The following is a 144,179-nucleotide window of genomic DNA, read 5'->3' as shown; positions in this document are numbered from 1 at the left end:
ATTTTTAAATGATCAGAAAATTATATTATAAGTGAAGTATAAATATTAAATCTGTGTTCATTGTATATGACACTTACTTCACTATACATGATAATGTAACCATGTAACAATCATATTTAGTAGTAAGTGAAAATGTTTTGTAATTACAATTATAATCTACATTATTGAATTTTGATAGTATTCGCTAATTTGAATTTCTCTCTAATTATAAATAAATTAAATATAATAAAAAATATATTATTATTTCACATTTTTTTATCAATATAATGTTTTTAAATATATGTATCATACAATTTTGTTTTTAATGATAAGTTATTTCGTATTTAGGATTTTAAATATGTAGGTGAAAATTATTTAAATAAAAATTTAATGAATAATCAAAGCTAATTATTTAATTAAGTTAATTATTTATTTGCTCAAAAACTTTTATGGATTAGTCAATATCTTGACTAATTGAAATATGCAATAGTGTTACGGATTGCAGCAATATTATGCGGTAAACAAAGTGGGAGAGGTAAAGTCGCCTATGTTTAGTTAGAAAAACTTGCGCCGAGTCATAAACAATTCTGCGAACTCGAAAGGTCTTACTACGCAGAATGGTCGAATGTACGACCATAATTCTGAGAAGTATTAACACGTGAACCCTACAAAGCTATGCCCTATTGACGTCACGAAAAATAGCGGCATAGTAACTGCTACCGATGCGCTGTCGGCGCATCAAGTTGGTCTGAGAATATTTAAAAAGCCACGCTTGACGCTCTCGCCTTCTTACTAGTTCAATCAAGCATTCATCAAGATCGGATCGCCGTCCTACAGATCGAACCCAGCCCAACGGAAGCCAAACTCACTAGGCCCACCAACGCTGCAAAGATCGACTACAGTTAACGGAAGCCAAGCTCACGGCCTACCAACGCTACTACACGAATCGACCTCAACACACGTAAGCCACGCTATTACACACGTTCTTACGTATCATCGATGCAACTGAGATCGATTCCACACACGTAAGCTACGCTATTACACACATTCTTACGGATCACTAATACACAGCTCCTATCAACCAAGTAAGCAGCAATACTAGTAAGTGGTATACGGTACGAAGAATACTCCCACACGTCAAGCAGTGACGTGACACTGATATCCTCCCTCCCACTAGACCGCTACAGCGTGCATCTCGCTAGCGGCAACGGCATCATTACTGCCCCTCATCAGTGACGTCACACAGACGCCCCCCATTCAGGCCGTTCTTCTCGACAGTTCTTCTCGGCAACGGCAAAGGCGGCACCATCGCTGCCCCTTATCAGCGCGAGTCTCCTACTATCACTACTAGTTCATAACTATGAGTAGGAGAATCAAGCACCAAGCTACCAAGAATACACTTACAGGATTCTTGTCGCTCATATTAATTGAAGAAACTCTCATCTATTCATTGTATCATACATTCAATTCGACATCGATAGACCACTGACTATTCATTATATTTATTATATTCAATAAAGGGAAAGACACTACATCCAAAGGCAGTGTTGAATTATTGCATTGTCCCCTCCACTTGCCAGCAAGGCTCCATTCACTATCTCAGGGAGGCTTTTAGTCTGATCCCAGACAAATAGTATTTGCTATATATTATAAATATCGTTATATATTATAAATTCTTAATCAATTTACATCTACATTTTTTATTAAGTGCATTTATATTAAATATAATTAAATATAAATATAGGTAATTTTATCCAATATATAAAGTTATATTTTTAGATAAATTTTTTCTATTATATTTTTTATCTTATCATTTATTTATTGAAAAAACTTTTTAATTAAAAAAAATTACTAAATTTTTTTAATGAAGTATAATATTAATTTTAATGATATCTCGTGTATATTATTTTTTAATCATAGAGGCTAATTATTAAAAAATTTATTATTATTGTTTATTTATTCTAGGTATGTTCGATAGAAACCATAAATAATTAATTATATAATGTTATTTTATTTTTTAATACAAATACATAAGAAAAAATTCATATAATATGCAAAACTTATTATTAATAATGTTATAAATCTTTAGTAATTTTTGCATTACCTACACGATGAATATCATTTATATAATTTTATTCTTATTTTAATATGCAATAATATATTATTTAAATTTTAAACTTTTACTACATTATATCAATCGATTTATAGTATTATTTATATTTTATTATTATTTATATTTAAAAGTACTTATGGATATAATATAATATTATATCATATTATTTTGTAATGTTTTTACAAATTTATAACTAAAATTTTATTAAAATTTGTTTACCTTATGTATTACAAATCAAGTTATGATATAATTTATTATAATTCTCAAAATAGTATTCAACAATTGTAAAAACAAAAATATCTATAGAAACTAAATGTTAAATTTTTAACCAGAATATGTATTTAATTAAAAAAGATATACTGCCACAGTCGTTAGAACAATGTAAAATATATAGTTTTTTTCTCATTCATAATTTATTTTACTTATCATTTACGCTGAAAGTGTACAACAGCTATATTCATTATGTAAAAATATTTTAGTATATTTTAAAAAATTGTACACAATTTGAAACTTGAATATTTGAAAACATCTTAAGTTTGATTTTTTTTAACAGCAGAATGCTGTAAAAACATTCAAAATGTTTTTACTAATTACTTTTATAATTCGTTTATAATTAAAGTTTTAGTCATTTAAAACAATAATTAAAATGATTACAATAAAAGGTATAGAATAATTTATATTTGCAAGCAATGAGAGAAGAAAGGAAACATGCTATTTGATGTAGATCTAATTTTTTGTTAAATTCATAATTTTTAAGAGATAATTATTACTTCTGCTTCAATTGTTTTATTTCAATAAAGATGTTAGGTAAATATATCCAATAATATAAAATTAAACTAATGATTAATTGTAAAAATTTTAAGAAATTAGATATTCATATTAATTTCTGTATCAATAATTCATTGGCAATTTTTAGATTTATTGTATTATTTAATGTGAATTGAAATATTATTTATCGAATAAAGAATTTAATTACAAATAAAAAATAAAATTAAAAATAAAGTATATTTTAATATTATGTCCGCTGATCCGACTCGAAGGATCTAATGTTCGAAACTGTTTGATTTATTGGCTCGAACTGCCAATGTTTCGATAGCTTTAATTTACCGCCCGCCCTAGCTGGTGCTTGGGAAGGAGTTAAGTGGAAGGACTGTAGAAATACAAGTATGCGCTTCTTCGATAAATATGGTTTATTTACATTTACACTATTGTTAGGTTGGATTTATATGTTACTTATTCCTGATTATTTACGCATCGTAATCCATAATTATAAAAAACAATCATTGCATACTTATGTACTTTAACCTACATACCTGTTTGTAGAGAGGAATGATTCTTCCAATCGGAACAAAGCTGATTAAAATATAAGAGATACGATTTTATGAACAATAATATAGAGTATTCGTTTCCATTTATATTAAATAAAAATGGATGAGTTATTTGAAAAAAACTTGAATATATGTAATTAAAAAATATAAAAGAAACAACGTATTCATACGCAATCCTGAATTCAACGTTTTACTATGCCTTTATATAATAATAATAACAATAATATTATGAATATTATTAATATTGATATTCGTAATAATATTAATATTTGTAATAATAGTAAAGCATTAAAATTTTAGTTTCTGACCATATGAAACAATGTAGTGATTGCTTGAATGAATAATCACCGAATATTTTTAATCGATACCAAAGTATTTTAAATATTTTAATTACTTTATATCTTGCCACGTACTAGCTCTTTGTGCTAATAATTCCATAAATGAAAGAAATCAAAATTGTAAATACAAACCTTAATTTGGAAACTCAATTAATATAAACGGCAATGAAAAACAAAGCTACTTAATGAATAGCTTTTTATGGTAGGTAAACGAATAAACGACTTGCTTTATTGAACGTCTTCGCATTATGAAGGCATGTTCAGTAGTTATTATTAAACTGTAATATCCGTAGGACGTAGTAGTTCGAATATTTTTTGTTATTATGAATCTTAACAAATTTATGTATCACTGTACTTTTATATTCCTTCTATTATTTATCTGAAATCCTGGCAAATATGGCCATAATAACCAATGTAGCTTTACTTTATATTGCACAAATTTAATCAAAGGAAAAAGTAAAGTTATCATTACTTTTTATATCTTTTCGTTCATATAATTTTATTCAATACTATGTGGATGGTAATTACACATTTACAATATATTATTTCTCTATTAGGAAATTATACTGCCAAATCAATTATTAAAAATATGTACCTTTTCTCTTTTGAGATAATATATCTCGTTAATAAATATATTTTATTAAATATATACCTGCTATCTTGCATCTAAAAAATGTTAGTCTAATTTATATATCTATTATATAAATATAAATTTATATTATTTTTAATTAATATTATATTCTAATTAGTAACATATTCTTCACTATAATTAATTAGTACTTCAGATGTGCAATGAAATAAAAAGTATTAATAATGAATATTAACATATTAATCACCAATATTTATTTTCTGTTTTCCTTCTACAATCATGCTTTGCAAAACGATGGTATTAAATTCCAAATTCCAATTTATAGAGTGGCACAGTAAATCAAAAGGTAAAGAAGAAGATCCAAATAGAAAACAAAGCTCTAATAGATCACGTTGTATCTATGATGAAAAGAGATACAAATCCAATATTGCTTCATTTAAAGCACAACATTTTCGTTCCTGAAGTAACTTAACTTCAGCGATTAGAAAGAAACTTAACCTCTTCAACGATAACTTTTTTCAAAACGACTGATTGATCTGTTCCTTCACTTGTTGGTGCGAGCCGAATCACGCATGTTTGACAATATTTATCATCGAGGAATGAAGCAAATATATAATAAAATAATATATTTATCGAATTAATATGACTTTTATATAATTCTAAACCATACAATGTATAAATACTATAATTATTTTGAATATTTAATAATTGTTGAATCATAATTCAATTTCTTATTGGAAAAAAATAAGTAAATGTTACTATAATTATTTAGAAAAAAAACAAAAATATTATATCTTAAAAATTTTGTTAAACGTAAAATTCTATATATAAAGTTTTTTGTAGAATTATATAAATCAATTTTAACTTTGTATTATATTGGGCTTGAAAGTTTTTATTAAATGTTGATTAAATTGTTAATTAAAAAAATCACTATTTACTACTAATTGCAAAAGTGAATTTTTACTTGATTGCCGTTACATAATGTGAATGTATTTAAAATAATAATAAAAATATAAAAACAAACACCACAATTAAAATAATGAAATGTTTTATCCGATTCAATAATCAACAATAATAACGGAGACTCATGATAGTAAATTCAAATAAAGTATGCCATGAAATTGAATGGCCTTTTTAATTGATACAGCAAATGATAGATAATTTAATAATAGACTTGAAGCTTAGATTATTAATTATATAATAAAATTATTTTAAGCAGACAATTTGTATTATGCATAGTATACATAAAAATAAAATCAAGTGTACAGAATCATTCAAATTTTCGACAATTTTTTTTCCAATTCAGAAATTATAAATAAATAAAAATAATTAAGACATTTTAAAAATTAATTATTTTGTTGAATAATTATTTAAATTTATAAACGCGATAATTATGAATAATAAAGAGAAATATATAATAATAAATTAACTGCTGTTTTAATATTCTTTAATATTTAACATCGTACAAATATTCCAAATAAAATAAAAACTTTATTGTAAGATAATTATCATACATATACAATTTTAATAGAAAATATAAGAACTATATTGTTAAGAAAACTTAGAATACTTACAAAACAATATCATTACTTGAAACGTATAGATACAAACATTTTATAAATTCATAATGAAAAGCGGCTACACATTTATTTATAAAAAATACAAACAAAACTAACAAGGTTGTACTGTACTGTAAAAAGAGTTCTAATGTTACATGTACATAATTTAATATTAAAAAAAAATTTACATTTATATTTTTCGAAAGGCTAAGATTTAAATATAATTTATTCAATTTTATAAAAATTATTTTTTTGACATTATTCATTGTATCATAAACATACACACATACATTATATAAATTGGAACAGTAATAATATGTAAAAAATTGAATTAAAGAAATCATTGATTATAATTATGATGTATATTATGAAAGTACATTTATTAATAAATATAATATAAAAATAAATAGGATTTACCATGGAGAAAAAATTTAATGTTATCTATTTTTATAGTACAAAAAATATTCGAAATTTTATATTCGAAATTAAATCATATTAACATATTAAATCCGATTTAGAAAAATCATTATTTTTTTATTTATCATTTTAAATACATTTTATAAGTTCCATTAGATTTATATATTCTTGAGTTATTTTTAATTTAAAAAGTACAAATATTTATGAATCGATATTGCAATTGTCTAAATTGTATTATATAAGAAATTGATTAAATCTTGAATTAAATCTAATAATTTCAATTTTAGAACTTTTATTTAGCCTTGAATTTTGATTATATGAAAATTAAATATGAATTATTTATAATTATGAAAAATATATAAGATATTTAGTATAAAATATCTTAGGATATTATAAAAAATTAAGAAAAAATATATACATAAAAAAATTTATAATTGATATAAAATCAACTGCATTTCTAGAAATTCGAAAATCTATTTAAAATACATATATCTTTCATTAAATTATAGTACATGAAATATTTATAGTTTTGAAAAATAAATGAAGTACATAATTTTTTAAACAACAAATGAATTCATCTGTCAATATGAAAAAATTACTACATTTATTAGTCTATAATGTAAATACAAATTTGTGAACCTTAATTTAGTACTGAGTGGTGTATACACTCATACACGATGAGACGAATGATATTTCTAGTGGCGATAGTGGAGCTTCCTGAGGCACAGTCTCCCGAATTGCCTAATAAAGATAATCAATGTTACGATACAAGCATAGGCGAATTCAATTCAAAGCTATGGTGATCATCGTTTAAATTACACCCCTCCCCTCTCGCGCAATGGTAAAATCCGTGTCATGTCGTCGCTATCGGCTAAAATGCTTATTCGTCGACATCCCAACGTTAAGTATGTAAATCTAAATCGGTGTTATATTGACAAATTTGGATTGTTTACCAACGCGTTGCATAATTTATAGTGCATTTATTTGAAAGAAAAGTATATTGATTACAACTTTTAATGAATAAAATTTATTGAATTCTCTTATCTGTCAATGTTTCAGTCTGTACTAAAAAGAAATATTTTTAAGTATTTACATTCCTAACGGATACTGAAAATTTAGTGAATTACATTATGACTAAACCATAGGAAGCTCTTTCCATAGAAATTTGTGTTATAATAGAAAGATAAACTTTTCTAATGACACAATAAATTTACATCCATAAATGTTACAAATTTTAATTAGGTTCATACACATTGTATCATTAAGTTGTTTAATTTTGCGTATGTTTGTCACTATGTAAAAGACTAATAAATTATTAATCAACATTTAGTCACTAAAAATAGATAATAAATATTAAATACATAATATATAATAGATAATTGTTCGGGATTGGAGTAATTTCTAAGAATTTAAAAATGGGAAAAGTATAAGCTTTCTGAAACCTATGTTTGTAAACATTGATTCTGCGAATTCTCGTATATACTACGCATTAATTTTCGAGTGTCCTATTAACATTTCCGCATAGCAATGTCGATTGAAAATTCTCGAACCGTCCAAAGCTTTGTCTTTCTGGAATCCTCGAATTTTCTAGAGCTCTGACGTCACCAAATTTTTAGATCTTAAGATATTTATAAATTACCTTCTTGATGGTATTTGAATATTATAAACATATATAATGTATTTGATGATTTAAAAAATTTACACCTGTATAAATACATTATGAATATTAGATTTCTGATATTTGAATTTAGATTAGATTTCTATTTGAAATTGATTGAATAAAATATTTAATTTAATGATACATATATTTAACTTGAAAGTAAATTCGTATTTTCTCAGATCATTAGTTATTATATTTTTTTGGAACCTTTTCATTATATTTATTTAGATACGTTCAATTATGTAGGTAATAATTCTTTACTTTTAACATAAAAATATTATATAAATAATACTTCATATATAAAATTCAATATAGATAAAATATAAATGGATTTTAAATTTAACATTTTAATTTGTTTAAACATGTTTTACACTTACTTAAAAATGTTCATACTATTTTTATTTATGAAAATTTTATTTTTAAAGATAAATAATATTTTGTATTTTGTATTTAATACATGCAGAATAGCAGTACTTATTTTTATAAAACTGAGAACTAGGAGATTTATTTATAATTTATTTAAAATAGAATAGTAAGTCTGTAAATTCTTTTCTTCTATATGAACCAAAGAAAATTCTTAAACTTTTAAAACACGATTGAAATTAACAACATATGCATACTTCTCGGAGTTTCTAGTGTGCATTATAAAGATGTCTTCGCATAAGAAAAGAAATTCCTTTTACACAGAGTGAAAAATACCGCTACAAACTGATGACAATTGTTTTATTCATAAGAAGAAAATTACTTTAGTAAGCTAACAATCGGTATTCAAAATCTATGAACAACCATAGCAACCAACTCTAGGCTACTCACCGATTGTTGGTATTACTAAGTCGAGGAAGGAAAGGTATATATAAGAAAAAGCCATTCTGTAAACAAGTAATGAAGACAGAGAAAGAAGGATGCATGTAGGGCACTTTTTTTATCTTATATTTTATTTACATTTATGCAGTCGAGAAATATAAGAACGTCCCATGCGTATTCCAATTACTTGCCAGTAAAATCAAGTTTCTCTTTTTCTCTCTTTCTCTCTTCCCTCTCTCTCTCTCTCTCTCTCTCTCTTTGTTATCTAAGTTTTTATGCATTTAAACATTCTTTTTTTTACTAGCTATATTTATATGTGCTACTAACAAGTAATAACAACAGTAATGAACATATATCTTTTCATTGATAATATATCAAAATAGTTATGTAAATGAAAAATAAATCATTTTACATACATATAGCTATTAATAGAATCTATTAGTATAAAATATAATTTATAAAATTTACATCATTTTTACTATCAAAAATGTCAATATTATTTCAAATATATATCTTTTTATATATATATATATATATATATATATATAAATATAAAACAAATTTACTGTTAATACAATATTTATTTGTTTATTATTAATTTAATTAATTATTAATACGTTATAGTTTAACTTTATTTATTTATATTATTTCACAAATGATTATTATACCGTAATCCGTATCAAAAAATGAAAAATTCATTTTTATATCTATAAGATATTCATAAACAGTTATAAAAACATAAAAAATGTTACTGTAGTAATATTATTGATAATAATTTACATACTGTAATTATTTTAGAATAAAATTAATAACAAAAATTGTTAAATTTTTTAATAAAAATTCATTTATATATGTATATATAAATTATATACTATATGTTCAGGATTGAACCACCAAAAAAAAAAAAGAATATATTGTTTGTTAAAATACGATTCCGATACATTGTATTTAGATTAAAGTGCAATATGTGAATTATACGTTACAAAAATTCATTGGAAATTTAGCCGCGCACTTTGTCCGCATAGCAACGAAACAAGCTTCTCGAATTTATCAAAGCTTTCTTCCAGAGAATTCACTAAAGCCTTCAAGAATTTATAACACCAAATGTACGCAATCGTATTTAAGAAGCAACGAACGGAGAAGAAAATCAGTCTTGTTGAATTACTTAAGTGAAACTAGTGCCAGTCATATCAGTGAAAGTTGAACTCGTCTAAGGGAATCCGTGCAAGGTATATTCATTATTTACATTGATTATTCTATTATTATTATTATTGTTGGCCAGCTATCGGTGCGTCCTCCGCAACGTGACGCTAGTCAGACCGCATTAAGGACGACGAGTGGTTCTGATCCAACCACATAAAAGGGCGTCGACAATTCGTAATTCGTAATAGTCCCCATTACCTTCACGAGCCGAATCTTGCTCAGTAAAATCTATCGCCTATTCAAACGCCTAAGCAGTTGCGAGCCGGACAACGCTCAGTACAATTCTATCGCCGATTTAAGCGACTAGGCATTCATGAGCCAAACAACGCGCCACTAATTTGATCGCCGATTCAATTAACTAGGCAATCGCGAGCCGAACAATGCGCCGTAAAATTGATTGCCATCAAGGAAGTTGCAAGCCCAACAGGGCTCTCCGAAAAGCCATGGTCGAATCTAATATTTAATGATTTTCGAACTGGAGAGACTCCTTTAATTTAGGGATTAAAGCATATGCCCAGTACTCTCAAGTTACCTTCTTAGACTTGCACTCCCAGGCGACGTTCCAACTTAATGGGTAACTGCCTAGTTACTGCAAACTCAACAATTCTCACTACAATCAGTAACACCAACATCACTGTAATAACTACTTAAATAAAGATCACTAAAACCAATTGTGTTGACTCTGAGTTAATGTATTAACCTCTCACTCATCCCCCATCCCATCACCATTAAACCGGTGGTACGGTCTAATCCATCCACCGTGATCTGCGATCATACTGGTGGCTGGAATTCCCAACACTATATAATGATATTGCAATAAAAAACGGTATAATTTTTATTTAAACTTTAGACTTAGTTCTAACTTTATTTAGCGATATATCACCCAAATAAATTACTCTCATATTTTCATTTTTAGTCTGAAATTGATTCATTTTTTGTATTTGTTTTCCAATTTATCGTGTATGTATAAATATATATAAATAAGTGAAAATATAAAATTTTATTAAATCAAATAAAATTCATGATTATTTTATGCAAAATTTGAAGTAACTAAAAAAATATATTCAGTTATTCGTAATAACATATATGAAATAATTAAAAAAATTATTAAAAAAAATTAAAAATATATAATTTCACATTACTATTTACATAAAAAAATGAATTATTTGTAAATTTCCATATATTTATTATATGTTTTCCAATATATGAATATTAAGTATTCTATTATATAATATTTCTTGGTTGTTGAAATATCACCGCTTCAGAAATTACGGAAAAAGCAAGTCATTTTCGTCAATAATGAGGACAGAAATCTATTAATTTTTGAGAACGCTATACATCCATCCAATATTCAATGTCTTGCGAATCTAATACAATTGTTGTACCACGGCCATATACCCATTTTTAAATCATTAAAATCTATTTTATGTTGAGACACTATATCAAAAATAGAACAGCAGTTTAGTAGCTAAAAATTAAAACTAGAATATAGAGAGAATAGAAAGAGATAGAGAAATATTTTTTAACTTCCTCAATATTAAGCTAAACGTTAAATTTATATAAAATTTATTTAAAAGTTTACCCTGCGGAAGTGTTTAATGTTTCTGTCAGAATGTCGCGTTTCTGCCTAACCAATACTTTGAACTTTGATTTACAATGTATATATATTTAGAGATTATATATATTGAATGCAATTGACTTCCACAAATACCTTTAAATTCAAGATATTAATGATCTATTATTTAAATATAATTTAAGAATTCCTATCTAAAGCGAATAATAAATTATTGATTCTTATTTTCAACCTACTCCTAACAATATTATATATTTTTATTTATCGAGTATTCCAAAATAAGTGTTTAAAAGTAGAATAAATAATAAAAAGTTGAAAATATAATAATTATTCGTAATTTTAAATAATCCATTAATGAAAATGTATTTTTCATAAAATAAATAAATTTTTTTAACTTTTATATGCAACTTCAAAAATTATTATTATAATGTATGTGAGTAAACTTTGATTAAGAGTATTTAAATACAAATTAAAAAATATCAGTTTAAAATAAAAAATGTAAATAACAAAAATAGGATCAAAGAAAAAACTAATATAAATAAATAATACACATCAAAGTAATTAGTTACTCGTTATTTCAATTCTTAATTAATAATATTTAACTTAAACATTCAATAATAATGTTGAAAGAACGAGTTTTAATATTATTTTTTGATATAACGATATTCAAATGTAATACTGTATATTTTATTAAAAACTTTTTATATTAAAGCATTTAAATCTAATTTTCTTATTGTAATACCAATCTCTGCTATAAGCCTTCTTCATATTAATTCATCCACCTTGAAATCGCATTACATATCCTAATACTGGATTATATCACACTTTTATATTACTATTATACTGCTCACCAATATCTAATGTCAGACTATTTTTTATATTGCTGTCGATCTATTCCTCGACGTAACAATCTAGGCGATTACAGTTAGAAAGCAACATCGACGGGTCTTATAATCAATTTAACATAATCTTCATTCGTCGCGAAATATTCACTTTACTGTAACTAAATGTTCACAAATTCACGCCATTTTATTTGTTATTACCATCTTATAAATTGCCTCTCCATGTAGCTTGTGATCAATAATTAATTATATTTACCAATGAAAGAAGCAATATCACGTAATTGTACAAAAATTTAATTATATTTTATAAAAACCATTTCATATTTCACAAATTCAATTATTCTAATGAATTCAAATAAATCTTTATTTTTATAATGACACGCATTAAGAATCTAAATTTCTACAAAAATTATACCTATGACATTATTTTTTATTTACTTTTAATATTATATCTGAATCATATTTCATGTTTATGTATATTTATAAAATCAATTTTTATATTTTAATTATCATTGACAACAACATTCTGAAATACACATGCTTATAATTTTAAAAAGAATTCTGCATCTTTCAAAACTACCAATGTGAAATATAATAAGAATTGCGAAAATTTAAAAAATGTTGGATAAATTATAATACGGATACTTCACTTATGTCGTACTTCCTGTTGACATCATATTATTAATAATTTAACAAATTCATACTTCACTGAATGGATATAAAAATAAATTATGTAAACTAACTTCCTCATATTTTCGTAGGACTGACAACTGGGTCAGTAATCCAATCCAAATAATCAAATGCCCACTTCATCCCGCTCTCTAGTAACCCTTGTTTGTCATAAAATTGTCGAATATTCATTCGCTTAATCTTAACTATGCTTCTTATCATTACATTCTCAGTATTGTTTTTTTGTGTATCCTAAATGATGTCGTCTATTCATGAGATTGGAATTTAATTCATGTTTACTATACTACATGCATCACATCCTCATATTTGTTTAACGTGATAGCAATGTCTCATCAACATGTGTGAAGTATCATTGAAAACATAATTTTATATGCCAATAGTTTGAAAATTAAAATAAAATATTAATTACTATTTATATGAATTAAATTATTATCATTCTCCTTGATTACTAAAAGCAATGCATGATAAAAAATACAATTATAGAAAAAATTGATATATATCAATTTTTTAAGTGAAAATTTAACAATGATTTAGAAAGTATAGAAATATTACACATGACAATCCATACAATACTATTATCTATTATTAACAAGGAAATATTATTTTCAATAATAAAAATTTAAACTGTTGTACCAATGAATTTTGTATGTATTATTATATACTTTTTCTTAATATGACCACTAATATAATTATAGATAATTACAATGATCTATTAAAATTATTAGAAACTAATTTGTTTGTATATTGCAAAAAAATGTTATACTCAATTATAAATTGATATTAAATAAATTTTATTATAATTATTCCTGTGACTATTTCATTTCATCTGTTGTTAAAGTATCCATTATAAAAAATTTACTATAATTTTTAATAATCCTGTATTGAATATGAAAGTCAGTAACATAATTTAAATTATAAATATTATCTAGAAATAGAACTACAAAATAATTATTATTTCAATTATAAAAAAATTATTTTAATATAAAATTAGTTTTTCAAAAACTTTCATAGGAAGATTGTTATGTTACCCATTTGTCATTAATAATGGCAAACAACAATTTTCAAACTAGACAAAGTGATATTAAAATGTATATATATATATATATATATAAATCATTGTACAATATATATCAAATCTTATTTTTTAAATGTTATAAATTTTTAACAAACATTTTATTACTCTTATCTTAAAATCAATGAAAGCGTATATTTTAAATCAAAATTAAAATATTGAATGAAGTATTATAAATCAATTCTAGGCAAACTAATGTAAACAATAAATATTTCTTAATATCAAATCGAATATTGAAACAAATGAATAAGTGAACATAAATAAATCTATAAATTACTTATAAGTATTTTGATTTAAGACGAAACATAACCATTTACTGTTTTCAGAATATGATGCTTTAGATCATACAAAATTTAATATTTAATGCTGTGAAATATTGTCTTTAAATAAGTTATATTATCAAATTTTGAATAGAATTAGTGCTAGTAACCATTCAGTAATTTATGTAAAAAATTATTACAAAATTCCTACATAGTTCTGATTGACACTTGTTCTATACGACATCAAAATAATAAACTCATTCAAATCAGTAGAATTCAAATTCACTATGTGTAATATACATAATAAATGGCTAAGAACGACACTAAATACAAGTAAAAACTTTTGCATTTCAATTTCTTAATTAAATTAAAGACTAAGATTCATGCACTTGCTATATAATATTACACAGAGTGGATATTCATATATATCCATACACGCGCAATTACTATAACCTTATAGACTAGAAATAAAAAAATCTGTTCAATCTAATAAGTAATAGGAAGACAGTTTACTAATTCGTTTTGCCTTGCATTTATATTTAAGAGGATTTTAGGGAGCTGATTCGATTCATATTTGCCAACACATCGTTCTGTATGCAAAAATCGAATGATAATAATTCGAGACATTAACAAATCTAGCTGCATCAAACTTTATGAGTGTATTAAATACACAGTTTTTCTTAACAAGTTCAGCCGAGAAAAAGCTTGTCGTTATAGTAAAAAAAGTAAAAGTTAGATTTTAAAATAAACAAAACATATAAGAGAAAGTAGAAAGAGAAATAAGACAGAAGAAACTAACACGGGCAATAAATATGAAGCGGTGAAAAAAAAAATTTTAAATACCTTTCAAAAGCAAAACTAAGTTTCTTTCAAAGCTGTACTCTCTACTGATTTTTATAACACTTAGATGTCTCTTTTTGAGAATTAAAAACATTCAGTGATTCAATAACAATTGATAAATAATTGATCTCTGATACTTTCGCCAATTCGATATAAGCTTGAGTATTTCAAAAGTATTTGTGAAACTTTAAATAATTTACCAGTCTGTATTTATGGCAATGATTTTTTTTTATAAAAATATATACTCTCTACATCTGCCTCTTATAAAATCACAAACATCATTGTAAACATTCTTCAAATTGATTTTTGATTCTTCTTATTTAGTTATGATGCTCGGAATCTGCGTTTTGACAAGACGAAAGTTTCGGGCGTCGTATACTCAGAGAGCAGCCGACCGACATCTCGCGATACGATACCGGTGTATCTAGTTATCCAAAATGTTAAGGAAAGCGATGGTGGTGAATACAGATGTCGAGTGGACTTTCGCAACTCCCCTACGCAGAATCTTAAAATCAACTTTACCATTGTAGGTGAGTAGTGGATATTTTCTAATATAGATAATAAAGGTAATATTTTCAATGAAAATATGGTTGAAGATTAAATAATTATCGTCTCTTAACAAAATAATAATTAATTACATTTTTTTCATTTCTGGTAATCAATATATAATAACTTTATAGTAAAATACAAAAAGTATGTATTAATCAAAATAAAAAATGCTTTAAATATCAAATAAGTTAGTATATTTTAACTATTTAAAATGAATAATATGATTTTTTCTAAATTTATTTAAAAGATAGAAAAATTGTAATGAGACTATGGTATAAAATAGAGCTTCATTTGTGAAATAAAAATTTGCACTATGATTACAAGTTCCACTGCTTAGATTCTTTATTACAGATTCGCAAGCTATCAATTTAATTTCAAATTAACTTTTGAAAAGTTATAATTGAAAAAAGAAAAGATGTAAAATATCGGATATTTTATAATATTCGATAGGTTTAAATATTCATTACATAGTCTTAAATAAAAACTAATTATGCTAAATATAGTATAGTATATATATAGTATAGTATATATAGTATAATTAATATATTATTAATATACAGTATAATTAGTATTGTATATATAATATACTGTGTATACTATTTATTTTAATAACGTACTCTATATACTATTTATATATCTATTTATATGTATATTATCTATATTTAATTAATATAAATTTTAAACTTATTTTGACTAAGATCAATACCATCAAAACATTGGATAAGACATAAATACATTTTTTACTAAATAATATAAAATAGATAGTAATATATATATATATATATACTGATTAAAAATTTAAATAGATCAAAAATTTAAAGCGTAAAACTCTTTTTTAATGTTTTGTCCCTTCAATTCACCAAAGATGACCTAAATATTTCAACATTCGAAGCGTTTCATATTCATCGTGAACCATAACTATGAACGACGTTAAAAGTCACATAAAAGAATCATACATTCTTCCCTAAAATCTTCTCTTTTACAGACTTGATGCTTTCCTGCTTTATTCGTTTCTTATGCATGAAAGACAAAGTAAAGTTAGCAAAATTATTGTAAAATCTCCAAACCAGAATGAAAATAGTGCCTTTTCATCTTTCTTTCTTACTCTCTCTCTTTTTCTCTTTTTCCAAGCGATTATTCTTCAGTCACCGCGAATTGAATGCTCCTTGAGTCGCTAGGACAAATCTCATAGTTGAACCCTTTTGCAATAGCAATCTATTCCAGAATCGATAGTTCTATTTAAAAGTAATTTATTGTCCATCAAAAGGACAAAAGGATTTTCTCTGTTTTTTTTACTTGAAATCGATCTCAGTAGTGCCACAGTTTGCTATACGTCTCCAGGGTAACGTAAGAGCTTTCTTCCTCCTCCTAATACTTCTCTCTCTCTCTCTCTCTCTCTCTCTCTCTCTCTCTATAAGTATATATATATATATATCTTTCTCTCTTTCTCTTTATCTCTTTTGCACATACACATGCAGCCGCGCATGTTTACATACACTGTCTATCTAGAACTGCCATTACCAAAGTCCGTTCGGCATTTGCATCACTAACATAGTTTGTCTTCCAACCGTCCATTAAACTGAATTAGTAGCAAGTTCCTTCTTATGAAATTTACAGTTAATTCAAATATTGATATTCTAATAAAAAATGCTATGCTAATTAACTTAACATTACATTAAGCGTTTTGTACATTTAAAAAAGCCTTTTCGCTTATCTTTGCTATAACGCCCCGTCCCTGTTCCAACTTATACAATTTGAATCCAAAGTCCACCAAATCCTTTGCTTATATTACATGGGAGCCCATGTATACATAACACGAATATTAAAACATATACGAAATTGGAAGAAAAATTACAATTGAATTAGTAATATAAGAGTAAATAAGATAAATATCTATATTATCGATTTATTTTGAAATGCTTCATTGTACAAGATGAATTTGAAAATGCAAACAAATCAAATATCTATTAAGAAAAATAAAATGATTGGCTAAATATTTTGTATTTCGTGTTTTAAAAACAATCTATCTCTAACTGATATGTATACATTATAGCTAAAATTTATTAAATTTATATTTGATTACGTTGATCAAATGAATCATGAATTTTCATCAAAATATTATGTTAAATGAAATATTTACAATTGCTTTGTTATCTTACATATTTAGATATAAATACAAGCATTTTTTATTGAGCATAGCTGATTCAATAGCTTTTAAATGAAAAAATTCCAATAATTTGTTTTATGAGAATACGCAATAATTTTTAATTATTAAAAACCTAAAATACGTAATTATATACCTCATCATAAAAGTCTGTTATTATTACGAATATTTTTATTTTTTATTATCGGTGTGTAAGTAAATATAAATTTTTATTTTTAACTATATATTATACAAGATAATAGTATATATTAAATATAGTATATATTAAAAATGCAATTTATTAAGTGCAAATGTAAATTTATTTTGTATACTAATTCTCTCTGCGAAAGTAAAAGATACCACACACACATATACAGAGAGGCACATACATAAATGTATTATATTAGTGTAAACAAAATACATGATAAACACTGAATTTTGGGGTTAATAGAAATATATAAAAAATGTACAGGGCTTAGAAAATACTTTCCTAATAACAATGGCTTCATACTTTATAAATAACTTTGAATTCAATAAATTAAATAAACATATAATAAGTGAAATAAAATTTTTTTACAGATTTTATTTCTAATAGTTATAATATGTAATATTTAAATTAATGTGTATAAATTTTAAATCTAATTTAGATTTTATGTACAAGATTTTAAAGATTTAAGTTTGTTAACCATACGACTTATTGTAGTTGTATAATAAACTTTAAGTAGTAAAAAGCTGAAATACCTTAGATGAAGCTGAGTGATATTTGAATAGTTCGAATCAAGAATTAATGTCAAGAGTAAAGTGTTAAAAATATTTCTTAAAAATTTTTGAAACAAAAATATATGCAATGAACGATAAGATTAAGAATAAAGAAATAAAGGGTGGAGAAACACAGTTTTGATAAGTCGGTCAATAGAAGAAGCTGTAGCTTTGAGCTCAGGGTCAACAATCATTGCTGGCTCATAGCCAACTATTTTTTCTATCAGTGATTGTTACACTACCTAAAATGCGGTCAATCTCGCTAAATATCAATGCTCGAACATTATCGAATTAATTAAAATATTCGAGAAGCCGTTCGACAACCTCTTCAGATTGACAATGCACTTAAAAAGAAACTTAGCTTTTAATGAAGTAAATATTCTGAGTATTCTTTTTCTCCTCATTCACACACTTTCTTCATTGATAAGTCGTCCCATTTCATTGAGGGACGATCCTAAGAAACATTTACTAAGCAGATTTTGTTCATACGACAGGTTAATGATGCGGGAGCTACGTATTTAAAGGATTTTATAAAGTACCAGAAGCTGTCGAAGCTGCGCAAGAGTACAATGAACGTAGCAAGCAAAGGACGAAGGTTGCTTGTATAGTCGTAATAGAAACCAATGAAGATCGAACTTGTGGCGTAATCCTTTCCGGTGCAAATTATTTAAAAACGACTAACCGAATCTTAACCTGTCTAATTAAGGGCAACCGAGTGTATGTTATGACCTCGCACTCAACCGAATTCATAGTGATGCGGTGATTAATAGAAAATGGCCTCACGTCTAAGGAAGTGAATATAATGGAAGGAAATGTAACTTATTCAGAGTCTATGACCTTACCATCAAAAGTTGAAAAGATGCTAAGCTGAGAAAAATACAAAAACGTAATGAAAAAAGTGAAATCTGTCGATATCTCATAAATTTATTCAATTCGATCAAAAATATGGGACTCAGGATTTTTCCTTAAATGTTTGAACTGACATCAATTTAACATTAAAATCTTTTTATCAACCCTTTGTAGTTTTTCTTTGGTAAATCTGCAAAAACGTATAAGCATTTAACATAAAAATAATAAAAATTAATAAATAAATTAATATATTTAAAGGAAAATCTTGATTTTTTAATAATACTATAAAATGGTTAATTAACAGATTTCTAACAACAAATATTTATATTTATAATAACTATAATACTAATATACAAACATGTATATTTAAAGTATTATATTATATGTATATTCTTATAATTTTTTATGTATGTTAAATTATATTATTACTACAAATGATAATATTCGCAGTTTATGATATACCATTGTATGACAACGATATATGATATACATCTATAACTTATTTACTTCAAAAGAAAAAACCAAACATTTAAACATTCTGATTTGAACTAAATAAAGTAAACATTTTAAAAAGTACAATTTTCATCTTAACAGTTTTTTTTCTTTGTCTATTTTATATAGTTTAAAATTCCATTTATTTAAGAGGGAAATATATGATTCTTATTTTTCTTATTTTAATTATCAGTAACTATCAAAAAATAATTAAAGATAGGATAATTTTTAAATTTATTTTATTATTAAATAATATAAATTTAATAAGATAAATATTATTGATATTACTTTAAATATGATTTTTAATATAACATTAAAATTCTTCAATAGACCAATGATATTAGTTAATTTTAATTAATTTTATTTAATAAATAAATTTAGTGTATTAAATAATTATAATAAGATACAAAGATCAATTACAATATTGCTTGAATATTATATTAAACTAGTTTCTTTCTTCTACAAATACAATTATAAAAAAAAAACTAAAAAAAATGACGACTAAGCATAATATTTTATTTTCCTGAAATAGATTCAATATTTAACATCAATAATAAGTAAAAATATTGAATTACTTTTTTTCCAAATAATACGAATTTAACAAAAAAATATGAATATACAAATTCTTTAACCAATATTTATTTCATAAATTAATAATCTATTCGTAAATTAAATATAAATGAAAATAATGAATTAATTTCAATAAAATATAATAATTAAAAATCATAGGTAATCTGTAATCATTTCAAATAAATAATATTTAACTATATTAGCAACTATTTCGGTATAAACATATAAAAATAAATATTTACTGAACATAAACTATTAAAAAAAAAAAAAAAAATTAAAATAGTTTTTAATTTGACGGCAAATCTCGCATCATCAGAATCTATAATTTAATAATATTATCCGAACAAAAAAAAATTTAATAATTTAATTAATTATCTATTTTCCGAACATTCATTTTACCTATCAAAAATAGAATTTATTAAATAAATATTCATTTATTACTAAAAATATCTATGATTAAAATAATTATTAAAAATTTTTAAAATTTTTAAATAATATCAATTTTCATGAAAATACAAATATATAAAATAAGTTAATTTTGAATAAAAACAATATTGATTTAGAATTGCATTATAAATTATGTAACAAAATATTTTAATAAATATTTTTTTGAATATAACATTATTATTTCCAATTGAAAAAAATCAAGTAATAATAGCAAAACCATACGAATCGATAACCAGCAATTATTTTGAAAATAGCGTTATAATCTTCGAAGCCATCCTGAACTCTGATAGTTATGATTTATCAGAGCAGAAGAAAGCTGTAACTGAAAATAACAAATAGAAAGCAACAGATGTTAGAAAGAAGCAAACCTTTTACGAAAATTAATACTGCAAAGAAAAATAAAAGGTTGGAGTCAATTGAGAATATTGCAAAAATTCCCTAGAGAAAATTTCAAGTTCTACATTGGATACTTCAATTTAGTTATCTTTTAGGTATCTCGTGCATAATTACTTCAGTTTTATATACTTTAAAATTCATAAAAGTTTTAATGTCATACCAGTATTGCTTAAAATATATAGTTTATTATAATTTATATTTACAATTTTAGAAGTACAGGTTTGTTAAAAAATAATTACTATATCCGTACAAAGATTTTCAATGCTTCATTTTATGTATTTTAAATAATATCCAAAAGATTAAATTGAAAATTTTAACAAATATATATATTTTAAAATGAACAACATATTGTGATAGAACTTAAAATCTAGATAATTAAAAGAAATATTGAATACGTTAAAAAGGTATATTAAATGATATAATGTTATTCTTAATAATGTTTTTAACTATTACTTATTATTATGAAATAATATGATATATTTTTATAAAATTTTATTTAATAAAATTATTTTAATATTATATTATTTTTTTATACTACTTTTAAAGTATTTATAACAGTTTAATAAGATAATTGGCAGAAAGTTAAATATACGATTTAAAACGTTTATAACTGTTATATTTATATATAGTTTTATAACTGTTAATAAAATAATAAATAATAAATTATAACTGTTATATGTTATGCTTCGTGAAAATTCATTTTCTATAACATTAGAAAAATAATGTTGGTTACATTAAATTCTTCAATAATTAAACGAAGGCTTAATATCATAAATATTGATCGGATCTGTTATTATCACTGCCTGTCCTTTTTCTTTTTCCTCTTTCTGAGTTTGTTCCTATTCTCTCTCTCTCTCTCTCTCTCTCTCTCTCTCTCTCTCTCTCTCTCTCTCTCTGTCTCTGAGATATATATATAGTATATATATATATATATATATATATATATATATATATATATATCTCCGTCTATCTCTATCTCTCTATTAATATATTTACCCTATCTATCCATTTAAGTCCCTCCATTTTTCTTTCTAAAATATAGAAGAAAAACTGTTGTTTTATTATTTTTTTATTACTGATAATTTGTACAATTAACATGCATTTATAAACATAACGCGAAGAATCGTCAAATTTTTAAAATTTCAATTTTCAATGTAATTTTCTGCTCAATTCTTTCTGTAAAGAATAACAATTTTTTAACATTAGTATAGAATATAATATATCATAATTTATAATGAATAAATAATAATAAAAAATTATAAATAAATAAAAATAAATAAACAAATAAGAAACATAAAATATAATACAAAATGAATTCGGCTACTTATATAAAAATTACATATATAATAAATAATAAAAATTTAAACTACCGTCTATCGTGCTTATTTTATATTTTTCTCTGATCTTCATTTTCTCTAATATATATGTTCATTACATAATCTATAAGATAATATATTGCAACAATAATATTATATTTTTCTTATAATAAATATAATTATTAGAATATGATGCGTATCTATGATACTATCATCATATAATACATATGGAAAAAGGAATAAATAAAAATAAATATTCAGTCGCAAAAAAACTGGCAACAAGGGGACTTACAAGAAAAATACTATTTCGTTTGTTTTCTTAATGTTCATACTACAAAATGAAAGAAACAAAAATTATTCCATGCACATGCTTGAAACCTATTATTATTACCACTATTTCTTGCTCTATCATTTTTATTAGGCAATTAATATAGGATTTCTTAAAAAGAAGGCACTACCACGAACATTTATTTTATATAAACTTTTATTTCTACTCACGTATATTGAAGAAAACTACATTTGTTTTTTATTAGAACGTTATGATTTTATGAAACTTTCGGACGTTTATTGTACGCCTATAAAAATATCTAGAAAAGTTTATGTCAGTTTCCGTTAGGTTAAATTTTATTATCAAAATTGAAACTTTCTTAAGTTCATAATACTGAAAATATTTAAATTCAAAAAATTATTTTCAACATTTATAATTTACCTACTTTTATCTGTATTATTAAATTATATTTTAATAAAAGTATAGATTTGAAAACGTAAAATATATTAAAATGAAGATTTCAAAAATAACATTAGTAAATAGGTATTTTTATTTTTAACTATTTTATATATTGTAAATATTTTCGAAAGCTAAAGATTTATGTTTTATATTTAAAAAATCTTTTGAAGGATAAAAATATTTAAAAATGATAACAATTTTAATATAAATAACGTACTAATTACAAAATTATGTGTTAAAACAATAGTAAAACAAATTATATTGTATGTTAAATAATATAATATTAAGAATCAATTCTATTTCAAATATTTGAATATTTCAGATGATAATGCTTGATATAAAATCAGTCAATATGTCTGAGTATATTAATTTCACTACGAATTGCTTTAAGTAAATTTTAATTTTATCCTTAAAAATAAATATTGATTTGGATAATTAGACTGTATTATGTACAATTATTTTGAAACAGACAAAAATTATCAAGTAAACAGGATATTAATAGAATATAGTTATATAACGATGATATAAGAAAAACATTTTCTAGCAAAACGAAGATATACAAATAGTTGATTATTTAAAAATGACCTTACCCAGATTTTTTTATTAAATTTTAAGAAAATAGTTTTTATGTATGATCGTGGTGATATTATAATATTTTATATCATTAAACATATAAATCTATTTTTTTTTTAACTTTATAAATATTTATGATATAATGATTAAATTATATGATAATTAAGCATCTTCTAAATTTAACGAAATATAAATAATTATAATATATACTTTACTCAAAGATAAATCTTGATTTTTATTAAGATTATCAAAATTAAATGCACGAGTTTTACACTTTTGCACACACACACATATAATGCAATGTTGTAACAATTTTTATATATAATATTTTATTCGGGACGTAATGAATCATTCTAATTACTATTTAGATTAGCATTCAATGAAGTTTCATATAACATGTTAGATTATTATATATTATGTATTTTATATTATATATTCTATATTAATATTTTGAATTTATTTGAATAATTTAATTACAATATATGTAGTTTATATATTAGAAAGAACACTTCATAAAAAACTTCGTACTATAGTTTTTTCTAATTAAAATAGTTGGTCTAAGATAAACTTGTCATATTATGAATTTAATCGAAAGATAAAAATACAAGAATTATATTCTTATGCGACTTAATTAGTAATACAAGTCAAAGTTGAAACGAAGTTTCCTTTGCCGAGCAACTAATTATAAATGGAGATGATTGTATTTATTATTTTATTTTAAACTATACTGAAAACTATTACTGATAAGAATAAAATTCATGAATTGTAAAAAAAATATATGTAAAGAAAAAGATAGTAAAAATAAAATGGTATGACTGCATAAAATCTTGTAACACTAGAAAAAGGAGATCCAACATTGTAAGACAATAAATTTAATCAAATCTCTGTTATTTTATTCTTGAAAGTAGAATAACATAATATCAATAATAAATCAAAAACTATACGGGATAGATGGAAACAAATATTAATATATTAGAGAAAATAAAGACGGTCGAATTCAATTGTTTCTTAAGTAGGGTTGGTGTGTGTCGGTATAATATCGCATTATACTTGATTACCAAATTGCATTGCTAATACATAAGATTTGTAAATTTGTAAAATCTTAAATTAATTATTTTACATAAAAATTTAAAAAAGAGCATATTAATAATTTGTGACTACATAATCATGACAATAATAAAGAATAGTATATAAGTTAGTTTTCATTTTAAATTCTTATTTTTAAAATATTTTAAAGAGTAATTTGAAGATAAAATTAATTAATATTGATATATATTGTTACAAGCAAATAAGAATAACTAAAAAAGAACTTCAAGAAATTTAGTTCCGAAATTTCAATGAATTTTTCATTTTCTTATTAAATCTTTTCTCAATTGAATTTACTAACGTTTATAGATTTTTTTCAAGTGATTAAAATAATTAAAATCCTACGAATTTGTGTAAAAAACATTTTTTTTATTTCAAAACATCTATATTCATAATTTGTGTATTATTTGTTGAAAACATAATTCGAATTTTATATTATACAAAATGAATATTCCTTAATTAGAGCGATAAATAAAAAAATTTACAAAAAATTGGAATTAACATTTCCGTAAACGTTTATCATAAAATAAAATTTTTATTAAAAAAGTTTTCAGATATAAAAACTATGAATTCTGTTTTAGAAATATCAGAAGACTAATAGTTTACTCTAAAATGAAAAGTATACGCTCAATTATTGAAAATTTGTTTATATTAGCCCTTCTTTTATAAATCGTATTATCAATGAAATAATAACATTGTGGGAAAAAATTTCCTTATTTTTCATAATGTTCGGGATTGATGTAGGCCCATGAATTTCAAACAAAAGAAAGGTCATACGCGCTGTCCGGCGTACCGCATGTAAGCCTAGACTGGCCCGCACGTACGGACCGAGTCGCGCACTCGAGCGAATGTTTACAAACAAAACTCGGCAAGTCCTAGCAAGTTTACGACCCGAAATATAATATACTATAAGATCACCCAAGGGTATTACTCCTACTTTTCTCTCGTCGAACATTCTCGAAGGTTCTGGATTTTTCCTTCGACGCCTCGTGTAAGAATTAGTGCAACAACGACGATGCCTTGTTGCTAGCTAAGTGCGCCGCCGCGTGCCTATATAAGGGACGCACGAGGCGCGTCTCGACCTCTCTTGCTGAAGATACCTGTTGCTGAAAATCACTCTCGCTGAGAATCATCTCTTGCCGAACCACCCTCGCTCAACTGCGCTTACCGCCAACATCTTGCCGTGATCCAACCACAGTGACCGACCATAGTGAACCGATTCAACCATCTACCAGTAGAAGCCATGGCACACGGGTCTCGATCTGCCCTCAGCAGGCCCGCCATGGAACGGTCGGTATTTTCAGCAGAGCCGTCAAGGAACGATCAAGCCTTCGGTTCGTGCATGTATTCAAAGGACTCATTTGTAATTTCACTTCGCGCTCACTCAAGCATAACTGCTGCTCAGTGTTTTTATATACTGTGAAGACGACGCGTGGCCATGTATTCGGCAGCATAGTTAAGAATACACGCGTGCATAAGAACAAGAAATCGGCAGTTTAGATTATAGTGATTACAGTGAAGCCAATGGAATAGTGATCAAAGGGGACATCAATTACGCAGCAGTAATACACTTTGCCTGTATTCTACAAGGTACATATTTTTATATTAATAAATTAGTTAGTCACATCTCGCACACAACAAGTCGGGCAAACTTATGCTATTTCAAAGAACACTTCGGACCATTCAGGTTCGCTAGCAGAGAGAGGGCACGCCAGAGAGAGGACAAACGTACACTTTTTCGAAGAACACTTCGGAACCATTCAGGACCTCTGGCAGACATAGGGCACACTTACGCTCTCTCGAACTAACACTTCGACATCGTACAGGCCATCAACAGCTGACACAAGAGTCGCTATGCCTTAAGCACATTGTCACAAAGGACAACAACAAATCAACTAATAGACTATAAATACAGATTATTACATCCTTCAAGAGGTAGACATCTTACCATTAATCACTCTTACGTGTGACTAGCTCTTCTACAGCTCCCTTTAAATAATAAAGATACAATTGATTACTAAATAAATTCCATTAAACATCATACACCATATCAAGTATAGTTATTCATACACCAAGCGTACTTGATTCAAACGCCATCTTCTCATGCTGCCTCACAAGCATGATTGACTGACTACATCAGCTGATATTTACATCATCGGCTTAACCTCAATTACAAGACAGCAATATCCATAAAATCTTCAATAATCAAGAATACAAGAAAACACCCTCATTACTTCAATAGAATTATCTCTCTCTACATCAAAGTGCAATATTATTATCATCTTTTATAATAATAAACATTGTAATAAACGTAATAACAAACATAATAATAAACATTAATAAACATTTACTAAATACATAATATTTTCCAGCCTTATCACTTATTATTTTCCTTTGAAGTTATCCTGTCGAGAGACTAATCCACTGAACTATTGAATTGGTAGTTCGAGCCATAAACTAACCCTTTAAAATCGAACACATAAAAATTATATAAAAGATGTAACTAACAAAAATATTTGTTAGATATTTATAATCTTTTTCAATTCATGTTCTATAAAATTTGGATTTACGTAATTACATAAAAGGTTAAAAATATAATTTTCAAATGAAAATAATGAAATATAATTGACGAAATAATTTTTACAATATACTTAACGTTTAAAATTCTTACAATAATTCTACACCTCTTAGATATATATCTGCATAGTTTATTATTCAATACATGTTCTTAGTTTTAAATTTTATTTGCTTCTGTCAGCAAACATAACAGATTCATCAAAAGATATTACAATAAACCCTACATAATTCACTAAATGGGATTGGCATTTGCAGGATTCAAGGGTAAAATTTCTGTATCGTAGTTTAATACAGTTGTATTACTACTACACTATTTATGTACCCTATCGCCTTAATTATCGTGATATCGCAAGGCACTATACTGTACCTGCCTGAAAATATAATACTACATGCAAGTAAAATAATGGCTGCATGTATTGTTTGTATAACTTCTCAACCATGCCCTAATAATGCATTGGATTCTCCTAAAATAAGATCTCTATGTTTAATATACTTTAGTCTTTTAATTAATGTTATATTCGTTCACTATATCTGTAACAAACAGTTTTCATTTTTATTCATATAATGTATAAATATTTGAATTTAATAATGAACTTTTGTATATTAACGACAACTATATTAAATAACTGCTAATTGTACTTTGAAGCTTTAATTCATTGCTATTATTACTTCAGTATGACCCAACTTAAAATAATAAATTTGACATATTTATTAAATGTGTAATTTCACTTCATATTTATATTTTTAATATAAACAGCATCTAAGCTCCATACAGAGTTCAATGAAAATTCAATTATATCGCTTGGATTATAAATATTTGTGTTTTAAAATATTTTAATGCAGATAGTTCTATAGTACATGAATATTGAAAATTTTGTAGTGTCAATATGCATAAAGTAGAAGTCTTGCAATATCTACAGGTATCTAAAGTAAAAACAACAAATAGAACTACAATAGAATCAATATTAACTTGTATAAAATAATAACTACAATAATAACTTATTTACATGTGAATTTTTATTCTTATAGACATTAAAATAATACATATACTTTATATCTCATACCCTTAGGCCATAATATATGAAGAAAATAAACCAGAGAAAGTTTAAAAAAAAGAGAGGAGATGGAAAATGAATGAGAAACAGAGAGGAAAGGAAATTTATTTAAAAAGATACACAAGAAGAATACCGTTATTTTTTGTTTTCATTTCACGTAAACAAAACGAAATCTCGACAAGTCACGTAGACGGTGGTCGATATCGTGCACGGCAATATGGTTGTGTACGAGACCAGCATAAATGTTACGGAAGCCACTGAAACAACTTCCGCCTCACCTGCCATTCGCTAACTTATGTTTTTCATTTTTCTCCTTAGGTTTTCTACCTGCTACGTATAACGGTTACATATTTATACCATAATCACCTGCAATATTGTCCCTGAAAACTTTCGCTCTCTCTCCTTCTTCCTCACTTTCTCTCTCCTTCTTCCTCACTCTCTCTCTCTCTCTCTCTCTTTCTTACCCTTATTTATTATTATTTATCGAGTCTCTTTTCATACAACTTTCCAACTTTCCTTAGATATTATTAAACAGCTTATCTACTACTATACAATCTAATATAGAATCTAATATAGAATCAACAATAATATTATTCGTATGATACAATTTACAATCATCCTGAATCGGAAAAATATTTGAAACATTATTTATACAATATATTTAATAAAAAATATAGTTAACATTTTTACATATAATAATAGTAATTTTATTTGTATTGATTAAAATTAAATATACATTATTTTTTAATTATACTATACTTTCCTGTTTAAAAATTAGGCTAAAAATTTAGATTAATTTTGATAAAATATGTGACTTCATATACAATTACATTTTTCTTATATTAATTAATCTGATATGTATAATAGTTTTACTTTATTTATGGTAATACTTTCGTATAAATAAATTATTTCGATTATTAATAATAATCATATAAAAGTATATATAATTTGTATATAAATAAAAAGCAAATGAAATATTAATTAATTAATTTGAACAAATTTTAGAAATATGACTGTTCTAAATTTGGACAAATTATATCATTCTGTTATCCTTATTTTTTATGTTATTTATTCAGATAAATATTTTTCCATTAATATGCTAATGATCAATACTCGAATTATCCAAAAATAGTTTTATACTTTATTTTTATATACATCTATTAATCTAAACTTAGCCTCATCATCTAAAAATTACATTCAATATATATTAAGTTTAAATTAAATTCTTTTTGTATTGGTAATTAATTTTTCATTTATGTATACGTTTATTCCTACTTAAATAGAAAAAGAACTGATTTATTGAGAATTAATATGATAATAACAAAAATATATGTATTTATTTAAACGCCAGGAACTTCATAGTATATATTAGAAAGTCAATATAATAAAAACTAGATGAATAATAATGGTAATAAGTTATAAAATAATATATATCAGAAGGCAAATATATATATTATGTTAAAATTAAAAGAAAAATTTATTTTTACTTTTATTTAGATCTAGTCAAATGACATAGTGTATTACATCTACATTGCATGTTTATAAAGTTTTTCTCATGAATATTTAAATTAGTAATAGAAGAAATAAACTAGAGTTTATAAATTGGTGAATGGATCGTCAATTTCCTCCCTCAAGTAAGAAAAATAATTCTCGGTAGGGTATGAAGTGATGCTTTCCTTTTGTATTATTTTCCACCCTAAAAATACAAACGCTCTTTCTCAGTATTTTTTCCATTTATCATTTTTGTTCTCTGATATTTCATTGAACAGGCATAAATTTGAAACATTATAATTTATTATTTTACTTATCTGAACTTATCTGAAAAATTATTGTATATATGTATATATATATATATATTCACATCAGTACCGTTGTCTAATAGGAGAAAAAATTCTTAAACCAGATAAAAAATAAAGAAAAATGCAGAATTTGATTATATTTATATACTATTTAACATTTATATATATATTGATATCAATTATAAATTAAAGACAATTTTAAATTTTACTAAAAATTTATTACATTTATTTTGATTGAAAATTAGGATTACCAGTATATAGTGAAGAATTTATTGTGTATACATATTTGTATACCTTCGTAATTCTGTAATAATCCTAATAATTTATAAAGCTGAATATTTACTCCTCAATTTTGTATTTTATTATTCGTATTATATATATATATATATATATATATATATATATATCGTATATATTATTTATTTAAAAATCTTTTTAATTGTTATTGTAATAATTAATAGTTCTGTTTTTATTTAATATTGTTAATATTTAAAGAAATATTTTAAAATGTTTTAAAGCGTAATAGAGGTGCATGACACTGCCATGACCTTTAAAAGCTTATTTCAAATAAATATTTATCATTGAAATTTTTATTAAATATGTATGAATGGAATGCCTGTTTTTTAAAAGTATAGTGCAGAACACAAATACGCAAGCTTTCAAATGTCAATTCTAATATTTAACTTTCATCATCATATATTAATTTATTCAACTAAGCTCTTAATTATGATTAAAAGTTACATTACTTAAAAGCTACATACATGCTGATAAATTATTTAATGATCGAAATTCCATTTGTTCTAGATAAGTGACAGCAACTTAGAGATATTATTAAGGATTTCGTTAGTATGTAAAAAATAAATTCAGTACTTAGTTGAAGAATTATCTATATACAGAATATAGTATAGGAATATTATTAGACAATAGTAATTATAGATTAGACTTAAGGGCAATAACGAAATAAAATATGATTATTGAGATGTAATACAGCTTTCCTAAATAGATTAGGTTTCAAAAAATATATACATTTTATTAAATATATATTAACCAATATATTGCAATAACAAATGTCCACTACAATTTTTAATGTATACATTTAATGATTTAATAATTTTTTTAATTTTTAAAACATACTAATAACTGAAAACATACTATTAATTTTATTGAATAATAAAAATATATACTGATTGTTTCTTCTATTACGTGATTAAAAAAGTTTCCATATCATTTTTTAATTTTCAATTAGTATCACTAAGATATATTTTTAAAATGTTAAATATTCTTAAAAAAATATATAAATTTATTATATAAAAAAGTTTATAATTGTCTAAAAAATACCAATAATATTTATAATATAATAAATGATAAATGATATTCCCAAATAATTTTAAAATAATTGTATAGAATATGAAGACTATATTTTCAAATACATTAATTTTTTATGTAATTTATATTTTTAGGACGTATAAATATAATTATAATTTATATATATATATATATATAATGATAGAAAATTTTCAAATTTCAATATTTCTAATAAAACAATCTTATAATCTCCATAATTATTTGACCCTGCATTAGCAACTGTAACGTGAAAAGAAATATATAATCTTTAATGGATAAAATAGACGATCTCTCAATTTCATAAATCGTAATATAACTGAGCTTATACTTAACACTATTATAAATTATGCAAAACATTTTCCAATCATTTTCTTTTTTTTTTTAGTACATTCTTTTATCTTTATTCCAGTTCCACCTTCAAAGCCAATAATTTATGATATAAAGAGACGCGACATGAGCAAGCATTTAGAGGCTTATTCAGAAGGCACCGATTTAGATTTTATTTGCGAAGTTCACGGAGGTAAGTAAAACTCTACAAATGTATAATATACCATTCATAGGAAGTACTCGCGTAATTTTTACCCTACAACTATTATTATTATCAGTGATTAAATGAAATAAATGCTGCAACCATTATTCAACTGAAGCTAAAAATTTAATCATAGTATAACGAAATATAGGAAAAGATATGTCTTAATAAGTTCGTAACAAATATATATAGAAAATCCTTATATTATAATTTTATAAGAACCTTTATAAGAAATATATTTGCATCACAGATTCTTCCCTTTATGTTCATTGAAGAATTCGCGATGTGCAAAGCTTTGAGGTACTTTTCTTCTTTTGCCTTTTGACACCATAGCTTTATCATTTCTTCGTGAATACATGTACTGTAAGAAAGTTCGCTCTTCGCCTCATCTCGTAGCACCTACTGGCGTGAATCCAGGAACTCAGGCATCCACTGTTCAGGCGTTTTAGGCGCGGGCTAAAAAGTTAAATATGCCTGTCGTAACCTTCCTCAACATGGAGCGAAGAGCTTTTAAATGGAATTGGCGATGCGCCAGTAGATCCCCATGGTTAAAGAAAATAAGATTTTTCATACAAAACGTAAAAGAATGAGACATGAGTAAGTAGTGAAGCGAAAGATAAAAGAGAAAGATGAAATATTTTTAGGTTGACTCAGCTTCACAACTTCGTTACATAGATGACTGAAAACCATATTTTTCCGTCGCATTTTTCGTAGTTTCCAAGGAAAACTATATCGTAGTAAGTTAGCAAGATGATGCTAATTTTTAAACGTTCATCACGCAATGTAAAATATTTGAATTCATAACAAGAATAATTTGCATACTTCCAAGCATTTAGAAAGTATAGGAAGAAGGAAAGAAGAAAGATCTTTACATAAAAAACAATAATATTTTAAATATTTATTTACATCATTGATTTATGAAGTATAGATTTTAGTTAAATACTTTTAAAAAATATTTTAAAATTATATGTAAAAATGTTCTACAATTATAAATACAATTCTACATTACTCAAAAATTGTTACTACAACAAATAGCGTGCTACGTAAATATTACTGGTCCGATTTTAGAGATTATCATTTTATAATTAATCTACTAACATTTTTTTATTATCAAACAATTCTTTTAAGTAGAGTTTTTTAATCAAATAACGTAGGACAGCCATTATTTTATAATTTATATATTTGAAGAAATTTACTTCTAAAATTAAAATACTATTATTATTAAAGGATTTATTATCTTTTTACTAAATTTTTTCATAATTATAGTGATTTCATACATATGTATTAATGTTATGTGTATACAAGTACAAAATAATATACAAGATTGTTCGCATAAATATATTATACTATATATATATATATATAAATATATATAAATATATAAATATATTTATTTTATATTTTAATATCAAATAAATGTCTCACTCATTATAAATTATAAATATAATAAATGTTTAAGTAATTTAAATCTTTTATTTAAAAATACGCTGCAAGTTCATTATAATGAATCTGTTACGACTCTCACTCTCCCTCTCTTTGTCTCTCTCTCTCTCTCTCTCTCTCTTTCTCTCTCTTTCTCTCTCTTTCTCTCTCTCTTCCTTTTTCACTCTAGGTTTATGGATAGATATAATTTTATTTAAAATAAATGATATATGTTTTTAGTTTTCAAAAATTATAATATAATAAATATAATGTACATCTAAATTAAGCCGGCCATGCATGCATTCACAACATTTTCAAATGTAACAAAGTTGTAATAACTTTTATCTCAATTTTTATGAATTAACGTTATGAATTTGTATATAACTTATTAGTAAAACAAAAGTATTTATAATTTATACTTATTAAAAGTGGTGAAAGAGTATTTGGCAGTATTTTGCAGATTCTAACATTATTTTGGTTGACAATGAAGAATTTATTGCAAATTTTGAAAATCAAAATTTTTTGAAAAATATCGATATTTTATTATAACCTATTTTAAAATGAAAACGATTAAGTATATATCCTTAAATTGTGCATACAAATTGTATATACTATTAACAAATTAAAACCACATACATCTTTATAATAAAAATTTCAAAATTATTTTTTCATGTTATTTTTACAGGTTGTAATAATAATAATTTTTCTAAATGAGCAGTATTTTGAATAGTAGTTTTTCATGAAAAAATTTGTATTCCCGTCAATTTCTACTATTTGTAATTCTATTATACAAGATAGTCACATCAAAGCACTCCAAAAAAATCTATCAACAATATTACTAGCAAAGCCAAACATGAATTTATAGACTTTAAAAAATAAATTTCGTTTTAAGGAAAAAGTATGCAAAAACATACAGTACAAACAAATAAAAATAATGTAAAATATATTTTAATCTTAATATTTACTAAAATATTTTTCATAAAAATTATGAACAGTTTTAAAAATACCCGTTAAATATGTATTTCAATAATATTAACTCTATATATTAATATTTTAATTAAAGTTTATTAAAAAAAACATATTTTTGTAAATTAAAATGAAATTTTATATTACAATATTACAAAATATTAAGATCAGCATGCGCAAAGTAATTTGCAAGATTGACCTATGCTCGTTAACCTGTTTATAATGTCAAGAAATTCTTCATAGGAAGAGAATTTGTGTGATAAAAGCGCACAGTAATAATTACAAGAAAATTAAAGCTTATTGGCCGTTAAAAGACAGAGGAACTTGTAAACTAACCAAATTTTTCATCGCATATATACTTTCATATTAAGTTTTCTACGGGATTTATATGATATTAATAAAAAACAAAAATTTTAACTGTACTCTTGATCTATCTGTAATTTTTACTGAATTATACAAGGAAAAAATCTAAGTGATTATATAAATATGCTTGGAAAATATTAATAATTATTATTAAATATATGAAAATATTAATATAAATTCTTGTTTTATCAAAGATTATTATTTTATGACAAAATTCTCATAATTTTTGTATTATTAAGGTTCGATTCATGCATCCAATGTTTATATTAAACATTGTATTAAAATGTAATATTTAAATTAAACTTATTTATTAAACTATTTATTTTTAAGAATTATTTGAAGTTTATTTCTACATAAAATAAAGTACCTGAAATTTACATTAACTGTAAAATAAAGATTTTCTATAACTGAAATAATGAAAATTAATAAATTTAATATTTTATTTAAAATACCGAAAAATAAGTTTTGCAAATAATTTTTATAGTGTATATAGATTGAAAGTTTTGCATACATTGCATATATATTAAAATTTATTTTATATTGTTTGACTATAGAATCGTCTGGTTTAATTGTTTTCGGTTTCTGATTAATATAATTATTTCAAATTATAATTGTTGATATTTGTTATTTATATATTGAGAATTATTCTGATCAGATAATTATTGCTTAACAATTTATCTTCAGCATATAGTTACTACAAATAAGATAAATTTATCTGCTTCGAAACAATATAAATGATTCATACATTAGGATTTGAATTTTATTTATTAATTAAAATATTTTTTAATATGTATATTTATTATGGAAATTAATAATCTGCATACTGAAGAATCATATTAGATTATTTAATTATATTGTATAATATTTATTGCATTATTTAGTAAATAAAACTAATTTTTTTTCGGAAATAATGGAATAGAATTTTTTTAATATTTTATGTTTTCACATTACTGCTGTTTTGCACCTAAATATATATATAAGTTTATAATATTCTATGTAGGAAGTAAAGCATCGAATAAATTCATTTACATCTTCTATAAAACGGAATAATCAAACAGTTGTCCGACCAGTGAATACTAATAAAAATTAATTTTTAAAAATTATAGCTGTTCTATTTCTTTTTATTTGGCTTCTATATATCACATGAAAATAATCTGATGAAAATAAAAACAGACATACTTTGTATTTTTTATAGTTTTTTCATGATCTAACTGCGACTATATACATAATTCAGTAGCGAACAAGCAACAAGTTGTATATCTTACATCCGCAAGTAAATTATTTCAGACGGCATAAAAATTTATGCAAACGTCAGTTGATATGCAAAAAGACAGGTAGATCTCTTTCTATCCATCCCTCTCTCTTCCTTTCTCTCTCTTTCCTATATGTCTTCCATTCAGTTCCTTTTTATAATTCTCTATAGCTATTCTATTCTCTCTGCATATCTCATCGGAAACTTCTATTATTTCTAATGTATGTTTGCATGTATTCAAGTACGGTTGTAAGCCACATGTTACTCTGTAATAATTTAAGAATTAAAAAATGAAATCATAAAATCTTAAAAATAATAAGACTGTAATTATGTATTTTTGGCATTATTATTAATGTATTTTTTTTATTTATTTTAAAATTTCAAATGAATAAACATATTTTTACATAAATTGATTTAACATTTCAATTCAGAATTAGGTATAGTTTATTAATTGAAGATAATCTAATCTATATCGAATGGTTCATACAAGTATATATTATATAAATTTAAACAGCTCTATACCAGATAAGTTTAATGATTTAACAAAAAAAATTGATAATTATGTCGATCTAAAACTTTTTATTATTAAAGAATCGATAATGATGAGAAAAATTCATTAGCATTTTCATTATTCTAATTAAGCAGAAATATGATACTATACTTGTTAACTTGAATATAAAAAAATAACTCTAATTTATTAAAATTGTATTCATAATATTTAAATAAGATAATCATTAAAAACTTGTAAATATTAAAAAAAACAACACACGTGTTGTAATTTCAACATATTAAATGTGATCCCTCTATAAATAGGCTCTTATAATACATTCTTTTACGCATGTTTATATGTCAATAAAATAAAGTAATATTTTTTTATTTGAAAAAAATATATTATTAGTTGAATTAAACTTTAAAAACAATGTGCAAAATTATCCCTGGTAAAAAGAAAATTCATGTACATAAAAATTATTTGATGCATTTTCAATTGGATCAGTATATCATATTTATTAATCGATACCACGATACGATTATATTATATAATTTAAGTTTCTTAAAATGTGTTTGTATTTGGATTTTATAAAAATCTATTTATTAATAAATTTTTCATTATATTAATGAAATATATTTATGTATACAGGTAAACCAAAGCCTCGAGTATCTTGGTATTTAGAATCAGAGTTGATTAACTCTACATTTGAAACAAAAAGTGTCCAAAATATAGAAAGTAATTTCTATTCATCAAGTAATGCAGATATAGGAGATTTATATACAGTTATTAATAGCAAAGTATCCATAAAGAATCTCAAAAGGAATCATCATCATACTAAACTGTCTTGTAGAGCTGACAATACACGATTGGCTGCACCACAAATAACAACAATTTTAATTAAATTAAATAGTAAGATACGAGATAATTTGACTTTTCAAAATCATATTATATTAATTATGAAATATTCAAAACTTATAAAATTTTTAATAATATTATTATAAATATAGTAAATTTCTGTTAAACGGAAGGAATTATTGTATATATAAATATACACAGTAAATTGATAGTAAAAATATGTATGTATAAATAACTTTTTTAACTTTCTTAAATGTAATATTACTATCAATAAATTAATCAAATTAATCTAATAATTAATCGAAGAAAAACAATACTTTCATTCATAAAAGAATATATTATTTAAATATTTAATTACACGTAATGTAATTACACGTTAAGTATAATGCATTTACAATTAATATATTTCAATATTTAATTTACTCTTCGCATAAAATACAAGTTTATTTAAATATTAAATTATAATTATATTGATATCATGAGAATAAAATTTATTATTAATATAAATATAGCCACAAATATGAAAAGTTTAATTCAAAATTAATTGTACACCAAAAAAATAGCATCTTTTTAAAAAAAAATGTTTATATCACACTAATTTAATTTAACTAATAGAAATTCATCAATAAGATAAATACACTTTTTACATAAAATAATCTCTTTTTTGTTTATCCTACGGTGCCATAATTGCAATAATTTAAAATAAATTAAAATAATAATAAACAATTCGTCGATCTTATATATTTTATATATATTATATAACATACCGTCCTATATCTAAAATTTAATTAAACAAGTATAGTTATGAGTATCTCTTAAACTAAATTGATTAAACTTGAAAAATATATTACTAGAAGGAACGAAGTATGTATTGAAGTTATTAGAAATGGGCATTTCATACATAATATTTAGATTATAAATCAGATGGAATTGAAAATTTTTCTACACTTAAATCTAAAATAAGTGTGGAACATGACTGAGAACTATGTTGTATCAGCTGGAATATGCTAACAAATGCATCGAAGGACAATCAACCAACTGCTCGTTAATCATAGATTCTCTCAGACACCAAAACTGTTTGGATTGAAACTAGTTGGCAACCGGTGGATGATTATCGATTGTAAGAGAACACAATTCGATACGCGAACAACCGGAATATTATTAAATTAAATTTTATATGACCACCATATCGTAGTCGCGCACATAATACGCCATACCGTTTACGTCTCCCACAACGTTTATTGTTCTGATTTGTGACTTTCGAACTACAAACTGCGAGTACACTGAGCATCTAGAAATATCTTTCATAATCCATAAGAGAATAAAAAATACGCATAGAGAACTGCGTAATATAAGCTGTGGAATAGTGATTGGTTTTAATCAAAAACAGATCTATGGACGATTTATTATTCTATAATTCTATTGATCATCAGTTATATGATTAATCAGAATCATTTCGATATTCAAGGGGAACTGAAGACTATTAAATGTTAGCTTGAAATTATTAAAAATAATTTTTTCGTAACAGATATTTTTATATCAACTCAATCATAAAATTTTAATTTCTTTTGAATTCTATTCTTGATTATAAAAATAATAATGATAATATAGAAAAATTTTACGTAAATTATATTTTATAAGTCTAATATTGATCTTTGAATAATTAATTATTAATAAATAAACAATAATTATAATTACTTTTTAAATTATATTTCAGCTTACTGACTTTCATTTACTAAAAAACTTGTTAATGAAATAATCACATATTTGACAAAATAATATTGAAAAAAAAAGAAAACATTTTTAATGAGAATTAACCTTAACGTTCGCTAGTACATGCTCAATAATATCAACTTGGCTTTACCATACTTGTGCAATATAGTCAGAATTCATTTATAAGAGTTTAACGGGTAAGTTTAAATTAAATGATGTCGCCCTGAGTATCAAGGCAGACGCACATTGACAGACTTGAAAATTGCAAGGCTAATGCGTTGATGTTGCTGCTGCCTGAGAAATGGTAGATTACGAAGTATGAGAACGGAGGAAAAGGGTTGTCACACTACTTCTACTTGTCCTACTGCTATAGCAGCTTGAAGCTTACACTGTTCTAACCGGTTGCAATTTTTACATAAGATAGAATTTAGAAAAAATGAAGAGTGTGTGGATAAAAGAACTGATAACGTAGCAATTTTTGTAAATCAATTTAATATATAACAATATTTGACTACAAGATTATTGTGCAATATTTCAATTCATACGATTAATATTATTTTTTACAAGAAGCTTTCATGTTATACATATGTTTACAACTTTTTATAATCTATATCTTAAAGTTGATTTTGCATAAAACATAATTTTGTAAATTCTTTTGTACAATTTATAATTACTTTATAATTAAAATAATACATTAGGTAGCTTAATACGTATTATTTTAACTAAATTCTTGCATATAATCTAGAATATTCGATTATAAACTTATAAATATTTTGAATAAATTTTGTATTAAATTTTTATATTGATATTTAATGTAATTCAATAATTAATATTCGATTTAATTTAATAATTATTATTTATATTAATATAAATTTGTGACATAATTATAATAAACTATTAAACAAAAATTATATTAAACAATAAATGAAATTTGTTCATCCACTATCCTGCTGCTAAATTTACATATCACAATCTTTAGACTAACCAAAAATATACCTCCGATATTTCTTATAATGAGTAAGGAACAAATTTTCTTTTAAGTATAGATTTTAATACATCATTCAAAATATATTTTTTATGATTAAAAAAAAGTAGCAATATGAATAAAAATATTTTTAAATATCAAAAATAAAATCTAAAATTGCATTGAAAGATTGTAATAAAAATCATAGTTTTAATTAAAAATACACTTGTTTTATGGACATAAAAATTCGTATTTTTACCCAAGCAAAGTATTAAAATAAGTATTTATTTTTGTATTGTTTTTTTTTTGTATTGTCTTATTCTATAAAATAATATATTTATTTTTCTGATCAAAACAAATATATATTTATAAACTTTATAATATATTTATAAATAATTATTTTTATAAATAATAAAGTACATTAAATTTATTAATTATATTTATATTAGTGTCTAATCCATATATTAAGTTTGCTTCACATTTTTCACAGAAGAATTTAAAATTTTTTGTTTAGTGAAACCATTGAAAATTGAAATATTAGAAAAAGAGGAACACGTATCAGCTAATAAAAAATATAAAATTAAATGCCGCAGTACAGGATCTAGACCAGCAGCTATATTAACTTGGTATAAAGGGTCGAAACAATTAAAAAATTTATCTCGAGATGTGAGTAATATTTATTCACTACTATTTATAGACATTTATCACCTAATATTTTAATTAAATTATTAAAAAATCTTTATAGTTCATGTTATAATAAATAAATAAACATTTCTAGAATAACTTTGTTATACATTTAGTATACTGTATTTAAAGAATAACTTCATTAAAACATCTACAATTTTGTCATAATACTCTGTTCCTTTTTTTCGTTTCATATACGTACATGCATATACACCTACAAATATACACGTGCATAAATAATAGGAACAATAACAATTTAATAACTGAATAAAAACTGCAATTAATCTAAATGATAGTGATTTATTGGTGAGTATTTTAGATGAAACATAGAATAATATACATATTGAGAAAAGTTACTGGCATTTATTCCTTAGGAAACTTTTATTATTCGGTTTATTACAATGTATTACTATTTGCATATAAATGAATATAATTATTTGAATAAATTATTTCTAATCGATGACTCAATTATTTAAAATCTTATATTATAATTTTGAATATTTACAGTTCAATGGTTTATATTTTTTCATTTAAAAATTTTAATCTATAAAGTTATTAATATTTTATTAATATACGTGTATGAAAAATATTTATGATTAAACTAAATTTAGTCATTAATTTATTTATTGTTCTTAAGATGTATTATATTGTACAAAATAAATATTGTTCCTTTTAATAAAAAAATCTAAGATACCTTCACATAAGGAATAGTAATACCTAATTATAAAGAAATAATTAATAACGATTAATTTTAATTGTGTATAGTCGTTCAATTAAGTAAAAATTTTAATTATAATTTACTGTCATTATGAATATACAATTAATAGTAAAAATAAATAATAAAAATGCAATTTATGAAAATTTATAAATTTTTTAATAGAAAATGCCTCTGTGAATTTTCATTCTTATCTTTTTATTAATGTTTATATTAATTTATTAGATGAAATCCATATATACTGTTCAGTTACAAAAATTAATCAATTCTAATAAATCTTCTGTCAAATTTAATGAAAAATTATTCAATATTATATGATTCTTAAAAAAAAATAAATAATCTTTTATATTATTAAATTGGAATTTTGTCTTCTAACTTAATAATTATTGTCAAATTGAGCGATTCATAATTTATGTAATTCTAATGGTAATTGACATCTCAATTTATGCTCTCATAAATTAATTTCTTCGTGTACATTGTTCATTGGTTATATTATCAGTACCCTTTCCTAATTTGTAATCTCCAGGACGTGGAGAAATTAAATAAACTAAAACATAATTTATTGTAAATGCATATAAGTTAATAATTTTATAAATTGCTGATATATACTCATATCGATACATATATACTATATACATATTTACTATACTACAAATATTTTTTCATTCATTTTAATAAATACAAAAATAATCATTATCACTCATAAAGTTTTTATAACTTGTGTTAAAGTAAAATTTAACGTAGTAAAGTAAAAATGTAAGAATCTTTATTAGTTTCAGAAAGATGAAACGAGCATAAGTATTCTCGAATGGATACCAAATGCTGAAGATGAAGGAAAATATCTAACCTGTCGGGCAGAGAACCGATATTTACCAGAAGCAGTCATTGAGGATAAATGGAAGTTGAAAGTTCTCTGTAAGTACAAGTTATCTGTAGTAAGAAACTGAACCACTTAATAATGAGAACAAAAATGAAAAAAACAATCATTTGATCAGCTATTTTATATATCCTTTTAGTATCACTATATTTATTTTAATTTAATATTATCCCATATTTTCAAATGAAAATTAAAACATTTGAAATTGAGTACTAAATCTTGCAACTGTATTTTATTTTCGATCATATAATTGAATAAGCATTATAAAGGATAATTATGTATCAACATAGTTTTGGAGCTGTTTCCAAGTTTTCCAGCTATTCAAGTTGGATCATAAGAATAAATCCACTTTATACGAAAACTAATATTTTCTACCACATTTTCATAACTTTTCTATTGAAAATATATTAGATCATTTTATATTTTTTAAAGCTGATAATGAATTGACAATGAATGATCTGATTATAATGAAAAACATATTTTTCAAAACAAAATAGATTTAAATAGTATGCTATTTTAAAAATTGAATTTTTTTTAAACAAAATTATTAGTTATATTGTACGTTAATTAAAATCCGTAGACTCTGTATAATTATAAAAATTTTAATGGGCATATTTTAATATATTCTATAGACCAGTAATTTATATGAAGTATAATACTGATAGTAAATATACAAATTAAGTACTATCAAATTTTAACACAAATTAAATTTTTACATTTTAAAATTTATTTATTAAATAATTTTTAATTATAATAAAATATAAATACGCACCTTTAAATATTTACTATATATTTTACATTTTACTATATTTACTATTTTAAATAATTTACATACAGAGAAAATGTTCATTTTTATGAACTAGTCACGCATTACATTTTTTAAATAACTTAAACCATTATTAAATGCTAAATAAAGAAATTTCAAATGATTTTTGCATAATTTTTATTAAACTGCATTAGTATAAACATTCAATACTTCATATAATTAAAATGTTTATCTTGTTAAATTAAATGAATACTAATTATAATAGAAAATGAGTTTAATAAATCATCTACAGGCAACATTACAGGATGTTAATGATCTATTTCAAGTGTAATTTTCAACTTAATTTTTATCTTTTACTGAAATTTATTATGACTTTAATTAACGATTAAAATATAATCAAAGAATAATAATAAAATATTAAAAATGGTATAAATAAAAATAAATCCCGATGTAAATAAAAAAGAATACAAATTTTTCTGTACCTTATATTATACTGTATATATCTCATACTGCAATAAACGAGAAATTTAATATTTGATATAAAATTAGCCTTAATGGTTTTTGATAACACTCAATAGCTAAGTCGTATCTAACTTATCAAACTAACGCCTTACACATTTTTAATAGCACAAAGAAAAAGCCAGAAACAAGTTAAATCAGACTTAATTTAAAGTTTACTACTTATTCCACATGCGCTAGGATGTGGATATACTCACGCATAAATATACTCTTGCACACGTACTAACTAGTCGAAAACTGACCTACTGAAGCAGTCATTTACTTTGTTCGGCTACCTATACGTTAACGTTCTTTCAGAATTTTCTTCCTCCATACAAAGTCATCTTTTTTACTTTATTTCTATTACTATAAGCATGGCAAAAAATAAGCTTGATCAGCTAGAAAAACTGGACGCAACCAGTCACGTAAAATGTTTTAGCTCGAACATCCCGTTTTCCAACAACGTAGAACAAGTATCCATCACGAACCAAGCATAAATAAAAGATAATCAAACCAACTACAAAACAAGAAATCTACCCATACACACGATATTATACAATATACATTGTGACATATATTTCACAATATTGTATCCAAAACTATATAAACATAATAGAAATTACAAATTAAATTACTAATCACGGAAAGTAAAGCAAATGTTAGACATCCTTTGGCTTTTGTATAAATAAGGTATAGATAGTGAAACAACAAACACAAGATCATTATTACGTATATGTCTTGCTGGATCAATATTTAGATTTTTCTAAAAAAAATTATATAAAAAATATGCCTTCTCCATTTTTTAACAATAATATGTTTCATTACTTATTCAAACTCTTAATATTAATAATGAAATAATAATAAAAGAATCAAAGCCTTAAAATAATTTAGCTACATAAATGTTTTATCAAATCAAATTTATATTTTTTATAAAATATAAGAAGCTTTATGTCAAAACTACATAAAGAATAATTTATCTGTAAATAATAATAATATATGTGTGTGTGGGTTTTTGTGTATGTGTATGTATGTATACATATATAATCATGGGACATATAAATAAATTATGAAACATCATTGATAGTAGAGTAGTTACAAATCTCATTTCAAAGTCTTTTAATATAATCTAAAAATTTTAAATAAAATAAAATTTAAAATTGATATAATCAATTTAAAAAATCAATTTAATTTACATAAACAATTTTATCTAAATTATTTATATTATTTAAACAAAAAAATTTAAGCTGATCATATAATAATATTTAATATATATCAAATATTAAAATTTTCATAATAAATTCAGTTACAATACTAAATTGAATTAAAGATAAAATATTATTAATAATCAATAAATAGAATTTTAATTATTGAATAAATTTAAATATTATATAAATAGATTACATAAAAATATTTTAAAACAGTATTTTAACATAATCAAAGATTTTCAAATAAGTTCGTTTTTCAATAAACAAACGTCAGTTTTTTTTTTAATCATTTTTACAACTTTAAATTATAAATTTTAAAACATAATGTCAAGTTTAGAATGCGCATGTTTCATTTTTAATTTAATAATTTTAATTATTTTTATATCGTCTGATCTATGTCCTTGATATATATCGTAGAATATACATGTAGTCAATTGTATAAATACAATATTGAATAAATACTTGTGTACACATGTACATATGTATCGATCCTTGTTTATAATTGTACATGCATATTTAAATTAAATAATTGGGTTGAAGTAATATATGCATGTATACGTACATACACTTTCGTAATCTCTATAAATAAAGATATACAAAGATAACGCAGATTAAATTAATACAATTAGGTTAATACAAATAAAATACTTTTACACAATAAATTAATATGTATACATAAATTCAACATGTGTATATGTGTGTTATTCCATTCTTTTTAATACTTCATTATTCATGTAACTGAGCATACTAATAATTTCAAATTCTTAAAAATCTCAAATATATCGCAATACATTCTCGCTTTTCGATTTCAGTCTCTCCTATGATGCTGTTACGGCTGGGTTCATCCGCCAATTTGAAAGATATTAAGGAAGGTGATAATGTTTCCTTTGAATGTAATGTCAGATCCAATCCCACAAACTTCACACTAAGATGGTATTACGGGGTAAATATGCGATCTATAAAATCAATTAAATATGTTCGTTAATACATTTTTAAGTTATATTATTATATTACGTATAACAATTATTATAATATAATATAATAAATATGATAAATGCATATAAACAAATATTTTGCCCAATTATCAAATCCGACTCAATTGCGTCCCAAGAAAGTCTTAAACATGTATATCTATAATATTCTTATTGTACTTTCTTAATATAAGCAAAATAAAGAAAAAAATTGAAAAATTTACAAACGATATAGAACGGAATTCGAAAAATTTCATTAAATTAAAATATTCTATGACAATTATATGTTCTTTCTCTCTAATAAAACAATGTACATCATTAGAAGATCGCAGGCTTTTTTATTGAATTCTGATTTTAAAAGATTGGAGTAAGAATTATATATTTAATGTTTTTAGTTGAAAAGTACTACAAACTCTGAAAAAAAGGCTCTGTAATTTAAATAAAAATATTGTATATGTACACATACTTATATTATTCTTAAAAACAACATATTTATTATTTTATAAATTAAAATTTTTTTAATTTGTAAACAATTGTAGCCGAAACGTTAATGTTTCTAATACTTAAACTTCCATTGTTCAGTTCTGGTTTTTAATAATTATTATTAAAAGATATTTGATGCTACTATATACATATATATATATTTATATTTGTTTGTTTGTTTGTTTGTTTGTTAGTTAGTTTGTTTGTTTGTGTGTGTGTTCATCAAATTTTTATAATTAATTTTATAATAATTTATATAATATCATTTATAATTAATTTTTATAATTTGTAATACTGGCGATAATTTTATTTTGCACACATTGATAAAAATGATTATACTATTAACTATCTATAAATTTTCATAATTTCACATAAATAATCAAATTAAATACCCTATAATAACTGAAAAATTTCCCTCTTTGATTGCCGTCTCTCAATTTAAAACTACTAATACCGCTTAGATCTATTGTACTTAAATTTCGTAACCTTTCATGCTAACGTGATGCACGATTCCGTAAAAGCACACCGTGTATTCTAACAAATGATAATGTATATGAGGGTAAATAATCTCTACGTAAAGATTCGTGGGAAAAATAGCTTATAGAAGTACTGATGCGAAAATAGGAAGGCAAAAAGCTTTTCAGTGCTGAGACGTTGAGAACTGGGAGTTGGATAGTTAAGCTGCTCAAGGAGGATCATGACGCCTGTTTATACGCAGGTCGCGCTCTCCAAACAATCGAATTTCTTTGGTAGAAAGGAGACGAAAAAAAAAGTTGAGCTAGAATCGAGATCTTATGTTTTAAGAATCGTTTAAATTCTAATTTTAAACTAATTATATTTATAACATTAGCTGGCCAGATTCGATTTACAAGAACTTCAAAAATGTGCATATTTCACATTATGAATTTACTTTTGACCAAAAATATCATAGAACGTTAATTCTAATTTTATTATCCTTACGTTTTCAACATATTATCTCATCAAGTATTGATCTGAAACGAAATAAATATATTTTTTTTTAAATATTGATTATATTTATAAACTTCAATAATATTATACCATAAATACACTATATTCTAATAAATAGTAGGTAAAATAATATTTTATATATTTGAAAATTTATAAAAGAAATATCTATATTATAAACAATAGAAAATTACTAATATTAATTTTAATAATATTAATTATATATCTATATTTATTTGAATGCGTTAATAAATTTAAATAGATAAATATTCCAATAAAATGATATTTAAATTAAATATATTTTTAAAAAGAAAAACTTAGAAGTAAAATATTTTTAATGAATAGTAAAAATTGACTCGTATGATTTTAATGAAAAAATTAAGGAATAAAATATGTTATAAAGTATATTCTAAATAAAAATAAAATTTTTTTTATTTTATTCATAAAGAATATTTGAAATAAAATAAACATAAAGAACAAAAATGTATTTCAATTGCTTTTTTAATAAGCAATAATTCAATGTATATTATTATACATTGTACAATTGAATACTCCGCCATAGTGATTCATGTGTATAATTAAGATATTTATATAACAGTAATTATTAAATACTGTAATATATATTGTAACAAATAAGAATCCTAATTTTTTTTAATTCTTTAACGTGCACTAGAGACATAAGAATATATAAATCACTATTTTTGTTCTGTTTTTGTATATAAAGTTTTCTTAATAAATATGAATATAATAATATTACTTAAATATGTTCAAAATAATTAAAAAATAAAATCTTTCAAGCAAAGTCGAAATTACTTAATAAATATTCTAAAAACTGAGACATTCAGAGAAACAGTTTATACCTATACAGAACCATTTTGTCGGAATTATTCCGAATTTATGATCACCGGTTGTCGTTTCCCGCTTATTCAAAATTTTAGATTGTCTAACAACCGAGACCGATAAATTTCCGGCAAATGACTGAATTGTATTCGTATAAAAATCTACTAGAAAACTAGTTGCCAACTAACCTTTCAACTATGAAAATTTACAGTTTTTCATATAAACAATTTTACAAACATGAAAAGCATATATCTCATTATTTAGTTAAAAAAATATATTATTATAAATTTCATTCTATAAAAAATATAAATGTTTATACTCTTACCAGTTAGTCTAACTAATTTTATTTTAATTCTGATAATATGAATTTGATATAAATTTATTATAAATCTTGTTATAATAACTCGTAATTATTTTTCTTATTAAACGATAATAGTTTAATATATAATATAAATGTTACAAATGAAAGCATTGATTATGGTAATAAAATTAAAATTTTTTTTAGAACAAAGAACTTCATCACAACGTCAGTGGTGGTGTGGTTCTATCCGATCAATCTCTCAATCTCCAGGGAATAACCCGAGAAGCTTCTGGAAACTATAGCTGTATTGCGGCTAACTCGCAAGGCCATAATAGATCCAACATTATTGACCTTCATGTTATGTGTGAGTTTTTTTTATTTACAAATTTATAGAAAAATCTTAAATGTTCATAATTTAAAATATTAATATTATTAATTCATTAACTTGATTCATTAAATTGATATAAAATAAATTCATATAATTTTAAAGTAGTGACAAATATTTGTTTCGATATTTTTATTCAAATATGAATGATAATTATCTGTTGCAGAAGAATAACTTTAGTAATATATATTAACTATTATTATATTTCAATTAATATTTAAACATTAAATAGATAATAGTCAAGTCATTTTTTAAATAATATTTTGAAACAATTGATTTCTAATATTTTCAAATTAGGACACGTTTATTGCACGTATAATAATAATAATAATAACAATAAAAATAATCTTTCTAATCATTAATCATCAGAATAATCTTTTAAAAATAATAAAGTTGTCGAACCTTATTTTTTGAAAATTATCACGCAATTACAGTTCAGGTTTCAGACATTGAGCGACTAGATTCATATCCATTCATATTCATCAAACTATATAGTGCAAACAACGGCTCATAATTATTTTTACAACTCAATGTTGCAATCTGCTCGTATGTTATTATAGTTGCTCCAATCTGCAAGTATCTTGGACTAACAAATCTTAACGAAGACATAAACACTCCTTCTCCCAACCATGTACCTATCAGTCAAGAACGTCCGTTCAATGTATCGAATCATGAGATAATGAATCTGGTCTGTGAGGTTGAAGCCAGCCCAACTACTCTTATGTTTCATTGGACATTTAACAACACCAAGGAACTCAATAACGTACCTGACTCCCAATACACGAATGACGGTACAATTAGTAAGCTGAGCCATGTACTACGGACGGATGCTGATTATGGAATCTTTAGTTGTTGGGCTAGCAATTTTATCGGTCGCTCAAAGCAACCTTGTAATTATCTCATTATCCCACCAGGTAGGAATTTTTTAATCTATGCGTTGTGTTATTATTCTACTAAAGGTATAAATATTAATAAATGCAATTTTATTTTCGATACATTCAATGATCCTAAATAATATAATCTGAAATATTAATTACATAATTAAAAATTTACCGCAAATTAATCAATATATATTTGTATATAATAGTTGCGAATATTAAAAAATTTATAAAATTATAAATCATTTGGAATACAACATAAAACATTGAATGTATCATGTATAATATTTTATCTTTTTGAATTTTTATATTATAGATATTGTTATTTTCATGTCAATTCAATATTTAAGTTAGTTAAATATTCTATTAATCTTGAATCTTCAACAAACTACTCTATATGGATAATTTATATAATTTAACGCATTTTATCCTATTTTTCTTATTAATTGTACATAAGCATTTCCACCTATGAGATAAAATTATAATATTCATCAATTTCATTTTAAGAGATTAAAATATAACTTAAAATATTTATAAAATATTGTTTATAAAATAATATGGGTTATTCATGCAAATATAAGAAATTAAACCACAACATTTTAAACTTATACGTTATTCCAATTTTTATTACATTATCTCCAGTAGTTAAAAAAATATACTACATATTCCTCAAATGTACCAAAATAATTATTTATAAATTATTAATAAAATACAATATTATTCTTTTTCCCTTTCAGTACCTTATTTATCATCTATTTTTTCATCATTAAAATTCTTAATAATATATTTGTAAAGAGTTTATCTTTAAATACTAATCATGTAGGCTTCATACCGATTTTTAATATATTTTATATACATCCTTGGATATTAAATTTAATGATTAACAAATGAAGAAATTATTATATTTATATTATTATTAATTCTTATTATATTTTATTAATTTCGTACATTTTTACAATTATAAATATAATTAATTTTACATCCTGTAAAAATTATTTAAATGAATCAATAAGATTTTATTAATTATTTATGTTTAAATATATGGTTTGCAAATATATAAATTATATAAAATTATTATATAAAATATAATAAATTGAATGTTTAAGACAATATATTACATATAAATTTAGTTTGAACATGTAAAGTAAATAATTATTAATATTGAACTATAGGAACTCGAAACTTATGTTTTATCAAAGAAAATGTTTTATTACAAATTTTAATATTTCATATAAATTTAATTACTTTGTGTATTGTTAACTATTGCTGCATACCAATGTTTCAATACTGGCCCTGGATACAGATATAATAATTAAATACTTATGTCATTTCCAATATTCAGTAATAACTCCTACTGTTACGGACTACAGCATTTTTAAGCGGAATACAAAGTGAGAGAGGTATGAGCACGCGAAATATTGTTTAGTAAACATTGGCCAACGGACTCAATTAATGCTTTTAACCGAAAAACTCGAACATACGACTATAATTCCGAGAAATATTAACAAATGAACCCCGAAAAAGCTATGCGCTATTGCTGTCACGACAAATAGCGGCATAGTAACAGCCACCGATGCGCTATCGGCGCATCCAGTTCGTACGAGAATGTGAAAGGAGGTGCACGTGTAGCGAATGCCCTGCTAGTACCAATCATGCACTCTTCATAGCGGGATCTCTATCCAACCTTGCCATCGCCATTGGGAGGCCATGGCAAGCATCAAGCAACCTAAGGAAATAATAGCGATGACACAACTATACTGGCACCCACGCCTCCGTAAGCAACGCGGACGCTCGTTCCTTACTACTTCTACTAGTTAACAAGCACCCATCACGACAGAACCGCCACTACTCACGCTCGCAGGTACGCTCGCATTGAGCACACGAACGTGCACCAAATCACCACTACCTTTGAGCTCACCGACACAAGCTGTGACGTCACACGGACGTTCTCCCACCACTTCGTACACTACAGCTCACCCCTTCGCCGGCTGCCAAGACGGCACTAACTTGCTGCCCCTACCACCACGAGTTCCCCACTACACTACTCACCCCAAAGGAAGAAGGGGAATCACGCTCCAGGTTTTCAAGAACACACGTACAGACTTATCGCCACCACCTTACTGAAGAAACACCAAAAAATTCATTCTATCACATACTCATTCCAATATTCATAGATTATTAACTATTCATTATTTATTATATTTAATAAAAGGAAAGACTATTAACATTAAAGGCAGTATTGAATAATTGCATTGCCCCTTCCATTTGCCAGCAAGCCTCCACCCACCATCATAAGGAGGTTTTTAGTCTGATCCCAGACACCTACAAACTATAATAATCTATGTAAAAATATTTCACGTTAAATAATTTTGTTCGGAAAATAATCCCACAATTTGACTAGTCAGCCAAACGTGCAATAATTAACGTAGAACAATAAAACCCACTAGATGTTATGTGGGGTTGCCGGGCAAGTAAAGGGTGAATGCACTGATTAATAATTAACACATGTCTTTATTATTTCTATTTATTTGAATTGATTTACAAAAGGGTGAATTACAGACGAACTTTATATTTCTTGATAATCTTGTGGTGTTGAAATATATTTACTATGAATGAAGCAGGTTATAATCTATTGAATATTATCGCTAAGAGGTTATCATGATTGTAGTGCTCTGATCGAACACTGGAATGCTATTGTGTTTATCTTAATACGTGTGTAGTTGCCTTTAAATATCGGTCGTAAGAGAGCCGAGATGGAGGTTATGCGAAGCTGTGCGCCATCTGTGGCGGGAACAACTTGCAGTTGGAGGGATTGAGAAGCCAATGTGGCATTTATAGCTGGTCTTGTTCAAGAGTATGTCCGGGAAGCTTCCGTAGTTGGACTTTATCCGTCCGTCTTCTACATAAGCCGAGAAATCAAGAATGAGTACTAGCTGTAAGGACTTACTTGCAGTGTATCGTGATTTTCCAGTCTCTCTTCGATGGCTTGTTATTACGTTCCCTTGCAATGTTGCAACCCTTCAGTTCTTCCTTGTCTCCAAGTGAGACCACAAGTGGTCAGGTCCCACGCAATCCAGTCTTGATGAGATCAATTCAACTGTACACTAATTCACAATAGTGGAAAGAACTTATTATTAAAACTCAGCTAGCTAAACGACTCATCTCTCCGGTCCTCCTCCGTGAGAGTTGGTCGTGACTTATCCTTCACTGTAAGAAGTATTTGGAAAGAGTAAGTGAGGGTACATTACGTAGTCCCTTCTTAAAATGATTCACTGATCCCGCTCCACTTGGGATCCCTTCTTCCTTTATTAATTAACCAATCAGTGGTTGATCTTGGGTCGCACAATAGATTATGCACGCCTTCATTTCCACTTCCTTCCGGGCTCAGTTCCGAATTTGCTAATTGGGAAAGTGTCGGAAGGTGGCGAGCCTTTTCCATTGGTCACCTCTCTTTGGTTGCCTCATCCCTCTCTGGGACTTGGCTAGAAGAAGGGTCCGCTTGGGCGTGGTCAATTTTCCAATACGATCGACCAGATGTGGCATAGCCAAGAACAATGCAAGCATTGTCTTAAAGGCCGAGTGCGCACGTATGGTCATTGCATGTGTAGTACGTACGGGTTTTCGGTTGCAGTAAATATTTGTACTCAATGCTTCACGCATATCTGATATTCGTTCTGAATTTACTTTGGGGTTCTCGCGGCAGTAAACCCATTAGGTTCTACTGCACTGGGAGTATGAGCACGTTCCGCTAGGGTTTTCCAGATGTTTTATGACACTAGTACAAATAATTATGAGCAGGAAAGTTTTGAAGTCTTAAATACAATTTTCATGACATTACTTGTCAGATATTTTATTGCCTTACTAAACGGAGTCTCTTATTCTCAAACAAATTTATATAATACAATTATTTTATTTTAATTAGAAATTAAAATCTCTCTAGTGATTTAACTAACATCAATATATTATAATATTTTTAAAGTTAAAACACTATGTAGCGAATCCATGCAAATGAAGTGCTTTTAATTACCTATTATCGAATTACTGGTCATTGTAAAATGAATCAATACCTATCTACAATGTTAATCAGTAACTGTATTACTAGTATTAACAATGGAAACTCGAAATACTAGCTCAATTCCTTTCATCTATTATGCAACAGCATTGTCAAAGATATCATTCTATAACTTAACAAAAACGATCGGTGTATATGTAATTCATTACATAAGCTTACATACCGTTAAATATTTTTATTTAATCTGTAAGAAAGTAATCCGAAAATAGATAGAAAATTAAGTTATCTTCAACATAATCTGATTTTTAAAAATAGGTTTTAATAGCATTCTTGTATACAAAGTGTACGACTTAGTTGGAAATATAATTGCAATATTAAAATTCTATTTCAACATTATTGTATTTTGATTATTGTAGTTAAATTTCCCCTTTTAATTATTTCTTACATATTTATTCATAGGGTTTAAAAATAAACAAAATATATTATATATGTGAGCTTATACATTCCTTTTTAAAATGTTAATTTACTTAACAGTTTAAAAATGTTTACAATATATATATTACTAATGATATGTTACTAATAATATGTTACTAATGATAAGTACATATATATGTGATATATGATTAATAAAGCTTAAAGCAGTTTTTGTAAAAATTCGTAATTCTCGTTTACATATTTACACTTATATACACACATTTATATACGCAGACATTAATGCATACTTCTTAAAACATTTTTATTCATTATATTTAAATATTAAAAAATAAATTTTTACATATAATAAGATTAATTTTAATTAAAATAAAGGGAAAGGAATCAACAGTATAGATTACTATAATACTTCTGAGGATTAACCAATTCAATTTTATTTGTTTTAATTCAAATGGTATGAAAGCATACAACGATATAAAATATATTCTTCTTTTATATTTACTTGTTAATATAGTATGTAAATAATGGTTTTTGCAAATTACAAATTAAATATTTAAAAAGCATAAAAATATTGTGTAATTTATTTTAAATTATTTTATTACATTAATTTCATTGTGATTATATATACAAGTAAATAAATAAGTACAAAAAAATAAATAATTAAATAATAAGTATAAAAAAGTAAATAAATAAATATGACTAAGTAATATATTATTTATAAATTATATATAATTATTAAAACTAAGGAAATTATTGAAACTAAGAAATTTTGTGATCGACATTTTAACAAATGTCTATATTAAAGTTTACTATTAACATTTTAATTTCAAAAATTTTAAAATGTGTGTACGTACATTTTATATTAGTATTATATAATATATATTAAATAAATTCATTTGTCCTACTAATTGTATGTAATAAATGTTTTCCTAATATCAATGAACAGCTGTTATAATTGCATTTTTCTTATATTTTAAGTAAATGGAATTAAACTAACAAATCAATTGAACTATAAAACTACTGTAACAAAAATCAATTAAACGTACACTGATCAGAAAAGAATATTTATTAATAAGGTGAAATCCTTTGAAATATGGCACTATGTTTGAAATTCGCTACTACCTATCGTTGAATTTAATTAAGTTTATAATTAAATATGCTCCTTCCATATTCATGCGACTTTCCTAATTATTGAACAGTCATTAACGCTCAGAATTATTGAACAAATAGATATTCATTCGCTGCAGTAATATAAAGTCAAACATTTCCAACACTCTGCTCATGTAAAAATTTGTACTTATTGTATTTCAACACGAATACGCCAATATCTGTATTCAAACACCTTTTTTGAGTATATAGAGTAGATTAATAATATGATAGAATAATTAATAGTTAATTGAAACTGTAACATTTACACGAAAAACGACATTAAAATATACACCTTATATTTTATATGCCCGTAAACATTTTTTCTACAAAAAATAAACGAAATCCTTTAATTTTTTTAACAGTCTTTTTATGATAACAATAATAAATTCTCGTAAAAATCTATATTTGTATTATGCAATTTTACAATTATAAAAAAATTATTTAATATAAAAATTAGCTACTAACAAAGTAATGTGTGCATGCACAGTTTTTAACGTGCTCGTATGCATGTGTATCAGAAAGAAATTTAATTATAAAATAATATATATACATATGTTAAAGTAATATGTATATTACTTCAGACAGAAATCTGTATATTTTTTCTTTTAAAATACAAATTTGTAAAATTTAAATAACGGAAAAAATTCTATAACAATTTCGCATTTTATCTCATCACAATAAATGTGCTTAATCTTTTTTATTTAAACTTTTAAAACATTAATAAATTTGATGAATTTTAAAGTTTTTTCAATTATAGCATTAATTAAATATGTTTATCAAAAAAATAAATCTTATTTATATATGAAATGTGTTTTAATGAAAACAATTTATAAGTTTTCATTATAAAAGTCTGTTATTATGTCAACTACGTAGCACCGTGATTATATCTCGCCAACTTTGTAAGTAGACACCCCTTTGTTTGTTTTCAGTGAATCCTCTACCCCTACAAAATTGTACAGCCCACAATAAAAGTGCCACCTGGATACGGATATCCTGTGTCGAAGGCTCCAACGGTGGATTGCCACAAAAGTTCATTGCTGTGATCGGTAAACAGCGCTGGGAATCAAACACCCCCTATTGGGAAATTGAAATTAATAAACCAACCACTATCTCTCTATACGCAGTCAATGCAAAAGGCTTAAGTGATCCTATTATAATGGAAGGAATTGCTTTTAAAGATGTAGCGAAATTTACAGGCAAGTACGAAAATACTGTTTGCCACCTATGATATTCCTAATACATAAAGGAATCTGATTTTATAAAATGATTTGTCTACAATTATTATATAAAGTAATTTATCTTATACTTTATGTATGAAAACATTATTTTCATGAATTAACTGCTATTTTGTAACCCAAGAATATATTTCACTAAAATATGTGTACTATTGTAATGAATAGAATTAAAATATAACTAAAATAAAAGTGCAACTTGCGAATTATTTCTTGCACATAACAAGTAGATTAATACTAGAGTAATCCAGAGATAAATCCAAGAATTTAATTAAAAATTAATATTTGTGTATTAACAATAATAATAATTGGAATATTATTTTACTGATAAATACGGTATATTACAAATAAAAAAACAAGTGTTGACATTAATGGAACGTAATAGATTAAAATAAATGAACAATTAAAAATACGATAAAACATAGAATAACATCGATATAACACTACTCTATAAAACATTACACTTCTCAAAAATGTAAATAAGCCTAATTTAACAATAACACTTCTTCAACAACGAAAAATTTGTTTCATAGGAGAAACTGGTATTTCACTTGACATATCACCCATCTTGATTGGTCTAGGAGGGACGGCTACCGGATTAGGGCTTATAGTGATCGGAGTATTAATGGCATTGTGGAGAAAACATGCCTCGCCGTCAAAATCAAAACCAGCCCAGCAACCGACCATTGCCACATTTGGAGTTAAAAATGAAGAAGAGGATGGAAATCCTGATCTTATACCTACAACAACATTGACCAATAATTATATAGGTAATATATATATATATATGTACATGTGTGTATAAATAAATAGTATCAATGTTGACCGAGTTACCATTAATTTATTATACGTACCCAAAAACACCGCTAATTGTTATTTTTCCGGTAAAAATTTAATATGAAATTTCTAATTTATAAAATCAACAATGAAACCTTAACTTTTTCCAAATTTATCACAAAACCATATTTAAAACATGAATTTGAAATATTTTCAGTAACTACATTTCTAAACATCTCTTCTCTCGTTTGTTCAACTTATTCAATCATACATAAATACATGAATACAAAATCAATAAAATCAAAGAACATAATGCGACAGATTTTTATTTCCTTTTTATTCAAATCAATTGAATTTAATAAATTAAAAATAAACTACTCAACTACAATATAAATTTTTTTAATAATAGCAAATATTTTGCCTTAGATGGTAAGTTTTCTATATATGGATCATTACCAAGAAGATCACGTTATCTAGTAGGTGAACAAGTACCACAAGCTGTTACATATGATAGAAATTATACTCAAGCTGCAGCAAATGTATGTACGTCTAAGTCAAGAAAATTCATTGAAGAATTTTTATAAATATTTTCTTATTAATATAAAATTTTACTTTAATTACTTTACTTTCAGACATACAACAGCTTACAAAGAACAAACCGACATGCAGAAACAATAGTCAAACATACAACCGTCCAAGAAAGTTGTATCTAAATAGATATAAGGAAATTTTAAATTACTATAAGAATGAAGAAAATAATTAAATTTACCAAAAAAGAACAATTTTTAACTATACAAATGATTTATAACAACCTGATCTATCATATATTTGTAAATATTGTATATAAATAATTTATATGAAAGTTTTGCTTTCATATTTATTTATACCTTATCTAATTTTATATAAATAAATAACAAATTTAAATATAATTTCTAATCAATACTTATATTCATTAAAACTAAAAAATGTATTAATTAAAAATCGACTTTACGATAACATTAATTTAATTTGTAATATATAATTATTTTTTATTATTTGATATTTTATTATATTTCAAGAATTTCATATGCAATTAATAATTACAGAAATCAATATAAAATTTACGAATCTGTCAATAATATTCTACTTAATTAATTTTTACATATTTAATAATAATATAAATTATTACTATAATTTGATCGAAACTGTAAATTTACATTTAAATCTAATTAATTTAAAATTTATAAATTTTAAACATTTAATTATACTGCGAACAGGTGAATTTTGTAATACAAACTGATAATTCGTTATAATTGTATATTGTTAGATTAATTATCAAATTATTATTAAATGATAGAATATAATGTAAAAATATTATATATTGTTTTATAGCAAAATTAAAAAAAAAAAGTGATTATTATTTACATTCTTTGTTTAATTCATCATACGTCAAACATTTAAAATATTCTTATAGCATATATGCGTATATATAACTACAGTGCTACAATATTATGATTTTGCTTTTCTCTTTTGAACAGAAAAAAAACTTTTATCCGAATATAATCTCAATCTATATTTTCAGGTATTAGCTCTAAATGGGTTAAGCCCATTTCTAATGTTAATTTATTATTTGATAACTGAAGTATGACTTTACTTATTTAATATAACAAATTAACTTTACTTAATCTCACATAAAATAAAAATTACTTATTACGGATTGGAGCAACGTCGAAGATTTTGAAAAGTGGAAGAAGTACAAGCTTTCGGATGCTTACGTTTGTAAACATTGATTCTGCGAATTCTTAAATAGTTTACGCATTATTGTCTAACGCTCTACAATATTTCTGCATAGTAACGACGATTGGCAATTCTCGAACCTTCCAAGGCAGTGTCCGTCCTTCAAGATTTCTCGAATATTCTGTAGCTTCGTTCTAACGTCATCAAGACTTTCGGCCTAGCAACAAGTTCAAGCGTTACTGCCAGCGTTTCAAGCTGCCACGCTAATATTTAAGACCAGCTCGCACGCACTGGCACTCACTGTCTTCTTTTCTAACATTCAACCAACAATTATCACTCACTGTACCTTAACCAATTACTCAATCATAAGTTAATACTCAGTACAATTTAAAACAAACATTCAGTCAAACAGTTATTAACATTTACACAGCTATTAATTAACATTTACATACATAATTAACATAACATTAATTATAATATACACACATAACGTGTCGACTACAATCTAATAATCTAATAATACTTCCCGACTAGCACTGAAGTCACTTTTACAACAGTTCATTACCACCTTATAATTCAATCATAAAATCAGCCACCGATCTAGAGAAATTAATAAGCAAAATAAGTGACTTATTGGAATCCTTAATGCAATTTGATATCCCAAATGCACGGGATTGCATAGCAGTTCACATAGTATTAATGCAACTTGTCAATCAGACAAAAACGGAGTGGGAACGATCACTCGGTGACTCAACATCATATCCTAAATTTGCAAGAGACAGATCAACAAAGATATAATTTTCAACCTCACACATGCATTAAAAAATCCGTAAGAATATGTCAGTCATCAGATGAGACTGACAATCATGAAAATTATCTGAAGCTTAATCGACATCACCCTTCATGTACCTACTGCAATGAAAACCACAAAATATGGTTATGCGAACAATTTAAGAAATTGACGATTGACGAAACAAAAGCCGTTGCAAAAAACCTACAGTTATGTAAAAACTGCTTAATTAAACATCTACCAAACCCATGCTTCAGCACGAAAAACTGCAAGAACTGCCATAATGAGCATCATACACTGTTACACGAAGAAAAGAAACGTACATCCGCAGACTCTAGCTCATCATTACAAATAAAATGACTAGACCGAAAAATTGTTAACTCACCCAGGAGAAGACAAATAACGACACTTCTGGCCACCGCCTTGGTTACAGTAAAATCACTATTGACTATGTATTAAGTTCGCCTTCTGTATTTTTATTTTTTAAATAAATTTTTTAAACGAATTTTACCTAAAATTCATATGTTTTTTAAAAAAATTTACCCATAGTACTCACATTCATATCTACATTGCTTTAATTTATTTTGTGTATTTGTAGCAATTTAAAATATTGATTTTATATGTTTAAGACGTTGTTATTAATATATTTATTTGTTTTATGTATATTTGTCGATTTACGCATTATTGTGTATAATAGGAAACTGTTATTACTAAAACAATGCACCAATTTTGCAGTGTCAATATAATTTAATATTAAATTATAATATTTAAATTGTTAAAATAGAATTGCTCAAAATATATTCATCAAAATATATTCTCAACCCCTATCTAGGGGATGTAAAACAAAACATGTTGCGGACAAATTTGTGACAAATACACACAAATTTTATGCCTTTGCGAGGATAATCAAACCATACATTTTATCATAACCGTACATGCTTAACAGGTTAATATCATACTTAAAACATATCGTATTTTTAATACCTTAAAAATATAAGATAATTTTAATAAAAATTAATTTGATTGCCAATAAAAATATATATATTTTTAATAATTTAAAATAATTATTGATTAATCTTTAAGTTGGTACTAAAAACCAAATTCGTCGCTTATAATTTATTATAGATTACAGACCTTGTAATAATATGTGTAATTAACCAGAGTTTCACGATATCCAATAAATAATAGAATTTAATTATTGACAATTTATATTGTTTAAATTTTAAATATATACTATTACTAAAATATTAGTTTCATTTAGTATTCATTTAGATTGATCAAAATTAATTACATCTAATCCTAATTAAATTTCTATTTAATACAAAAAACTTAATTTATATAATACCTTTTTTTATGTGATTTTTCTTTACAGAAATTAAAATTTTTAATTACATTTAATTCAATACGATTTTATTTATTCACTTTATTTCCTTAAAATCAGTCAATAAAACTCAAATAATATTAAATAGCATAATATAGTAACAATTACGATAACGTTTAATATTAAGTATATTAAGTACTGCATAAACTCATCAATTAATTAAATACAACGATCTTATTCAAACACATTGTAATTCGTTAACTTTAATATGATCATAACAGAACTAACATATCAGTTATTTAATTTCTTTAAAGAATTTAAAAAGTAAAATTATCTTATATAATTAAATAAATCAATCGAATGCTAACATTAATGTCATTTAAAAATAATAAAATAAAAATAATATTAATTTTTTATTCAATATGTGTAAATAATTAAAAACTTCTTTTTTTATTATTTCAACTATAGTATAAATAAATAAATATATATATATATATATATATATATATATGCAACAAAACTAACCTAAAACTATGTATAATAAATATTTTTATCAAACATCAGATTGTCATAAGTCCATAACAAAAGTGAAATTTAAAAAAATATATTTTCGTAATTTTATTATAAGAAAATAAAAATAATTCAATAAATAATAACATTAAAAAGAAATATAAATAAAGAAATATTTAATATAACCATTTATACAATAATATATGTTCTAATGTCGGAATATAAAGGTATACATATATAATAATATGCATTTATTTTTAAAAGATTTAAAAACTATATTAGTTAATTATTTATCAGTTAATTCTATTAATAATTTTATTTCGTTTACAGGTTATTCAAACGATAAAAAAAATCAACATAATTCTTACCATAAAATTAATGTTGGCGATAAGGGAAAAGAAGTATTACAAGGTATAAATGAAAACAGTCACATTATTAAACAGTTTAAAAAATATGCTATTGAATTGGATACCAAACATGATCGATATGAAAGAATAGTTAAAATTAACCGTGATATTACAATTGAAAGTAAACGAATAATTTTTCTGCTACATACTCTTGATAAGGAAAGCAAAAGAAATACTATTTTGGAAGAAGCTGAAACAAGAATAAATAATCTTATTAAGATATTGTTTAAAAATATTGCATTGGAATTATATGGTCATGATCCATATTTATATTTAAAAGCATACAGAACAGGCTTTCAAGAATTTATTGAAGCTATTTCATTTTATTGGTATTTACAAAATAATACATTATTTAACTGGACAAAATTAGCAGAATCAATGAGATATAGAATAAAGGATTTGAATGAAAATGAGCAATATTCTGTAGAAGAAAAGACAATTCAGACTTTAATTGCACCTGTTGAATATATATTAGGAATAGCTGATCTTACTGGAGAATTAATGCGAAAATGCATTAATAATTTAAGTAATGGTGATATTTCAAGCTGTTATCAAATATGTAATTTTGTTAGAAATATGTACAAAGGATTTTTAAGTTGTGCTGGTATTACTACAGCAGAAGTGAATAAAAAAATGTATGTTTTAAAACAAAATTTATTAAAAATGGAGAATGTATGTTATACAATTAAAGTTCGAGGTTCTGAAATTCCTAAGCATATGTTAGCTGATGTAGCTATTGTTGCTACAGAAGATATGACTTTAGACATTGATGAAGGATACCGTGTATATTAATGTAGTTTTATATAATTTGATTATTAACTAATTTTGCTAAATACTTATTCATTTAAATAATATTTATCTTCTTAGAATTCAAATTCTGCTGATCCCTAACTTTCACCACCAGTCAATGTTAGTTCATATTCTGATTCATCAACTGATTCTTCTTCAGATAATTCTGAATCTGAAAAAACTTCTAAAGAAACCAGTTTAAAAATTGTTTGAGTTGGCTTACTCTTATCACGTGTATGTTTATATTTTATTTTAAGTTCCAAGTTCTTACGATAACATTTTATTCCATATACACATTCTGTTTTAATATCGGGTAGTTCATACTCAGTATCACTAGGATGACTGTAAATTGCCTTATGTTCAGCATTTAACCTATAATATAATTTAAAATTTTTTCATAAATTTGTTACTTTCTTATGAGCTACTATACAATTTAAAGTGAAAAACTATTGTAAACAAACTTTTTTTTTTTTAATAAAAAGCATAAACAACTTTTCTTTTTTAATTCACTTTTCAAATAAATCTTATTTGTATTCAACATTTATTTTATAAAAAATTATCTATAGCACTCTTCAATATTTACATTTTTGCTTTTATTTACTTTGCTTATTATTTATAATAGATGTCTGTTTTAATGCATAATAATTATTTACATTTGTATCATCTATAGATTGGCGTATTGGTTCATAGCTTGGTCTAATATTAACAGAATATTGATAATTTAATTTTGCTTTTTTATTTCGTTTTCTACTATTATCAATATTTAATGTTTATTTTATTTGTTGACTATTTGGTCCCATAGAATGACTTAAATTCTTCTTATACATCTTCCATATAAAAGTTAGAATATTGTATCAAACTTAATTTATAATTATCTAAAATATATTATAAATTAATTTTAACTTAAATATTACTAATTAAATACTCTATATTTTGATCATTCACTTCATTATTGCTTTTATTTTCTTTTATGAATTCTACCAAATTTCGTGTATCGTTATTACTACATAAAATATAATTCAATGGTTCAATTTCTGTATCAAGCATTGAACAATGCCGTTTATCTGGTAATGCGCTGTCTATTATTTGTTCTAACTAATAAATAATATAAAAAAGTATGAATATAAATTTTTACAAAAAATATATATAATTTATATAAAATGTAATATTAAGTTACTAATGTAATTAAAATGTAATATTAAGTAACAGTAAGTTATATTTTCAACTGAATTATTATTAAATATTTGATTTCAAAAACAAAGTATATAAATGTTACTAACATTACTTTGCAACATTGTTTTTATTCTAAAAATTTTTTAATTTTGAGTATACAACTAAAAATTTTATTTTATATATTAAACAATAATTTTTTAAAGTAAACAAACGAATATCTGTACCAAATGTTCACAATAAATAAATAACCAACCGAATTCATTGAATTAATCAAATTATTGTATTATATTTAAGGTTATAAATCACAAAAGCAGTCACATTCGCCATATTATGAAATATAATATTTTAGAATTTAATAAACATATGTTAAATAAGTATTATAAATTTAAATATCCTTTTGTATTAATGTCATTACGTCGAAGAATACTCTCAACGTTTAGATATTAAAAATTCTCAACATAAAAAAACAGCGCCTGGTTGCATAACAAACAACAATTCGAAGGGTTAATACATCAAAACATAATAATATTTCAAATATAACAAATATATGACCTTAAAAAAAAATTTTATATAAATAAATGAATATTTTGCACTACGTAAATGGAATAAAAATTTAATGTTAAATATATAATCGTATACATTAATTTATTTTATATAAAATATATACATTTAATTAATATAAAACAAACATATTTCTTGAAATATATACTTTTACATTGATATAATGTATAAAAATAATATTTAATTTTGATTGCAAAATTTGTGTACTTTATAGAAGTGAATAAAATTTTGAAAAATTATTTTAATACTATAGATATTTAAATATTATTCAAATAAGAAATCTATTAATAAAACGTTATAATTAATATTTCTAATGTCCTTTATAAATCCAGATGAATAGGCAGAGAGGTTAATGTTTCATAAATGCTGTTTTATTTTGCAATGAAATTCTAATATTTATTCACTGATTGTTAAATATTACGAAAATTTCTGGATGAATGCCCAAGAACATTAAAATTTATTATGAATACACGTGTTTTCTTCATAAATTTCTGGTAAATATATTTCTTGTTATATTAAACTATGAATTATCAATTAATTAAAAAATGGGAATTAAAAATATTAGTTTTAATTAAAATAATCAAACCAAGTTTATAAAAAAATATTGTGTTGCATTAATTAGTATTAAATTCAATTCTTCTATTTTTATATAAGTTGCAGTAATATTTAAACAACACAAATTTTGTTTACAAAAGTTTTCAGAATTTCGTAAAGCAAAAATGTCTAAAAATAGATCATTTTGTTTTAATTCTATGCAAATAATAATGTCATATTTTTGTAACATATATTAAAACTGAGCAAAGACGTTCATATAAAAAACATTAAGTTTTCCTTTACGTTTCCTTTCTTTTCATATGAGACATGTATTTATCTTCTTCGAATTCAAACAGCTATTAATTCATTGAAATTATAGATAAAATTTATTTCGTATTTTAAATTCATAATTTAAATTCGTAAATATACTTAAATTTTAAAATAATCCTGTAAATATTAAATAATAAATATTTAAAATTTAAAACTACTTGATATATTGAAAATAAGTTAAATAAGGAAATAAATTAAATTGAGAAAAGAAAAAATGTATAAATATAATAATGTAAAATATCTATATAATTTATAATAATAATCAAATAATATTTATTAATATTATTTATTTGCTTTTAAAAACGTATAAAATACTTCTTAAGAAAATTAAAATAAAATTATTATTATAATTTGATTTACATTTATTTAAAAAATAAATTATTTGAATGCCTACGTAATTATAATTACAACTACTAAAAATAAATCTTCCTTAAATAAAACATTAATAAGCCTTCCGCCAGTTACACTTTGCTATATCTGGCTACATCGAAGATTCTTTAAAAATATCTTCGTGATTAATAGATTTAGTAACTTCAGGAAGTATGATAGAAAAAATTAAATTTAAAATAATATTTTTAATCAAACTATTAAAATGAGTTACTAATATATCATTAATATATCCAATGTAAGAACGTATTCTCGATTTACAAAATTTGAGAGAACCTTGGCCTGTTTGGAAAGTAAGTTTTTTATATTTATTATGTACTACGGGTTTGCCATCGAACAGGTTTATTAAGGTATAAAAATTAAATGAAAAGATAAGATAAAGAAGAAATTATAAAAAATAGAAAGATAAAACAAGAAAAAACGAAAAAGAGAAAATAATGAAAAAACAAATGTTATCCATCCCTTAATATGGAATCTACCTATTTCGAAATATGGATTCCTAAATATGGATGCTATCTATTTTGAAAAAAATTTCTCATCTTGTGGTAAACAAGTATTTGTTAATTTTAGATTTCTCTTGCTATGACTAATCCAACCAATTAAAAGGCGTTTTATCTTTTAAACTTCACTTGGAAGTTTGGATTTATAATTTTTATATCTTTTAAATTTGAGTGCATTTTTATTTTATCTGAATATGCTCACTTTGATAGTACACATGAAGAAATATAAAAATTTTTTACATTAAATAAATCACTATTTATAGGTTAAGAAAATCGTATTAAAAAATATTTCATTTTCTAAACTTACAATGTTAGATGGTAGTATGCCAATTTGGATCATTATATATATATATATAATTTACTTATATCAGAGTTCTTGTCTCTTATAAAAAATAAAATACATTGTAATAAATTTACACTATAATATCTAAATTCTTATAAACATACTAATTAAGATTAATTAAACTGATTTTATATATAATTAAAATATATATGATTTTATTTCATTATTCAAAATTATATACATTTTTAAAAATTCTTAAAAATACTAAGCCTATTAAAAGCTTTTAAAAATACGAAATAAGTTATTAAATACAATCAAATATATAATGAATTTTAATAAGTAATTTTAATTAGTAATATACTAGTATTGATAATATAAAATTTTAGACAATTATAATAATGTTGGCGAATACTTTCAAAAAACTAAACTAAATATACTTTCTATATAATATATAGATATATAAAATATATAAAATAAATAAAATATATAAAATATATAAGTATAAAAAATACTTTCTAAATACTAAACTACTACATAAAATAATATCGAAATATTTTATTTTTCACCTGTTATTATATGAATATATTCAGTAATATATAAATTAATATATTCGGTTGTTATTATATAATATTAATAATTATATAAATTATATATTTAATTTATAATGTAATGTATTTATAATATATATAATGTATAATATAATGTAATTGCTTATTATACTATAATATACAAATTATTAATATTTTTAAAATAATTATTCTTTTAATTTATTACCGAATTTTTCAATTATTTCTTTTAAATAATATTTTACACTAATAAAGCCATTTGTATATTTTAAAGACTAGAATACCGTTGTACTATGCAATAAAGTTCTGTTCACGCTTCCGTAGTAATCCAAAAACAAATCATAGATTAGTCATATCAAAATTTTTATAAAATAAGAAGGATTATATTTATAAAAACGCAAGTAACTATGATGATAATCTTTAAATAATTAACGTAACATCAGAATGTTTCAAATATCATACATAAAAGACGGCAATCAACAGAAAAAAACCAACCACCTTCTCAAGTTTACGAAGAAGCGGTCGGTGGTAACCTTAGCACGTATTCTATTTTTTTCTCCTAACTAGTCGCTTCATCACTTATTCAAGCGATCATCAAAGTCCATGAAGATGAAGGCATAAAAAATATAAAATGAAAATTAGACCAAGAAGAACGAATTAGACAAGAAGAAAGAAAGAAAGAAAGAATGAGCAAAGGAAAGAGGAAAAAATGAATAAGGGAAAAAGCTGTCTAAAAATGACACAATTACCTCGTCTATGGCAACGTCGGCGAAGTAAGAGAAACAGAGAAGAGGCGAAAAGAGCATAGCGACGCTAAGCGTCTAGATCCGAGCAACAGGCATCAAGTCGCAGAATTGTCCGAACTTTTACCGCGAACGCATCTCGCTACCAAGTGAGATTATCAACTTTTCCGACACCGACTCATGCACATTTAATTATTTGTTTATTGAACATAAACAACTCGAACGACGAAATACACCCTCTTAAAAGTATCGATTAATATAATCCATTATAAACTAAGCAAGAACTCAAGCGGTTCATAATCAAGTGAACAAAAATAAAGAGCCAAAACATGGTTTACTCAAGCGATTTCTATACAACTCGTCGACCATATTCAACGTATTCAACTTCACGGCCATATGTGTCGTCGTATAACGTAACGGTTAGTATATACAAAATTATGGATTTCATCCTATTATCTTTTTTATTCTTCACCCTGTGTTTACTCGACTTACTCTTTCGAGGTCTTCTGGCAATCATGTCAAGGTAATTCACGTAATTTTTTTTTCTCTTGATTACATATATTTTTTAATTTTTAATGAATTCAATTAAAACCTATTGATTGGCAAGATGCTAAAGATATGTCATTTAAAGGACACCTTAAATATATTCCCTTTTGGAATAAATATCTCCTATCTATGTATATGACTCAAGTAAATAAATAAGTTTTGGATTTGTATGCATTCTTTTGTCGCCAAGTGTCAATTACTCTTTGACATTCTGAAATTGCAATAAAATGAAGATAATTCCAGTGGACCTCGAAGGAATTTAGATAACGCTAGGTAATCCGCTGACAGTTTTCGAGTCAATCAGGATACCTGTCAAAATCAAACTCTTGACTGTAATATTATATTTAATATTATTGGTTGATTGTATAAGGTGATATCCTTTAAGACAAATATTATCAACTGATATGAAGATTAATGTTTTTAATTTATCGTAATTAGGTTGCGTGAAAAAGATAAATCTGCAATATTATCTATTTCATAAATTCAATCTTTCTAATTATTAACTATAAATAAAATTAATTTTTTTCAATTAATGCAAGTATATGATCTATATTAACTTTATTTAATGTATTGTTATATATTGTTGTTTACAAAATAATTTTAAATAGTTCTATGAACAATTATTCTTTTTAGCTTTTGTATGAATTTGTACATTATAGCTTCTATTTTTATTTTTATTTTTATTTTTATATTTTTATTTATTATATTTTCTATATTTTATATTTTTTATATTTTTATTTTTATGCTTTATATAAATTTATATATTTTAACTTCTATATTGGATTAATATTATAACATTTAATCATTATATGTATATTTGTTAATAAAATTCGCAAAAGCTAAAGCTAAAGTTAATAAATTCTAAATAAACAAATGAAACTGATTTTGCATATAAACTTTGATTAATTGTTTTTTAATTTAATTTCACACAGTCTATATAAGTTTTAAGAATTAATTTTCACCTTATATAAATAACAGTTTCAATTCAGTATCTAACAATTTTTGTAAATTAAAATATGAAATACAAAATAATCCATATAATTATGTTTTGACCTTATAATTAAAAAATACTGACAGTGTCAGAGCCTACGTTATTTGCCTCTGTTATTCTCAAAACTTTTCTTAATTAATACAAAAATATAATTATTATTCAAATTATATGACATAAAATTCAAGCAATTTTAAAATACTTTAGATATATAAAAATGTCAATCAATAAACTGTTTTTGAGAAAAAAACTTCCACACTTTACTCTGACCACTACTACTGTATACTGTATTTTTGCTATTATGTTTATCTGTAACCGCATTATTTTTATCGCTGTTGCCAATCCCTTATTGTTCTCGAAATACGCGGACTTGTTATCTCGTTAAATATGTGTAATTATATAAATTTGGACGAAGGTGCAATCGGGAAATAAATAGACCAATACATACAACAATGCCCAAAATCTATACATTTATTCAACTTTTTTCAATCCAACTTATTCAAGTACTAAGCATAATTAAACCTTGTCAGATTAGGTATATGAAGATGTGTTTAAGTCATAGTTCAGACGCCCTATGATTTATGAAATATTTCACTATGCTTACAATATATGAAAGCAAAGAAGAGAGGCAACATTAAAATCAAATTCTTGTAATTCTTACGCAGAACTAGAATCTTAAAACAATAATATTAATAAACTATTGCATTTTTCACCTTATACCTTAACATCAAACTGATCAAATATGATTATTTTATCTGTTTAAACTATATTAATTTAAAATAATTAATTTATCTGCAAAATTACTAAATTTCAATTTTCGATAAATCATTTTTTTAACATTCGTTTTAATACATTTGTTAATTTATTAATAAAATTATGTAATTGATAAGAATGATTATTTATTATTTAGATTAAATAAAATTGTTAATATAAACTATCTATCTATAATGATATTTTCATAACGAATTCATTTTATAATAACATTAAGTATTATGATTTAAACTATTAAAAATAAAAACATTCTACTGCATAAATAAAATAATTAGTTTTTAATTTATAATAATATTATAAATTTATACTACTGTAGTTTTTAAAATTTTTATATGCTATCAAATATACACCACCATTTTTATTATCCTATATTATAATAAACATAAAAATGATTTCTAAACATTGTCATTAATTAAAATTACACAGCAAACTATATAAAATTATTATTTTAGTTTCGTAGCTTCCATAAAAATCTATGAAATACTTTCTGAAAATTTGTTAGCTATAATTATTAGAATTACTATAAGATGAAAAATATGAATTCGAAAATTGTTTAAATACAGGAATTTCTTAAAATGTATATCGATAGATTAATATTTAGTATATTAAATGTTACAAATTTCTTTTGTTTATTAAGCGTATATGTCATTAATTTCAACCTCTAATTCAAGAAAGAGAAAGCAATTATATCTTTCGATTAAAAGGAAAGTAATAAATAAAGAATAATAATAAATGCATTCTCCCTAAATTTTAAGTTTGCTTTGAGAAATCTAAAATCTTTATAAATAGGATTGAGAGGTTAGTACGAGGTCATAAAGGCGTCTATTCATAGCAGTTAAATGCGCATACGTAGTCGTTTTCCGGGACTTCGAAAATTCCCAACTTATGTTTCCCTTTTAATACATATTTCGATTTTGAAAGATTTTGCTCTTACATTTTATTTTCCCCTCATTACTTTAATTTATTAATTATAATATAATATAATTTTATTTTTAAACAATATATAAATATATATATAATAATTTTTATTTTAAATAAACCAAACTAAAATCAATTATTTGTTTATTCTTGATTTCTAAATACTTCTGCGATTGCTAACTGTTTATCATTCAAATTATCAATTTCTCTACCAATTTTTTAATATTCATAATTTTGAAAAATAATTAAATACAATCGACCTGTTTAAAAATATTTGAAATATTAGACTATGTATAATGTTTAAATAATTAGCTTGATAATATAATTTTACTATGATCTACAGTTTAATTAGATTTAGTTCTAATATTGTGGATATTAAAATTTTTTGAACATTTCAAGTATGTTTTTTAGACATGCGTAAAACCATTAACATTATCGAACAATAATTACAGATTTTGTCGCACAATGAAATAAATAAAATTATATTCAAAATATCATTTAAAAGAAATTTTTGCAAAGCAAAAAAGAAAAACTAAAGATTCTATTGTCTATAAAAAAAATTGAAAATTTAATAAAACATAATAATTTATAATTTGTTGTATATCTCAACCTGCAGAAAACCTTAGAAAAAAAACCTTTAAAAAAATCATCATACATAATTGATAATCACTATAAATTTATGAATTCAATAAATTCAAAAATTATAAACGCGCAGAGATTAATTTTATACGATACAAACAAGTTGCATGTAGTCGCATGGTGAGTAGTAGAGCACTAAAATGTTGGACGTTGGTGTTACGTTACACTATCTTAATTTAGACGCATGACATATCACAAACGGATGCTATCCACTACCTTCATTTTACTCCATCCAAACTCCTTCATCCTACTTTATCAGTATATCCAATCTGTCTACTTATCCGTCTATTTATGTATTCTCGTTTCTCACTTTACAAATATATATTCATCTATTATATTTACCTATTTTTCTTTCTGTTTGTATTGTTGTGTTAGTGTCCTTCGAAATTATTTCCCCTCTCATACTTGTTGAAATACATAGATCTATTTAATTTACTATCTAATTTTATTATTATTTAACTACATCTATTTTTTAGCCATTATCCCATTTGAATTTTTTACTTTCATCCACATGACTATTATATTATATTTCCTGTTGAATTATGTGAATTCCATGTGAATTAATTTTGGAAACATTCAAATGATGTATATATAAATTATGTATATATATATATAGAATGTGTATACATAGAATAGTTGCATACAATTATTGGTCTTTTATTTCATACATATGTGAGATAAATTTATAAAATGATTACTTCAATAAATTGAATGAAATATATATATATATTATAATAATAATTTTTAAGATTTTTATATTTCTATTTTATAAATGCCACTCGAATTTCTGTATAAACTAAATAGAAAGTTTTATTTGATATAAAATAAAGATTTTATTACATTCTACTGTAAAATATAGTAATTAGATGTTATATTCAATTTTTTCTGGAATAAAATATAAATTCTACTAAAATCTAAAAATATATATGGTTCATATAAAAAAATTTGTATTTGAAACATTTATATTATATGTTCAACGAAACAAAAATATTATTTGTTAACTGAATATATTTATTGCAACTTTAAAACGTATAAATGTAATAATAAATAAAATAAAAGAAAAATACTATTAAATAAAAATATTTTTGTCAGACTTAATTATAATTGAATATCAAAGTTTTTAAATCGTAAAAATAATGTACTTCGATAAATATTACATTTTTCTTTTATATAATATGAAGAAATCGATTAATAGATATTAGTATGTACTTGAGATATTGTAATTACAAGTAAATGTTAGAAGCAACTTGTTAGAACCTAATGTTATTCATTCCGAATTAATAGCACTACTTAAATTAAGTACAAATATTACTTTTACGTATCGCATCTAAAATCTTACCGCAACTAAAAAGGTTTTACGTTCAATAAGTATTTGCTTTCCAAGGTGCGTTATATTAATATACGCATATATATAAAACATACGTATATTAAAATACCGTTTACCTTGTTGTATAATAATATAATATAATATTGTTGTATAATATAATATAATAATGTATAATATATAATATATAATATATAATATATAATATATAATATATAAAATATAATATAATATAATAATGTTATATAATATAATATAATATAATAATGTTATATAATAATAAAATATAATAATATAATAACCTATACTACAACACCGCGATGTGAAGCCGAGCGTAACTCAGCTCTCGTATAAGTTCTAAAAATGTATTCAAGCTCTCTCTCTCTCTCTATATATATATATATATATATTCGTATAAGTTCTAAAAATGTATTCAAGCTCTCTCTCTCTCTCTCTATATATATATATATATAGATGCGTGTGTGTGTAAGCGGTCGTGCCTGTCTTCATATACATCTAACTTTCTCTCGTTTGCGTTGCCATGTTCATATATCTTTCTCAGTTACCCAGCTCTTCGCAAAACAGTAAGTTTATACCGCGTGATCATACAGTAGTCGAGGAGTGGTGTGGAAGTGAAGATATCACCTTAAAACGGGAATCTGACTCAAATAATAGGGAGACGTGAATATTTTCATAACCAAATCAAAGGAAGGATACAAACAATTAGAAATGCTAAAAATGGCAGTTCAACATCAAGAGGCTATCGATGAATTCCAGAGGGAGACTTTTGTGCCGTGGGACAAAGTGCCTTTGGTGCCACGTCCGTCTCTCGTCCCAGAGCCATTCACTGTTTGGGGGCGCAAGCACCAAGATCCGAAAAAGGAGTTCTACCAGTTTACGACTCTACACGACAAGGAAGGTGAAGTTCGAGGCAAGAATACAGCAAAAAATGATCACTCAAGACAACTGATTGAAAGTGGTGCCATTTCGAAGGTCGGCCTGGATGCCACGGGCGAATTAGCCAAACGTGGTCATGTCTTCGAGCATGGTATCCTTTCGCGCAAACCAGGACAGCAGAGACATGCCACAGCCCCGGCTACTGGTAGGACAAAAATTCTAATGGCCCTGCAGACACCTTCTTGGTATCGCTTTTAATCACAGAAATAGAGAAGAACTCTAGTCAAACGGACACGTTAAATCAACGTGGACAAGAAAGAAATTTTTTTACAGATTTCTCGCGTGCTTTTATATTTGTTTGAATTGATATACACTTAATATTTTTCATCAAACTATAGCTACTATATAGCTAATTTTTACGCCAAAGACTTCTAGATCAAATCGTTATTAATTTTATAAATTCTCTTTTACGAAAAGTGTATTACTAAATCATTTATTTAAGAGTCTTTAGCAATTATATAAATAATAATTTTAATAATTCTAACTAGGTCAAATTTATCATTTTTCTATCTATAATTATAAAATATAAAAATCAAGAACAGAAAAACAATATTTATTTTTAAAAATTCATTGTTATATTAAATAATATTAAAAAAAATAATTTCTACTAATACTCTTAAATATAGAAATATTTATTATATAATAATTTATTACATTTATATAGATATATATTAAACTATATGTAAAAATTGTATGCTTATAAATAAATTGCTTTCAATTATAAGCATATCAGAAAATTTGGATTGAAAAGTATCAAATATTAAATGATTTACTTCTATTTATAATAAAATATATATAAATAAGTGCTATGAAGAATTTTCTGGCTATTACTGTACTATCAAAATTTATTGAAAGCAAGCAATAAATCTATTTTTTATTAATGAAGAAAACTTATACATTTATATTTAAAAAATTCTTCGTTTGTTGTAAGGTATCTATTGACACTTTATCAATTTCAAAGTAATTTAAAAAATATAATATAATATGCAAAGTCATAGTATCTTGATTATTTTCAAATGATGATAAACATACGTCATATTCAATAAAAACATTCAGAACTTCTTTATAATTATAATATATTGCGTTATTTAAATTTTGAAGATTAACTTTAATTATATGAATAATGTTTTTGCAATATTTACTATATTTTTATAAAATAGGCCCAGTAATTAAAATACTGTTACTTCTAACAAAAAATTTTAATTGATGGTGACAAATTTATAAAAAAACAAATTAAACTAAATTTTAAATTAAAAGCATAACCATTTATTGTTTTTCAAATTTATTTATTATTAAAATTATTATATTAGAACACATATGGATATAATTCAATATTTAGCTTTTTAAAGTCAATTGAACTTTGTAAAACAATTCTACATTATGTATAAATAACCTAAAATTAGTATGCGGAATTTTTTACATAAACTAATTTTATTCAAAGTTTATGCATCGTATACAAAAATAAACTTAAAATATAATTATTCTTATTCAAATATTATCGAATGTTAAATACCATAATCATTTACATAAAAAATTAATAATTCAAAATTGATAAATTATTTTATAATGAAATTTTTTTACTATTTTAATAATAAATTTAACTTTCTTTAATTCCAAAATATATTGTTAAAAGTATTTTCACTTGTAATTCAGATATTCAATTTTTCAATATCAATAATTTAATTAAAATACTTTGTAAAGATGCGTAAAGATATATCATATATAATAAATGAATAAAAATTACAGAAATAAGAGTTGTCATTTAAAAAACCTAAAACTCAAATCTATTTTATAATATGTTACTTATTTATTAAAAATTATAATGAAAAAAAAATGTTGGACTCATTTATTTAAAATATTCAAATTATTGAATTTCTTAAAATTGTGAATAATATGTTATATACTTTAAAATTTAAATCACGTATTTTATTTTCAAATTTATATTTCATATTATCAAAATGATAATAATACCAAATATGATAACATATTTTACACGTTAAGATAAATTAAAAATTATTAAAAATAAATTTCTATTCTAGAAGATTACCAATTATAAAGTTGAAAACATAAAATATGATATAACATGAAATAATATTTATACTTACAAAAATGTCATTAATTACGAAATTATTAAACAATTAGAGTTACAGCGTACATAGCGAAAAATAGTTTTTATGTTAATATATTCATCATTCTAAACATATATGTTCTTTTATATATACCATCTGTAACAACCCTTTTTACCCATGTTATTATTATTTCGTGAATTAGACTTTACTAAATATATCTGCGTAAATCCAAAGTCACTTATTCCTACCACTGATCCCTGCAACTTCATTTTTATGTAGTAGTTTTGCAAATCACAACTCATTAAAGAAAAAATAAAATTTTTTTATGTAATATTTTTTGAAATTATGTAAAATGTAACTCATTCTCGACATATTAAAATAGATTTAATATTAATGTTTATAATTTATACAGACAACCTTATATAAATCAATACTTTTATGTTGTAATTGTAAACTTTTGCTTGTATTATATTTATTTAAAAAAAATATTTATAATTATCTAAATAATTTAAGGAACTCAATTGTGAAGATAAATTTTTATGGCTATTTTTTTACACAGACATTTTTTTATAAATCGCATTGAAATATATTTAATAAAAAATTTATTTATAATAAAAAATACTCGGTACATTATTTTGTCTATTAATAATGAAAATATAATATAAAACATATTTAATTGCTATTCTACATCAATTCTTACTTAAATTGAAACCAAAACTAGAATATAAAAAAAAACTTAATATTTTTCACATTTATAAGAGAACTCATTTTTATTTCTAGTAAAATAAAAATTTTAGAATTATTTAATTTCATAATAACTACCAATAATTCCTTCTTGGTATGCCAAGGCATTTTTAAACTTATTAAGTGTATACTTTCTAGAAACATATACTTTACTTTCATGATTCTATACCATAATATTATGTTACATAATTATACAATTATATACAAATTTTCTGATTCTAACTGTTACATCCTACTAAAAATATTCGTAATTACACTTAATTCAGGAATTGAAAATTCTACAATGTCCAACAATTCATCTCTTCAAAATGTAGCAATAATTGTATTGATATATATTGTAATAACATATAAAATAATTACATATAAAAATCCTTCAGTAGTACCTAAATAAATAAATAAATAAATATATATATATATATATTTTGATTCCTATATTAGATGGTATTATTTTATATGTACATAGTTACTAAAAGTATTATTATTATTTAAAAACAAAATAATTTATCAACGAATCTAATAAGGAAAGTTGAATGACAATTTCTTCGTTATATTCTTAAATGCGTAAGATAATTATTAAATTCGTTTTAATTCAATAGTACTAGTAAAAACTAATTACATATTTAAAATATTGTAATACAATAGTAAAATAGCATTGGGGATAATAAAAATGTATCTATATATTTAAAGTATGATACAGTGTGTGTACAATCATGTATAATATACAAGTTCCAGTATTTTTTTGCAAACGTTATTATAACTATTTCGACTTTAAAACTACAGGAATACAAATTGTTAATACATAAATTAAAAACTTTACGCATCAAAATTAAACATCGAAAGTATTTATTCTCTATTATATAAAATATTTATGCATGATTGCATAAATATGATATGAAATCATATAGTATAAATAAATATCAAATATAACGGCAATATTAATTTCAAAAATAAAATTTTAAAGCTCCTTATAACTTTCGCTTATTCTATAACAAAACTAAATAAAGAATATTAATAATTCAATTGTTCAGTATATTAATGTTATTATTAAAAAAGTTATTTGATATAAGGTTATTTTCACGTTATCAATAACTAAATAATAATTAGAGCTTTATTCCACTTTTTTATGAAGTTTATATTTGTATAAGTATAATAATCATAAAAAGCTACTACATAGTTTCAAAAATAGAAATTGTTAAACATTCAATGCACCTTCTTCCAAATAAATCAATATATGCATACATATAAGTACACAATATATACTATGAAAAACGAAACACCGAAAAACCCATATTATGCAATTGCGCGTGCTAGTACACGAATGTAGGTATGTATATAAAATAAAAATATGCATGTATGCATTTTTATATAAATATGATGAATATTTTTTTCGTACATGGCATAGTTTTGACAAAGAAAATGTTAATAATATTTTTATTTTATAATTTTATGGATATTAAAAATATATATATGGGGGGGAGGGGTATGTGTATGTATGTATATATAAACGGTGGTGTTATATTTGTGGCACTGCTCAGTCATGCATCGTGTTAATCCCACTCCGCACGTTGTGTGCCTAACGCATATAAAATAGTATGATATTTAAAAATAAAACGTGCATTTGCTTATGATAAACATGCTTGCTCATATTTCTTATTAACACATAGCTAACATAAAATAACCCAATATACTACAAGGAGTTTACTGTACGAACTTTATGTCACCGTTACATTCTTCCTCTCTCTCCGTCATATTTCCGATTATCGTTCCCTCTTGATCTTATTCTATAATTCTAAATTCCTCTCTGTTATTTTGATCAAATCCAAATCTTTTTTATATAAACTTCACATACATATATGTGAACATGTCTCTCTAACCATATTTCCATTTCTATGTAATTTTTAAAATGTCAACGATTTATATTGGTTTATAAAAAACAATAATAAGACAACGACTAAAAAAATTAAATACGCATGAATATAAAAGAAAAATTAAAGTAGGATTCTTCCATTGTGTATAAAAATTTCTATTTGAAATCAAAGCGATAGAACGAAAACATGCTTGTTCACATATAACATATAGACGACTGAATAACTCATTAGCTAAATCAACGTAAATAATACTTTAGCGATTATTACAAGTTGAAACATAATAGTATAATATTCAAAATTTATAATAATATTGGTATCTTATGCCTTTCATATACGTATTATTTAGTAGCGTACATGTTTTTATTTTAAAAAATAGAATATTAATATATTTATAATAATTTATTTTCATAGCACCTTAAAAATGCAATTGAATTCAAATACGGTCAATCAATTTAACCTTATTTGACCTTATAACCTCAATTTCACCTTATGAGTATATACTAAGTACAATAATTTATAGAATTTAATTATAAGTAACTGATTTATAAATTAAATAGATATATACAAAATTTATATATTGTATAAATTTTATATAAATGTATATATTTAATGAAAATAATAAATTAAAATAAAATCTTTAAAAAATTGTCTGCGAAAAAATATATTACTTCTATTAAAGTATCTTTAAAATATTTATGATTAATTAAATAATAATTTTTATATTTTTCATATTTCTTTAAAGAATTTCTAAAAATATAAATTATTTGAATTATTATATTAATTAAATACTTTAAGTTTTGAATTAAAAATATATTATCAAGTATCCATGTGCATTCTACTTTGTTCTAATTAACATCTATGAAATAATATTTCATAAATGAATATTTAAAATTAACTTATCTCAGACGTGTTATTACTTATTACGAATAAAAATAAGTACAATGTACAGAAATGGAAATAAATTGTAAAAACATTTATACTATACTACATAAGTTTAGTTACCGATTTGTATTAATTCTGATTTATATAAATATTATAAATAATTCAAATTTAGAAGATTTGTCGTGTTTCTGTCATATCGTGTCTCAGAATGTATACATGAAAAATAATACATACAATAAATATAATAACTATACTCTCTTAAACAGTGCATCTTCGAATGAATGCATAAACTTATAGAATATTTGTACGAACTATTTTCTTATGCATATAAAGTCATTAAAATTTAATAGTAAAATATTAAAATAATATTTTATTTGGATAAAATCGAAAAAACAGTGGACAAAAACGTATGTTGTAATTTTTTATTCAAACGATTTGTATATATGTTCCTGTAACAGTATCCCAAAATCAACACTTATATTCGCATGTTCATGCACGCAGACATTACAAGAGAAAAAGAAATAAATGCATGGTAAAAGGGTGAAACCAAGCTAGGCATATACATATTAAAGTTAAATCTTTCTCAAGTAGTGCATACCTACCTTCGTGTAAGCGCTCGACAAACAGCATGTACAGAAAGAACAAAACTATAAACAATAAGATAAAAACAGCAATAATAATACTCGATGAGTATCAAATTATCAAAAAAAGTAAAAGGAATAAGTAAGCGCAATAAGTAAGAAAAAAACGAAAAGACAGAAAAGAGTCCCGACCTAAAAGAAACAGCAATAAGCCTCCATGTTATACCGTATTCTCCGTTGCCCCCTTATAATCTAGACACCTTCTCGGCACTACATCGTCCGCGACTATCCGGAGAGGGGCGTGAGATCGGCTCAGGAGCAGTACAGCTACTCGTATACCAATAACAGTAGCAGTAACAGCACGGACCCCTACGGGAGATCTCAACGTCAGAGCTACACAACCGAAAGCACGGTGAAGCGCGAAACAGGTCCTTATGGCAACTACACAACTGAACGGAGCACAAGGTCATCCAACGGTGGCCCCAGCGGATATCATTCGTCTTATGAAACATCAACTTCTGGACGTCTGCCCGGCGGCACCACCTATCGTCATTTCTCCTATCGCATCTGAGGGAAATCCTCATTATGCTTGCATCGCTTTACTTACCCCCTTTCCTGCTCGCCACCTAATCGTTTAACATGCGATGGTCTAAATGTCAACTAAAGAAACAATCCAACTAGTATCATCAATACCGCAAGGTCCAAAAAATATCCTGAATATATATTTTTATTGCTCTAGAACCAATACTATACTTTCCACCTTTTCACAACTGAGAGATTAGTTATAAAATTTTATTAAGTTACCAACCTCATGTTATTATATTCTGTTATAAATTAAATCAATTTCATTTCTTTTATATATTTTCTATTTCCCAGAAATCTACTGTGAAACAAAAATGTAAACAATAAGTTTCAACCAAACGATTATCTTCTAACTATATAATCTATAAATATACTTTACCGAAATTACGACACATTACTATCTTTTTAAAACTCTCGATTAATTGTATTAATGTAATGTGAATAATTAATTCAATAATTTGAAATTGAAATGCAACCATGATTACTCATAAATAGTAGTATTTATAATTTTTTAATATCTTACAATTAAAAGTGTATTATTTTATCTTAAATTTTATTAAATTTTTTAATCAATAAACTACAATATTAGTTTAATTAAATAATTATTTTTACTTGAATCAATAATTTTGTTATTCATATATTCTGAAGAGTAATTACTTAAACATGGAAATCAATTTAATTAAAATTTTTTTTTACTTTTATAATGTAATAATTTAAGAATACGTTTATTATTATGAACTTGTGCGTGTTCTTAAATTTTACAATGGTTATTAGTATTTTTTATAATTACGCAATAATTACGTTGAATGAATCGATCGATGGAAAATAAAAATCATAATACTATATTATAATTTAAAATTGTAATTTATTATTGTTAAAAATATTTAAGTTCTTTAACCCCAATATTAATCTTCTTAAATTACCAAGTATTAATCATAAGAAGCCTGGATCAGTAAATGTTTTTCTATTTAAAATTTAACTAAATAAGCATTCAAAATCTTTCTATAACATAAATTAAATATTTACATTTGACATAAAAAATATACATTCATTTTTTAAAAAATCTTGACCTCAATGCAAATCCAAGACCGCGCAAGTTCAACTGCTTCTGTAAAAACTTGTTACTTTCATTACTTTCAATTATAAACTAGGTCTGCGTTAAAGTTAAAGCTTACATTTGCTTTCGTATTTTTTTATTTCGATTCTCTTCTAGCAACAATCCTTATATCAACGTGTGTCTAAGGCTTTATTATTGTTATGCTAAAACGTGCCAATAAAATTGCAATTCATATGTATATCATGCATATGCGTGTCAAGCCTTGACCAAGCGATCCAATTATAAGAAATCTGAAAAGAAAACGCAATTGATGACTATAAATTCTTATATCTTTTGTATGTGACATGTATTATATGATTAAATATCCAACGTCAGTTGACGATACAATCGTAAATTGAAACAAAAAGCAATAATGTATGAAAGATTAACAGGTTTACTTTACATATAACAAATCTTATGACTGTATGCAATATCTAAACATTGTAACACACGATAAAATATATGCACATAGCAGACAGCTTTTATGTATGCTCTTTTATGTTGAAATACATAATAGTAATATAGAAATTGTCTTTCGTTTATACATCTACTACAGAATATCGTTTTCCTTATTATAGTGTTTAATGTCCTGTGTCATTAATCCCATTACAGAATAATTCTTATTGCATATTTATCGTAAATGTTCTTAATTTTAATTATATATATATACATTTATGTCTATTTACGCATAGGCATATACGTATGAGTGTGTGTGAAAAACTAAAGTAATTATTTATTATTCTTTTGTCAACTGTTCATCAGAGATATGATACGAAATGACTACTACCAACATAAATTTAAAAATTATAAATGTAATTTCAATGTAAATTTGACGAGTTTAATCTTATATTCACGCTAAAACATTCAAACGAAACATCAGACGTAAACGGTTGAAACAACTTTATTTCTACAATATGTGTAGAATATTTTCAAAATTAGGTCAAAAAACTACTAATAGAAAGTTATCTTATTTCGCCTCGCTAGACATTTAACAAGGAAATTGGCCAGCAGCGATTTATTATTAGAGAATCCAAAATTACCGAAAAAAGCAAGATGGCAAATATATTTTTCCACTTTTTTCAAACGAACCTTATTTCATTTGAAAAATGCGATGGACTTTTGCAATATTCGCAAAATCAATAATAAATATATATAAATAAGAAAATTATTTATCGGACTTATATAATTATCGTGTTAATTTTTTCTTATGAATTTTTCTTCCTATCCACCTACTTCCACCTACATCTCGGAATCGTCGACCGTGGCCCTAACTACAAAAATAATAAATCTACTTCAAATACTATTACTACGTTGGCTTTTACCAACTATTAAAGCCGCTACTACATGGCCCATTCTACTTTTACAACCCCTATATTTACAACACCTTCGTGAGTACTACGACAATAATCGAACAGTTATAAGTACAGTGAAATGACTTTAAATATTTAACAATACAAATATTTGTAATTAGAAACTTATTAAATAATATTTTAATAAAATTTATCATCAATCATATAATATAATTTATTTAAATAAACAAAATAATATTATTCTAAGTGTGCTTAAAAAATTTTTAACTATATATAGGAGGAACAAATTTATTTCACTTAGTTACTCAACTGTTTATCATTTATTTTTCTTATCTTTACTAATTTACTAAGTAAAAGATAATATAAGATAAATTAATTTTATTATATTTATCTACATTACTTTTATTTCTATTTTAAGCTTTAATGTAAGGAGGCTGCGTATCCTGCTGATCTTGCTGCTTTTAACTTTATCATTTACCTAATATAATCGTATTATGTTATGCTTTTAGAGTTACTACAAGAATTATAGGTGATATAATAATAAAAATAATAAAAATACAAACAAAAATATTTTTTGATTTTTTAAATAAAAATTATATTAAAATGTATAAAATTTTAATTTCATATTTTATAGATACAAAAATAACTATTAATCACTTTATTCAGAATAAATTCATTAGCATTTAAATTATAATAATATAGATGACATAAATTTTATTTTCAAAATCTTGAATTCTAAATTGAAGAATATAATATAACCTTGACAATAATAATAATTGGCCTTTCAATCGTCTGTTACTATATCTAAATCCTTGGCACAATAACTCATTCTATTTTTACGGACAAAAAGTCTTTTAATCAATGTTAACCAATGAAATTACTCCTTAATTTTCTTTCGTGCACCTCAGCCATCCTTAACGATGAATGATTAATCTCGTATAGATGAAAAAAAATTAATTGCATCAAGTTTCTCATTAACGTATTTAAAATCAAAATTATTTTAATATTTATTATTTTATTTATAAAAGAAGAATAATTTTAATAATAGATAAAGTAATTCAACAATTTGTTTTTTAATATTTTTTATAAAACAGAAAATCTAACATAAATCATAAATATATTTAACATAAAAGCACGCACACAGTGTTACGCTTCACAATTGTCGCACACAATTATGCCTTGCTTTTAAGACAAAATAAATCGTACAACAGCTATCTGTATAATTTGCATATATATATATATATATATATATATAATTTTATTCATATTTATATTTATATATCAAAAAACAGACTATAAAGAACACAATATAAAATAAAGGGTATTAAAACAAAACAAATATCTTGCGCGAACACAATAAAAAGATAAAAACATTGGCAAGTTTCGTAATTTGTACATGTAGGTGAGGACATTACCTCACATGCCATATGTGGCACACAAGAAGCTTGTAACTGTAGTTCACACACCAGTGCGTATTTACCACTCTGGCACATACCTACCCATAAAGATACACTCACGCGTCAGGCCCAGCATTATAGCAGCAGAGCTCAACAGGATACGCTACCTTACCAGGCCCTCCTTCAAATCCTACACGGAGAATTATCTTAACTCCAAGGACTATATTGTAAGTCTAATATTTTTTCACCAAATCAATTTAGTTTTGCGAAACTAAGATAATCGTGCTATTGAATAAAAAAATCGCTTTAAATGTTTGTATTAATACTCTTATCGATATAATGATTATTATAAGAATTTTGTGCCTTCAAAAGGAATTACTAACAACCCAATTCATGGCCGTTTCAATACAATTCTGTGTACAGATGTACAGATTAAAAATTATATTACGTTAAAATTATTAATTATTATTATTTAATAATAAAATTAGATAGATTTTTTCACTAATTACAACTAATTAAAATTTAAAAAAAGAAAAAAATGTATATTTTAGGGCAAAAAACATCGTATTCTTAAAATGATTGATAATGTAAAAAAATTATAAAACTAAACTTTTCTGAAAACCAGATGAAAATTATTATAAAATCTTTCAAATATAAAATAAAAATTAAAAATTAAAAATCTTTTCCATTATACTTTATTTTAAATTTATTTTCAAAAATATAAATGATTAATATTTTTATAATAAATTTGACTCTATACGATTTTTAAGTCATAAAATAAGTAATTTTAATTCATAATGTCTTAGCATTAATTATTAAATATTAAATAACAATATAACAATAAATAATTTATTATATATGCATTTGAACTTCTACCATATCATATTTTTTGCAAAAATGTCAGTTTAGCTATTTGACTTTAGTATGTTAAAGCTGAATTAATTTTATGTATATTTAAAAAAAACACATGTACAGTAAAAAAAATTTTTAATTTTTATCAGATGTTTCGATATAATACAAAATTTATTGAGCTTATATTTTGCGAAATTATATACAAAAAATTAAAATAAAATACTTATCTTAATAATGTATCAATATAATAATAATAACAATATATGTAATAGAAATTGTAACTTTTGTTATATATAATATAATATTTAAATAAATAATGTTTAAAACGAAACATAATTACATGACTTAGTAGGGATAGGTTATTTTGTTTTATAATTGTTTGTGTAAAATTATGAAACAGTTCTATTAAATATTCTCTCATATAAATATAATAAAAGAAGCTAGTAAAGTTAAAATTTCAATGCAGGACTTTGATGATGAAACGAGGGAAATCCGTGCAAAGACGGATGACCTACTTCGCAGAATCCACGTTTTTATTCCACGACCTATACTTAGGTAAGAATATCTTCCGAATTAAGAAAAAAACCTCCTTCTTTTTTATTTAACTATTTAGTACATTAACAATAGAAATTAATATAAATAGTTTTACGAAAAGTAGGATGTTTGAACATCCGTGAAATATATATAATAAAATAATTACAGCATTAGATATCGGTCGATGAAGTTATATATGAAATTCATTTTTATTGTAGTAATTTATTTTATTGAAAATATTGAAATGGTTGCATATTATTTTTTATCAAATAAAGATTTTAATTTATAGATTTGTAAATTTAAGATTTTTTCCGGCACCGGTATTATAATTTTTTTAGAAAGCATTTCTATTTTCTCCAAAGAATTCTATTTTTGGGAATCGAATAATCAATTGCAGAAAATATGTATACACATTAAATGGGAAACTAAAGTAATTTTATGGGAACAAATAATTTCGGTTTAAAATAACAAAAAAAATATCGTTTTCTACTGTGCAAAAGTGATTTCCAACAATAAAGTATGAAACAAATAGAAGCAGCACTATTCAAGGCACTTTATATCGATGAATGTTTTAAGACGGGCCACTTTATTCCGAGATACTGCCATCTAAGAAAATCGATCGACCGAGTCTCATGCGAATAATATCGACTAATCGAGGCAACGATCGAGGCAAAAACTCAATGGAAAGCACTCATTTGGAGTAAACAACTTAAAATCTGATCGTCGACCACAGCCACTACAACGAACTATCACCGGAACGTCTACGCAGTGACGACTACGTACGTCGCATAATCAATGCGAAAAACATATCCAAGGACATCGACAGTCTACCCTGGTACGAGACCCCAGTGATCAGGAACATCGGGACGGGCAATCTCGCATGCATAAAGTACGCGGGCGGCAGACCTCAACCACGCCGCCGACCATACTACACCGTTGGCGACCTCGTGCCTGGTGATGTCAGAAGCGATGTTAACCTGATGAGCTACTATCTAAAGAATCGCAAGGCCGCTGAAGATGCCTGTAAGTAGAACGCAATACGCGCTGTCGCTCAAAGGGATGATGCTTCCGTCTATCCGAGCAACGCAATCGAAAGAATTTTTTAATAGGTCACTTTCTTTACTTTCTCCTATTTTTATTTCAACTTTTTTTCTATAGTTATTTGTATTTATTGGTGATTCTTGATGATCATTTAATGGATTTTATTAACTTTTATTTGTTTAATTTGGTAATATTCTATATTATTATGAGGCACAGCACTATGTCGTTATTCTCGTATGGGAGCTACTCTTAATTTACAATCATTCAATGATATTTGGACTATGTAAAGAAACCATAATGATAAATTATAAACATTAACTTTACATTATATTGAAAATATTATTAATTGTTAAAAAAAATTTATAATGCATTTAATAACCTAACGAAATATAACTATGCCTCTGTTTTTTAATTAGCTCTTATATAAATAGGTATTTTGATATACACATATATATAGAAAGAAAAAGCGGCCTCAAGACGTCGTTGTGTGATGCATTTTTTTGTTTCGTTCTGTATACATTGTTTACTTTTACTGTTATAGAAACCTTTACAAATAACTCATACGTCTCTATGAAACTTTTACTCTTATTTTATTATTTTATTTTATGTATGTGCAACGTGAATTATTTATTACTATTGTCTGACCTTTATCTATCTTTCTTTCTCTATCTCTATATGTCTGTTATGTTACATTTTCACTGTCTATCTAAAACTTATCCTTAATTACTCAAATTTCATTAGTCTAAAGGAAGAAAAGAGTACACGAAATAATTAACTCGTAAATATATAAAGAAGTTCGTAACAAGGTTAAAAAAAATTGAAAAAACTAAAAATAAAGAGACTGGCGGACGCTGTATTTTCAATTCAATGAAATAGAGAAAATAATAATATTAAAATGGTATCACGTAAAGAAGAATCAAGTCGCGTTATTCCAAGTACATAAGACTAAAAACAGTCGCGATCATACAGTGCAGCTACGAGCACAGCGGTTTTCTCAACGTTTCAGGCGACAAGACCCTTGCAAAGCCGACAACTGGTTGGAGAGATCGCGTCCCCGAGCTGAACAAGGAACCCACTATTGCTAAAGCGGCAAATAATGCCAAATATAACGAAGGAGTGGAAACGCAGGAGGAAGACTAACAAAAATCTAGCCATCAACATCACCCCCACTCTCGTATACTACCGTAAAACCCCTTAACAGTTACATCGTAATATCGCTTCTCTTATTCTTCTATACCAGCGTTTCCCACCAACATTAATATTTATTAAATAGTTTATAATATACAAGTTGCTAATTTAAATAATTATTAAAAATTGGAAATACGCACACATTTGATACCATTCGTTGATACGACCATAACGTAAATAAAAATCTATAAATAGTAATAGATAAATAAATAGAATAAATAACAATACAAAAAACAATAGGTAACAAAGAAGTTACATTCGAACAACGCTATAATGGCAATCAGGTATCTATTCGTACTGATATGAATATCATGCGTGGAAGAAAATCTTATTTAGTTTTTTTTTGCTTTTAATAATAATTCTTAACATTTATATAATGGAATTTTGATGAAATTTATTTGAACAATAAATTATTTACTAGGTCTATTTCTTAATATAATATTGCACCGCTTATATTGTTTATAAACATAACAATAATTTGTTTTCAAACAAATATTTTGAAATCATAGTTACGATTTTCATAAATATTATTGGTAAATATTAATAAAGATTTGTAATTGTTAATTTATTTTAACTGGCAAAAATGATGATTATATTTTAATACATAAAATATTTTTACTGCACATCTTTACTAGAAAATACTTGTATTGAATATAGGAAATTATTTTCCAAATTTTTTATTCGTAAATGAAGCAATTTAATATTAAGCATCTTGTTAATTGAATGACAGTTAACATTGTATATTATTTTAAACAAATACTTTAAAAGAAGAAGTATACAAAATAAGCTTAATTAAATTAATAAAAATTTAAATATTAGTTATTATTTATCCATTTAAAATCCCTGTAAAGTCATAACAAAATCCATATATATTTCCTAAATAAAACAAAATCGAGGTAAGATTATTCAATACGTGAAGCTTTAATTTCTAATAATTGTTTGCGCCTCTAGTGTACGAAAAAAAATAATATTTTCAAATTTCACCTTCAAATTCATAAAATGAAAGTTTATTGCATACCTATTCCTAAAAATCTTCATACGAAATCTTGAATATGTTAAATATATTACCTATTTACCTTCAAAATATATTACATATCCATTGAAATTGAATGAAAAACATAAATATAAATATTAAATTCAATGCATTTCTATACTTTAATTGTCAGTATTTTAAATTAAACTATTCTCTCTTATTGTATACAAACAAAATTATCATTTTGTAAACTGTTTGTTTTTAAAAAATTAAAAATTTTTTTACATCTGTCTATATTCATACATAATAATATTCATATATAATACGTAACGATATAATATTTATAATTTTTTAAATAAATTAAACATACAAATCAAAATATAATTCAGAAACAATTTAATTATTTTTAATAAATAATAATTATAATTTATAATGTAACTATGCATTTATATGAATTTAAATAAGTTTCATATTTTTCATACATGTTAATAAAAAATCTATTATTTTTATTTTACTTTTATTATGACAATAAAAGTTTGTTCAACAATATTAAATTCCACGATAGTAAATTATATTAAATATTATTATAATATACTTAACTTGATAAAATTAAAATTCATTACAAAACTTAATTGGACTATATTATAAAAAAATTATGCAATAATCTTTTGAAAAACTCTCTCCCCTTAATATTACCATCCGTAAAATGTCTTTACATGATCTAGCACTCATTTTTTTGTACTATAGTGTCTCTCGAAGACAATTGCATTCAACCTAACAATAAGAAGACTTACATACGTTTTATTACTACTTTTCATGAAAATAGTACATATGTAAATAGTTGAAAAGGATATAATTGTTCATCATTATATTTCAACTGACTTCATAGACACAAATAAATTTATTCACTTTTTGACTCTCTAGATCACTCTGTCTCTGTCTCTCTCTCTCTCTCTCTCTCTCTCTCTCTCTCTACTTCTATCTCTCAAATTTACTTCTCAAAGTTTCACTTTTAATGTTTTTGAATTTATTGAGTTTTTTTTAATCCTTTTAAAAATCTTTGTCCTGAAATATGCTTTAGTGCATGATGTACATATTTATTGTAGGTCATTGTAAAACCATCCTCGGTCCCCCTAACCACACATTTGAGGCGTGAACTGAATGTTATTATTCCCGTATACATTGTAATATAATTAATATGAATATATATATCGTGAAATGCTGGAACCTTTAACTTGACCACCATCGAAATAATTAGTTATCATGTCATTCAATCGTTCCATGTACTTCATGATAATTCTTCCAATGATTTTAATTTTTCGTGAAGATTGCACCTATGTCTAAAAATAAAAATTTGATTATTCATGATCAGAAATAATTTCTTTGTCTGTATTATTTTTAAGTTGAATTGATATTTATCTCTTATTATAATAAAATAAAATATTCATAATTACATACGAAGATAATCTTTATGCCAGGTGCTTCCTTCGTGATAAAATTAAATAAAATAGAGAAAATTATGAGCATATGATTTCAATGAATTAAAATGCTTTAGTAATTCTATTTTTTTTTATATTAATTAATTAATTTCGATACTATATAAAGTAGATTCATTAAAGTATGGTTTTGTATTACTGTTCGGTGTGGTTTGTTGCAAAATCATGTTAACGCTTTCGGCTAAATCAAATAATAAACATAATGATTTATAAATTAAAACTGATATTTTCCTACAGCTCCGCAAAGCGAACATCATAATGATGGCAATAAAGAAGCTATTATTAATGGTTAGTAATGTTTTACAACAAAATAAAATGCTTTTTGCTTTCAGTTATTTCTCTTTTTATTTTTACTTTTGATATTAATAATTTCTACTAAAAGTGATTATTAATATCCTTTTTTTTCGAAAATAAAAAAAACTAGTCATTTTTAAAGAAAACTGATATTTATAGAGAATGAATACAAATAAGTATAAAGAAATACAATTTAAATAATTATACAACGAGTAAAATGAATTAAAATGTATAAAAAACATACATACAAGTTTACATTAGTCGTTCATTTTTTAACAAATTGCAAATTAACGAATTCAGCTGAGTTGCATCTTTCTGTAGCGTAAGTACACCCAACACGTTTCTAAAAAAGTTTTAGTTCCTTCTCCGTCAAACGGGCCAATAAGATCTATCAAAACAAAGGTAAGTTAGGAACTCCCGTGTTTTCCATTTATCCCTCTACAGATCTATCTTCATTCCTAAAACTCAGGAAAAAACAAACTTTTTCTCAACAAAATTCAATTATCTTTGCGCATGTGGTTGTTTTAAATGTTACACATTATGGAAAAGTGTTTATTTAGCACTTGTGTGATGTTCGTGACTAGAAATACCGGAACAAATGATGAAGGAGCAAGATGATTTCGAGCTAACAGAAACAGAATCGAAGCCCAAACTTCAAACGAAGACGAAATCGCAAGAGGACCATGAGAATGATGACTTTGAATCTCAGTACAACAAGGACGTTGGTGCGTACAATACTCTGTGTTAGCCATTTCCTCTGTTCGGTTCTTTATGTGGATACCTTCTTCGTCTTATCTTTAAACTTTTGAAGTTCACTTTTTTTTTAATTGGCAGGTCTTATTGTGTCTATATATTTCATGACAGCTCACATTTTTAGTTCTTCTTGTTTGTCTTGTATATCTTTTTCTCTTAATTATATACGTTACTCCTTATTTCATAATAATCATTTTATTCAAATTACATGCTTTCTTGTTTTTAAAAAATTGTTTTAAAAAGAAATTTCATTATTATAAGTAACTCATTATTGTTTTGTTTTTAACAGTTACAATTATGATTATCAATAATTATTTTATAAATTTTATAATTTTAAACTATAAAAATATATTAAATTAATTAAATTTATAAAAGGAATTTATGAAAAAGAAATCTCGATAAACATGTTAAAACGTAATACTTATAAACGGTAATTATAAGAAAACTTGAAAGCATACTTTTTTCAAAAACATGCTTAAATATATATTGCCCCATGAATTAACTTATCAAAAATTTTATGATAAAAATTTATTTATATATTATTTGTTTATTTGTATATATATATATATATATATATATATGTATATATTAGTTGCATATATTTATATATTATTTACATTGTTCTCATAAATAAATTAATTTTATTTAATAATTATTTTATTAACGTTTTAATTTATAGTGAAAAAGCAGCCAGATGAGGACACAATTAGAAAAGTTCAAGAATACCTAGAAAAAAAAGCTGCAGAAAAAAAGTAAGTTTTTTTCATACTAAATATTGATATTACAATTAATATGATAGTATCTCCATGAACTTTTACATTTTTTATAATAAGCAAATAATTAAAATAATAAGAAAAATTTAATAATCGCATACTAATTAATACTTACTTTATACTTTTTTTCATTATTAAATATTCGATAGTTAATTACAAAAAATAAAATATAAGTTATAAAAAAAATTAAAAATTATAATTTGTGAATCTTGAAAACTATGTTTCTTGGTATTAATAACACTGAACATATGTAATCTTCAGAAATTTTCTTGAAGATTATAATAAATAATTATGCATTAATCTAGAAATTCTCTATACGTATAAAAGTTATTAAAACTATAAATTGCATAAAGTAATTATTAAACTATTAATAATATATAATTAAAGTTATTTACAAAAAATACAATAAAAAATTTCTTAAAATTTTGAAAATAAATTTAATTAATTGACCTATAAGGCACAAATAATAGTTTCCCATGCAGTAGTAATTAAAAAAATCAACGTAATAAAGTGTTCCACTTTCAATGGCTATTCTCATTTTATTTATTTTTTCTCATTATAAATTCACTTTCATAAATAATACTCAAAATATACTAATTATAATATTTTCATGACTGTATATAATGTAATGTAAAATAAATAATACGCAAAAATTCATTAATTATATACAATTAAATCATTCAATTATTTTTAACCCTTTCACTAAAGCTGGTTTTCTTTCTCTTCCCCTCCCACTCCGGTGTGTGCTTACGCAGTCCCTACTCACAACGCTTTAACTCGCACGCTGGCCCTTATCGAAAATTTACGAAGAAAGAAATTTAATATGTGCAGGTAAAATATTATTCAATAGTAAAATTAAAATGGAAACTTCCGCTTATCACTTTTAATCAATTTCTTCATAAATGGATTCAGGATTCACATAATTTAAATAATGTATTCTGATTTTCCAAATTTATGTACTTAATTGTCTAAAATTCTTTAATAACATTAAGGTTTATCTTAATAATTAAATTATACAGCACGTAAAAGTGTACACAACATAAAACTCTACTTTCATTTATAATAAACAAAAATAATATTGAACTTCCTCTTATAGTTACATACATAAACGCAATTATGATAAAATGTAACCATTTATTAATTAATTAGAAATATATAAAATGCAAGAATTATAGAAATGAAATTTCTTAAAATATTTATTCAGTTTATCTATAAATCTTAAAGGAATTGTTGAAAGCTTTTTCTGATAACAAATTTTTCAAACATTTTTATATAAGTCTTGAATTAGTTTAAAATAAAATATAAATTTGTATCTAAATGAAAAGATATAAATAACTTTAAATATTTTAATAACCTTAAATAATTTTAAAAATTATAACTATATTTTTAACTTTAAATTACATAAATGATAAAATGCATAAATAATAATTTTTCATGCATATATTAATATCAATAAAAGAAAATAAAATTTTCAGTTTTTAGCAGACGCAGAGTTGTATAAATATTTTGGTAGAAAAAAATAACATATTTATAAATCATATGTATAAAATTAAATTGATTTATGTTAGAAACTTTTAATAAATAAAAAGAGACAAAGACTATAACGCTTAATTTAATTGATGGTTATTCTTGCAGAATGGAGGAAGATAGAAGAGCATGGGAAGCCGCTGAACGAAGAAGAATTGCAGAGGAAAAAGAAATTGCTAGACTAGCAAAATTGAAAATTGAAGAAGATATTCGTATAGCAGAAATTAAAGAACAAGAAAGATTGGAAGCTGAAAGACAAACAATAATAGCCAGAGCTGAAGCTGCCAGACTCGAAGCAATAAGACTTATCGAAGATGAAAAGTAAAATAATTACGTTATTTCAAATACTAAAAGATTTTAAAATTATATTTAAATTATTTATACTTCTGTTGGTGAGGTTAATTTGAACAAAATATGTATTTTGAATTTTTATTTTAATACACACATTTTGACCAGAATATATATCATGTAATTATTTTTATCGTATCATTTATTTTTGAATATATAATATAATCTGTTCTATATACATATTTTATAAAATGAAAACGTAAGGTAAAATAATAAACATAATATTTATTAATAATGAAATTTTTTAGTATATGAGTTATTACTAACACTAATTACGTATTAATGATAATATTTAGATTATACAATGAAGCTGTTGCACAAGCGATTGCTGACGAAGAAGATCGAGCTTTCCGCGAAAAAGAGAAAGAAGAATTAGAGAGAAGGCAAACTGAAGAAGAAGACAAATTAGCCAACCTAGCCTTCTCAGTTGATACTACTGGCATAGATAGTGGAATTGTCGTCCTCGAGCACAGCACTGATGAATACTCCGGTCATATTAACTCTACGTATCAAGATAAGGAAGCGAAACCCTACGAAGTTGATCACGATGAAGATACCGAGGTAGTATACCTCAGTTTATTTATTTTTTAAGTATAATAATAGTAATAATCTTAATTGTAACAATATTTAAACGTTAATTACAATTTTCGTAAATTTATTGTAGTTAATAAATTAATCAGATAATTCATTTTCACAATTCACACTATAAGGAATTCTATTCAAATAAAAAACCCGCAATATTAAAATGGTACATTAGTATTATACAACACACATAATTAGTTTTTTTTTATCTTTATTTTGAGCTTTGTATTAAATTTTTTATTGAATTTGATCTATATTAAATTTTCTATTCTTAGATCTTATATTTTATTGCAATTATTTTGGGATATTGTTATTTAATTGATTGTTTAATTTCAAATTTTTATTTAATAACAGTGTATAAAAACATACAATTTTAATAAAATCATATGATTTAAATAAATATGTGAGGAATATATAGAATGAAGTTCATAATCTACTATTCGATTTATATATTTTATCCGTTTTCTAAATAACAGAAAAGATTTAATATGATTTATTGACTAGTTGATACTATTTAGATGATTAAAATTTAAATTATTTTAAGATTAAAAATAAATTTTTTATATTGTATTTATAAGAATTCAGTCATAGGTATAAATAATATAGACTATAATACAATATAAAACAATCTTCATTACTATCTTCAGAAATATTTTTTTATTTTTTCATTTTAAAATTAAAAAAAAATGTAGATTACAATGTCCCAAATTTCTAAAATCAAAATTGTCCTACAAGCAATACAGAAATTCAGAATATTCGCATTTTTATAAAGTACCGGACATTGTTTGATTAGATTTTATTTTTTGTTTCAATTTATTATATATTGAAACTACCTACCTTTTCCAAATTTCGCATTGTGAAACGATTTTTTAATTGCAAAGAATATCAAATATTTATGTTATATATTTCTTCAAATTATAATTAAATCATAAACATGCCTGCAAATTATGTAGTTCTTAAGTGATTTAAAACTGTCAGCACATTGACATTAATAAACACTAAAAGTACTTACTAGTTAATTGTATTAAAATGTTATAAAAATTATAGAATTTTTTTTCAAGTTTTGTGCATTATGAACGTAATAAAAATTGATTTAAAATGTTTTATAAGAAAAAACGTATTATTAAAAAAAAATTAATTTTTTTGATTGTTGTAACTGAAGATTGAAGAAGACGAACACGAGGAAAATAATGAAATAGAAAATCCTTTCAATTATGGAGAAGCAGCTTTAGGTTTATCTGAAATAGATGAACTTATTACAGAAACACCCAAAATTAAAGAGACAGGTTATGATCATGGAGAACAAGGATTTGACTGGTCGCAATATGAAAGTGAACATGAAGAAGAAGCATGTGAGAAATCTGAAGGGTCAAAAGTTGAAGAAACTTATAATAATGTTGAGCAGCATCAAATGTTTGAAGAATCGGAGATTAAAAGCGTAGAAGTCAATGAAACACAATTAGAAGAAATACAAGTAACAGAAGAAGTAGAAGATATCAAATCTGAAGAAAAATTTATTAATGAATCGTTTCAAGAAGAAAACGAAGATGAAGAAAACGAAACTAAGGAAGAGAATGAAGACGAAACTAAAAATGCCGATGAACAAGATGAAACTGAGGAAGAGTATGGTGATAGTAATGATGAAATGGAGAATGAAGATAAAAAATAAATTAATCATTATTGTCTATGTAAAGCTTTCAATGAATCAGTTATATTTATATAAAACTTTTAATGAATCAATTATATTTATAAAAAACTTTCAATATACCAGCTATATATAAAAGTCAATTATATAAATGTCAATTATATTTTCTCTTTTTCACTATTGAATTAATTGATTAATTAATATAAAAGTCAATTATATTCTTTCTTTTTTACTATTTAATTAAATTCAATTTATTAATTAAAATAAATGTATCAATTATATAAACAAAATTTATATAAGTCAATTATAATTTCAATTTATGATTATCAGTTACTTATTGTGCGTTTAATATCGCTACACTACATTTCACTATACAAAACATTTTTTATGATATTTGTCATAAGTCATTTTTTATAAATATATTTTATAAGTAGACCAGTGACCAGGCCTAAAAAAAATCTTTTTAAAAATTTGATAAAATGAATATTGATAATGGTATTTCGAATGTTTATTTGCCTAACTATTTAATATAAAATGTATTATTTATTTAAATATATTTAACTTATAATAATTTTATTACATGTCTAATTATCTTATATATATGTAAACTGTTAACGACTTTACTTATTTTTGTTTTAAAATATTGATTTTTAAATTCTTTTTTTACGAATTTTAATTAATACTTAATAAACTGTATAATATAAAATAATTTATTACTAATTTATAAATAAAAAATATCTAAAATAATATTAAAAAATCGTATACTTTTAATTATATTTTATAAAATAAAATTTAAAAACTTTACGTTGTATTTTATAAAAATATGTATTTTTTATACACTTTATAAAAATTAATATTTTATCAAACAATAAAAAAGAATAATTCTTTAATTCTAATTAGTCTCACAGCTCAATTATTATACAAATTGATCAGAAGTTCATATGGTAATCACTTTCATTATCCACATATTTCACTCATCGTATATTAATTTTTTAAATAGGAAGAATTTAAGATTGTACAGTTCTACGTTGTGATGCCAGAAGCATCATTCTATGGCTTAATTTAACATTATGGTCTCTTAAATATCTGATTAAATCTGCTTGTTTTTCAAGCAACTCAGCTAAATTTAATCCTCTTTGATGAAATCCTACTTCCCCAGTATATGAATCTTGAGTAAATGACATTACCCATTCCTCTCTAGTAACATCTGGTGGTGGCTTTGTTCTATTAAATCTCATGACTCTTTCTAAATATAGACAAATAATTATACTAATTAATATTTAAATATATAATTAAATTTTTATAATTTTATTAACGTTCATAATTATTAAAAATTATAATATTTAAAATCGCAGTCTAATTATTAAATATTTATAACTTAATGTATTTTATCCACTATGGTATTTTTCACATCCAAAATAATATTTCGAATATTTTATAAAATTATTATTGGTTTTATCAATCTTAGAAAGCAATATGAAAAATAAATTTAGAATTACTTACTAATATAATTTATATAAACTGGTATAATTATCATTAATTCAAAAGTTGTTAATACCAACACGTAATTTACAGGCATAAATTGAGAACTTTGACAATAGCTGTCATAATTATTCTTATGGGTATGATGCAGAATAACTGATAATAATAAATAACATGTATTCCATAAAGATACAATAAAAAAAGGTGTTCTAATATGTTGATAAGTTGACTGATAAAAGTCTAGATAACCACATATTCTGAGGGTATGATGTCTTGCTTTAATTAAATGATCTACTATCATAATAAGTAGCCAATACGCACAATGAAGATAAAGCATTACAAAGTAAATATTACATTTCGTTTGTTCTCCTGGCCAAATGGAAACTAATATTATGCCAGTAAGCTCTAAAGCAACCTGTAAAATTAAAAATGACTAAATATTATAATTATTTATAATTTTAATTATTGAAAAATAAATAATAATTTTAAACAACATTTTTATGAATTATTTCAAATTGTATTATATTTGTAATATAAAACATACATTATTTTTTGTTTGATCAAATTACATATTTCAAATTATTCTAATAAATAGATACAAATGTAAGGTATATAAACATTAATACATTAAATTAAAAAAAAAAAAAAATTGGAAAATAAATTCTGTCATACTATTTTGTTGGTTATAAAATTTTTATTACTTACTCCAAAAATAAGGGGTACAAATACAATATGAATTGTATCTAATTTTTGAAAACTTTCTTGTTCATGAGAAATTAAAACTGGTTGAAGATACTCTTCATCATCCATATTTAATGATGCATCAAAAAATACAGCACCTTGAAACTAAAAAATTAGATATAAATTTATAAATAAAATCCAATAAAATTTAATATTACTATTAAAAGTAAAAAAAATGCACTTGACTTATATTATACAAAATAATTGACAGTTTATTAATATTTAAAAATATGATTTAAAAATATAAATTAAAAACACTTTATAAAATAAATTTTAAAACAAATTCGTTCAAAACACACTTCAATAATAAATAATACTAAATAAGTTACTTACACTTCCAGAAGTATTTAAGTGACGAGTCAAACTGACCATTCCCGGCCCAATTAATGTAAGAACTTATAACTGGAACTATAAAAAATATAAAAAATCATATTTTTTTCATACATTTCATTTCATTTATTTATTAAAATTTAAAAGCATTTTATGTTACTTAAATGATAGTCAATTCTTTATACAATCCATATTACATAGAAAGAGGGTAAAATAACAGAAAAGAAGAAAAATGTTTTTAACGTATTATCAGATAATATACATACTGTATAGTTAATATAAATAAACTGCAATTGCATAATAATGTTCTGTAAATTTACTTCAGTTCACTTACGTGTATAGAAATATTAGAGGTTAGTTTACAATATTACACAAAGCTAACCAAATGAATTGCACCAATTCCATAAAATTATAACCAGAACTATGTTCCGAGTTAAAATGATATGCTTACTAAAAAAAAATACGAGACAGATTCTGGTTAAGTGAAAACGTTTACAAATAAATAATATCCATTTTACTGTTATTAAAAAATTATTGGAATAACAAATCTAATTAGTAAGTTCCACAATTTCTACCTGTGATTTATGAATATGGAAATTATCAAATCAAAATAGAAAATATAATGAATGACTAACTAAAAATCTAATAGAGGGCGTTACAAATCGAATATAATTATTTCATTATATTCTATTCCGTATAAACTAAAAATTAAGAAATGCATAATACAATCAATTGATTTGAAATTACAATCAAATTACGGTGCAACAACTATGATACTGATAATAAATTTTAATAGTTTTGCTGTAAAAATCTTTTGTTTCTTCTTTATTTGTATCCATTTCAACTAAATGATATCAACAAATTTATTCGGTATTATTTAAATCAGAAAATTATTGAAATGTAAAATTAATTAGTTACATTAAGAAATCTATACCGATTAAATTTAATTTAGTCAGTATAAAGCAACGCATGACAATATAACACACTATAATATTTATCAATGAATAATAAAAAAAATGTTTGTTGCAAAGGCACCAATAATTTTAGTTTAAAATCATTGGTTCACATAATTTGAACATCTTCAATAATGTCAATAAAACGTTTTGGTTCTAATGTTTAAATAGTTTTCCTAATAATATAATAGTTGTACTTTATATTTTTAATACTCTATCATAAAATATTATGGTGTTCGTAAGTTTTTACTAATAATTGATTTACTCATAATATTATTCATCTTTATTTAATAAATAATGTTAATTTATGGATAATAATTAAAAAATATATTCAATACTTAATTGAATAAAATTTTAATAAATATTTTATACTTAATTGAATAAAATAACATAATTTAAGTTTTTCTGTCACATATGCTTGCGCATATACGATTAATGACAATCAATGAATCTCAATGATGTATAAAATACGTGTGCACCGAACCATACGATATTTAATAATTTTTTAAACTTGAACAAATTTTTAATAATTCTACAATAATATTAATTTAATTATACGTTTGAAATATTAATCTTTTTTTATTGTAAATTTCATTGATACATATTATTTTATAAAACTAATTTGGATTTCTTTGTATAATTTAACAAGTTTTAAAAAGAAAATTGTAACAAATACGTTTTTAATAAATGGGATTAATAGCTTTATGAACATAATTTAAATTTTTTTAATTTGTAATCAATTTATCAGCATATGTGGATTGTAAAACAATATTTTTTAAAGAATACCTCATTATATAATAATATATAGTTTAATATATATTTTATAACATTATCCTATAATATATAGTTTTATCGATATTATATTTTTCAAAATAAGGTAAAATTTAATAAGATATTAAAATAATAAAATTTATAAGTATTATATTTAATTAAATAATATTCAAATTTTTCAGGATAATATTTTATAAAAACAAATTTAATATTTTCACTGTCGTGTTTAACAAACTATTAATATTGAACAATATGTTTGTATCTATTAATTATAGTAAATATAAACATAGTTCAATAAATATACAATCAACAACCTAAAATCTATTAATATTTCAATGGATAAAATTACAAATCGTTTTCAATCTTAATTTTTTTTTTAACGTATTTTTAAATCAACTTTAATATTTATTACATGCTTAATAAGATGATACAGGCGTATGTAAAAATATTCAATAGATTTTTCCTTTTAACTTATGTTTAAAATTAGTTTTTTTAATTTTAAACTACAAATTCATTTATTGAATCTTTATAAATTTTAGTTATTAAGTAAAAATACTGTGTTGACTGAAAATTTTTATTTTAATTTACTAAATCACTGAAACATATTTTCTTTTTAATATCAAAATATAGTTTAAATAATTATGTAATCACGGATACAAAATTAATTTTTGTTGAAAAACACATTATTAATAGATAATAAAATTCTTATATGAAATTTTATTAATTTATGTAAATAATAAAAAAAAGACTTAAAATTATATAATATAATTTTAAATAATTATAAATCATTTATTAAAATTTTTATTTTCGTTGAGTTTTCACAAATACTTTTTTAATGAGTGCATTTATATCATACAATCACAGCTAAGTAGTACATTAAAAATCTACAGATATAATTTTGTAAATCAATGAATTATTTCTATTAATAAGAAATAAAATAATTAAACCGTTTTATTTCCTAAATTATCTTTCTTTATTTAATTAATATTTTATTTTTAAATAAATTCTGAATTTATATTATTTTATGATTATAAAACATTTATATATGAATTAGCGTTCGTATACACCAACGATGTGTACATAAGTTATATGCATATGCAAGGGATGTATGCATATATGACTGTAGTTATATACGTGTATAGATATCGAGTAAGAGGAAAGGGAAGGGTCATACTTTATTTAATAAATAAAAATAAATAAAATAGAATATATTTAAATATCAATTTTCAAGAATCATCATCTCTGAGAACTTAATCTACTTAATTACTGGACATACTTACAGCTGTAATAATTTTCTAAAAACAATTTATTGAAATTTTTTAATAACATTAGCTTTATTTTTATATAATTTATTTAATAGATTATCAATATTTACATTCCATATATCAGTTTTATTATTTAATACAATAATAATTATGTCAAATCAATACATTATTTTAATATTAATTTTTAAATGACGATATGAATAAAAATCAATGTAAAATGTTAAATTAAATTTTTAAAACTATTTTTCTATTAATAAATATGAAACATAACAAATTACACTAATTTAAAATTTCAGAAGTTAATATTTAAGTATAATTTCTAATAATAACAGAAAAAATTAGAAATGTATTTGTATAATATTTAATAAAACTGTAACTGCTTAATTATGTTTAACTATAGAGAAAATCTATTTACTAAAGCGATAACGATCTATAATAATATAAATGATAAAGATCTATCATAATATACGCTATAGTAATATATAGTACAGAGTAATATAGACGTATATATTTTTAACTTTATATAATAAATTTATTAAAATGTGTATCTTAGAAACATAATGAATCATGTGTTAAAAAAAATGTAAGAAAATATTTGTTCTACTCATTTTCAAAAAGGGAGTGCCGAAATGTATTTACAGTCGAAGGTCTCTTTTCTCTCTATACTTTCTTTTTTAACTGGTTCATACTCTTTCAATAAATTTTTTTTTCTTCTCAGTTTTATCATAATCAGTATCATATATTAGTACCATGTTTATAATAACTTAAAATCTTCAGTTTAACTTAATGAAAATAAAATTAGAAGAATAGAGAAGTAACATTCAAAAGTTTAGTAATCGTTTTACAACTGCAATTGCAAGAGGATTAAGTTATTACTTACTTAAAATATAAAAAAATATTTATATTAATCTTCATGATATTATTTTTAATTTATTTGAAATTTTGTATCCAGAAAATTATAAAAATAAAAAGTATATTTACAATATGAATTCTCTATATAATGTATACAAAGGATATAAATTTAAAAACATTTTTGTTGATATTTAATTTTTAAGTATACTTATAAATCTTTTGAGAAATTTTAATGACTATTTATAAGTGAAATATAGCTGGAATGCCAACATTTATTGTAATTTAGTACAATCTAATTTTCAAGTATGCATGTGCTAACTCTTGCCTTTCATGGTTTGTAAACTTAAAATCATTTATTCAGTATTCAAATAATACTGATTTAAAATTTAAATATTATTTTAATTATTTTATTACAATTTATGTTTTTCTTGAAATGCAATTGTTGATCTTATATAGATCGCTAAAAATAAAAATTTATATAAAAATATTTAAAATAATATTCAATATATTTTTAAAATCTTTGCATTAAATTCAGTATTAATTTATTTTAAAAACTACTATAAAAAAATTTAAGCTTTATTTTATAATGAAAATAAAAAAATGTTATTTACTTATTTATTTCATCATATTTTATATACTTTTTAATAAAAATTATATTCTGATAAAATCTATATCTTGTATGGAAAATAAACTCATAATTTATATAGCTTTATACATGAAAAATTATTTTTATAACATCTATATTAAAACATGTTAATATAAATTCGTTCATTAAATTATAAGGTATTTTATAATTATGAAAGTGAAATATATAATATAAAATTTCAAATATAATATCTAAGTTTAATAAAGACAAAATAAACTTTAAATATATTCTTATATAAATTACTTATTATAAAATATAAATAAATTTCTCGTAACAATTAACATTAACCTTAATTCTAAATCTTCAGGAAATTCTACTCCAAATTAAACCAATTGCATTATCTTTCTTTTACTATAATAATTTATTAATATTAGTTCTAATTTAATTAATTTTTTTATTTGTTAGTAACTGATTTCAATTATTATAATATTTACATTCTTTACAACACATGTGAAATACAAAAATTTTATATTCCTACAAAATTTATTTTACTTATAAATAATACATAAATTATTACTTTTTATTGTGCCGTAGTAATTACAATTGTTCTAAATATACTAAAAAATTAAATATAAAATAGAATTTTTAAAAAACTATAATACAAAATAGAAACTGTAATTAAATATTAATTTTCAATAATAAATTTTCAAAAATACATTCGCATGTATTTATTACAAAATATGTCGTAAAAAGTTTAACTATATATTTAAAAAATTGATAAAAATATTGAACTAATTGATTTCTATTATTACTAAAAATATTGAAGTTTTGTTAATTCAATCAAATTTTAAATTTAAGTATTGTTTTACTTATTTTGAACTTTAAATAAGAAATATTATTACGTTACGTTTTGCATATTTGGTACAAATATTAATTATTATAACATATATATTTGATTAAAAACATTATTAAATGATCTGTTAATTAAATATTTGGAGTAATGTTTTAAATGAAGTATTACTGTATTAATATATTCGAATAATTATATTATAAACAAAATCTTTTAAATGTAATCTGTTCTATGAAATACAACCAGCAACTAAATTATATGTATATATTACAACTAAAAGATTTAATTTAACATTTCAAATTAATTATAATATTTATCATTTAAATGTTTCTCTATTAATCAATTTGTATAATAAAATTTAACTAATTTATATATATGAATTTCTTTATTTATATATACTTACTTTTACACTTCATCTAACAATGAATCATTAAAAAATGCAATGTTATAAATAAAGAAATTTCGACTAACACATTTATATTTTAAGTTGAAGAGGAGCAAAGAATGGAAGACGACAGCGTCTGCGCACCGAGGCATTTATGTACGTGAGAAAATATATAGAGAAACACCGAAGCAAGTTCGAGCTTGCAAGCAGTCTCATGTGCCTTAAGCTCGACATACGTTGTAATCGGGTTGTCGTACATACCTGCGACAAGTTACCGGACATAAATCGTTCAATTTTTTTTTAACAAACTAACTTTAATTGTTTATTATAAAACTTCTAATTAGCTTTAATATTAATCATTTCGAATTCAGTAGATATTTCGTGATCATACTGAAGTATTTATTATATTCTTTCAATATTAAACAACGTTGCCGATTAAAATTACATTAAAAAGTTCAGTTATAAATTCATGTTTGAATGTGTACAATTATAGGATTCGAATACTTTATAAATTGTCGAAAATTGGTGAAAAATATAATTGAATTTAAAAATATTAAGATGCACAATGAATAAGTAAATAAATCGGATGCAAAACTGTAAGCTCAATGAATGATGTTTTAAGCTGAAAAGATGTAATACGCTTTGTAGTACCACACAACTTAAAAATTTTAATATTCTTGGTTAGTTGATTTTATTAACTTCATTTACTTGTATTGAAAAATATTCTTATTAAACTCCAAATAAATATTTCATTGGTAGTTTAAATTCCAAACATAATTTATTTGTCAACTTATACTCAATTAACAGTACATATATATGTACAATTTAATAAAACTAAATATAATGCATGTTTACAATAAAATTTATTAATTATATAATTTCAAAGTAAATGAAATTCCTTTTATTTTTCAAAATTTATATGCAAGTGCACATTATTTACATACATAAAAATATGAATATGTTACAAATTGTATATTATTTTGTTATATTTTTATTCAACTAATATTTAAAAAATATACATGAACATATTTTTAGTTATAATTTTATTAAACTAAAAACATAGAGTGAACATTATTTTATAATCATTTAATAAATATACTCGATCTGATTTTGAATTTCATATGGAATAAATATTTTGATAACAAACCTTGTCTATGAATATGAAAATATACTAATATTGTAACACAATTGTTTAAAACACTAATATAATTATACCGAAAATATATATTTTTTATTAGAACTATTTAATAAAATACATTATTTCGTATTTCATTATAGATTTTGTAAATAATTGAATATTTTGATCTGCCTCAATTAACGGAAAAAAAATATTTAATTTGATAAATACATAATTCACTTATTTTTTTATATTTAAATAGCTATAGTTATGGATTTTTTAAAATTTTAATTTATTTATACAACTAAGCAATTATAAAATAGTTAATTGTTGCCTTATATATTATTTTAAAAGCTTTTGATAGAATATTTTTACAGTATATTGATGTTTTAATAAAAGCATTTTTAATAAGAATACCGAAGTAACAAATTTTATAAATAATTACTATAGTTTATGATTATTAATATTATATTATAAGTATTTTAGAAATTGAGATAAAAATTTATCAATATATATATATATATATATATTATGAAAGACAAAATATTATATTAATTTTTCAAATACTTAAAATATTAGTTAAGCATAATTGGTTTATCATAAAATGTTTTAATATTGATTCAACAAAGTTAAATTAGCAATACTATTTTACATTAATTTTTCAGAACATATATAAAATTCTTGTGGTTTAGATATTGAACATAAAGTAAGTGTTAAAATTAATTTTTACTTTGTTCAATTTTTATTAATCATTATAATATATAATATATTATAATATATTATTATAATATAATAAATTATAATATATTAGTAATTAAAAATAATGAAAAGTCACATATAAAAAATAACTATAGAAAAAACAATCCTCTTTAATTAAATGATGTATACAATAATAACAATTATTATTATAACAATTATTATAACAAAAAAAAATAATAATAATAAACTTTAAACGCTACTATATACTTTATATTAAGTAAAAGTAGATTCAGAATAAAATTAAGATGTTAATATTTCATTTCAAACATAAAAATCACTCATTATATAGATCACCTCTTGATCAGAGTAGCTATCTTCTAATAATATCCAAGGCCTTGATAATCTCCAAAAATGAGCAGCGGGGGTGATACGTTAAGCGCCAATCCTACTGAGAAAGAGAAAAAAGATGCTCTATATGAGAATCGCGAGCGCAAGAAGATCGTTCGCATAATCACCGTGACAGCTTACATGTTCTCTGTTTCATTCGTTGGAATCGTTCTTAGTGCCTACTACATTTTCCTTTGGCATCCCCCAAATCCCCGAATGATGCATGCCCAAGCGATGAGCGTGCAGTCGGATGGAGAAATAGACTTCCTGGTTGAAACGTCTGCTGTTCCAAATAGATTATCACGACTGGCAAATCTTGCGGAAAATGATTCAACAATCAATGTATTTAGTGCACAACTTGACAATGAGAAAATCAAGACGCGCCGGGAAATCATAAAAAACGTGAATGCCGTACTCAGAGCAAACTTCGAGAAAGCCAAATACAGTGAATCTTCACTACAGGGAGCTGACCACATGTAAGTAATTAGAATTTATATAATAAATAATTATAATTGGAAAAAAAATTTAGACGAAACTTTCCGAACTCTTTTAGCATTACATATTAAAACAGTAATTCATAATTAAATACATAACAGTGGTCATAAATTTAATTTCTGAACCATTTAAAATTATACATAATTTAAAAACATAAAATATTCCACATACTTATATTTAAATTTTATGTTCTTGTATGTATATCATTTTAAACGATTGATATTTGATCAATATCAAAATTTGAAGCTATATTAAGAAAGTTCAATTTTTCTAAATTATTACAAATGTAATGATTCAACATAATTATTAATGTCATTTGTTATTAATATATTTATTAAATTAATCTAAGAACATATTAATAAAAGATGTAAAATATTCTACGTTCTGCATATTTCTTAAAAAATATCAATACAGTTATTAAATAAAAATTAATGTTAGTAATTTAACAAATAAAATCTTACACATTAAAATATGTAGGTTCGAAACATTTTGATGTATGCGTATTTATTAGACATATCATATATGACTCGTCCGTAATTTCATGTTTACAATTTCGTAAGACTACTTTATATTTCAAATAATTTGTTAAAATATTTTTTTAGAATTACTGTATTTTATTGTTACACTTTATGTTTATCTTTACATTTTATTAAGTGATATCAACAATCAGTTTCATTAATATTTTATAAAATTTATATTATGTTTACTTAAGCACTGTCTAAATTTTACATTAAAATTCCTTATATAAAAAATAAATATTTCATACTACACACTATTTATACGATTTTTATTAATTTTTATTAATATTGCAATATAAATATTCAATTTTTTCAAAATGTATCTATGGAAAGATAAAGATGATTTTATACGTAAACATTAAAAAAACATTTGCCAGTTTGACAAAAATGAATTTAAAAAAGTTTTAGAAAACATATATAGCTAAAAATGTTTTCATAAATATGTAGTTGTAAAATTTATGCAAAAAATTTTAATATTATAATACTAAAGAGCATAGAAGGTTAGTAACTTGTTATTTTTTCATCAGAATCAACAATACTATGTTCGTACTGCACAATAATAAGGAGAATTCTGTATTTAACAATGATACATTATTCGGGATATCTAAAATCGGGGAAATTTTGAAAATGTCTACTGAAAAATCGTCGACGAATAACACTATATCGACATCAACTTCGACAATGGCTTCATCAACGAGGAGAACAAAGAATCCCGGAAAAAAGCAGCATCAGACGCCCTTCGCATTGAAGCACTTGGAAGTGCCGATAAAGCAGAATGAATCGAGAAGACGGTCAACTCATTTAATTACAACTTCATCCACAAATAAAATGTTACCAACTACTTCAAACATTAGAGGTCTGTAAATTTTTTGTATATTATTGTATATATTTATATTTTTAAAATATAAATACCATAACGTATATTAGAGATTTAAAAAATATTGAGGAATTTTTCAAAATCAATCACATATTTATAATATAATATATTTATAATCTATCCGATTTGCCAATAAATGATTATTTCATAAACAAATTTTATTTATTGATACTATTTAAATTTGAATTATCTACATATTATTAGTTTTGAAGAACGTATATGTTGGATTTAAAATATATTTTTATTTACTTTGCTTCCTCGTTGTTTGTTAAAAAAATATTATAATAAAAACAATAATAAATTAAACATCAATAATACAAATGCTTTATAGTAAAGAAATATTGATATAACATTTGATTTCTAAATAATTGATTTTATGTATCCTGAAATTGATATCTTGAAATTATAATTATACTACTCTTTTTAAAACTTATATCAAACAAAATTTCTAATAAAAATTAATGTTATTGTTTTTATTAAAAAATAATAATGTTAATAAGAAATTAAAAATTTGGTTAATTCAATGATTTTTAATAATTATTAACAGAAATATTGATATTCGTATAAAAATATTAACTTACATACATCGAAAATTATTTATAAAAAAAAACAGAAAATGATTGACTATCATTTTAAAATTTATTAGTTTATAAAAATTAAGAATTACAGAACGTGAGTGCATTAATAAATTGCACTAAAAATATAAAATTACTAAATTAAAGTAACACAAAAAGAAAATATTTACATGTAATTGGGCATAAAAAAGCAGCTTTCAAGAATGTGTAAGATGTAATAAAATGATTGTATAGACAATGATTATATAGTAAAATGATTTTAAGAGGTTAAATTAATTTCATATTTAAATATTTAAATGTAGGTTTAAGAAACAATAAAACAAAGGAATCAGTACCACAGTTTCACATCATATGATTTATAATAATATTGTAGTATAATAGAATAATTATGTATTTAATATCATAGAAATTGACTTTGAATCCAATCAATTGAAAGAATTATATTAAAATACTTGAGAAAAAGTTTGAAAAACATTATAAGTTGTTTTTTTTTATTATAAGTGTATTTGAATCAAAATTGTAAAATAAACAAATAATATAGAAGTTTAAAAGTTTTTTATCACATCATTTATAAATAAGAATTTAAATGTTAAAAATAATGTGAATAAGTATATGGATTAATAGTATTTTATTATTGGTATAAAAAATATTATTTAAATTTTGGCATACTAATAATAAATAGATCAAACAGGTTGTATGTCCATAAATAGTGATCGATGAATGTTTATTGAATAATTGTTAGTTACTATGCAATAGCGTCCATTCGCCATTAGAGTAAAATAAAATATTCTAAAGAACATGCAGTAAGAAACAGAGAGCATAGAATGATCGAGAATGTACAAGGTTGGAAAGATAATAATCAAAGCCATAGAAATGGTAGAGGAACTGGTTGATAGTAGACCAATTATACGACGGAGAATTCGCGTAATAAACGGGGCAGGGTCGTGAACGAGCGAGTACCGCGAATCGGGGCTTCTCCCAGAAATGTTATATAATCATCGTCTATATTTGTCATATATCAAGCACACTTGTCCTTAAGTCTATTACAAATAATTTCAAACGTATTAACGCCACCCAATTCTGTCTTCTATTCTCACTTTTTCAAAACTTGCCCTTAAATTTCATTACATTCTTTTGACGGATATTTGTGTCAATCAAGTAAACTTAGTTAATAAACTGTTATTATATTTATTTGGTGCCATTATTATTAAATTATTTATGTCATTGAAATTTCTATTTTAACTATATTCGTTTATCAATTAAAAGAAATTTACTACAAATGCAGCAATAAATATTTGTATTATAAATATAAATTCGTTAAATTTCTAAACAATTATATTAAGGTATTCGAATTACATTCATAAAAATTTTATAAATAGCCAGACGAAAAAATTAAATATTTAAAAATATTTGAAAATGATGATTTACAATTCAATATCTAATAATAATATCGTATTATAAATTTAGAAAAACTTAAATTATTATTTAATCCATAATTAAATAAAATTGTAGGATGAAGAATAAAAAAAAATACTATGAGGATAGTTTTTATCATTTACAGCGACTATTGCGCCTAGCTAAAATAAATAATGCTATTATAAAAATTAATAAAATAAAAAAAATTTTATTTTTAATAAAATAAATAAGATCGTGTTTTTTTTTCACGCTGTAGTTCGTAAAAAATATTACGAATACTATCGATTTGTAGAATTATTACAAACGAAAATCTCACATATTATGCATATTTAACTTTTCATTTAAATAGTATATTGCTGCATAAATTAAGAGAAATAAAAATTAAAAATTGAAACTTATATCTAATAAAATTAATTACGTTCCAAACTTATTTGATAAGTTTGATTTCGAAAAACAATATGTGTAAGTTAAAGTCTAACGTTCCATAAACAAGGGCGCAGTAATCCTATTTCCGAGTCTTAGCTCAGCACTTACAACATTAGTACAAAAAATTTTAGAAACTTTATTTGCATTGTATTTAGAAATATTAGGCACAATATCGATGTACGAAAAATATATTTAATAATAAATAGATTATTTATATAATTAATTAATTGTGTATTGAAAAATGTAAGTAAAAAGCTTAAAACGTCTTAAGTTTTTGGCTAATTCTACGAAATTTTTTAATTTTTAAAAAATGTTAATTTAATAATTGATGTTTTTAAAATAATATATTTTAATTGAAAGTCTATTTCTATTATTATAAGTACATAAGAAATACATAAAAATTTTCAAATAAACATAATTTTTATTTAAAATAAACAATTATAGATTAAATAACATTTTATTAGAAATATTTCAAAAAGCTAAACAGAATTAATTTGAAAATTAAAAATTAAATAAATAAATAAGAAAGAAATTAATATGGTAGAAACTTATAAAATATGTATATTTCAGAAAAATCTTTGTTTTTATATTATACAAAAAGTAAAAGCTAGAGCAAATCAATTTAAAAACATAAATTAATATATTGTATATAGTTAAAAATATTAATATTTATTATTAATTACTAATTAATATTTTAAAAATTAAGAACAAAATATTTATATTTTGAAATCTTCAAATTAATCATATCAGTACTCTATAGGATTTAAAATATAAAATTTCACTACATAAAATAGATTATGATTAAAATAGAAAATAGTTGGAATTTAAAATTTTTTTTATTTATAAAATATGTTAAAAAATTCCTAAAAATTAAAAAATTTTAATCAGCTTATTAGATTTTAATTCCTATATTATATTAGTTTCTTTCAATTTCAATTATATTTTATTTTAATATATTTATATATAAAGAAACATGCATATCTTGAAAATATTGTTTGAAAATTATTTTAAATCAATGTCGGAGAATTTTTTAAAATTTCAGCTATTTTCTATTCAAGTAACAAAAATAAATATTATTAGATAGTACAATTTGTTTGAACAATTTAATTATTGTTTCTATTCAAACTCGATTTAAAATTATGACTTGCTAATAGTCTAAATATAGGGTACTAATTCAATATAATTTTTATAAACATTCAGTATAAATAATTCCCATTATATAGAAAAACTTACATTTATAAATATTTATAATTTAAATAAAATTCATTAAATTACCCCAATATAATTGCTATAAAAATATAGTGAAAGTAAAGAAAAATATTCATACATCCTATTTAAAGTAATGAAAATGTAAATATTTTTTTAATAGAACAAATAATTATTTACTGATGAGAATCTATAAGTTTATATATATATTTAAATTCTTCGTTTGCTAATAATTGATAATATATATTATTTATAATAAAAGAAATATTTTAATTAAGGTTAGTAATTGATACTGCAGAATGAAGCATGTAGAAATCGTAATTAATAAAAAAGATGTATTCAATTAAATTACAGATAGCGCTGTTTCTAGATGCAGAATAATAAAGTACTAGACATACGTATAGAAATAAAATGTGCATATGTAGGTACATATGTACACACACGCATATATATATATATATATATATATATATATATATAGATAGAGAGAGAGAGAGAGAGCGAGAGAGAACTATAGAGAGTATATATAAGAGTATATAGAGAGTATATATATAATATAGAGAGAATATATTGAATATATTTTAATTTCATAAGATTTAATGAATTATTTAAATATTTTATTTATACATACATAATATAAACATTAATGAATAAGAATATATATTACTTTAATTTTAATATGAAATAAAAAGCTTAAATTACCAAATCTTATGCATACACATTAAATAAATAATTATACCAATATAATAAAAATATAATAATTACTATAAAATTTATTAAATAATCTTAATTATGATTTGATTTGAATTACTATTTGGCAATGACATTGCATTGTGTCGATATATTTGTTAATAGCTAAAACCATATATATTAAAAATAGATCTTTCTGACATAAACTTAATCTTAAAGTCTTTGCTGATTATTTGATTTAATTACATTTATATTTATAATGTACATATAATTATTATTTTTCTTATATTTAAATTTTCTAAATGTGATAGATAATCATCGCAGTGCTGTCTAGTAAAACTAAATTCTACCCTTTTATTTAACATGAATAGATAGCAAAAATATTAATCATAAAATACAATAATACACTTATAATTCTCTTTATAAGGCTATATAATTATAGAAACTAAAAAGAAAATATTTGTACCAATATTTAATTGTTGTTTTCGAAACGAAACTCTACATATTCGAGAGCTGCGCATTGAAATATACAACCTACATGAATTACTGTTCACATCAACCTAACGTATATCGATCCCATGCACTGGGTTCGAAAGCAATCCATAAACATTCGGATGTGTCAAGAATTATTCCTCTCGTCCATACAACCCCAGCGCCATTAAAGCCGGTGATATCATTTTTCTACAAACCAATAAAATAAACTAGTGTTTTTATATACCCTTACCTAAATTTGTTTATTCCCTTCTCATATCTCATTCATTTTTTATAATATAATATTTCATATAAAACAATTTCATGGAAACAAATTTTTATATAAGTTTACGTGAATATTCGCATTTATAATAATCTGTAATAATAATTAATAATTAAACTACAAAGTAATCATTCTATGTTTAACTCTATTTATTAATGGTCATATGAAACATTGATTTTTTACAATAAAAATAATATTTTAATTCAATATATTTAAGATATTAAATTAAAACTTTCAATTATTAAAATTTCAACTATATGTATGATATTACATATAATTAAATATATAATATATAATATAATTATATAATAATATACAAATAATAAATGTAATTAAATATAAATTATTAATAAATTAGTAATTATTATTAAATCACTATCATGAATGATGCACAAAGAGACTATTATTTAAGCAAAAATTGATTAAATAAAATGTAATTATAATTACAATTTAACACAATATTTTTGTGAAATTGATTATGAATTAAAAGTCGATTAATTATTTCATTTCATTATTATTTCATTAAAAATAAAGAAAATTACATAAATTAACCTAAATATTTAATTAATACATAATAAATATTGAAAACTATAAAATCTATATATAATTATAAAAATGTTTTATAATGTTTTTAAGAGAATAATATAATATATATTTTTGTATTATCATTATTGATAATGAACGTACATTGCATATATAGTGGATACAAATATAAAATAATAAATAATATATAGTATACATTCCTTATTATATTAAGTGCATTCCTTTACATTCCTTTTTACATTATTTTTATTAATACATAAGTAAAGATATATATAAAAATTATAAAAACCGAATATAAATATAAAATTAAATAATTATGGTACATAATAAAAAAATTTATTATGTAAATATTATTGATTACATTGTATCAGACTCAAAATAAATAAAATATATAAAAAACTATTGGTAAATAACAAAAATTTAATCAATTGAAAACTTTTATAACAAAATTATTTTAAATTTAAAAATACCGCGTTGATTAAGCTTTAAAAGCTTATTTTATTTCTAGCTCATATCCATATTGAAAATTTACGGATCCTGCGCAACTACGAATACGGATTCTGTCTCTCTCTCTCTCTCTCTCTCTCTCTCTCTCTCTCTCTCTCGTGCACTTATTTGCTCATTTACTTTTTCCTTCTTTTACATATGTACGTTTTCTCTTTAGAATTTACAATTCATGCTTCTATCTTCCTCACTCTTTATTGGTGAATGCATATGTACATCAAACAATTGTAACACAACTTTCTCAGTGTGATGACAAAAAAAACATTATTACTGGTATTCCATCTTATTTAAAATTAACTTAAATCTAGACCATCAAGGGAAGCAAGAATTTATTGAGCATTGCTTTGGAAACATGCGCCCATCGCGGGCAATTCTAGTCACGCATGTATCACGAAATCTGGCACAAATTGCAGATCATCGCATCTACTCTTTCTTCTTAGAATTATTATCTTTACTTATTTTACCTTCTGCAATGAAAAAGTGAATGTGATAGATAGGCCTACAAAACATTAAAGGTGTTGGTTTTTTATATTACAGGTAAGAAAGTGTCGTTGTGTGAATTCTAAATTAAGCCCGATCGTATTGGGCAATCCTGGATAATTATGGATGTGCTAAATAAATTTTGCTCAAATATATAAATTCCATTTGAATAAATTAAGACAAGATAACATCACTTAATAATGCTATCAAAATACACTCACTGGATGTAGTTCCAATCACCTTATATACACATTGGTTCGTGCTAAATTTATTGGAATCAATTTCTTATAATTCCTTTATAAGTTTCCGAAAATATTTTAAAAATAATAATAATGATAAATATATTTATTAATCACGATAAATATATGTTAACAATGTTAAAAAAAATAAATACTAGTAAATTAACTTAAATAAATAAGAAGCTACCATTTAAAATTCACTAAATACATAAGATTTTATTATATTTGATCACAATATTTTATATTAAATATATTTTAATACAATTGATTTGATTTAATGATACAGAAATTGATAACGTACTTGATAAAAATTATTTCATGCTTTTCTGTAAGTTAATATTCTACCATGAAAGCTATTTAATATAAAATTTTAATTATTCAATAACAATAAATTATAGAGAAATAATAAAATTTATATATTCATAAATAAAACTATTCAACTTTATAGTAAATTTTTTAATATGAAATGGATATAGAAATATTTCTTAAATTATACTTAAAGTTTCTATATTCTTTGTATTATAACATTTTTAATATAATATAAATATATTTACCCTTCAAAACTTTTCATATACTATGAATAAATGTAAAGAGCTAAATTTATCATTATCTTTTAAGAACTTACAAAATATAGTTAATTATAATAACACAAAATTAAATATAAAGTCAATTTTATATTATTAAATATTCATAATTTAACATAAATACAATTGAAAATTATAAATGAAAAAAAATATCAAAAAATTTTAATTTTTAATAATAGCTATTATTTGCTAATATTTACTGTACATACATGTATTAATTTTATTAAAATTCTCATTTATTAAAAAAAAAATTGTTCAATAACGTAGTCACAACTTAATATATCTTTAGAAGTATTTTCAAAACAATAATTCACAAAAGCAAATTAAATTTTATAGAAGAAACAACTTAGATACAAAACAAATTAGATAATATATAAAATAGATACAATTAATAACAAAGATAACTTGAAATAATTACAAATTTAGGAAGATCAAAATATATGTTTAAATTTATTTCATTTTTTCTACTGTAAATATTGATTTCAAATTACTTAATTCAATAATAAATGTTTGCATTATTTGTGATATCTACATTGTAATTTGGAAATACATCTTTCAGACTTAACATTTAAATAAACGAAAATTAACGAAATCAAATCAGAAAAAAAGTCAGAATCCACGCGACAACGCTCAAATAAAAATGCGTAATATGTAGTCCATAATATAGATACTACATATTTGCATGTGACTGCTGCTGCTAAAAAATCTTAAGATCTACTATGATCAGTTACATTAGTCCAGCAATGCAGCTGCCGCGCAAGATGAGTGCCCACAACGTAATCGCAAGCATAAGTCGCACCCTGGGTACACTCCATGGTGACGAGAAGCCCACAAACGAGGTCAAGTTCGCTGGTGAGGAGAGCAAGGACAAACTATACGAACCCAAGCACAAGCAAAAGCTCGTACGTGTTCTCACTGTAGTCGCCTACATCATCTCTGTCAGCCTTGCAGCTATAGTCTTATCGCTCTATTATATGTACATATGGGATCCTTCGGATAATCAGCACTACATTGCCAAACAGCGGATTAATGTCTCTATTGCCAGCAACGCTGCGAAAATGGTTTGCCCCGACATAAGCCTAACCGAGACTGACGAGTCGAAGACATCAACCGCGAACCGTTTGCACGGTAAATTCGGATATTTGACCGTCTTATGAGATATTGCAATATAAAAACATCACTCTTTTTGACGTACTGAGAAATGATCGAACCTACTTTGGATATATAATAAACATATATTAAGCCATTGACAGTCAATTTTAATACTCAAATTCTTTAGGTATGTTTGGTTAATTATATGTAAATGAATTTTGCTTATAAACAACGTTTAATGAAAATTTTCGAATATAATTTTAAGAATAAAATTTTCATAATATTACTATATTATATTATAAATAAAAATATTTTTAAAATATTTTAACAGTTATTGATATTCAACAGTTAACGATGGGCAACACATCTGCATAAATCAAGTATAACGTTTGAAACTATATATCAAATTTCCAAAGTATTTTCGATCGATCTATAAACTAAATATTAAAAAATTGTTAGCCATTCTTCTAATTAAATAATGTTTAATTAAATTATGATCTTTTTCAATATTTTCATATTTCTTCATTAATAATTTAAGCGTACGAATATTTGAAAATATTACAATTAGTGACGATTATGAAATAATAACTACAACATAATTTTACATTTTAATATTACAAAAATATTTAAATTATATTAGAATATATTTATATTACTGATATAGATAAAGTATAGAATTCGCTAAAGTAAAGTTTTTTTAATAATTTTCCATTTACTTATTTTATTCTTTATTTTCGAAACATTTAATCTTAATGTGTGCGTATAATCTTGAAATATTTTTGTATTTTTATTTTTTAACTATATTCGATAAATATAAAAAATATAAAATAAATGTTAAAATAATTATATGAAACAGTTGAAAAGTAAAATATGTGATAATGTGTGATGAAAATGTATGAACAGACTAACTAATTCAAACGCATAAACATTTCATTCCACATAATTAAATATATAACTGATATAATCTATCTATTAGAACATATTTAAAAATTAGAAGTAGTAATTTTTTAAGATAGTATAAAAAAGAATGAGCGGTAGGTTCGAAATTTAGTTTTAAAGAAAATTCTATTACTAATTTTATTGAATATAAAATATATTATAAAAATACTGTTTTAAAAAGTAAAATGATTGATTTTCATCACATTCATTTTTATGCTATTTTAATAGCTCCTCTTATATTTATTTTCAAAATTAATTTTTCTACGTAAAAAAAAGAAAGAATTAATATTATTATTAGTAATTTGAAAAAATTAAAGTCTATAAAAACAATTAGAATTAAAAATTTACTTGGTGAAAAAAAGATTTAATTTATGAATTGTTTAAACATTACTTAATTTTGTATATATACAAAAACATACAAACACTTCTATTTAAAAGAAATTAAAAATCAAACATTAATCCTATATTTAAATATACACACAAATAATATTTTTTTAACAAAATCAACTATAATATTCTCTTATAATAAATGAAAAAAAAACTTTTCAGGACATATTTTTACAAGTACACAAGAGTTTGTACGATATGATAAAATAAATATAGTCTTTATAGTAAGTTTTAAATAATATTTTATAAGGTTGTATATTTTTATTTATTTGATTCTGAATTTGATTCTGAAAATTGAATTTAGAAAATAATCAATATTCAAATTAAATATTATATTACACATAATGAAATAATATTAACTATATTAATGGTTTATTAAATAAATTATTGTTTGTTGTACAGAAAAATACTTTTAATTGATTTGATTTTATAAATTTGTTATAAATATGATTATACGTATGAAACTAAAAAATAATTACTATATTTGTAGAAAACATAAAATCATATTAAATTTATTAATCAGTTTTTACAAAAAATAATTAATAACATGTATTATTACAGAAAATAATTATATTATATTTATATCAACAAAAATATCTTTCTTAATTTATATGTATTTAATACACAATATATAATATAACAAATGTCTGCTATATGTTTTATTAGTATTAGTGTTGTATTAGTGATTATATATATTATATATTTTTGGTATATAATTAAAGAATATTATACAGTATTTATTAACCACAATTTATAATAGATCCAATAGAATAAACCACTAGTATCTATTAGTCAATCAATGTAAAATAAAGGATTGGTAATAACGTAAAATTCATTAATAATTAATCCTTTAATATCCAAAATATATTAAATCTTTATTTATATATCTTTGATATTTTCACTCACTCTCAATTATATATTTTAATAAATTTAATGAATGCTTACACATGAAATCCTTTATCGCACACGCATTCTTAATGTATTTTCATGTAGAATTAAGAATCATTCTAAATACAAACGTTTAAATCTTATTTTTAAAGTATTATAATCTACGAAATCCAATACTAAAATGTAAATAATAAGTCAGAATAATACACTTAGTATATTATAAGAAATATGTGAAATATTAATGTTGATGGTTACATTCAATGCTATAACACACCCTAATATGAATAATTTTTATATGGCTACAATATTTTTATGTATTTATACTGCTAATTATCGGGAAAAAATGATATATTATCGGTATAATATTATGTTATATATAATATAAAAGACTGATATCTTTTAAAAGAAAAGATGATGTATCTTAATTGCAATAATATATATGTTCAGTAAAAACTTCTATATATTTCATTAATAATTTGATTCTATGTCACACTATCAAAAGTAAGGCAAGTGTAATTTGAATATGAATGATACAGGCAATAAACGTTATTAATGTTACGACTACATCTGTGAATTGCATAGAAACGATGCAATCACGCTTATAAAGAGAAATCACAACGGCCAAGTGTAGAAAATTGCACGTTTTACTCTAGTTACCATAGACCTAGCTAGTTCGAATGGCCATTGATACTTTTACCTCTCTTGGTATAATTGTCTTTAATACATAATGATTAATTAATAAGAAACAAATAATGGGATATCAAAATGAAGGTACCTGATTCTATACTAAATTTAATATTTTTCTAAATATTTACTACAATTCGAACTATTTTTATAAAATACTTTTAATGATTTTGTATTCATAGGCTGATAAGTTTACACTTGAATTGAAAAATCTCAATATACTATTTACCTATTTCATTTATTTTGCAATTTAAATTATTTTACTAAGTTATAAAAAATTAGAAATACGTTTTTCATATGAGTTCTTACATTTTAAAAACTAAAGTACCTGCATTATTAAAGTTGAAATCAAATTTTAGAATTTTAAATGCATATAAATTTATAAAATATTTAATATACTGAAATATATCTATATAAACAGATAATGTAAATAAAGGACTCTTCTTTTATTTGTTTATAAAATAATATTATAAAGACAATTCTAGATTCATTGTAAGGTAAATTCTTTGATAGGTATGAGAAATATTTATATACTATTATAATAAGAAGTTTTCTAATTATATTAAATAAATATTGATGAATTTTTTTTTTTGATAATAAAAATATTTATTTAGAAAAAATACATATTTAATTTTTATAATTTAAATAACTAATTATATAAATACATTATAACTTCAAAGCTAGCTTCACGATTTAAATAAAAACTATTTTGGAATTTCATTTAAAATTTATGATTGTGCTAAAATTTTATCTAAAATATTTTTAAAAATAAGCTATTATGCCGAATGAATATAATAAATAAGAATTAATAAGTACTAATAAGTAGTAATGGATCTAATTACATTATAATTAAATATCTTTAAAGTGTAAGGCATAATTTATTCATTGATGTATAAATAAACATATTTTATAAACAAAATGTAATTTATAATTAGAAATTTTTTAATTTTCGATAATATATAAAAAATAATTGGAATATAATAGTTGGAACACAATTAAATAAATATTTTATAACGAAAAATAATATTTGTTATTTCTTTCATAAATACTATTTCAGTTTACGATAATTAAATAGATCACATACTATATCAAGAAAATAATTTTTAAAAGAAAATATTTTTTATTAGTAAAATAAAATCAAAATAGTTTCCTAAATTCTAAATTCAATACAATAGATATAAAATAATATTTAATAAACAAATATTTATAAAATAAATCTTTAATACTTTAAGCAATTATTGCATAATTTATAGAAAAAATAGAATATTAAACGATACTTTTGTTTTTCAGAAATATCCTGGGACAAAAGTAAATCTTTATTAGAAACAACCAGGAAATTTGTACAGAAATCAGATAATACAAATTCTCAAGAATATAGTGTCAAGAACCTCTTTCGAACCTTGACTACTCCTTTAAGCCGTAGAGATAGTAATGAGCCTGGCTATACGGATTTGCCAAAGCTGCTTTCAATTTCATCCGATCAATTTAAAACTGTGCGACGAATAAATGCTGAAAATTACTCTGATAGCACGATAAACCCCGAAGATGATCTTTTAGATGATTGACTAACCGAAGTCAAATCGCGACATCAACCACCTCATAAAACAGTTCTTTTAAAAAACATTTAAAAATACGTAAACATATGGAAGACTATACAGTTATTGCGTGTAAATTATAAAATTTAAATTTAATATTACTACTGTTAAATATATACATTATAAATGTATGTGTTATATATATATATATATATATGTTGAATATACTAGATTGACTGTATTTTAAATTCTTTCTATTGAAATCCTATTTCTGTGAACTATATAAGAAAAATAATAAAATGCTATGAACTAAAGTATAATTTTTAAAATCTTGTATTTTAAAATAATTAAGAGTAATTAAATTAACATATAATATAAAATCTGGTTATTCATGTATGTATCCAACAGTAAATTTTATTTATAAAATTAATTTCGTATTTAATTTTCATTATATTTTTAATAAAGTTGATAATATATTAATTATTAAAAAATTAAACACATTTCATAAATATATTAAAAAGCATATATAATTTATTAATTAAGATTTAAATTAATACTAAAATATTGAACTTCATTTAATAAATATGTAAAACATTGTAAAATATATCATGGAATATTTTATTTTAGTAATTATGTCAATAGAACATTCATTTTTTCTTTCAAACATAACCTGAATTTGTTTATTATAAAATATTTTTTCTAATTTATTTTATTTATTTTTTGTATTCATACATTTCATTGCCCACTAAAGCAAATTATTTTTCATTCGAATCAATAAAATAACTATAGTTTATATAATTGTCTTCGTTTTCGTTTTTTAACAACAAAGCTTTTTATTACTTTCATGATTATATATTATATAAAAATTTAATAATAGAAATATTTTTTTTTATAAAATAAAGTATAAAAATATATTTTATAAACAAAATATAAAATTAATGTTTATATAGTAATAAAAATTTTTTTTAAGTTAAAGGCAAATTATGTGATTTAATTGATTAAAAATTATCAACTTGTTATTATCCATCTCTTTCCCAATGCTGTTATACTGTATTTTAAGAAATACTATTTATATTTTACCTAATATTAAAATATTTGTTTTAATTCATAGAATTCATTTATAAATCCTGTATATATTATTTCAATTTAAATATCACCAATAATTTAAAAAAACTTACTTCTAAACTATTACTACTAAATAAAATTTCAAAAGATAAAGTATACTTCAAAACAAGTAAATATATTTTCGATAAAAATTATATAAAAAACTTTTATTATTGTTTATTCATTAAAATTATAGTTATATATTATTTCAAGATTTAAGCTGTTCAAAAAAAAGTTATATTATTGTGATACTACTATACTTATAAGTAAAAACAAGGGTTAATTCACAAATAAATTTATTAATTAAATATTTTTATAATTCTAAATTTCAGTCATTATCATGTGAACTGTTTTATTAGAACTAATCATTTTATTTGCTCTTTCACTGCCAACTATGGCAGAAAGTGGCAACACATCATATTTACAATAAATTGTTGTTACAGTCATATTACTAGATGAACCAGCTTTCTGATTTTGATAAGCTTCTTGCATAAAATTACACATTTCACTGTAAAAATGAGAAAATACAGGAGGTGCATAAAAAATAATATGTCTAATTCCTTTAATCCTTATTCTGCGAAAAAAATGGAAACGTTCTGTATATAAAAGAAAATGAGCATCGCTATGAAAGAACATATCTCTGGCTCTTGCAATTTTTGCAAGTCGCGAATACTCACAAATTTGTACAAAACTGATTTCTTCTTTTCTAAAATAATTTCGGAGTTTCACATAATCAAAATATGATGGTACGAAAATTAATGTATGATTCATTATACTATCTTTAAATTGTGATAAGACTTTTGTAGTAAAAAATTCAAATCTTGCTTCAATAAATTTTGTATGATCACTAACATTAAATCTTTGAAAAACTTGTGGAACTTGAACAACAACTTGAACAATAGAACCTGTTGATATAGGATTCATTACTTTCAATTTTCCTGCATAATTATAGCAGAATTTATTAAAAATACCATGAATTTCAGGTAATTGTACTGCAGAAAAAATTAATGTCTGTCTATAATATTTACTCCATCCATTAATACACCAACTACGTACTCGTGAAAAATCTGTATCATGAGCTTTTTTTGGCTGCAAATGTAAATGATTAAAAATATGAAGGAGGTGATCCCAGTTTTGCATTAAAAACAACTCTATTTGATCAATAATTAAAAGTTCGATAGATGCAAGAAAATCATAATCCCTTTCTTCCTCTCCTTCTGCTCCAATTGTCATTCTCATTCCCAATACTGATGCAATTATTATATCAGAGGAATAAAAATCTGAGTATAATTTCAAAGCTTTTTTTGTGATGGATATACCAATTTTAAATGTATCATCAATATTTCCTGTAAATGTTTGCTCATAATCCTCTGGTTTTGGATTTTTTTTAGGCATTATAATTTCATTACTTCCAAAATCTTTCATAAATCTATTTTTGTTTATTACAGACTCTCCTTTTTCTTCAACAATAAAAATTGAAATAAGCAATTCAACTATTTTTAAACAAGAATATCTAAAAGGTACCAGAATTAAAATTTTTGGCCTAACTAATCCTTGATCCCTATATTCTTCAGGTATATCACTTACACTCATTAATTTTGCTTTTTTAATTTTTGCATTATGATGAAGTACTTTTGTTCTAGTTTTTAAAACATGATTAATTATATGTAAACAATATACAAACCTTATCTGTGATTCATTATTAAAAGTTCTTCCAAAATATAATAAATCTTGATAATTATTTATAATTGACAATAGTTCCTTTTGAAAATTGGTTAATGGGCTTGAATTTTTATGTAAATTGTCTTTAATATGATTATAATTAGCTTTACTGATATTACCTTGAATTAAAGATTTTATATATAATTTATTCCAATCTATTTTATTAATTAAACTAGGTACTTTGCCATATTTTGCATAAGATTTATTCTCTAATATTGAATTTCTTGATTTTTTATTAAGTGGCTCGTTTAATATTTCATCTACTTTAGGTATCTGATAAATAATATTTCCTAAATTTGGCCAATTTAAATTTCCCATTTTTACATAAACTGGTAAACTACTCACAACTTGATAAAGTTCATTATCAAGATCATTTTGAAAATGTATTGTAAATGGATCATTTACATTACCAGCATATTCCTTAACTGTTTCTTCATCTTCTTCATTTTTTTCATCTATATGCATATAAATTTCTTCACTATCCAAGGGCTTGTTATCAGCTGCTTTAAATTTATCTTGATCGCTCACTTCTGTATCTGATTCATTATTGCTATTTATACTATCCTCATATTCGTCACCTATTTCAATTTCTTTTTTATTTATATCTTCTTGTATAAATTCTTCATCATCTGTTTTACTTTCAGAATCAGAATCAATTATCTGAATATCATTTTTAACATTAAATGTTTTTAAAAGATCATTCAAAGGATTTTCTTCTTCCGAACTATCATCGTAATCTTCTTGTTTTCTTTTATACTCTTCAATTCTTTTTCTGCGATTTTCTATTTCCTTATTCTTTATTTCTCTTTCTTTAATATAAACTGCTGATCTATAGTTAAATTTATTTTTTGGTTTTGATTTTGTTATCAATTTCTTCCGAAATTGTTTAGATTTTTTTTTACCCGTCATATCTAATTAAAAATCATCATATATAAATAGTTATTAATTATTAATATAAATAATTGTTATTATTTGTATAATTTTTATAAAGAATATAGTCAGTAAGGTTAAATTGGAGTGCAAGTAATGTATACGAAAATCTAAGCACATGTGCAGAGTGAAGCAATGTAAGCATGCGCAAATCATTTGTGCTTCACGCGCAAAAAGATTTAACACATACGAGGTGAATAAACCACTGATTAAATATTTTATTACATTTATAAATTAAATTGTAAATCATAATACGCTCATTTTATGCCATTGCTTCAAGTTATGATTACTCTTTGTTATCCTATTTTTTTCTTAAAATATTCAATGTTTCTTCTTTAAAATATTTGATAGTTGAAATCATTGATTTATAGTAATATTGTTAAAAATTTATTTAAAAAAAATTAATTTAAAATAATAAAACTAAATAATTTATTTTTTAATTTACAATTAATTTTACAAAAATATATTTCATTTTGCAAGAATTTTCAAATAAATTGATAAAACTTAAAAATATTTGTAAAAGTGAATATATAGAATCTTAAACAAAACTAAAATAATAAAAATGAAATAAAACAATATAATAGATTTGAATATGATCAATTAGAAATTGTTATTATAATATTAATTATTACTCATCTGTAAATATACGTACTATAATTATTATAATGCATAAATCTTGTATTATACGTTTAAATGTATGGTAAGAAATAAATTAAAAAAGATTCAGATTAAAAATAGAAAAAACAAAATCTTGAAGTTTTATTAAAAATAACTACTTTAAATAAATATTAAACAGTAAACAACCACTTATATATCGATCACTTTTCAAGGAACTTCTACACCAGTTACAATTAATAAAACTTGATATAAAAATATATACTAAGCTATTTAATCAATGATATAAGCCCTTGGAAATACGTTTACATCAGTTCATACTTTTTTAATATGATGATCCGTTGCGTGCGCATCGATGCAAAACAACGTACTACGCTATAATATAGTGTGTTTAATGCACCTAATCATATAACTTTTTAATAAGTGAATATAAACGTTGGCCCCATCTTCATTCCCACCTCCCATAGATTGTATGCATACGCATATTCACAGAATTCGCGTAATCTAATGCACGTGTGCGTATTGGGCAATGGTAAGCGCTAAATTAAACATGTACGTATATCACACAGGGCTATTTGGCTATCTGCATAAACATGTAAAAATAATAGATATAATAATAAAGATAGATGTAATGTAAAACAAAAAATACGAAAAGATAGAAAACAACATAACACAAAAAAAGATAACACAGAAAACGAAAAGGCTAGAAATAACAAGACGATCTTCAAATAATTCAATTGAAGGAGTGTAAGAGATTGTAATGAGACAGTGAGAGAGAGAGAGAGAGAGAGAGAGAGAGAGAGAGATCGAAAGAAAGGAGGGATAAACAATGATAGGAGCAGAAAAAGCAGAAGCAATACAAGTGTTACTTAAGCGCTTTTTGCTTCTTACGCGCATGTAATTGTGAACATCAATGCCTATAACATTTTCTCTGTTAAAAGGCGATAGTTTATTTTTATTCTCGTCGTCCGCAATGACAATACACTCCGTACACGGTTAGCTTTGCATTATTCGATTCGTGTTGGAACAATCGTGAACGAATTTGTAAAACAATACTGGAGTTTCCTATGCGTGTTCTGTACAGTGGATAAAACGTCAACGTGTGCCACCAATTTATTGCTCCTTCTCTCTACACTTTCCTATCCTTCATCCAGCTCTGCATTGGCTATCGGTCAATCAGTTCGCTGGCCGACCTATTGTTCACTACATCGTGAACCCTGTCATTGCAATCACTCTCACGATAAAACACAAACCCATCACCCGCACCCGCGACAATCATACATGCATAGGTGCGTGCGCGGCGCAGCAGCCCCGCGACATCGCTGCAAAAGCCAAATCATCGGCGACGACTGCTGCATAAGCAACAATTCTTCAATCCTCTACCACAACATTTCACTCTTAACATTAAAATTGTCATTACTCATATTAAGTCGTACTGCTAAAAAATATTTTAAAGTTGCTCTGAACTCAGCCAACCAAAGGAAAGCAAGAGGGTCACCGAAGAAAGAAGACGCCGGCAGTAAACTGTTAAAATTGTATCAAGTAGCTTTTTACAAATGTATCATTACTCGCCAAGTAAGTGACAACAACGACTGTAACGTCCTGGAAATTAATCGTTCAGCTTGACATGATTGTGATTGCGACGCCGAATTTCCAGACAAGGCCACGACGATAGCTATTCTATAAAAAAACTGAAACAGCAATCGGTCTTACGATACGGATTGCAATTGCCCTGTTTACATCTTTAATATACGAGTGTAAGAAATGTTTGCCTAATTCTTTTCCGGTTACGTTTTCAATTTTTATTATTTTTTCTCCTACGATAGAAGGTTGGAATAAAAACATCCATATATCTACTTCCCATATGCAAAAGAATATCTGAGCTAACAAAAATTACTTTAAGTTCTCAAACGTTGTATTGCCTTTTTGTACGTAAACAATTTTACTGATTACGTATCAGTAACAATATCGATTTATTGACGAAAATAGTACTAAATCAAAATTAATGTTGTTGGTGATTTTCTTGTAACTTTTTTCTGCTTTAGAAGAATAAAATTTCATTATAATAAATAATACTCTTTTATTTTTATTAAAGATAAACATTTTTTAGATACTTAATTTTAACTATGAAGAAATTAGGTTATATTAAAATAAGTATTAGACTCTGAATTAAGAAAATAGTCATAAAAAATCTTTTAGAATTGCTTATTAGAACTATTTAAAGCAATTAACAAGTTTTAAGTTAATTATTATTCAGTATATAAGTAAATACATGTTAATAATAAAGCTTCAGCTACAACTTTGTTTTAAGTTATAAAGAAAACAATTTCATATTTAAATATCAGATTTTAAAAATTATATTTTTAAAGCAAAAAATAAAATGAATTTATACACCTATTAACATTAGTTGTAAATTAATAAATAGTTTTCTTAATTTTTATTTAATCATATATATATTTAAAATTAAATATATAAGGCTAACATTTTTTTATTTTTAAATTAAAAATATTGTAATTTATTTATTGTCGCTGTTATATGAATAATTTTTATGACAATCATTATTATAAAATTGTAAAAGCTTAATAATAAAAAGACTTAGTATAAATTAAGTAATTGTTATAAATAAAAAATTTTGTATTAATAATAAAGTTTGTAACTAATGAAAGGAATTAAATTGTATATTAAAATGATAGTATATAATTCATTTTTTTAAAGCATTATAACTTTTATAAAATAATTATAAATTATGATTCGTGAATATTTATCTAAATATGTTATTATTTTTATTATACGTAAGTTTTATAAAATTTTTCATATTTTAAATACAAAATAAAGAATGATTAATAATAAATTAATTGATTTTCTTTAGTAAATTATATCGTAATTTAAATATTGAAATTTGAATTTGATTATAAAATCAAATCTAAAATATTAAATTTAATTTAGTTGTAAACTATTTCTGAATATGAATACAGATAAACAGTGTGTAATATAATATATTTTGTTGATGAATTTTTAGGTACTTTTACCGAGACTGGAGTGTATCTGATGCACTCCTCCATTGTACTGTTAGTTATAGAAAGATGGCTGTACAGCTTGATAGCGGAGGGAAAGATGATTTGAAAACACAATTTATTACACGAGAAGGGACATATAAACTCATGACCCTGTCGGAGTATTCTAGGCCAAATCGGGTAGGATATACCAATAGCCAGGGAAGCGCCTCTGTCAGGGTCTCATTTGTTACGCTACCCGATCCTACTGATCCCACTGGTATACAGGGACTCGGCGACCGAATGTGTTTTAATTTTGGGAAAGAATTGTATGTTTATGTCTACAGAGGTGTTAAAAAGGTATTTTTCTCCTTTTATTTATGCATTTTTAATTTTTATTTCCAATTCCAAAATTGTAAAACGAAATTTATTTATGTTAGATTTTCTATAATTAATAGATTCCCATATTAATTGATTATTTATTATTTATACTTTATTCATTAAATATTTTAAATTTAAATAATGTTTTAAAAATAATTTATAAATAATATTACTTGTAATTATATATATTTAAATTTTGATTTTAATACATTAATTGTGTTGTTAATTTTAGGCTGTAGATTTAAATAAACCAGTAGATAAAAAATTGTATAAGGGAACTAATCCAACTTGTCACAATTTTAATCAAACAACAACAACAGTCGAAAGTGCACCATTATTAGTTGGTTTTTCAACAGGGTTAATCCAACTAATAGATCCTATAAAAAAAGAACTCAGTAAACTGTATAATGAAGAGGTACAGTTTCTTAGAAAGGAATTTACTTTATAACTATATTATATACATATACCAATCATTAACAAATCAATTATGATTGAATACTTATTTGATAACTATATGTAATTTTTTCTATGTAATATTCATATGATAATTAAAATTTATTTATTTTACAAAAAAAATTAAACAAAATCTTATAGTAATTAGATTTTTATAAATTAAAAAATGAATTACATCATCTTTGATATTTTTTTAAATATTATTTAATATTTGTTAAATATTATTTAATATTTAAAAAAATTTTAATTTATATTATTTTAAAAAATTTTGTTTAATTTTTTTTTGTAAAATAAATAAATTTTAATGATGATATGAATATTACATAGAAAATATTACAATTTTACTGTATTGCACATTTAATTAAAATTTTATGTTTTATTTTATAAATATTTAAATATTTATAAATCAGTTATAAAATGTTGTATATAATTAACATTTAATCATGTAACTAAAATTAACTGTTTGAATTTCAGTATTTATAAATATAAATATTCTTTAAATTTATTAATTTCAACTTTATCAAATTATTTTTATTTATTTATAAAATAAAGCGTATCTATTTTTTATTATTTCTTATATTCTGTTTGTATATTTATAAAATGGGTTCTTTATATGCAAAAATAAATAAAATAAATTAAGAACAAAATTATATAAATAAAATATATCTTTTTTTTATTTTTTAGAGGCTAATAGATAAAACAAAGGTAACCTGTATAAAGTGGGTACCTGGCTCAAGCAATTTATTTTTAGTATCTCATAGTTCAGGTCAACTATATCTTTATAATGAAGAACTTATGTGCGGGACAACTCCACCGCATTATCAATCATTCAAATCTGGAGATGGTTATGCCATTCATACGTGTAAAACCAAGTCTACTAGAAATCCATTATATCGATGGGTTATCGGAGCTGAAGGCTGTTGTATAAATGAATTTGCTTTCAGTCCGGATGGCACTAATCTGGCAGTTGTATCTCAAGATGGATTTCTACGTGTTTTTCATTACGATACTATGGAGCTAGCAGGTTCAGCAAGAAGTTACTTTGGTGGATTTCTTTGTGTATGTTGGTCACCAGATGGTAGGTACGTTGTTGTTGGCGGTGAGGATGATCTTGTTACAATTTGGAGTTTTCATGAAAAGCGAGTTGTTGCTAGAGGTCAGGGACATCATAGTTGGGTTAGTGTTGTGGCTTTTGATCCTTACACAACATCCTATGGAGAACACGATCCTGATTTTAGTGGCTCTGATGATGAAATGTCTGTAACACACAATAACCATAATCATATTCATGAAAAAGCCAAAAGATTATCAACTACGTCACAAAATATCCATTCAAATAGGAATTCATGTAGTTCTGAATTGAGAGTATCTGGCGGTACGTGTTATAGATTAGGCAGTGTTTCCCAAGATACACAACTTTGTTTGTGGGATATAACAGAAGATGTTCTTCGGCAATCAGTATGCCCTAAGCAGAGAGCATCTATTTCTGCTACAGGCTCTGGTATATTTACCTCTTCAGGGACCTTTAGTAGTGGTAATGGTGCCATGTCAAAGCATTATACTAATAACAGTAAGCATATTAATTCTAACAACATTCATTTTAAAGAGAGTACTAGTAGTAACAATGACAACAGTAACAACAGTACAAGTACTAATGTTGCTGTATCAACAGTAAACTCACTGACTCAAAGGTTAGCAGGAGGACTTGGTTTTGGGGAGAGAAAAGGTGATAATCACAAGAGGAACTTTAGCCTAACCATAAGAAGTAGTGGTGCAGCAGGAAATAGCACTATCTTACAAAATAATAGTATAGACAAAACAGGAAGTAGTACAAATGGAAGTAACTTTAATAGTGTCGGTACAAGTTTAGGTACAAGTAAAAAAGTTAGTTCTGTGATGGATGATCCTATGAGATTAATAGGAACTGCCTGGTGCCCTAGGTTTGACGAGTGCCCTGTACTCGAGCCATTAGTGTGCAAGAAATTAGCACATGAGAGACTGACTGAATTAGTATTTAGGGAAGATTGTTTCGTTACGGCGTGTCAAGATGGATACGTATATACTTGGGCAAGACCAGGTCACATGGTAGGTCCACTTACCATAAGCAATACTTTGCACAGACCACATAATCACAGTCACTCCTACCCTGTGACATCAGTACGACCCAACGATCTCTGATGCATTGTAAGCCTTTATTGTTACCAATTTCTAATGTAGAACTTTTTTCTTCATTGTATCTATTAGAGAAAGCGGCTTTTAATAATTTGAAATAGATATTTTATATTTGTTTATGCTATATTTTCCTTGTTATCACTATTTTTCTGATATTTATACTTTATCTTATATTTTATTTTCATTATTATAATTAGTACTCATATGATTAACTATTATTATTATAAAATCATTTACTATTAATATAACGTTTACTTTTCATTATTACTATAACTGTTTAATAACAATAAGTACAAGAAACATAGTTTATTTATGACCTTAAGGAATGATCGTACCACAACATACTGATAAAATAAAAAATTGAATTTTGAACCAATATTGTTTTTTAAGAGTAGTTAATATCATCCTTTTCATTTTTGCTGCACTTAGATTTTATACTCTCATCTGATACAATTTTCATAAGTATCAAACGAATTAAAAATAATTGTAAATATTGTTAAATTTCGTTAAACAGTCATCTCGGAATAAATATTTATCATGATGAACAATTAGAGGCTCACTATAACAAAATTACAAAAGGGTAGTCCATATAATAATAAACTATTAAAGAAAAATGTACAGCTTTTATTCTTTATTGATGCTATTCACCATTTATAAAACTCGACTTCATTTGCTTGAATACAACATTATATACAAATCTTGAAAACTTTGGAAAAACCAGTGTTTAAATGTTTTGCACATTTCTCAAACTGCCTTGTTTAATTAATCTTCAAAATTTCAAACTAGCATATTTTATTAGCTTCTGTGTTTAAAGATAACAGAGAATTTTATCTGGTGCAAATTTTTATTTAATGTCTAAAATTTTCTATAAGCATTTTTCTTTTATGTTATACCACAAAATACTAAACAATAAAAACCATTATTAGTTCTATAAGTAGTTACAATCAACCTTTATGATTCTGTCTGAAGTCTATACTTTCTATTAATTTTGATCAATAGTAAATTTTGTTTTACTATTCCTAAATATACAATTATTTTAAAAAAATTGCAGATCCACAATAAAACGTTGTACTTGCAATAGCCCATGTACAAGGTCTTTCTATTAACTGTATGTATACAAATTTAAAGAATTTATATTTGAAAATGATACTATTCATAATTGTTTATACTCGGCTTAATCCTTATTACACAGATTGTTAATAATATATTAGCCAAATAAACGAATATAGGCAAATATTATATTAAACTAGCTGTTTGTATATTAAGCTGCAGCCTTTCACTTAATTCGTTTACAATGTATTAAACAATTTGCAACATTTTTGACATAATAGTAATACAGTGTTACGAAAATTTGATGCTACACGCGTTTGAAATTAGAACTGATTTTATTACGACTCTTCCTATCTGACTTTTTGTCGAATATAAAACAACCTTAAGTATCAATGTAACCTTATTTTGCATAGAGAACAAAATTTATAAAAATTTTTACATTATTATATAAGAAAATATTGAGCTTATACGTAAATACGTAAATATCAACTAAAGCTCAAATTGTAAGATATAAATTAACTGTAAATCAAAAAATTGATTTTATGATTAGATTATTTAGTTTATAGTAATCAATAGTATTTGATATTGTCTATATATATAATATTAGAAATATTTATTTATTTATGTATTTAAAGATTAGGTTTGTAAATTCAAAATTCATAAATTTAAAATTAGAAAGTTTTAAAAATTTACAAATAACTTAAGTTTTATTATTCTCCTACAATAGATATTGTTCATCGAATAGCAATCACTACTCAACACGTCATATTTTTGCAAATAATTTTGCAATAATAACATTATTGATAAATATAATATTTATTTATAAATGTTACTGTATCAACAAATGTGGTATCTATACTATCATCTAATCAATCGACATAATGATGTGTAATTTGTACATGTTTTAGATAATCTACATTGCAACTAATGATTAATACATGTATTTTTTATTATTTTCATTTTATAGAAATTATTTATGTAAATACCACGTTTGTTGGAATCAAGATAAAATATTAACATAATTTTTTTACTTAAAGTCCTCATTTTCTTAAAGATGCTACACAGCAATGATTTTTAGTAGTTCCACAATGTATAGATTTTTCATCATTGATAAATTGCATTCACATAAAATATTTCTTAAATAGCTATTGTTAGTAACTAACAAATTAAACATTTTCTAGTGCATAGAAATTCATATTCTCAGTATTACATCATTTATCTAATTAATTTATTTACAAATAATATTAACCCATTTTAAAAGTTTTCTTAAGAATTGATTACCAAAAAATTTACGTTTTAAATATTAAATATTTAAAATAACAAATATTATTAAATACTTTCAAGTATTCGTATTACTTAGATTTCTATAGTGCTAGAATTATAAACTAATAAAAATAACTAATAATATTTACATTACATGTATTGCCCTTCTATATTACAGTAATAAGTATTAAGGTTTAAAAATAAAAAATCTTCAACACATTAATTTCAGCAATAATAAATTAGCGTATTGACGTATATAATTGAGTTATTAAAAACTGCCTATTATCTTTAAAGCTGATCTAACATCATAAATAAGAACGTTTTAACTAAATATAGTTATATTGTACTCATTTTTATTAAATTCAATATAGTTAAAAATTATGTTAATATTTGTATCCTTAAAAATAATAGTACTAAAGATTATAACATACCTTTTAGTAAGTTATAAATCAATTAATTAAATAAAGAAAACAATACAATTTGAATACATTATAAAAAATATTGGTTTTATCTATCGTAAAATACAGTATTGTAAATCAACTGATATATTTACATCGATTCTAGTGTTTAGCAAATATTAATATATTATCTATACATTAAATTATAAATTATCGTTCAATCTTAACACTGCGTTGTTAATATATTTTATTATTTTAGATTTTACATTACTTTTATTTCAAAACAAAAAAATGTTAATATATTATCTGCCGCGTAATATAGTTTCTAATATATTAATTTTGAATTATAACAAAATTTCGACAAAAATTTTCGAACGAGCTTTACTTTACAAAATATTATTTAATTTAAGTCAAATAATCTTTTAATATAATGAAATGAATTAAAAATATAACGAATAAAAAAATAATAATTTTAGTATAATAAATATAATTTAAAAATTTATAGTAGAAAATATTCATTTCTAAATATAAAAATGTTAAAAATAATATTTTAATCAATATCGAATAATATATGATATCCATTAAATAAGCATTAAACTTATTTAATATCTACAAATTCCAATTGTGTTTTATTATTATTATTATTTAATAATTATTATTTAAAAACTAAAATTCATTATTTATATATAATATTTACAGAAAAAGGTTTTTAAAATTAATTTTATTCCAAATGTATATACTGTACGTGAATGTATTATAAATAACTATAGTTATAATTATTACGTACATTGTACAAACAAATAGTTTAACATTATATATATTATATATAATATCTAACTTTTATTAATCTGAAGGCATAGCCGTTTTATTCAGTCAATACTGTCACTAAAAGATATTTCTTCATTACGATTTTATAAACCTAATAAATCAATCAAGATCATATTTATTTTATCATTTAGCCACATGAAAATTTGATGTTTATTTTATATAAAAAATATAATATTTAGATGCAAATATTTTATATATCTAATTAATAAACTGGTAGATTTTCAAGGAATTTGGAGGAATGAATAATTAATTTATTCCACAGCTTTTGAAATTTATTTAATATTTCTTTGCAAATGTTAAAAATATTTTTACTGTAAGCTTATTTTCAACTTGGTTAAACTTCTTAAGAATAACTATGCACGGTACCCTTAATCTAACTTAAATGTAATTATTGATTTTTTAAAAAGGCCGTCAATTAAGTATATATATAATAGCTAATGTTACATAAATAATTATATTTCGTCCATAACATAGCATTTAAATGAATGTCAGTACTTCGGTCAAATAATAAAATAATTAATTTCCATATTCAAAATCATTGAGAAATTAATTCCATAATCAACTGTGTATTTACATAAATTACCTTCAAAAACTAAATGTATTACTAGGAATGTCATAAACTTCATATTAATAACCATATAATCGATCAAATGATATTATCACTAGTAACACTACTTCTTTTAATAGTCAATACCAAACTATCGTGTAATTTTCATTCCAGTGAGATTTGAACTACTAATATTAAACTGTCTACACATGCATAATTCCTTTTGGAAATAGAAAATCTATTATGAATAAATTCCAAACATTCGCAAATTCTTTCCTGTGCAATGTTAACATTGATATGATAGTGCTTTACCAAAGAGGATATTTAATTAGATAATGTAAAATACTTTCATACTTGCTTAAAATTATTTAAAAATATCTTTAGTATTGTAATCAATTGAATTTAATTTGTATATTATTGATTTAAAATATTTAATAAGATATGTTTTTCTTTTTAAACAATTATTTATATTAATAATAAAAAAGAAAAATATTTATATTAATAATTTGAATCAATGGAATTGAATTACTGAATATAAGAAAAAAATATGGTGTATACATTGTATATTAATTTTTATTCTTTTTAATATTTACTATATCGTTTAATTTTAAAAAATTAAAATCTACAAAATGCTTAGACCAATTATTTGTAGTATTGAACAAATTTATCAAATAATCATTTAAATGAAAATATGGCATGAATAAATAAAACAAATTTATTTGAAAATAAAATAAATTGCTATGTTTAGTATCTATAAGTAAAATTTGTACATAATTACTAGTAGAAAACGTCTGTACTTTTTATTAAATATTGTATAAAGTCTTGCATCATTTAAAACGACAATTCCATTTACTATTCTTTGTATTTTATTTTGCTGCTGAAGTAATCCTGTACAAGTTTTATTAGCTTTGAGTTGAAACATTATTTTTACTTTTATAATAAAAGAAAATTGTAAAAATTAAATGTGCCATTCAAAAAAACTTAGAAATGAATATCAAATAATAGTAGGCAGTTTTTTACATTATATATATATATATATATATATAATTAAATTCATTTTATATTTCATGATATATATTTTAATTATTTTTAAACATTACTAAAATAAGTTCAAATTTTCATAGAAATACATATTTTTAATGTGTATTTAAAATTAATTTAGAATTTTTATTAAATTATTTTTGCATTTAATTATAGAAGGGATAAACAAATAATAAAGTTTTATGTATAAATGTAATTTACTAAACGAAATTATTGTACGCTAAAAAATAAATATTTTAAAAATGTTAATGTAAAATATGAACACATTATACCTTTATTTATTTAAAGTTAATGAATACTATAAAGTTTTGTAATAGGGCAGGCCCCTTAATGCCTTTTTTCTCTATACGCTGTTAATACTTTAGTTTAACCGATTACAGAAAATTAATAAATCATATAATTAATCAACAATTTTTAAATAATTATAAGATTATTAATCTTTTGTTAATAGCGATTACTTGTCTTTGTTGTAAAATAAAGTAATACTGTGGATAAAAAAACTTTGCTTGCTTCCTGCTCGAGTTCTTTATAAAGTACGTTTCATAAGTTTATTACTTCTGCTTTATATTTGTAGTATTATTAGTTTTTTATAATTAATTCATTTAATAATAAATCTGTATAAAACTTTAGAATTGTTCCAATCTTCATTTTGTTTGTATGTATGAATTAAAAATTTTTTTTTAATATATGTTGTGATCGTGTATCTTTAAACAAACATATACTTTTCTAAATAATTTTATTTTTATAAAATTATATAATTGGTATTATTATAAAGTTAATTTGCTTGCGCTTAAATGTAATTAAGTGAGGCACTCATATTTGTATCAAAAATAGAAGTTGCTTTGGCTAATACAAGATTCTTTGGATGAAAACCTGTCTGATTTCATAATGGTACGTATATCTCTTTTTTATTTCTAAGAATATCAGCAGCTGATGATCAGTAGCTATATTAATAAATTATTACGAAATAATATTATGTAAATAGTATGTACAATATACAATATAAGCATTTAATTAATTTTTGCATGAAAAATATAAAAAAAATATTAAACTTAAAAGTAATTGAAAATATATATAAACAATATGATGATTTAATAACAATTTTTTTGAATTTTATTGAAAAACTATAAATTGTTGTTCATTATTAATATTAATAATGGACATTTTTAATGTTCTTTTATTGATTACTATATAAATATTAAATTCATTTAAGAGATACAAAACATTTTATGAATTTTTAAACAGTGAATTTTAAATGGTATCTTGAACACATGATTTTTTAATTAAAACATGTTTTTTTAATAACATTGTTGCTTGATTTGATATTGATGACTTATAAAATAAACTGTATCAAATATATTTACCATATTTAACGAAGAACAAAATACAAAATTTGTAAAAAAAATATATATATAACTTTGTAATATAATTTTATATAGTTATTGTTTTTCTAAAAATTAAAAAAGTTATAAATTCAAAATTTCAATTAAAGTATATATTAATATTAAATTTAATTTAAAAAATAATAACATAATTTGTTCAAATATTAGTAATTTTATCATTGTATAATATTTGAGTGTGTATTTAATTTAACAAATTTATTTTTATTTAAAACAGTTTGGAATTAATCAAATTGGTACTGCCCTTCGTGTTATGAGTCCAGCAGAAAGTAGCAGTACCATAGTGTAACGACAGCCCAACTTTTCAACTGTCGAATATCAAGAATCCAGTATGACATTGTAGAAAATTGTCATGAAACGTTCTTCGTACAATTAAAAGGAAATCATCACTTATCTGTATAAATATCAAACAAGAGTGATCATTTCAATCCACTTCACTAGACATATAATGAAATAGATGGTGACAACGAGTTATTTGATTTATTCAAAATGGCCCTATCGAGACTGACAAAACTTAACAAAGCAACGTTACGATTTCTTCTAAATGCTTGTATAACGAGCCATCAAATAATATTTCTGGAGTTAATGTAAGAATGAATGCAAATGACGAAATTTTCATTAAAACTATTTCAAAGAAAATCTAAAATGTTTCTATATTGTTCTTTAAATGCATTATTTCATTTTAATAAACATGCCGAATGTTTATACTTAATAAAATGTATTTGTATTAAAAGATCATTAAAATACAATTGGTTGATTCCTATACTTTACCTTTTAAATTTCCCGCTGAATTCAATAATTGGATTTCTTAAATTTTTAACTTAATTTCACATTTATTTGTAATTTTAATTTTTAATGAAATTAAAATTAATATTGTAAAATATCTTTTAATAAATATGTATAAATCTATAAATTTGTTAGAGTATAATCACTTAGAATAGATATACTTTTTTATCGACAAGATCAAACCGTGAACTATTTGTGCGTGATAACCTTTGCGTTAGGGTATATAAGTCATATCAACTATAATAACTTGACAATTTAATAAATACATTACAGTTGATCCTATCTAAATCATTAATTGTTATCTAAACCATTTTGAAATAAAACGATCAACATTTTAGAAATTCACATTAACCGTGACTTATATAAATTATATTTTTATTTATTCATATTCTTTATATGTATTATATATTTAAGAGAATAAACTTTTTTTAAAAAGATTTGTAAAAATAATTCAAATTATTTTTCAAATAATTGGATTATCAGTAAAATATTATAATTTCAATCAATAATTGATTATATATTATTGCATCCACAAAAACTAGAAATTAAAAAATTATTTTGTTTATAACAAAGTTAATTATTCAAAGTATCTTGATTCAGTTTATTATAACATTTAAAATTATATAAATAATGACCATAATAAAAATGTAGTACATTTTAATTAGGTTTTAAGAAAAATTACATTACTATTAATGTAATAAGGATTCATATTTATTGTAGTTCTAAAGATTAATATTTGGAGAACTGCAAACTTTTGCAACAAATTGAAAACCATTTACTTTTACGAAATAGATACTTCTGCAAAAGTTATAGTTCATAAATTCCATTTTTATTTATTATATTTAAAAAAGTTATTCAAATAGACTTCAATTAAAATGTATTTAAAACTAAAAAATATTATTTTATTAAAAAACTATTTATACATATATTTTAATTCTCTAACTTTTGTGTATCTAAATACGTGTTCAAAAACTTAATTTATAAATGAATATAAGTATTTCGTTACTAAATAAAATTTTAAACTTTGCTATATATTTCATTACTTTAAAATAGATCATTATATTACATTAATTATAGACTCTAATGGATATTTGATCATTTAGAACATTTCCTCTTCCGAATCTTCCTGTATTATACTGATTTCATGTTTACGCACATCTTCAAGATTTTCTTCTTCAAATTTTAATTCCACTTCACATTCACTTTCGTCAAATAGTAAATCTGGTGTTTCTTCGTCTTCTCCAAGATTAGGCGTTAACTGCATACTCCTCTTCGATATTATTGATTTAATATCTACATTTATAGACTGGATTATATTTTCATTATCAATATCTATATTATTCAAAGTATTCTTAAATTTTTGCCGTTTTTCATTAAGTTTTTTAAAATCTTCATTAAGTAATCTTTTTTTTATTGATTTTTCTATTAACTTCGAATGACTAGTAAAATCACTTAATGCATTGGATTCATTATCACTTTCATCAGTTTTTACATCATAAATGCAGTTTTTTTTTTTCAATTGATCTAATTTACTTTTTAATTCTCCAATTTTCGCTTTTTTTGTATTAATTAATAGGATAAATTTTTTATACAATTTCTTTTCAAATTCATTTTTTAAAAGAATCATTTTATTCAATTTACTTGTTAATTTTGAATTATTGTTTTTTAAATATTCATTATTTTTATGCAATTGAATTATACAATTCTTTAATTTTGAGTACTGGTCTATTAAAAGCACAGTAAAATCTTTCATACATTCAAATTCATTAACTAATTTAATATTTATTTGTCCAAGATACCACCTTTTCTTTTTCCAATAAAATTTTTGATCTTCTAAAAAATATTGAACTTCATCATTTTTTCCAGATAAAATATCTTCGGTATCTTTTAAATATTCTTCCAATGTCTTCTCGAATGCTCTTGCATATTTATTAAATTCTAATAAAAAAATCTAAAATGCAAAAACTATTATAGTTTATTTTAATTTTAATTATACAAAATTAGGTATTTTAATATAAAAATAAAAAAATTAGTTTTTAAAAAATGAGGCAAATCCAAATATATTTGAAATTTTTATTATTATTTTATAAACATTAAATGAAAATCTTACCTCACCCACTAAAACTGCATTATCAGCTCTTACAATTATTATTTTAATTTGTAAATCACTCCACTGAGTACCAACATAAAATTCTTCATTTCCTGTTTCATTTAAATGATTTAATAATTTGCATGCTGTGATGATAGACATGTTATGAATATATATTATATCTTAACATAGAATATATTTTAAAAAATGTTATATTAATCTGTATGAGTTCCTATATGTATTATACATAATTAATCTAAAGTTTTCTTTAATTCTATTACACATTTAAATTACATATTTATCTGTTACGTATTATTTCTATTACAATACTTCAATTTATAATTTAACCTAATTGAATAAACTATCACACTTAACCTATTAAACGAATTTTTAAAATAAATTAGGTATATAATACATTTTATGAAATTTAATTTTTTCAAATTTTTCTAATAAAAAATTTTAATGGTAATTTTTAATATAATTTTTCTAATGTCTTTAAAATTTATTTTAAAAATTGTTCTCATAAAATTTAATATGCTCGGTCAAAAAGCAGCAATAGTAATCAAAAGGTTATAATATTTAATACAAATTGAAAATATTAATATCTCAGCATGCATCAGATAAGAGACAAACATCCTCAATGCAAAGTCATACAAAACATGAAAATATAATATATTCTATCGTTGTCGATTTTATATTTGTTAATTAAAAACATTAATTATATAATATATATTTAATTATCCTTTTGAATATCACGATTCTTAAGTCGTATTTTCTAAATAAAAAATAAAAAAACATTTAATAATAAATTTGGAAAATTAATAAATCTATAAAATTATACAATTTCGTTAATATACAGTAATAAATTAATTAATTTAATTTGCTAAGATTGAAAATAAAATTATGTTTCTATTTTATATTACTAATTAAATTAAAATTAAATCTTAAAGTTATATATATTTAATTACAATTCAATCTATTAAAGCGACGTATAAACTAATTAAATTTAAAATAAATTTATTATACTGAATATTCAATAATATTATTTTATAATATTGTTATGATCTGTTATAAGATGCATACAAATTATATATGATTAAAGTTTGAAATTAACGATATAGTCCAGTGGTTCGTATTTTTATGTTTCAATACTCATAACTTTACAAACAAGATTTACTAAAGATTCTTCTTTAAATTTTTGGTATTTATATAAATTCCTTTTTAAAAGATCACAATTATGATTTCAAACGTACCACTATAATGTTTTCATTTTATAAATATAGACAGATTTATTTAATCTAGCAATAAATATTATGAAAGTATTCTAAATTTTTATACAAATTTATCATTTACATTAAATTTAGAATGTATGTAAATAATATATATTTATTATTAAAAGTTAAATGATTTTTTATAATATTCGGTAATATAATTTTTTTTTAATCTTTCTTAATTATTGTATTAATATCTCCAATTCAACTTATATCATTCAACATCATTAATAATAAAATTATAATATATATTATATAATTAAATAAAATAATATATAATATAACATACATATATGATATACATTATGATACATAAACTTTACACATAAGAAATCGACACATAAATACAGAAAAATTCATATTACAAATATATGTAAATATAATGCTGGAGTTTTAATATTAAAATTTTTATTCATTAAATATGTATGATTTATATGATATGAATATATTGATTTGAATATATATATAAATACTTATTTTTAATTAAGTAGTATTAAATAAAATTAATCGATTTGTAGGAAAAATAAATAAGATGAAAATGTAAAAAATTTTAAATTATAAAAGTAAAAAAGATGTTATTAAAATTATATATAAACTATATCTATTTTATCATTAATGTTTTGATAGTAAATATATTGTGTTTATCATTAATATAATTACCAAAATATCATCTATATAAAAGTAATAAAAAATAGAAATAATCATTCGATAAAGCAAACTATGTGTTTTGTAAAAAACAATTTTTACAAAATAAAATAAAATGTTAAAATTACATTTTCAATACCAAAATACTTTAAAGTATTCTAAAGTATGATACAAAAATGTATGACATACGGTATTTCCATACATATAATAATTTTTCAGATATTTTTATATTTTAAACAATTCACTACTTAAAAAACATTTATCTACATGTATTGAAAA

At 23.3% G+C, this 144,179-nt stretch overlaps 9 protein-coding genes across 13 annotated transcripts; 6 read left to right on the top strand and 3 right to left on the bottom strand.

The window, feature by feature from the left end:
* The first annotated feature begins 62,222 nt into the window (after positions 1-62,222).
* On the top strand, positions 62,223-63,693 carry Trax (Translin associated factor X). Its single transcript, XM_011498248.1, has 3 exons — positions 62,223-62,238; positions 62,342-63,211; positions 63,286-63,693. The coding sequence occupies exons 1-2, from the start codon at positions 62,223-62,225 to the stop codon at positions 63,208-63,210; spliced, it is 885 nt and encodes a 294-aa protein (XP_011496550.1). The 3' UTR covers position 63,211; positions 63,286-63,693.
* Positions 63,694-68,573: 4,880 nt separating this feature from the next.
* LOC105360948 (uncharacterized) lies at positions 68,574-81,403 on the top strand. Of its 2 annotated transcripts, none has more exons than XM_011497990.1 (2): positions 68,574-68,703; positions 80,828-81,403. In XM_011497990.1, the coding sequence occupies exons 1-2, from the start codon at positions 68,614-68,616 to the stop codon at positions 81,140-81,142; spliced, it is 405 nt and encodes a 134-aa protein (XP_011496292.1). In that variant the 5' UTR covers positions 68,574-68,613; the 3' UTR covers positions 81,143-81,403. The 2 variants fall into 2 exon arrangements, with proteins under 2 accessions (XP_011496292.1, XP_011496291.1); XM_011497989.1 differs by lacking the exon at positions 80,828-81,403 and adding an exon at positions 74,248-74,677.
* A 3,523-nt stretch (positions 81,404-84,926) lies between these two features.
* Positions 84,927-96,986, top strand: LOC105361141 (glutamic acid-rich protein-like). The gene is made up of 9 exons (XM_011498247.1): positions 84,927-85,183; positions 86,275-86,363; positions 87,076-87,365; positions 91,278-91,328; positions 91,919-92,059; positions 92,761-92,839; positions 94,496-94,708; positions 95,032-95,296; positions 96,480-96,986. Exons 1-9 carry the CDS (start codon positions 84,980-84,982, stop codon positions 96,984-96,986), a joined length of 1,839 nt encoding a protein of 612 aa, XP_011496549.1. The 5' UTR covers positions 84,927-84,979.
* An 864-nt stretch (positions 96,987-97,850) lies between these two features.
* On the bottom strand, positions 97,851-100,064 carry LOC105360947 (transmembrane protein 192). Of its 3 annotated transcripts, none has more exons than XM_011497986.1 (5): positions 99,967-100,064; positions 99,519-99,593; positions 99,150-99,290; positions 98,466-98,859; positions 97,851-98,208 (listed from the first exon to the last, which is right to left on the bottom strand). In XM_011497986.1, the coding sequence occupies exons 2-5, from the start codon at positions 99,555-99,557 to the stop codon at positions 97,970-97,972; spliced, it is 813 nt and encodes a 270-aa protein (XP_011496288.1). In that variant the 5' UTR covers positions 99,558-99,593; positions 99,967-100,064; the 3' UTR covers positions 97,851-97,969. The 3 variants fall into 3 exon arrangements, with proteins under 3 accessions (XP_011496288.1, XP_011496289.1, XP_011496290.1); XM_011497987.1 differs by lacking the exon at positions 99,967-100,064 and adding an exon at positions 99,850-99,916; XM_011497988.1 differs by lacking the exon at positions 99,967-100,064 and adding an exon at positions 99,782-99,792.
* Positions 100,065-105,637: 5,573 nt separating this feature from the next.
* On the top strand, positions 105,638-107,860 carry LOC105361139 (uncharacterized). The gene is made up of 2 exons (XM_011498246.1): positions 105,638-105,857; positions 107,343-107,860. Exon 2 carries the CDS (start codon positions 107,405-107,407, stop codon positions 107,858-107,860), a length of 456 nt encoding a protein of 151 aa, XP_011496548.1. The 5' UTR covers positions 105,638-105,857; positions 107,343-107,404.
* A 7,637-nt stretch (positions 107,861-115,497) lies between these two features.
* Positions 115,498-117,844, top strand: LOC105361138 (uncharacterized). Its single transcript, XM_011498245.1, has 3 exons — positions 115,498-115,921; positions 117,247-117,589; positions 117,692-117,844. The coding sequence occupies exons 2-3, from the start codon at positions 117,407-117,409 to the stop codon at positions 117,842-117,844; spliced, it is 336 nt and encodes a 111-aa protein (XP_011496547.1). The 5' UTR covers positions 115,498-115,921; positions 117,247-117,406.
* A 5,726-nt stretch (positions 117,845-123,570) lies between these two features.
* On the bottom strand, positions 123,571-127,224 carry LOC105360946 (digestive organ expansion factor homolog). The gene is made up of 2 exons (XM_011497985.1): positions 126,905-127,224; positions 123,571-125,949 (listed from the first exon to the last, which is right to left on the bottom strand). The coding sequence occupies exon 2, from the start codon at positions 125,945-125,947 to the stop codon at positions 123,638-123,640; it is 2,310 nt and encodes a 769-aa protein (XP_011496287.1). The 5' UTR covers positions 125,948-125,949; positions 126,905-127,224; the 3' UTR covers positions 123,571-123,637.
* An 872-nt stretch (positions 127,225-128,096) lies between these two features.
* On the top strand, positions 128,097-139,752 carry LOC105360945 (WD repeat-containing protein 20). Of its 2 annotated transcripts, XM_011497983.1 has the most exons (5): positions 128,097-128,340; positions 129,603-129,936; positions 130,190-130,372; positions 131,095-132,495; positions 139,327-139,752. In XM_011497983.1, the coding sequence occupies exons 2-5, from the start codon at positions 129,667-129,669 to the stop codon at positions 139,396-139,398; spliced, it is 1,926 nt and encodes a 641-aa protein (XP_011496285.1). In that variant the 5' UTR covers positions 128,097-128,340; positions 129,603-129,666; the 3' UTR covers positions 139,399-139,752. The 2 variants fall into 2 exon arrangements, with proteins under 2 accessions (XP_011496285.1, XP_011496284.1); XM_011497982.1 differs by lacking the exon at positions 139,327-139,752 and having other exon boundaries at positions 131,095-132,683.
* Positions 139,753-140,838: 1,086 nt separating this feature from the next.
* Positions 140,839-142,146, bottom strand: LOC105361137 (uncharacterized). Its single transcript, XM_011498244.1, has 3 exons — positions 142,006-142,146; positions 141,262-141,846; positions 140,839-141,165 (listed from the first exon to the last, which is right to left on the bottom strand). Exons 1-3 carry the CDS (start codon positions 142,144-142,146, stop codon positions 140,995-140,997), a joined length of 897 nt encoding a protein of 298 aa, XP_011496546.1. The 3' UTR covers positions 140,839-140,994.
* Positions 142,147-144,179: the final 2,033 nt, after the last annotated feature.

The sequence above is a fragment of the Ceratosolen solmsi genome, unplaced genomic scaffold (genome assembly GCF_000503995.2).
Source record: "Ceratosolen solmsi marchali unplaced genomic scaffold, CerSol_1.0 scaffold14, whole genome shotgun sequence".
Classification (NCBI taxonomy): domain Eukaryota; kingdom Metazoa; phylum Arthropoda; class Insecta; order Hymenoptera; family Agaonidae; genus Ceratosolen; species Ceratosolen solmsi.
Note: the sequence above shows the minus strand (reverse complement) of the source record. Positions and strands in the feature narration are given on the sequence as shown.

What these genes read in the sequence shown, in the direction of transcription:
- LOC105360948 (XM_011497989.1), top strand. Translation starts at nt 68,614, where the DNA reads ATGGTTTACTCAAGCGATTTCTATACAACTCGTCGACCATATTCAACG. An exon ending in TGTCGTCGTATAACGTAACG is followed by an intron (nt 68,704 to 74,247) that starts GTTAGTATATAC and finishes GATGAATTCCAG; the next exon opens with AGGGAGACTTTTGTGCCGTG.
- LOC105361141 (XM_011498247.1), top strand. Translation starts at nt 84,980, where the DNA reads ATGCCATATGTGGCACACAAGAAGCTTGTAACTGTAGTTCACACACCA. An exon ending in ATTCCACGACCTATACTTAG is followed by an intron (nt 86,364 to 87,075) that starts GTAAGAATATCT and finishes CGTCGACCACAG; the next exon opens with CCACTACAACGAACTATCAC. An exon ending in ATCACGATGAAGATACCGAG is followed by an intron (nt 95,297 to 96,479) that starts GTAGTATACCTC and finishes TTGTAACTGAAG; the next exon opens with ATTGAAGAAGACGAACACGA.
- LOC105360947 (XM_011497986.1), bottom strand. Translation starts at nt 99,557, where the DNA reads ATGGTCAGTTTGACTCGTCACTTAAATACTTCTGGAAGT. An exon ending in ACTTAAATACTTCTGGAAGT is followed by an intron (nt 99,291 to 99,518) that starts GTAAGTAACTTA and finishes CTAATTTTTTAG; the next exon opens with TTTCAAGGTGCTGTATTTTT. An exon ending in AGTTTATATAAATTATATTA is followed by an intron (nt 98,209 to 98,465) that starts GTAAGTAATTCT and finishes GTCTATATTTAG; the next exon opens with AAAGAGTCATGAGATTTAAT.
- LOC105361139 (XM_011498246.1), top strand. Translation starts at nt 107,405, where the DNA reads ATGAGCAGCGGGGGTGATACGTTAAGCGCCAATCCTACTGAGAAAGAG.
- LOC105361138 (XM_011498245.1), top strand. Translation starts at nt 117,407, where the DNA reads ATGATCAGTTACATTAGTCCAGCAATGCAGCTGCCGCGCAAGATGAGT. An exon ending in CCAAGCACAAGCAAAAGCTC is followed by an intron (nt 117,590 to 117,691) that starts GTACGTGTTCTC and finishes TCGGATAATCAG; the next exon opens with CACTACATTGCCAAACAGCG.
- LOC105360946 (XM_011497985.1), bottom strand. Translation starts at nt 125,947, where the DNA reads ATGACGGGTAAAAAAAAATCTAAACAATTTCGGAAGAAATTGATAACA.
- LOC105360945 (XM_011497982.1), top strand. Translation starts at nt 129,667, where the DNA reads ATGGCTGTACAGCTTGATAGCGGAGGGAAAGATGATTTGAAAACACAA. An exon ending in TCTACAGAGGTGTTAAAAAG is followed by an intron (nt 129,937 to 130,189) that starts GTATTTTTCTCC and finishes TGTTAATTTTAG; the next exon opens with GCTGTAGATTTAAATAAACC. An exon ending in GTAAACTGTATAATGAAGAG is followed by an intron (nt 130,373 to 131,094) that starts GTACAGTTTCTT and finishes TTTATTTTTTAG; the next exon opens with AGGCTAATAGATAAAACAAA.
- LOC105361137 (XM_011498244.1), bottom strand. Translation starts at nt 142,146, where the DNA reads ATGTCTATCATCACAGCATGCAAATTATTAAATCATTTAAATGAAACA. An exon ending in ATGCAGTTTTAGTGGGTGAG is followed by an intron (nt 141,847 to 142,005) that starts GTAAGATTTTCA and finishes TTTGCATTTTAG; the next exon opens with ATTTTTTTATTAGAATTTAA. An exon ending in TTAAAAAACTTAATGAAAAA is followed by an intron (nt 141,166 to 141,261) that starts CGGCAAAAATTT and finishes ATAATATCGAAG; the next exon opens with AGGAGTATGCAGTTAACGCC.